At 48.3% G+C, this 125,168-nt stretch overlaps 3 protein-coding genes across 14 annotated transcripts; 2 read left to right on the top strand and 1 right to left on the bottom strand.

Annotated features, from left to right (window-relative positions):
• The first annotated feature begins 5,478 nt into the window (after positions 1-5,478).
• On the top strand, positions 5,479-23,238 carry TMEM183A (transmembrane protein 183A). 6 transcript variants are annotated; one of them, XR_004031668.1, is made up of 9 exons: positions 5,479-5,686; positions 5,885-5,974; positions 6,739-6,906; positions 12,916-13,075; positions 13,986-14,166; positions 15,794-15,953; positions 16,536-16,596; positions 18,859-19,014; positions 21,234-23,238. XR_004031668.1 is itself a non-coding variant. In XM_012501989.2 (8 exons), the coding sequence occupies exons 1-8, from the start codon at positions 5,578-5,580 to the stop codon at positions 21,417-21,419; spliced, it is 1,128 nt and encodes a 375-aa protein (XP_012357443.1). In that variant the 5' UTR covers positions 5,479-5,577; the 3' UTR covers positions 21,420-23,238. The 6 variants fall into 6 exon arrangements, 4 of the variants coding, with proteins under 4 accessions (XP_012357443.1, XP_003264620.1, XP_030674486.1 ...); XR_004031667.1 differs by having other exon boundaries at positions 16,516-16,596; XM_012501989.2 differs by lacking the exon at positions 15,794-15,953 and having other exon boundaries at positions 12,919-13,075; positions 16,516-16,596.
• Positions 23,239-24,891: 1,653 nt separating this feature from the next.
• On the top strand, positions 24,892-77,581 carry PPFIA4 (PTPRF interacting protein alpha 4). 7 transcript variants are annotated; one of them, XR_004031664.1, is made up of 31 exons: positions 24,895-25,042; positions 37,366-37,998; positions 42,445-42,546; positions 42,986-43,150; positions 43,435-43,509; positions 43,752-43,841; positions 44,418-44,609; positions 44,890-45,036; positions 45,297-45,431; positions 47,272-47,355; positions 47,628-47,759; positions 47,963-48,025; positions 48,724-48,815; positions 50,816-50,924; positions 52,794-53,002; positions 54,496-54,736; positions 55,185-55,220; positions 55,440-55,573; positions 55,849-56,015; positions 57,831-57,924; positions 58,420-58,501; positions 58,867-59,067; positions 59,785-59,847; positions 60,467-60,493; positions 62,640-62,815; positions 66,546-66,643; positions 67,304-67,479; positions 70,526-70,594; positions 74,422-74,602; positions 74,813-74,921; positions 75,202-77,581. XR_004031664.1 is itself a non-coding variant. In XM_030818623.1 (30 exons), the coding sequence occupies exons 2-30, from the start codon at positions 37,765-37,767 to the stop codon at positions 75,249-75,251; spliced, it is 3,624 nt and encodes a 1,207-aa protein (XP_030674483.1). In that variant the 5' UTR covers positions 24,895-25,042; positions 37,366-37,764; the 3' UTR covers positions 75,252-77,581. The 7 variants fall into 7 exon arrangements, 3 of the variants coding, with proteins under 3 accessions (XP_030674484.1, XP_030674483.1, XP_030674482.1); XR_004031662.1 differs by having other exon boundaries at positions 48,724-48,869; XR_004031663.1 differs by lacking the exon at positions 24,895-25,042 and adding an exon at positions 34,666-35,000 and having other exon boundaries at positions 48,724-48,869.
• A 1,060-nt stretch (positions 77,582-78,641) lies between these two features.
• Positions 78,642-85,051, bottom strand: MYOG (myogenin). Its single transcript, XM_003264574.3, has 3 exons — positions 84,379-85,051; positions 83,523-83,604; positions 78,642-82,884 (listed from the first exon to the last, which is right to left on the bottom strand). Exons 1-3 carry the CDS (start codon positions 84,922-84,924, stop codon positions 82,763-82,765), a joined length of 750 nt encoding a protein of 249 aa, XP_003264622.3. The 5' UTR covers positions 84,925-85,051; the 3' UTR covers positions 78,642-82,762.
• Positions 85,052-125,168: the final 40,117 nt, after the last annotated feature.

The following is a 125,168-nucleotide window of genomic DNA, read 5'->3' as shown; positions in this document are numbered from 1 at the left end:
GAAATTCATTGTTTAAGTACACTTTCAGTTTGTTTTCTGTTACAGGTTTTCTCTATCTTAGTTTGACTCCACATGTACTTACTGTTACACGCATCTGTATAAGAGACCACCTGAGCAGGCTTAGTGTGAGCAACAAGGCTGTTTATTCACTTGGGTGCAAGTGGGCTGGGTCCGGGAAAGGAGTCAGCAAAGTGTGGTGGGATTATCATTGGTTCTTATAGGTTTGGGATAGGCCGTGGAGTTAGGAGCAATTTTTGTGGGCAGAGGATGGATGTTACAAAGTACATTCTCAAGGGCCGGGGGAGGATGTTACCAAGTACATTCACAAAGGCAGAGAGGATGTTACAAAGTACATTCACAAGGGCAGAGAGGACGCATTGTCACAAGGGCCGGGAGGAATGTTACAAAGCACATTCACAAGGATAGGGAATATCACAAAGTACATTATCACAAGGGTGGGGGAAATGTCACAATGGCTTGACCATGGTGCGGCCAGCTCAGAGGAACTTACACTTAGACTACTAATATTAATCAAAGGCAAAAGTTCAGTATGACTCTTTTAATCTTAGAGGCAGTATAAGACAGTGGTTTTTATTTTTATTTCTTATTTTTATTTATTTAACAGAGATGGTGTCTCACTATGGTGACAAGGATGGTATCGAACTCCTGGCATCAAGTGATCCTCCCATCTCTACCACCCAAAGTGCTGGGAGCCACTGCACCTGGACAAGACAGTGTTTTTTCCTGCCTCAGCCTCCCAAGTGGCTGGGACTACAGACACGTGCCAGCATGCCTGACTAATTTTTTTTTTTTCGTATTTTTAGTAGAGATGGGGTTTTACTATGTTGGCCAGGGTGGTCTCGAACTACTGACCTCAAGTCATCCACCTGTCTCGGCCTCCCAAAGTGAACAGTGTTGTTTTTATATATGAACTTTGGAGATAGTCTGAATTCTAACCCTGCCACTTGTATGTTAGGTACTAGCTAGTCTTAGCATTTTAATAAACTGCAAGGGTTGCCTTCCTTCTGACTCTATGTATTCTGTCCTCATGCAGTAGAAGCAAAAAGGAATCAGTCACCTAAGGTGTTTTCAAATAACAACTACCACAACTTTTTCACCACTATAATAACAGCTGAGAGGCTTACTATGTGCTATTTTTAATGCTTTTTATGGGTTAATTCAATTAATTATTTCAACAACCCAGTGAAGCAGGTGTTTTTATTATCTGAAATTTACAGGCAGGAAACTGAGGTTCAGAGAGGTTAAGTAACTTTTCCAAGGTCACATAGATAATAAATGGCAGAGGGAAGTTTTGAATGCAAGCAAGTCTGACTTCACAAGCTGCACTCTGGACTACTTTCAAAATATTGCTTTTTTATACTAAACTGCCTTCAGCAGGAAATCCCACTGTCATGTATTTATTCAAACTGAAGGGATACTTTTCCAATACCTCCAAAGCAATGATTCCCAGGCTTTAGGGTTTCACAGGCTATTAAAATTTAAAAGAAAATTATGACAACCAACATAGATTTGCGATCTTTAAGTTTTCAAGATAAAGGAAGCTTAAAAAGCAAACACCTCCTGTGATCATTTACTATTAGTGCAAAATAAATAACAATTTTTTTTTTTTTTTTTTTTTTGAGATGGAGTCTCGCTCTGTCACCCAAGCTGGAGTGCAGTGGTGCGATCTCAGCTCACTGCAACCTTCGCCTCCTGGGTTCAAGCTATTCTCCTGCCTCAGCCTCCCAAGTAGTTGGGACTAGTCGCCTGCCACCATGCCTGGCTAATTTTTGTTTTTGTTTGTTTGTTTTTTAGTAGAGACGGGGTTTCACCATGTTGGCCAGGCTGATCTCGAACTCCTGCCCTTGTGATGCACCCGCCTCGGCCTCCCAAAGTGCTGGGAGAACAGGTGTGTGCCACCGTGCCGGGTCTAAAGGACAGTTTATTTATTTTTATTTTTATTTATTTATTTATTTTGAGACGGAGTCTTGCTCTTTCGCCCAGGCCAGAGTGCAGTGGTGCGATCTCGGCTCACTGCAAGCTCCGCCTCCCGGGTTCACGCCATTCTCCTGCCTCAGCCTCCCGAGTAACTGGGACTACAGGCGCCCGCCACCGCGCCCGGATAATTTTTTGTATTTTTAGTAGAGATGGGGTTTCACCGTGTTAGCCAGGATGGTCTCGATCTCCTGACCTCGTGATCCGCCCGCCTCGGCCTCCCAAAGTGCTGGGATTACAGGCGTGAGCCACTGCGCCCGGCCCTAAAGGACAGTTTAATACCAAAAAAGTTTGGTGGACATAATCTAGAAATATAGCATTCGAATGCTGTATATATTTATATGTTGTCCTTAAATTTCCCACTTTTCTGAGGAAAATATTTGAAAACAACATTTTCCTTCCACTTTCTTCCTAATAGCTAGGTTAAGCCACTTGCATTTAAACATAATAACAATTTTAGTAACTTTTACTTGTCTTCCTAGCAAGAACCTGTATCTTCTGGTCTGGAGATTAACAGTGCTATTAATTAAAAGTTGTTGCTTTTTTAATAAAAGGTGGAATGAAAGAGTAGGATCATTTGTTCCACTATATTGGCCCAAAGACTTAAGAGTCTCAGAGGATTTGCTTAAAATCTTCTCAGTCTAGAAATTTTGAAAGATGAAATAAACAGTTTTGGGAACTAGCATTTCTTTCATCCAATGCATTAAAATAGTAATTATACTGCTGAAAAATGAGAGAACATTCTTGTTAAAACCCAAGTTTTTTATAGTGACATTGTAATAGGGTTTATGTTTCTTGTAACTTTGATTCCCTCCAGAATCTGAATGCCTGAGTGTTTTCAACAGGGTGCCACATGAGTAGAAATCTATATCTATGTGAACCTTGTGAAATTTTTATTACAATTTTTTTGGTCTTTTTTTTTTTTTTTTTCCTTTTTGTGGAGAATGCGGTCTTGTTGCCCAGGCAGGTCTCAAACTCCTGAGCTCAAGTATCCTCCCATCTCCACCTCCCTAGGTGCTGGGATTACAAGCGTGAGCCACCATACCCGGCCATGAATTTTTTATTGATAACGTTGTGAAATGAGAAGCCTCAGCACTTACCACCTGCATTTTGAACTGGACTACAAACATGAATTACATATAAATAGAAACCTTATTTGAAAGAATTTTCTTTTGTTAAGTTTATTAGACATTTGTTTCATGTTGTAACTTTAGATAAATTAAATTTGTATATTTCATAATTGTAATCAATTCTTTTCAGCTTCAATTTTAATTCCTAATTGATTCAAGCCTATTAGCAAGATCCCTGGTGGTAGTCTGTTACATAATGTTAGTAAAAGGCCTGAGGTTTTTCTCCTAACGAACTTTGTGCTAGCTCGTTAGACTGAAAATAAGATACTCTCTGGTAGATCCAGCGGATTGGATGCCTGGGTCCTAAGTTTCCCAAGCCAGGGATTATCACGTTTTAGGAGCTGCAAGGAAGTTGGAAGGATAAAGGAGAATAACTTATGAAACCAAATAACTTCTTATTCGTCGTGGTGATACTTTTCATGCGCGTCTGTGTGAAGAGACCACCAAATAGGCTTTGTGTGAGCAATAAAGCTTTTAATCACCTGGGTGCAGGCAGGCTGAGTCCGAAAAGGGAGTCAGTGAAGGGAGATAAGGGTGGGGCCGTTTTATAGGATTTGGGTAGATAAAGGAAAATTACAATCAAAGGGGATTTGTTCTCTGGTGGGCAGGAGTGGGGGTCGCAAGGTGCTAAGTGGGGGAGATTTTTAAGCCAGGATGAGCCAGGAAAAGGACTTTCACAAGGTAATGTCATCACTTAAGGCAAGGACCGGCCATTTTCACTTCTTTTGTGGTGGAATGTCGTCAGTTAAGGCGGGGCAGGGCATTTTCACTTCTTTTGTGATTCTTCAGTTACTTCAGGCCATCTGGGCCTATACGTGCAAGTCACCGGGGATGCGATGGCTTGGCTTGGGCTCAGAGGCCTGACAATACTAGCCCAGCGTCCTGCTCCCTTACAGTTCTGTAACCTTCACTCAGTGACTCGCTTCTGTCTCAATACAAAGGAAAGACGTTATTTTTTCTTTTTCTCCTTTTTTTTTTGAGGCAGGGTCTCGCTCTGTCGCCCAGGCTGGAGTGCAGTGATGCAATCATGGCCCACTGCAGCCTTGACCTCCCAGACTCAACTGACCTTCCTGCCTCTGCGATAGTTTTTCATGGATGCTTCTAGTAGTTTTTTGGAGGGATGGTGTGTTAGGAACAAACTGCCCCAAAAAGCTTCTTGGTACTGCCGATACTTCCCCCCAAACCTCTCCGTGCTGCCCACCCCTCCCCCTAATGCTCTGCAACTCTTCTCCTTCCCCCAGGCCTCTTTACACTTCTAAGTCCTTATGAAGCCAGCAGACTTCACTTATCAGACCTTGCTGCAATAAACAAACCCCAATTACAAATCATCTGGACCGCACAGGGGGAGGTGATGGGAAGCATAAACAAACTTTACCTACACCCTCCTGTAGTAAACGTCACAAGGTAATATGTGGCAAAATTAACCAGCAAACAACCCCAGGGTCTCTCTCCTCCATATAAACCCCTCATTTTGTAAGCTCAGGGGTGCCTCATCTGTCTGTGGTGGAGCAGCTGTCAGGTTAATAAACTTTCTCGGCTGACCTTGGGTCTCTCTCTCGTCCTTTCTCTCGGCTAACCTTATATGGTGATAGATTGAAACTTTTTTTTTTTTTTTTTTGAGACGGAGTCTTGCTCTGTCGCCCAGGCTGGAGTGCAGTGACCCGATCTCAGCTCACTGCAAACTCTGCCTCCCGGATTCATGCCATTCTTCCGCCTCAGCCTCCCCAGTAGCTGGGACTACAGGCGCCCGCCACCACGCCCGGCTAATATTTTGTATTTTTAGTAGAGACAGGGTTTCACCGTGTTAGCCACGATGGTCTCGATCTCCTGACCTCGTGATCCGCCCGCCTCGACCTCCCAAAGTACTGGGATTACAGGTGTGAGCCACCGCGCCCGGCCGATTGGAAACTTTTAAGAACTCCTCCTATTTTGAGAATTCAGAAATTTATTTATAGCTTTCGTAAAATAGAGTGAAGACTCTTACAGACCTATGTTACATTAGCAGGCGCTCAATCTCTGTGGTCCCAGAGAGAGCACGGAGATGACAGCGTATATGCATTTTGGTGCTGACGTGGACCTAGAGTGTGGACAGAGGAGTTACTAAGAATCCCGGAGACCAGGATGTAAACTCTCAATTCTAATCAACACAGGTGTGGGCTCCGGGTCTGAGACACCATTCATCTCACACGAGGTATGGCGATATCCGACACCACCCAGTACAACAGCTCTCTCTCCACCTGAAACCCGGACCCAGCTTGATTCGCGGGTATCGGATGATGACGTATCCTTGCACCTCGCGATGATTGGTTGGCGTAGAGGGGCGTCGTCCGTCAACGCAACTCGGAACCCCGACCTATGTTATCGCGAGAGTTAGCGGCCTCCGGTGTGGGATGGCCGCGGAGCCGGGCGGAGCTGGCCTGCGGCTCCCGGGGCCGGCTCTCCGGCCGGAGACATGGCCCGGGGGCCCGGCCCGCTAGGCAGGCCTCGCCCCGATACGGTCGCCATGCCCAAGAGAGGAAAGCGACTCAAGTTCCGGGCCCACGACGCCTGCTCCGGCCGAGGTGGGCGAGGGGGACAGGGGCCTTGAAACATTTTGGGGCTGGCGGCTGGGAGGGGGCTGGACCGTGCCTAGGTGAGCGCTCGCCTGCCCGCGGCTGGAGGGCGGCTCGGTCCGGGGGCCTGCAGCGAGGAGGAGGTCTTGGCGGGGAAGACGCTGACGAGAGAAGGCCTCTTCCTTGAGGGTTGGTGGTGTGTTGCAGTGACCGTGGCGGATTACGCCAACTCGGATCCGGCGGTCGTGAGGTCTGGACGAGTCAAGAAAGCCGTAGCCAACGCTGTTCAGCAGGAAGGTAAGCTTTGCGCGAGCCTTTAAAGACTCATGCCGCGAAGACAGAACTAGGCATTTTATTTTCTGTTTTTCTTGCAGTCCTTTAGTCGTCTTCCTGTAACCGTGTTTGCTTTTGTCAGTGTTAACTTACATATTGGGGGTGGAGGAGGATTAATCAATAGTAGCAGTTTCTGTAGCAGAAATATTTTCTTTCTTTCGTTGCATTTAAAAACATGTTTGCATGCTCTTTAGTTTCCACTGCATTCTTCTTGGTTATTAATCTCTTTGCTGTAGTTCACGTTTTATTTTGCAGTTTGCTTCCTTGTTTAGTAACCTTGGAGTGTTCTTTTCCTTTTCCTGTGTTTCTCTTGCTTTCAGTCTGTTTACTCATGGGTCTGAGACTTGTGTTTTATGACACCTACTCCCTCCAGCTCAGGACCAGGGTTAAATTGGATTCAATTTGTCTCAAACATTTCTCTGTAGACCTTATGAGAATACAAATCAGCTTTTATCCTGCAGGGTTTATAGTGGAAAAATTGTGCACACCTTTTTTCTTCAGGGCTGAAAAAAGGAGTTTCTGCAACTTTGGAGTCAGTTTGCCCATTGCTTTCCTTTTTTTTTTTTTATTTAAAATACTAAATTTTTTTTTGGTGACAGATTCTTACCTTTCTCTCTCAACGATGTTTTTTCCCCCCTTTCCTGAATGGATGCTGATACCTTGGCTAAGTTGTTTGTATTTCTGGGTGGAGCTGTGTGCCATCTCATTCTCCTCTTATTTTCTTCTAGTAAAATCTCTTTGTGGCTTGGAAGCCTCTCAGGTTCCTGCAGAGGAAGCTCTTTCTGGGGCTGGTGAGCCCTGTGACATCATCGACAGCAGTGATGAGATGGATGCTCAGGAGGAAAGCATTCATGAGAGAACTGTCTCCAGAAAAAAGAAAAGCAAGAGACACAAAGGTATGGAGCTTGCTCTGTTTTGGTTTATTAGACCTGCCTGTGGTGACAAATTGAAGATGTTACTTTCCTAGTGCACAGGAGGAGATTTAAGAGGTGATACCAGGAGAGTTTAAAGAAAACTTGGCTCTCCATAAGAACCTTGGTAGTGGGACAGGATTTAATACACCTGGGATTTCTTTTTTCTTTTTGCTTTTGTCTGAATTCGAGAGGGAAAGAGATTAGTACGTGTTAGTAGAGTTCTGGAGCTGTGAACTGGACTATAGTAGCCCTTCATTGAGAACATGTTATTATCAGGTAAAAACCCATATGGCAAAGTGAAAATAAAAGGCCTTTGCACTTCTGGATTTCTGATTGTGTAAGGAAGCAGAGATGTAACAAAAAAATGTTTTCCAAAATATGTGGATTTTATGTTACTAGTTTTGTTACACACAAACATAGACATTATCATGGGCTTTTAAGTGCTCTACAGTTAGTAATGTCTGCTTTATGTCTAATAAGTACTGTGGGAAATATAAAAGTAGGTGATTTTTTTTATATCCTAATGGCAATGAAATGTACACAAATGAAACAAAGAATAATCAACTGATGATATATAAAGTGCCAAACCATCATTCAGATTCTGGGTTTTCCCCCAGACTTAATGAGTCAGAATCTCTTGGGGTGGAACTCAGAATTTTGTTTTTTTTTTTTTTTTTTTTGAGACATGGTTTTGGTCTCTTGCCTAGGCTGGAGTGTAGTGGCAAGATCATGGCACACTGCAGCCTTGACTTCCCAGGCTTAAGCGATCCCCCCCATCTTAGCCTTTTGAGTAGCTGGGACTACAGGTGCTATGTCATCATGCCTGCTAATTTTTTCTATTTTTTGTAGAGACAGGGGTCTCACTATGTTGCCTAGGCTGGTTTTGAGCTCCTGGGCTCAAGCAGTCCACCCACCTTGGCCTCCCAAAGTGCTGAGATTATAGGCGTAAGCTACCATGCTTAGCCCAGAATTTTTAGAGCTAAAGTGGTTCTGATGATCAGCAACGTTTAGGTGAAAGCTGATAAATAATGGTGAGGCCAGGCGTGGTGGCTCATGCTTGTAATCCCAACACTTTGGGAGGCTGAGGTGGGCAGATCACAAGGTCAGGAGTTCGAGACCAGCCTGGCCAATATGGTGAAACCCTGTCTCTACTAAAAATACAAAAATTAGCTGGGCATGGTGGTGTGCACCTGTAGTCCCAGCTACCTGGGAGGCTGAGGCAGGAGAATCGCTTGAACCTGGGAGGCGAAGGTTGCAGTGAGCCGAGATTGCATTGCACCACTACATCTCCAGCCTGGTGACAGAGCAAGACTCCGTCTCAAAAAAAAAAAAAAAAAAAAAAAGTAAATGATATATGTATTTTTGGTCTCAGATTTACCAGCACTTTCACCTGTACCTGAGAATCAGATAATAGATATTTTTATTTGTTAAAGTATATTGAAATAATAAGTTAATGAAATTAATGGTATGATTGCTTTGGAATTATTCTAGTTATTGGTAGTCATATCCCTCTTTTTCGGGATCCCAAAATTAATACAGGTTGAGCATTCCAAATCTGAAAAGCTCCAAAATTTGAAATTTTTGGAGCACTGATGTGATGCTGAAAGGAAATGCTTATTGGAGCACTTTGGATTTCTGATTTTCGATTAGGGTTGCTTGACCAATAAGTACAGTCAAGATATTCCAAAATGCGGGAAAAGCCAAAATCTGAAACACTACTGGTCCTGAGCATTTCTGATAAGGGATACTCAACCAGTATTGACATTCTTCATACTTCTTTGTCCTTAATTTTTCACTTGAAATCGCTACTTATCACCATTCTATTAGGGATTTATCTTGTTGTTGTTTTGGACTTGTTCCACAGAATGGCTTAGACTTAAAACAAAAAATTGAGATAAAATTTATTCCTTTAAAGTGTACAATTTGGTGGTTTTAGCATATTCAGAGTTGTGCAACCATCAACATGGTCTAAGTTTAGAACATTTCCATTACTCTAAAAAGAAACCCCATACTTATTAGCATCCCTTCTCATTCCAAACCCTCCTCCGGCCCTTGGAAACCGCTAATCTGCTTTCTGTCTCTACAACTTTACCTATTCTGACATTTCATGTAAATGGAATCATACAATATATAGTCTTTTGCATGTAGCTTCTTTCATTTAGCATAATGTTTTCAAGGTTCATCCATACTATGCATGTATAAGTATCTCATTCTTTTTTATTCCTTTTTATTTGGCTGCTATGAATAATGCTGCCCTGAACATTCATGGACAAGTTTTTCTGTGGACGTAGGTTTTTTCAGTTTTGGTTAGATAGGAGTGAAATTGCTGGATTATACAGAAACTCTATGTTTAACTTTTTGAGGAATTGCCAAACTGTTTTCCAAAGTGCTTGCATCGTTTTATGTTTCTACCAGCAGTGTATAAGAGTTCCAGCTTCTCTATATCCTTATCAACACTTGTTACTGTCTGACTTTTTAAATTATAGTGGATGTGGATTGGTATCTATCTCCTTGTGGTTTTGATTTGCATTTCTCTGATGGCTAATGATATTTGCCCATTTTTAAATTGGGTTATCTTATTTTTTTTTTTATTTTTTGAGATGGAGTTTCGCTCTTGTTGACCAGGCTGGAGTGCAATGGCGTGATTTCGGCTCACCGCAACCTCTGTCTCCCGGGTTCAAGCGATTCTCCTACCTCAGCCTCCCGAGTAGCTGGGATTACAGGCATGCGCCACCACGCACAGCTGATTTTTTGTAATTTTTAATAGAGATGGGATCTCTCCATATTGGTCAGGCTGGTCTCGAACTCCAGACCTCCGGTGATCCACCCACCTTGGCCTCCCAAAGTGTTGGGTTTACAGGTGTGAGCCACTTATCAGATACATGATTTGTGGCTTACAGGCTCTTAACCATAATTCATATTTTACTTCCTTATTCTACTTTACCTCCATTAGGTTTCTCCATTCCATCAGACTGGTCTTTTTTTTTTTTTTTTAATTTCTTTTTATTTTATTGTTTCAGCAGATATAATGTATTTTTCTTTTTTTTTTAATGAAACATGTAGAAGAAGAGAGAATAGTCTGATTATAACTCCATATAACTGTTACCCTGCTTCAACAATGATCAACTCATGGCTATTAAAAAGTTTTTTTTTCCTCTTTCTTTTTTTAATTACCATTTTGTTTTTATATGCTGTCAACTCACAGCCATTTTTACTTCAACCATTACTCCCCCACTCCATCACAGACACACACACACACACACACATGGTTATTTTGAAACAATTTCCAGATATACCATCATCATCTCTGTAAATATTTTAGTAGTTATCTTTTTTAAAAGACTTAACAGTAATTCTCAATGTTACTAAAATCTTGTTAGACTTTTCTGTTTACTGTTCTCACGTTTTGCTTTTCTGAGTCCCTTGGTTTCATGTTAGCACTTACTCACTTGACATGCTTTTCCTCTTAACCTATGCCTATCAAAATTCTTCATGTCCTTCATGACTTATCTCCATGAAGCTTTCATTTACTGATTTGATTTCCTTTGTTTTGAAAGCTCTTAATAATTATGTATAAAACACTGACAATTCTTCATTATTTACTAAATTTTGTCTCTAAAGACAGAAAATTTGTAATAGCACTCTGCTTTGTAAAAGTCCTTAGAGGTCTCAGTAGAGGAAATTTTTGTTTGTTTTTTCTGGTTTTTGTTTTGGTTTTTTGAGACAGGGACTCTGTTGCCCGGCTGGATTGCAGTGGTGCAGTCATGGCTCACTGCATCCTTGACATCCTGGGCTTGATTGATCCTCGCACCTCAGCCTCCTGAGTAGCTGAGACTACAGGCATGCACCACCATGGCTGGCTAATTTTTAAGTTTTTTGTAGAGACTGTGTTGCCCAAGCCGATCTCGAACTCCTGGGCTCAAGCCATCCTCCCACCTTGGCCTCCCAAAGTGTTGAGATTACTGGCATGAGCCACTGCACTCAGCCACAATAGAGGAAATTTTAATAGTCGTTTGCCTTCTCTTTCAAAGAGAGAAGAGTTAATGTGGGAGAAAGTGGGGCCTAGACATGGTAGACTGTGTCTTGCATGATTACTGGAGATTATAAGAAGGATAAGAATTAGAAAAGACGATGATGTTTTAGACATATTGGGTCTCTGTTGTGAAGAACCTAACCAGATAACCTGGTCTAATCATAGAGCTGTAGGAAGCAGTTAGCTAGAAAAGTGGGGGCAACTTTGGGGAGATGGCGTGGGGCTTTTTCCCCAGGAAGGAAGAAAGCTGGTCATTTTAGGATAGTTCTATGACTAGGTTTGAAATAAGGGTTAGGGTTAGGATTAGCTCAGATTCAGGTATCTTTACAAAGCATGTGTATTACCTGAACCTGAGAAGTATAGTGGACATCAAGGTCAAGAGAATTAATGCTAATGAGTTCTGAAGAAGGAAGAGATAGGGACGCCTTTTTTTTTTTTTTGAGATAGAGTTTCACTCTGTCCCCCAGGCTGGAGTGCAGTGGCATGATCTTGGCTTACTGCATCCTCCCTCTCCTGGGTTTAAGCAGTTCTCTGCCTCAGCCTCCCAAGTAGCTGGGATTACAGGCACCCACCACCATGCCCAACTAATTTTTTTTTTTGAGATGGAGTCTCGCTGTGTGGCCCAGGCTGGAGTGCAGTGGCGCGATCTCGGCTCACTGCAAGCTCCGCCTCCCAGGTTCACGCCATTCTCCTGCCTCAGCCTCCCAAGTAGCTGGGACTACAGGCAGCCACCACCACGCCTGGCTAATTTTTTTGTATTTTTTAGTAGAGATGGGGTTTCACCGTGTTAGCCAGGATGGTCTCGATCTCCTGACCTCGTGATTCACCCGCCTTGGCCTCCCAAAGTGCTGGGATTACAGGCGTGAGCTGCGCCTGGCCTATGTGTCATCTCAGCTCACTGCAACCTCCACCTCCTGGTTCAAGCGATTCTCCTGCCTCAGCCTCCCAAGTAGCTGGATTACAGGCACGTGCCACCACGCCCAGCTAATTTTTGTATTTTTAGTAGAGATGGAGTTTCACCATGTTGGCCAGGATGGTCTCGATCTCTTGACCTCGTGATCCTCCTGCCTTGGCCTCCCAAAGTTCTAGGATTAAAGGCGTGAGCCACTGTGCCTGGCCTCCCTATACCATCTTAAAGTCAATTTTTTTTTTTTCCTGACTGAAAATGTTTAGTGGGTGGAGACTTAAAGAGAAACCATGAGCAGGGCTTAATAGCATAAAGCTGGAATTTGGAGTCAGAAAATCTTGGTTCTATTTCCCTTGACTGAGTGGCGAGGTTTTGTTTTCCTATTAGTAAAATGGGCGCAGTAATATTTTTCTTATTCCATTGAAGAATTATTAGAGTTGAATGATACAATGTGTGCAAAGGCACTTTTGAAACTTCAAAATGATGGTCAGGTGCAGTGGCTCACACCAGTAATCCCAGCAGTTTGGGAGGCCGAGGCAGGTGGATCACTTGAGGCCGGGAGTTTGAGACCAGCCTGATCAACGTGGTGAAACCCCCATCCCTACCAAAAATACAAAAATTAGCTGGGTGCGGTGGAGCATGCCTGTAGTCCTAGCTACTCTGGTGGCTGAGGCATGAGAATTGCTTGAACCCAGGAGGCGGAGGTTGTACTGAGCTGAGATTGCACCACTGCATTCTAGCCTGGGCACCACTGCATTCCAGCCTGGGCAACAGAGTGAGACTCTGTCTCAAAAAAAAAAAGTTAAACTTCAAAACGGTATTGCCAATAGTTGTTAAATAAAGGCCTTAAGAACAAAACCTATTTACTTGGGCAACAGGAGGTAAAAGTTTCCAGCAGCTAGGATGAGCAGGAAATGATAAATTTGAGGGGTTTCCTTGGACGTATTTAAAACCGTTTTCTTAACTGTGCAATCCTTGGGAGAAATGAAATGATAGAGTGTCTTTAGATATGTGTGTAGAAGATCAAAGGTTATTCTTTTTTCTGTTACAGAAGAACTGGACGGGGCTGGAGGAGAAGAGTATCCCATGGATATTTGGCTATTGCTGGCCTCCTATATCCGTCCTGAGGACATTGTGAATTTTTCCCTGATTTGTAAGAATGCCTGGACTGTCACTTGCACTGCTGCCTTTTGGACCAGGTTGTACCGAAGGTGCGACCACAGAGAGCTCACTCTTCTATCTGTGTAGCTGATTTCATTACTGTTTGTGATTTGGAGGTACTCACTGGATGGTGACCTCTTTTCACTTTCTCTACTCCATGTCTGGGCATGACCCAGCTTTGGACTCCTTGAGCCCCTCTCTAATGTAAATTTGATATTATTAATTATCCAGGTAATTGTCTTCCGTGTGTTTGCCTCCTTCCCCACTCCAGTATCCACTTTCAGCAAAACGTCTTGCTTCAAGTCCCAGAGAGAAGAGTCTTTGACTTTTCTTCAGAGGCTTATTTTAGCTAGAATGTTCAAAGCTACAGATGCCTATCTGCTCATCTTTCCAGCTGGATTAGGTGTTGCTTAGATTTGCTAGTTGTCTTTAAGTATTACACAGTTTTTGTATTTATGCAGCCTTATGTATAGTTGTAGTGTGAGTAGTAGGTAAATTATGTGATTAGTAAAAGGGCTAGTTTTTGATGCTAGGTGTGGAAGTGTAGTGACAATTGTAAACTGTCAGGCTGTGGTGGGAAGGAATGTTGAAGTAGAAAGGAGTAGAGAACTTATTTTGAGATCTGACTGGAGAACCTGGTGGCTCTTCTCCAGTATAGGTTCCCCCAGGATAGGTTTTTTTTGAACAGCTAAAGCATAATATACTGATACCAATTCAGAGTTTGCTCTTTTGTTCAGTGAAAAAGTGAGGACTTCAACTTTAAAAATGGATGGAGAACTGCAGGATTACAAGGCAAAAACATAAAAGTCGCCAAGAGGTCAAGTAGCGCTGGGGACAAGCTACCTACTGGCCAGTGGAATAGTGCAGTAAAGTTCATACAGAGACCAGGAGTCTTAGAAAACTGACCTAGAGCAGGAGAGACAGGTCACATATTGGTAGGAGTAATGTGTCATGTTTCAGGCACTACACGCTGGATGCTTCCCTCCCTTTGCGTCTGCGACCAGAGTCAATGGAGAAGCTGCGCTGTCTCCGGGCTTGTGTGATCCGATCTCTGTACCATATGTATGAGCCATTTGCTGCTCGAATCTCCAAGAATCCAGCCATTCCAGAAAGCACCCCCAGCACATTAAAGAATTCCAAAGTAAGTGAGAATTTGTGTTGGGGTTTGACTAATGGATTCTTGTATGATAGGCCTGTTATCATGGCTTGTCTTCAACTTCCTTGATGGGGAGGGGTGTAGGTCCCAGGCTGCTAGGGGACTGATGTAAACTTTCAGGGCTCAGAGATTTCACTTCTCCAAGACCTTTCTGCTGTGCTGGCTGGCTTATCTTATACTTACCTTAAAGCTTTCCGGTGCTTTTAGTGTATTCCTTATTCTTTTTATTTTAATTTATTTTCATACATTGTACATTGGACCACTCTAGATATAATGGTTTTGATGGCTTGGGCTAGGAAGAGCATAACTCAAATGGTAGATGTATGCTGTAATTTTTAAGAGGGGCTTTAAATCACGGTACAGAGGTATAACATGAACATCTCACTATTTTTCTCTTTCTAATGCAACCTTGACATCAGGGATTCCCCTTTATTGTTGACCTCCTTAAGGATTCTGGTGTAGACTTGACTTCTGTAGCATTTGGAAGTGCCCTTTGCCAGGCTATTGCCAGGCCCTGGTAGGTCATCTCATAGACTCTAAGGTACCCTGATTCATAAACCTTAGTTCTCTCAAGTTCTTTCTGTGTTCTAGGCTCTTTTTATCTCAGGATTTCCCTGATATTTTATATTCATATATTTATATTCAAGTTTCTGTCATTCTTCTGATTTATAAATATGTCTACTAGCCTTTGGTCCATTCTCTCTTTTTCTCCTACCCGATGAAATTACTAAATCACCTTTGCCAAACAAGGTTACTCTGTTCCTACCCCAAATCTGATGTTCCATAGCATTTCCCATTCTCTTGTAGTTTGTTTTTATGGTATTGCACATTATATAATGATTCTTCTCCCCTAGTTTAGCTCTAGGGTGATCATATTCTACCTAATACATATTAATTAAAAGGGTACTATTGATTTCAAGATTATCGAGGTTCCCCCCCCAGCCTTGTAAACTGAGGTGGTCAGGGCCATTGGCTGAGCTCAATTTAATATCATGCTAACTGGTGGATTTAGAGAAGTAGTAGAATGCCGGGAGAGTAGGATTTCACCCAGCAGCTGCTTCTGCTTGTAACATGAGTGGACAGTGTATCTTCTCACATTTACAGTGTCCCTTACCCCCAAAACATTTGATAGTATCATATTAACTGTGGTGAGCATGGGGATCATCCCAAAGTTAGCCATGCCAGGAGTGAATCAATTGCTGGGAGCAGAGCAGCATTGGGCAAACTCCTCATGCTTGACACATCTTAGCGGCTCCAGTGCACAATGCAAGTGCTACTGCCTAAATTCTAAAATCCCCCTATCTTCATATTCTTATCATTGTCTATTAATTTTTTTAAAGTGGACTGTAAAAAGCCAAAGTAGATTGAAAACTAAGGTCTTAATCCAGATAGTAAGCCCAGGCCATCTGGCTGCTGCTTTTGTGCCTTGTTAGAGATCTTCTGAAGAGGGTGTGGGGCCTGCAGTGGCAGGTAGCCCATGCATGGCCTTGCCACTTGTATACCCATGATTGCGTGGCATTCAGGGAGTTGCCAGCATGCCTAAAGGAAGTTGTCCCATGTTCCTGGACTCCAGCTTTTCGTATTTGATTCCCCCTCTCTCTCTTTTCAGTAGCATAGCTTTGTGGGACACTGGAGCCGTTGTGATGGCAGCAGAAGTGTTTTCCCCTTAAAGCCAAGCCCATTAATTTTGATGGAACAGCAGGACGTACAGGGCATGTCTGAAGGGCAGGACAGCTGGCACGGCGGACGACCCACCCCTTATCCCCTGGGAGGTACTTCACTTCTTGTGCTTAACCCTAGCTGTAGCCTGACTTTCACTGAGGGGCTTATTCTAGACAGAATTCAGCCTAGCTCTGTAGTTTCCTTACTGGCTGTCTGCTCCCAGAAGGTCCTGAGCAGTTTGCTTCTATTATAGGGCCAGCCCTGTCTGCCTACCTTATGGCCTTGTATCATCTTGCCTGGTGGCTGCTGGCTTTCCTTACATTTTAATGTAGAGGATTAGCCTGCTGAATCAGAGAGGATGCCCCAGTCTCTAGATACCATGTTTCTGTCTTTGAAGATAAGAACAATAGGAGTTGATGTCAGTAGCCTCTGAGGTTGACTTATATTGGTCCCTCCTGTCCTTATTGAACAGCCCTGGGATTGTCCGTTTTTATGTTGCACCAGTGTCAACTGGGGGGTCTATCTGTGCCAAAGTAAAATCTCAGCATTGGGACCGTGGCTGGCTTTAGAGCTGTCAAACAGAAAGGTTTTTGATGATTATTTTGGTTGTAGTGTATTTTGATTTTTTTCTTTTTCTTTTTCTCGGTTTATTTTATTTTTACTTTCTTATAGTGCTTACTTTTCTGGTGCAGAAAGATTGTTGGGAACAGACAGGAACCAATGTGGGAATTCAACTTCAAGTTCAAAAAACAGGTATGTGGTCTTCTCTTTGTTTTTCAGATAATACCTTGTTCTAAGAGATTTCCCTAGGTATCTTTCTTAGTCTGTTTGTGCTGCTATAACAGTACCACAGATTCTGGGTAACTTAAAAAGAACAGAACTTTATTTCTTAACAGTTCTGGAGGCTGGGAAGTCCAAGATCAAGGTGCTTGCAGGTTTGGTGTTTGGTGAGGGCCTGATCCCTTCACTTCCAAGATGGTGTCTGATTGCATCCGTCAGAGGGGAGGAACACTTTGTCCTCACATGGTGGAAGGTGGAATGCCAAAAGGGGCTGAACCTGGTGTGAAGACTCTCTTATAAAGGCCTTAATCCCATTCATGAGGGAGGGCCTCCCCAGTAGGTCACCTCCTAAAGGCCCTACCTCTTAATACTATTGTGTTGGAGATTAAGTGTCCACATGAATTTTGGAGGAGACACAAACATTCAAATCATAACACCAGGCATGAAATTGCCTTACTAAAATCAAACAGTGTACAGCCTAAAAATCCAAAATCTGAAATGCCTCATAATCTGAAGCTTTCTGAGTGTCAACATGATGCTCAAAGGAAATGCCTATTGGAGCATTTTGGATTTTGGGTTTGTGGATTTCAGATGCTCAACTGGTATAATGCAAATATTCCAAAATCTGAAAATATCGGGAACACTTCTGGCCCCAAGCGTTTTGGATAAGGGATACTCAACCCGAAATGCCATGAAAACAAAAGGTAAGAGGAACTCTGCTGTATTGAAAGACAAGGATAACAATCCACTGCAAAGAGTAAATCTTGAGTGGATCCTGGATTCCTGGATAAGGGAACAAAGCTGTAAAAGATATTTTGGGGCAATTTAGGAAATCAGAATGTGCTATGGATAATATGAAATAATTGTTAATTTTCTTATGGGTGATAATGATAATGTGATTATATGTAAGTGTATGCTGAATTATTTAAGAGTGAAGTATAAATGTTAAGAGAACATATTAAGAGAATAGTTCCCAAAAGATTAATTGCAGTTACAGGATAGTGGAAGTCTTAAGTCACCTTTACTTTGTCAATATATTTATATATTATTTAAACTTATTTACCATTAAAAAAAGCTTTCATTGTGGAAGGAGGAGCCTCATGTATTTCTGAATGTAAGCCTAAGAGACAGAGAAGACAAATTACATGAACTCTGCAGTTGCCAAGCCAATGAAAATTTTTTAAAACCTGGAAAAATTATGCCAGAGGCACATATATTGTTTACTAATCTGATTACTGGCCAAGCCTTGAACAGTGACAGTATTACTCAAAGGACACCTGTATTATTAGGTGTAATTATGATCACCCTATATTCTTATGTGGAATTATGAGCAGATATGGCAATAGGTTTATGGGTTTCTGGCTCACTATGCATATAAAACCCATAAACCCATTACTAAGTAGAGGAGACAGGTGAAAACACATGGAATGGGGTGGGGTGGGGGGTGCGGGGGTGGGGTGGAGAGGGAAATGTTTTCACTTGTCTCCTCTACTTGATATCTCACTGATGAGACACAAATACTATTAGTTATTCCTCACGTGATGGCAGGTGGGTTACAGATAAGTTTGTAATTAAAGTAAACCTTATTTTCCTATTGATTTATTTCAAAAACATGGTTCTGGGGAAGAATTTTAGTTTTGATATCTTGCGTTTAATAAGATCTGCACAGTCTGTGATATCCATTAGATATTGGTAGAAAGTCCACCATAGACCTTTCTGAGAAGGGATTGAGAGGCAGTCTTAGCAGTGGTGAAATGTGACTAGAAGCAGACACTAGGATTACTGCAGGAAAGTGAATGCCGAGATTTTCCTTTAGTTCCGAGACTTGTGGTTCCTTTGTTTTATGGTGTCTAGAATTAGGTGGCCACTTTTGCTTCCATCCCTTTTGTGCAGCAGATGTTCTTTGGAGTCTGACAAGTTACAAGGAATTTGCAGTCTTTCAAACATTGTAGAACCTCTGGTAGAGGCTGTTAAGTTTCCATTTCTTGTCAGATGGCAAGGAATACCATCTAAAGGAAGCATAAACCCATTGCCACATTTGCTCATCCAAATGTATTTCCCCTTCTTTCAAAGGGTAGGTTTTCTTTGATCTCTGTATAGAAACATATGTATAAAGAGAGAAGATAAAAGTGTATCTCACTAGCTTTAGTTGAGCCATAGGATTTTCTTTGGTGGACTCTTAGAGCCATATAATGTTTCTTCTAAGCCATTGGATTAATTCTCAGTTCTTTTCAGTCCCCTAGGTTAAAGAGCAAATGTACAGGAGGATTGCAGCCTCCCGTTCAGTACGAAGATGTTCATACCAATCCAGACCAGGACTGCTGCCTACTGCAGGTCACCACCCTCAATTTCATCTTTATTCCGATTGTCATGGGAATGATATTTACTCTGGTAAGTGGGGACTCAGGATGTCATTCTCAGCTCCTTTTTTTTTTTTTTTTTTTTCATTCTGAAAGGAGGTGAACTGCAGTTTGTTTTTTGTTTTTTGTTTTTTTTTTTTAAGAGACATGGTCTCACTCTGTCAGGCTGAAGTGCAGTGATGGAATCATCGCTCACTGCAACCTCAAAACTCCTGGGCTTAAGCTATCCTCTTGCTTCAGCCTCCCAAGTAGTTAGGACTACAGGTGTGTGCCACCACCCCTGGTTAATTTTTATTTTTTGTTGCAGTGGGTGTCTCACAGCGTTGCTAAGGCTTGTCTCAGACTCCTAGCCTCAAGCAGTTCTTCCACGTCGGCCTCTCAAGTGCTGACATTATAGGTGTGAGCCACTGCATTCAGCTTTTTTATAGACTTTTGCTATATCTGAGGTTTGAAGGATATTTGTAAATTTAATCATGAAGGAAGGTATCTTTTTTCAAAAAAAAAAAAAAAGTTTGAACTCAGTCCTGTATATTAGCTACAGACAGATTTGTGGAGACATTAATTATATCTGAGAATATTTTACCTTCTTTCCTTCTTTGTAGGAAAGGGAATGTTTTTGCATTTTCATGCGTAGTGATCATTAATGATTGAGAAACATTATCCTATTAGGAAGAACGATGAGATATATACATGGGCACTGTGTGTCAGGACCTTGAGGCATGCATATGGGGTTACAAATGGGATATTAAAATACAGGGTGACCAGCTGAGCTCTGTCCTTTGTGTGATATTATCACTGTTCAAGGCTTGGCCAATAATTAGTAAACAACGTATGTGCCTCTGGCATATTTTTCCAGGTTTTAAAAATTTTTCATTGGCTTGGCAACTGGAGAGTTCATGTAATTTGTCTTCTCTGTATCTTAGGCTTACATTCAGAAATACATGAGGTTCCCCTTCCACAATGAAAGTAGCTTTTTTTTAAATGGTAAATGACTTTAAATAATACATAAATATACTGACAAAGTAAAGGTGACTTAGACTTCCACTGTCCTGTAACTGCAATTAATCTTTTGGGAACTGTTCTCTTAATCTATCTGTTAATATGTATGTACTCTCTCTCTCAAATAATTTTGTATAATTGAGATTGTGTCATATATGCAGATTTGTTTTGTTTTTTGTTTTTTTTGAGATGGAGTCTCGCTCTGTAGTCCAGGCTGGGGTGCCGTGGTGCGCAGTCTCGGCTCACTGCAACCTCTGTCTCCCAGTTTCAAGCGATTCTCCTGCCTCCACCTCCCAAGTAGCTGGGATTACAGGTGCCCGCCACCACACCCAGCTAATTTTTGTATTTTTGGTAGAAATGGGGTTTGGTCAGGCTGGTCTCAAACTCCTGACCTCAGACGATCTGCCTGCCTTGGCCTCCCAAAGTGCTCATTAGGGAGGCTTTCTTTAGCATAGTTTAAACATGTGAAGCTGAGAAGGCCTTATAAAATTCTCCTTAATTTTTTATATCTTTAAAGGTTGGCTGGGCATGGTGGCTCATGCCTGTAACCCCAGCACTTTGGGAGGCCGAGGTGGGCAGATCACTTGAGGTCAGGAGTTTGAGACCAGCCTGGCCAACATGGCAAAACCCTGCCTCTACTAAAAATACAAAAATTAGCTGGTTATGGTGGTGCACGCCTATATTCCAAGCTACTCGGGAGGCTGAGGCACAAGAATCGTTTGATCCCGGGAGGCGGAGGTTGCAGTGAGCCGAGATCACATCACTGCACTACAGCCTGGGCAACAGAACGAGGTCCTTTCTCAAAAAAAAAAAAGGTATTTGTGTTATAATTTAGAGATTAATCTTGTGGCCTAGCCAGTGTAAAGTAGTCTGGACTATTTCTTTTTTTTTTTTTTGAGATGGAGTCTCGCTCTGTCACCCAGGCTGGAGTGCAGTGGCGCGATCTTGGCTCACTGCAAGCTCCGCCTCCCGGGTTCACGCCATTCTCCTGCCTCTGCCTCTCCGAGTAGCTGGGACTACAGGCGCCCGCCACCACGCCCGGCTAATTTTTTGTATTTTTAGTAGAGACGGGGTTTCATTGTGGTCTCGATCTCCTGACCTTGTGATCCGCCCGCCTCGGCCTCCCAAAGTGCTGGGATTACAAGTGTGAGCCACCGCGCCCGGCCTAGTCTGGACTATTTCATTTCAGAGCGAGCTCTTGGAAACCAAGGTTGTGTAAGTTGGATTACTGAATTTACTTTTCCATTTCAGTTTACTATCAATGTGAGCACGGACATGCGGCATCATCGAGTGAGACTGGTGTTCCAAGATTCCCCTGTCCATGGTGGTCGGAAACTGCGCAGTGAACAGGGTGTGCAAGTCATCCTGGACCCAGTACACAGCGTTCGGCTCTTTGACTGGTGGCATCCTCAGTACCCATTCTCCCTGAGAGCATAGTTACTGCTTCCCATCCCTTGGGGGCAGCCTCGAGTCTAGTCCATTAGTAATCAGATTCCAGTTTGGACAGGGTGGCTGGATTGTATATCTGGTTAGTAATGTACATGCTCTTCAGGTTCTAGGGCTCATGTTAGGGGAGGGAGAAATGTTGAATCAAGAGGGAAAACAACTACTATGATTTATAAACATTTTAATGTAAAAATTTGCATTTAAAAGGAGTGGCCCTGTTTTCTGTGTTAAAACCCCATTTGGTGCTATTGAGTTTGTTCTTTATTCTTTTATCCCAGTGAAAATTGTTGATCTTGCTGTAGGGAAAAATTAAACTCTTTGAATCTCCAAACAAGGAAGTTTCAGCATTCCCTTATGGATCAGAGGAAACTTAGAGGCCTGAAATTGTTGCTTCCAGTTTAGCTGCCCCTCAAATTCAAGTGAATATTTTCCCTTCTCCCTTTACCCTTCTCCAGAAATAAAGCAGGTGACAGGGTTTTCAGAATCTTACCAGATTGACTTGTGTATCTTTTTTAAAAAATAATTTGTGATATTTATTGCATACATTTTCTTTTGCCAGTTTTGGATTTTAGGTATTTTTTTGCATGAGGCTGATAGTGGTGATGATGACTTTATACCCTTGGTACTATACTAGGAACTTTACATAGTATCTCTACTTCTCACAGTCTTGCAAAGTAGGTGATATTATTCCCATTTTATGGTTGCGAAAACGGAATTAGTGACTGTACCTATAACACCAGTAAATGCAGAGCCAAGATTCTGACCCAGGTCTTTTTGTTATACCATAATTTTAAAAGATGAGTCTCATTTTTCTTGTGGTAGATGGTGGTAAAAGGGAGTAGGCAGAGTGTACATAGATAGTAAAAGGGTAAGTAAAAAATTGATTGTGGTATGCCTTACTCTAATCAGCCGAAAAAGTATAGAAGATTGATGAAATGACCTTTTAAATATGTATTTCTGAGTAAAATGTAAAACCAAGAAAGTTATTTCAGGAAGGATAGTGATACTTTCATTGAACTGTTAGAAAGGCATTTATTAGGCTAAAACGTCATTAACAAAATGCATTGCATGTTGAAACCAGCCTCTTGAACCATAAGCACTTAGCGACTTTGCTCTGCCCTGTACTGTGCTGCTTCTGCTGTCATCCTGTGTGCCTACAGAAGCCTGGTCTTCCGTCCATGCAGAAATGCTTATGTCCTCCTGTTGTTTAGATGACTCCTGTTGTTCAGGTGTACTCTGAGAAGAGAATCACAAATGTTTTTCTGTTTTGCTAAGAAGAAAACCTTGCTGCTTGTCTCTCCTCCCACCCTCCACCATCCAAAATTAACCAGCGAGCTGGATATTACCTGGATATTGCCAGGAGGTGGGCATTAAGACAGTATTCTTTAAAAATGAAAATCTTGTGGAGGAAAATCTTGTGAGGCAAATTGCTAAATTCGCTTTTTTTTTTTTTTTAAACCATCTTCCCTAGGAATATTCTTAGAAAGCATCTGCTTAATTTTGCTGCTAACAGCTAACCTTATCCCACGTTGAGGGTGGTATTAAAACTGTTCACACAGAGTGAGCCTGGGTCAGTCAAAAACAGAATTCGGGCATTTAAGTGATAACAGACAAAAAACCTAAGGACAGTGGGCACTTTGCAGATCTCTACAATGAAAAGTTGCCTCTTTGAGGCAGGAGGAGAGAAGCACAGTCCCTGCCTGGTTGCCGGAACTAAAGATGCCATGGAGCAGGAGTGTCTTGGTGCATTGTTCCCCGCTTAGGAGTACCTTTAAAAAGGGGGTGAAATAAATTTGGCTTAATAATTGTATTCTGACTCAGCTCTGAGTTTTTTTGTGTCAAATTCCATGGTATGGTGACAGATACAGTACTAGATACTGCCTCAGCTCGCTCTCAGCATAATATTGACAAACATTTGGTAAAATGTGTTATCAGTGGTTATCTTGGCTTCAGCCTTCCTCTGCATTGGCTGAGTTGTCGTTTCTAGCATGATGCATGATTTATTAGTGAAAGGATGTGAAGTGTCTCAGGGATTTCCTTTTGGTGAGGACCCCAGACCACCCGAAGAAGAATTAGAACTTTCTGGACTACAGGTTATATAGCGTGATTTTGCTCTGTCAAGCAACATAAATTGACTCGAACACTGCGAGAGTTATGGACACAGACCCTCACACAGTTGAAAATTTACTATAACTTTTGACTGCCCCAAAACTTAATAGCCTACTGTTGACTGGAAGCCTTATTGATAACATAAACAGTTGATTAATGTGTATTTTGTATATGTAGTATATACCTTAAAATAAGCTCGAGAAAAGAAAATGTTAAGAAAATCATAAAGAAGAGAAAATACATTCACTGTTCATTAAGTGGGTCATCATGTTGAGCAGGCTGACGAGTAAGAAGAGGAGGGGTAGTCTTGCTGTCTCAGGGGTGGCGGGGAAGGACGAAAATCTGCATGTAAGTGGCCCTGTGCAGTTGAAGACCGTGTTGTTCAAGGGTCACAAATTTAGCTTCACTTACCCACCCCTCAGATCAGAATTACTCAGATTTCCCTGTTTTCAAAGAGACGCAAGGAAATTATGCCAAACGGTGAATATATTGGGTGGAAGATAAGTGAGAGAAGGTTGTATGTGTCACTGATCTCAACTGTAGCATTTGCTGCTGATATAGAACATGCTGTGTATATATCTATAAATACACACACATGAACACATTGCATGTATATAAAAATTGTTCACACTTTTAGTGGTACTTACTGGGTATTGGTAAAGGATTGAGTAGGCACTGTGATGAAACTTCACAAAGCAGATGGAAAAGATGCATTAATAGCCACAGGGGGCAGGGTAAGGGAGCAATTCAGGAAAATGGAGAGGCTTAGCTAAAATTTGTCAGTCAGGAATTTTGGCATTTGAGACTTGTTTTCATACTATGTATATGTAATAGACAAACCCTTCATTTTGTAGTAACAGTGTTAGAACAGCCAGGTGCCTGAAGGCAAGCGACACAATTCACTGAAGAGCATACTACAGATGTAGTATCTGGATATCAAGTTTCCCCACTTAAAAAATGGGTGCGATCAAAGGAAAAGCAAGTAACGGGCAGGAGAGAGCAAGCGTGGAAGGTGACAAACTATTGACAACAATTACAAGGCCGAGACTAAGGCCAATTTAGGGAACGGGCTGTTAGACTAGGAAAAGGGGCGAGTTCACAGGGAGGGGCAGAATGTGGACAGCACTCCTGGGCCCTGAGACCCTCCTTCTGGGCCCTGAGACCCTCCTGCGGAGTAAAACCCTGGCACTTCGCCACCTCCGAGGCTGAACCAAGATGGCGCGCGGCCTCAAAGCGGCGCTCTCGTCACGTGCCCGGACCGGAGGCACTTGGGGGCGGGAGGCGTGGCCTCGGTCGTGGCAGCCCAGCCCCGCCTAGGGGGCGGAGCCGGGGGGGGGTTGTCCGCGGGGGAAGGGGGCGGGGCCTCGCGGCCGGGCGCTTGGGCGGCAGAGGCTGCAGCTACCTCGGCGCCGGCTGGGCTCTAGGACGTGTCGGGCTGCTCCGGTCGGGGGCGGCTCCCTGCTGCCTCCGAGCCTAGCCGCCTGGCCTTCGGCATTTGCAGGCAGGTGAGCGCCCAGAGCCTGGACTGGGGTAGGATGCGTCTTTTCCCCATCTCCAGCTCTCCTCGACAGTTTGGGGAGGGGTCTCGTCTATCGCACCTCGGGAAACAGCCCTTTTTGACTCCGTATGTGCTGTCTCCGGCAGGCGTCGGTACTGCTCCCCCTGCCGCCCCTCGCCGGCCTCTGCGGTGCCCTGTGCCCTTGGGGGTGAGGATGGGGGCGATGCCCGATCTGCGGGGAGGGCGTGGAGTGTGCCCTCTGCTCTATCGGCTTCGGGGGAGGGGGCCGAGTTGGCGAGTCTCCCGGTGGGAACGAAGCAGACTGCACCCCCATTTCCCCTGCAGGAGAGTCAGAAAAAGCGCCTCTCGGCTTCGGGGCCAACCCCACTCCTTTGGGGACGCGATTCTGAGGGGCTGAGGTCTTCGCTCTTCGCAGGGGTCTTAATCCTTCCCGCGTTCCTCATAGCACCCCTGTTCCTGTCGCTAGCTCTCCATTCCTCGAACTGCCAGCCTCAGTCTGTGCCAGAGATGCCCCCATCTCCGCAGTGCCAGGGCGGTGGGGTGGAAGGAGCGGCCAACCCGAGGCCTGGTGGGGGTGGGGACAGGGGTGGGCGCAACAGGAAAAGAGGGCTGGAATAGAGATGCCTGAACTGGGAGGGTGGGAGTGGGGCGCTGACTTACGTCCACGCAGTAGGGATGTTTTCCAGCGCAGATTTTGAGGTTTTGATGGTGGGTGGGAAGAGAGAGGTCGGGCTGGAGGACTTGGAGACATGGTGTAGGTGGTTTTCTTTGAGAAGGAGGAGGGATCCAGGACAAGGTGCCACTAGGAGCTGATGTCGCCTTTGAGGAGAGGTGTGCTGGTAGTTTCCATCAGAGGAGCAGGAGAGTTGGGGCCGTTCTATGTGGAGAGCAAGTGGTTAAGGAGGCTCTGCTTAGCAGGGAGATCCCTTCCTGGTGTGAGCTTAAGGGTCCCCTCCAGGAGCCAGGTTTCAGGGATTTCCCATAGTCCTTTCCAGAGTTCTTGGATCTGGTATGTAGTACTTTGTTCAACATCCAGCAAACATTTATTGGACACCTACTATCTGCCAGATACTATGCTCGGTGCTAGGTCTTCTGAAGGCAATTTACAGCCGCGGAGCAGCTGAAAGGTACACATAGTAGGCACACATAGTAGGTATTCTGTTAACACCTCCCTCACCCCCCCCCCCATTCTGTTACATTGCTGTTGGATTAGAAAAAGAAAGAACTGTGTCCACGTGCTTTCAAACAGCTGTATAAACTAGACTTCAACCTACACACCCCCTACCACTATTAACTGGCCAGGTAGTCCCAGGGAAGCTGTCTTAAGCAAAAGGGCAGTTTGAATGATTTCCCTTGGTTATTTTCTCAGATTTTGTCCTGAGGCTTGAGGAGGCTTCCTGGGATAAATGGTATCTCAAAGTAAGGAGATAATGAATGACAAAATGGTTATTGGGGGCCAAGAATGTCCTAGACACTCTGTAGTGGGAGACGCCATCTCTGGAAGATGGAATAGTGTGGGGGAGGAGGGTGTGGAAGGGAATTCGCATCCAGTGGGGTTGGGGTTTGTGCTGCCGAGCATGTCGTGATGTCAGAACCGTGCAGTGCACGAGGTCTGGCTGCTGGGCTGTAAACCAGGGCTGGAGGGGCAGGGCATGGCAGGCAGCCAGGCTCCTGGGTCTCATCTCTGAGTTGATTGCTGAAATCTTAGAGTTGGAAACAGTTGTCAGGGATGGCTTGTAGGTCCTCACGGAGCCTCCGAGGATGGCAGAGCTAGAGCTAGGCAAGAGAATGAGTAGTCAAGCTGTGGTGGTGATGAGGTGGGGATGAAGGCTCAGCAGGGCCAGGGAGCTGGGTGCTAAGGGGGTTTTAAGATATGGGCAGCTAGCCGAGGCCTTCGAACGCCAAGGACATTCTCCCCTGGGCTTTAGGCCCTACTGTGTTGGCTCCATAGGTGAGTTGCTGTAGAAACAAGATGTGGCAATTGAGTGGTATGGAGGGGTGTGTGTGTGTGCAAGCATGTGTGTGAGTGTGTGTGAGTGTGCGTGCAAGCATGTGTGTGAGTGTGTGTGCGCTTGTGCATGTGTTGGAGAGGAGAAGTGGTGAGGAGCAGGGAGGACTGAGGGAGTGAAAGCTGCCTCAAAGTCTGGGTCCCACGTAGGGAATTGAGAAATGGAGGGGAGGGAGTGGGGTCAGAGGGAGGGACAAGTGTGTATTGCAGCCACATGAAGTCACCATCTGTCCCCCTCTGGCCTGCTAGCTCACGGACCTATAATTAGCTCTGGAGGGCATACGGTGCTGGCTCACAGGAGCGTGGCACTTCGGGTGGCCAGCAGAGTGGAGGATTCAGAGGGAACATGGTCCTTGATGTACTGTGGAAGGGGCTGCTTCTAGGGGACCCTCTGTATTTGCTGTACTGGGAGAGGCCTGAGGCAACTGACAGTGCCACGGGGACAGGGCTGCTGGGGAAAACAGCAGTAGGGGAAGGAGCTCTAAGCGAGGATGGCAGGAGACTCCAGGGCTAGGCTGAGCCTGAGGCCTCCCCGCTTGTTGCCTGGCTGCTGGCCCACTGCACAAGAAGCACGATTGCTGCCCAGCTCATTGCTCTGCCTTCAGAGAGGCTTGGGTGCTGCAACCTCGGGGCCTCCTTGAGGTGTCTCCATCCCCCCAGGTGAAGTCAGCTCTAGCGTGGAGTAGCCATCTGCCTTTCACTTGGTGGTTGAGAGGCCTTGGCTGGGGATGCTTCGTTCTGAGAGAGCTGGAGGAGAAGCTGCCACCAGTTAATTCCGCTGGTCAAACTCCAAGTGGTGCTCAGCACTGACCCCCTGGCTGTGCCAGAGACTGAGTGTTTGGTCACATGCTTCTCTGTACTGCTCTCCAATGATTACATGTGTATCTATGTTCTCTCAAGTAGCCTGTGAACTTTCTGTTTTACATGTCTTTTGCTTTCATAACAGTATCAGATGCATGGAAATCACTCAGTAAGTGATCATTGGATTGAATTGAAGAGGTCTGTCTTCTGATCCCCTGAGTTCCATGAAGCAGGGCCTCCTTGCCACTGGAGATATTTAACCTGGAGCAGCGAAGCCTCTGGGGACCCAGGACACTGGTGTTACATCCCTTTGGGGGCATTAGATTCTGTGGGCAGTAGATGAAGTGAAAACTCCCCAGTCTCTCATAAAGCATGGCATATGGACTTATAACCCTGAACAGTAATATGAATGTATAGATATGGTATATATGTATTCTATATTATGTAAATAGACACTGTATGTGCTACTGTAGAGTGATTTTACAAAGAGTGCATGTGCACAATATGATTTTATAGTGAAGTGTCAGATGAAATAGCTGATTTGATTTTAGAGGCCTTTATTGCTTATTTCGCCCAGCGGTTAGAGTTGAATTCTCATAAGTTAGATATATACTTGATGTGCCTTCATGGCCACTGTCTTCAGATAGATAACTGTCATTTCAAAGAGAGATGGGTTTTCCATTCAATTTAAGAAAAAGCTTCCTTAGAACGATGAAGCCTTCCTCATTTGATAGTGAGCTCCTTGTTCCTGAAGGATAATCAAGTCAAGACTGGGCTGCCAGGGATGTTGTGAAAGGAACTCCCACACAGGGTGGGAAGTGGCCTGTGTGACCTCCGAGAGCCCTTCTGAGTCCAGGTCTGAGGTGAGGCTGGATGGGAGAGGGCCTCGGCAGCTGCTTCAGAAGATGGCTCTCCTTTGGCCTAGAGGAGCGCTGCTGGGAGTGGAGGCCTGGGGAGTGGGGCCGGGCCTGGAGCTTTGCCTGAGCTATTCCGTGAGGAGTGGGCATTTTGGGACATGCAGAGGGGTGACCCCAGCAATCTCATGGACACGGAGGCCTGGGCTTGGGAGATGGTGCAGTGCATCCCCGATGGGTGGGGGTAGGTAGAAAGATGGGGTGGCCCCAGTTCCATGACTTCAGCTCAAACTAGGCTAGTTGTGGAGTGCCCCAAATTTTTGGTCCTACTTTGGGGCAGAACACCTGGAGCAAGTGGAGCTTTCATTCTTTCAGTATCACCCCATCCCTCCCTCCTCTCTCGCTTATACCTTCTCACACAGGTTCGAGGCCACACGTGGACTTACGCTTTCTCATGAACAGCAATACACTTTCATGATCACACACACATACTTGCACAAGCTCTCACAGCCCCCTTGTGCTCCTGGGAGCATGTATGATGTTATGAGTCCCAGATGCTTGTGCATGTATGACCACACATTTACTGTCATGGCTGTGTACCCACACATGTGTTCTCATGATCACAATTGTATGCAGTCATGAGCCCTGATGTACTTACGACCACACACATCTACACACTGTCATGAGTCTATATACCTACTTGCTGTCATGCCTATGCTCTCAGGACACCATTCTTATGACCATACCTTTATACACAGACATACATACAACATACACTCTCTCTCTCTCTCTCTGTCCCTTTCTCCCTCTCTCTCCCTATCGCCCAGGCTAGGGTGCAGTGGCATGATCATGGCTCACTGCAGCCTCAACCTCCTGGGTTCAAGTGATCCGCCCACCTCAGCCTCCCAAGTAGCTGGGAATACAGGTGCATGCCACTATGCCCAGCTAGTTTTCATATTTTTAGTAGAGATGGGGTTTTGCCATGTTGCCCAGGCTGGTTTCTAAGTCCTGAGCTTAAGCAATCTCCCTGCCTTGGCCTTCCAAAGTGCTACTGCACCCAGGGCTTATGCCTGAGGCATGAACTACTACTGCACTGGCTTCTCTTCCTTTTTCATGGCCACACATATATACCATGCATTCTCATGATCACACACACACTCTGTTGCATGAAGACACATGACACCCCCCCATTCCCTTTTCTTTTTTTTTTGAGACGGAGTCTCGCTCTGTCACCCAGGCTGGAGTGCAGTGGCGCAATCTCGGCTCACTGCAAGCTCCGCCTCCCGGGTTCACGCCATTCTCCTGCCTCAGCGCCCGCCACCACGCCCAGCTAATTTTTTTGTATTTTTTAGTAGAGACGGGATTTCACCGTGGTCTCGATCTCCTGACCTCGTGATCCGTCCGCCTCGGCCTCCCAAAGTGCTGGGATTACAAGCGTGAGCCACCGCGCCCGGCCCCCCATTCCCTTTTCATACGGCCCCCCCACTTCTGTGACCACATACAAATGCACATTTTTTATGATGCCTACATTCCTCCCCGCAGTTCTGTACTCCGAACTTTTTACATCTGGTGCCTATTAGCACTCTGGACCCGTCCTCTTCTCTGCTCTGCGATGGCTCCCTAATCTAATGGGTTGATCTACGAATGCGGTGACTTCGAGCATTTTTTTTTTTTTAACCACCAGAGGACCCTGTTTAATATTTGTCCCACATGGATCCCTAGTTTTGAAATATTTTTATTCTCCAAATTTGTTATGCTTATTACTTTGTTTCTTCTTCTGCAAACATTATTTGAAGACATTTATGTTGATTAATGGCTCTGATTAGCAGAAGATGTCTAGGGTTTTCTCTGGGAATGTACTTAATGATGTAAGTTCAGCAAAAGCTGTGTCTGTATTCGGTGGTGCAGACTCATATTTTGACTTGGTAACCATATGATCTCTATTAGACATTTGGAGTGTGGAAAATAGTTGGTTGGCTCCTGGTGTTACTTGTGTAGCGGTCCCAGGGTTGTCACTGTTGCACTGATGTACAGCCTTTCTGAGAGAACGTGTGTGTGTGTGTGTGTGTGTGTGTGTGTTTTAGCAGGGGGCTTCTGTAGACATTATTTAAACTAGGGATTTTCTAACTTCTTCATGGACTTGGAATCCTTTTATACAATTGAAACCTTAATCAGATGTCCCATAAAATGGACAGATTTGGAGTTGATAGGATTAAAGTAAGAAAAGAGAATTTAGAGCCTTTTGAGTTTGTCATACCTCTTCACCCTCCTTTTGGCCTTGGACTGCCCCTAAAGGTACTTTGTCCTAAAGCCTAGTTTGCAAACACCAGTCTTAAGTTAAAGAGGTAGGTGTGATGTCTATAATTTTGGGTATTTCAGAAGAGGAACTATGTGCGGATGGGGGCTCAGAGGCTTGTAGTTCTCCCTTCCCTGCTGTTTTTTTTTTGTTGTTGTTGTTGTTGTTTTTGAAATAGGGGCTTGCTCTGTTACCCAGGCTGGAGTAAGCAGTGTGATCTTGGCTTACTGCAGCCTCCATCTCCTAGGCTTAAGTGATCCTCCCACTTCAGCCTCCTGAGTAACTGGGACTACAGATGCATGCCGCTGTGCCCAGCTAATTTTTTTTTTTTTGTAGAGAGGATGTCTCACCATGTTGCCTAGGCTGGTCTTGAACTCCTGGGCTCAAGCAATTTCTCACCTCATCCTCCCAAAGTGCTGGGATTAGAGGCATGAGCTACCATGCCCGGCCTTCCCCATTAGTTTTGACATTAGTCCTCCTAGGGTGGCAATGGCAAGGGTGACCATATGGCCAGGTGAAACCTGTGTTCTGGTGTGATTGTTAACAGTGGTTTACTGTCTAAACCATGACCCTCTAAACCAAGAGGGTCATGGTTTGGACAGCAAGTTCTGTGCTCACTCAAGTGATAGGCCATGTCTTGGGAAGAGGTGGCCCATGTCTAACTCCTGGGGAGCAGCTGGAGAGCTGGGCTTCACAGACTCAGGCTCAGGGGAGCCTGTCTGAACAGATGCTTCCTTCCATGTCCCCGAATGAGCTGGCATTAGGAGGCCGAGTGTATTCAGCAGCTGGTACTAACCTGTGCTTGGGCGGCATTTTATACTTCTCAGAACTGTTTCATGTCTGTTAACTCTTTGAGCCTCATGACAACCTGTGAGAGCACTGGAGCGTATTGTGTGTTATAATGTTCATTTTCCAGAGTTGGGAACCTGAAGCACAGAGGGGTAAAGTCTCACTGCTAGTCGTGTCAGGGGCCCAGAGAACTGGATGCTTTTGAAGGGATCTGTGGCTAGCAGTGGAAACTCTTAAGTAGGGCTTTTCCAAGAGTTTTTTCCCTGGGAATGGCTTCCTGTAGCCAGAATAGATTTTTAATTTTCTTATTGTAGTTCGGTGGGCCCAGCCTTGAGGTGCTTTGGGAGCCTAGGGTGCTGAGAGTTCATTAACACTTACCGAGCGTTGCTGGGTGCTGATCTCAGCACTTTGTGTAGGCTGACTCTAGATATCCTCTGTCCCAGCTGTCTGAGGTGGGTACTGATATCATCCCCATTCACAAAGGATGAGGAATGGAAGCTCAGAGAGATTCAGGATCTTCCCAGGGTCACCTGCACGGTCAGTGGGCATGACAGCCTTCAGAATCATCAGCTGCTCTGGAGTCTGCCTTTCAAGACAAGAGCAGCCCCCATCTTGCTCTCAAGAAGGTTTAATTTTCAGACCAGGTGTGGTGGCTCACACCTGTAATACTAGCACTTTGGGAGGCCGAGGTGGGCAGACAGCTGAGGTCAGGAGTTCAAGACCACCCTGGCCAAAATGGTGAAATACCATCTCTACTAAAAAAAAAAAAAAAAAAAAAAAAAAATTGCCGATGTGGTGGCGGGCGCCTGTAATCCCAGCTACTCAGGAGGCTGAGGCAGAAGAATCACTGGAACGCAGGAGGTGGCCATGTCAGTCCTGTTTTGGAGTTCCCCTTCTTTGAAGTCAGTCAGGGATGGACTGCCCTGGAATGACCATCAGCACAGGTCTGTTCAGTTCCATGTGTGTTAGGGCCCTGTGTTAGAGTACTCAGAGATGGGTCTACAGATGAGATGATGTAAAGTAAGAGAAGTCCCATGAAGAGAGGTATAACTAGAGGGCAATGCTGGGTCAGCGGAAGGGCAGATCTCACACACTGGAGGGATCAGAAGAGACTCCATGGGGGAAGTGGTGTTTGAGATGAGCTTAGCAAGGTGATCTAAGCTCATGAGACCAACATGGAAAGGGAGATGAGAGGCAGGCCAGTGAGAAGCTGGACAAACAGGAGCTATAGGTGGGTCCTGGGGGCAGGCCTCAGTGAGCAGAGCTAGGGAAGGGCTAGGGAGCAGCAGGAGAGGAGGTAGGGCTGGATTTCTAGAGGAGAGGATGGGTGAGGGCCAGGCTTCTGGGGGTGCAAAGCTGGACAGGGAAGAAGGAGAAGCTTCTGGGCAGCCTGAGGCATGGGCAGCTGGGCTGCAGGCCCACGTTGGGGAGAATGTCTGAGAGCCCCAAGGATGAGAGCTCCGAAGAGTGTCTGTTTCTGCAGTGCCTGTGGGAGTGGGGGGCAGCGGGGAGAACTCAGGGAAGCTGCCTACAACTTGGTGTGGAGCCAGCTAGGGGCTGGGAGCAGAGATTTGGGTGTGTGGAGGATGGGGCCTTCCAGTGGGGCCTTTCAGTCACCCATGGCCTCATGACCATGTTGGCCGCTCTGCAGAGGCCTTCCCAGGCTGGAGGAGGAGAAGGACAAGGAAGGCTGAGGGGAGCTGTCCTCCGGCTGCCATCACCCTGATGAGGGTGGGGAAGGTTTCTTGGAGAAGACATGAAGTCTGAAGGAGTTGTCTTTACCCTCTCTCTTCTTCCTCCTTTTTCTACCCCTCTTTGGCATGAGACAGACAAATTGAATCCTGGTTGTTCATTTCACTAGCTGCGTAGACTTGGTTACATGACATTGCATCTCAGTTCTCACTTCTGTGAAATGGGAAGAAGAATTACATCTTCCTTGCAAATAATTATGAGGATTGAAATAAATCAATGCATACCACTTGGAAGTGCAGTGCTGGGCACATGGTAAATGTGAGTGACTTATAGCAGCTCTGGCAACCATTATTTTTCTGGAAGACCCCCGCCCTCCCCATTTCTTCAGATCCTCCTCTGACCTCCAGCTGGTCGGGTGTCCGACCCTCCTCTTTTCCCTCGTGGCTGCCACCTGGAGGCTCCCTTTTTGCCCAGCTGAATAGCCCCTCAGATGCTGCTAGCAGCCCTGCCCCGGGCTGTGGTCTCCGCAGGGGCTGGCAACCTTGCCTTTGTCCAGCTCTCTCCGTGGCCAGGCCTGCCATCTGGTAGGCAGGAGGGAGCCAGGCCTGTGTGTGGGGCCAGCCAGAGCAACAGACCCAAATGCCCATCCCTCCTGTGTGTTAGGAAAAGGTGGGGGTAACTTTTGGGATGCCAAAGAGGCCCCCAAGTTACCTCTTCTGTGTTTCTAAAGGCCCAAGGCCTACTTTTTGTCCAGTCCCCCACCCCCCACACACGCACACTCACACCCACTCACTCTTGAGCCCTCTTCTGCTGTTTCACAGCCTGCCCACACTCCTCCCCAGCAAAGCCCCTTGCAAATGCTTGCTTTGGGGACTGGCAGCTTTCGCCTCTGAATCAGGACCTGTGAGTGTTACTTAGAAATTGTGCGGGAGTTGAGGAGGCTTCTGTTAGGCTGAGATGATAATTGCGCTATTTAAAGACGGCCCTGGAGCCAGAAGGAGCCGGAAGGAGCCAGGTGCCCCACGTGGCTGTCCTGGGGCTCCCTTCTGCTCACTGTGCCTGTGCAGTGGACAGGACAGGGGCAGGAGGTCCTGGACAGTCATCTCAGGGGCATCTGCCTGGCAGTCCTCTCTGGGCTATCTTCAGACCAGCTCTACATGATGCCATTTGGCCGGGGGAAGTGGAGTTGCCCCCTGGCACCTGGTTTAGAGAGAGGCCAGGAAAGGGCTAGTGAGAAGAGAAGCAACCAAAGCCAGCTTCTCAGTTGCTAAAATGACCAGGAGGATTTGGGGAGGCCAAGTTGGACCAGATAGCCAGTACCTCACAGTGGGCAGCCTGAGGTCCTGTTCTTCCTTCCTGAGAACTTCTCCAGCCCCTTTCCTGTAAGAAGCTTTAAAAACTCCACCCACAGGCGGCCAACACTAAGGTAATTCACATTCCCGTGCAATCACAGGGTGCTTTCTACTCTTCATTTGCTGCCCAGCCATGATCTCATCCCTCTAAGGTAGGCAAAACCAGGGTTGTGGGTTTTGTCTTGTAGCCAAGGCCTCAGTAGGTGATAATAAGCCTGAGGTCAGCCAGCTGGGCTGTGGCAGGACTGTACCCCAGTCTCCTGAGTCCCTGCTCTGGGCTTCTTCCTTTATGCTACGCTACGGGCTGCCTGGGGATCTGCTGGGCTGGGGCCATTCCTGGGATACCTAAGCTCCTTCCTGGCACACTACAGTCTTCTCCAAAGTTAGCCTCTGCCACAAGGGGCCCCTTCCCTAGCCTAGTCTTCTCTTTTGGCCTCTTGTGGCATCTTGGTGTGTGTGGAGGGGTGGGGGAAGATGGGGAGGTGGGCCTGGATGTGGATGAGCTTGAGGGGGGTAGGCTGGGGCCATATGGCCTTTCAGCCTCAGGGCTGGGGCATTCAGGGTGGAGGGACCTGGGCATGGTGGGTGGGAGAATTGGAGGAATGGCTGTTACCAGCATCAGGGAGATGGCAGCTCTGGACAGACTGGGGCAGCAGCCCCTCCTCTCCACTCCCAGCTGCTCTGAGGAGCAGGGAGGTGCGAGTAGGCTGCCCCGGAAGCAGCAGTGTTGGGGAAAGGAGGGGGCAGACCAAGCTTCTACTTTTTACTTCTGTAGCCTTCTGGGACCCTGCCCTCCACAGTGGCTGTCTGGCTTGGGGAAGGATCCCCTTGACCAGAGTTTGTGTCCAGTTTCTACGCATGGGAATGTGTATGTGGCCACATGCGTATCTGTTCTAGGTCTCTGTTTCTGCCTCGGGGCATGTGTGTGTGCATGCCCACATGCCTGCTTGCACTACTGCACCCCTCTGGGAAGGGCTGCGAGTGTGAGCTCTGAATTTTCAAGCTGGTGCACTAACTTTCCTCAGATCTAGACCCCACGTTGCTCCCTAGTCTCTCTCTTCCTTTCCCCTGTTCCTGCCTAGAGCATCAGTACTCTGGGGAGGGGGTCCAGGTAGGAGAGGCCTGGCCCTTCTCTGTTTCCCTGCTGGGTTCAGTCCTGCTACAGGCCTGTGCAGTGTCTGACCTCTCACCTCACACTGGGTCCTGATGCTTCTTGTCCACCCTGACCCTCCTAGTCTGCCTGTTATTCTCACCCCGAGGGTGGACAGAAGGCTTTCCTTGTGTCTCCCACAAGATAAGAGAGAGGGGAAGGAGGGAAAACGTCATTTTTGGGCCACCTCCAGTGTGCCCGTCGCTGTGCTGGGGGCTTCACACCCCTTCTGTCCTGCACCTGGGGCCTCTGAAGGCAGTCCAGTCTGAAAAATGACTAAGGTGGTAGCTTTCTAATGTGGACAGGGAGGTTGGAATCTGATCGTAGGCAGAGAAATCCCCAGCTGCGTGCGGCCTTTTTCTCGTTACTTTCACATTACTTCATCACCGGCTTCCTTTGCTCTGACCATTGGGCTCCTGTGCCAGGCTAAACGTATCAGCAGAGCCAGGCTATGCACATGCTAACTGACCTCACTGGTGACTTCTGCAGTGTCAGCAATGGGTAATGACGCCGAGAGAGCAGATTCTCAGCCATGATAGGGGCCACACTGTAGCCCCACCCTAGGAGGGTGGCACCCTGCACCTCTGCGTCACCCCTGGGTTCCTTTCCATCATTCGGTCCCTGCTCTGATGCAAAGGTAGGAGGCTGTGAACTCAGAATCCAAGCCTGCTGTCTGCCAGGCCTGCGTGCTGTCCTCCTTGGCAGGTTTTGGAAGTGGGGAATGACTTGAGCCAGAGCCTCCTCCCTGAATTATGGGCAGTGTAGCAGGTCAGGGCTCCCTGCCTGCCCCAGTACCCAGTCTGTGCCTCTCCAAACCCTTAGCCATGTTGTGCCAGTATCCAGGGCAGGAACTACTCTGCGCCTGTTTCCTATGACCCCAAGAGTCCAGCCTTTAGGACTCACAGCCACTCCCACTAAGAGTCCTTTCTACCCATCTGCATTTGCCTTGGTTGGCTTAAGTGATGGGGAAAAGGTTGGGGGTGGCACAGAGACCCTATTTCCTCCCCTTCAACCCCCAGGTCTCAGGAGGACTCTGGGCATCCTGCCGGCTGCTCCCCTGCCGCTGACTGAATCATTTCTATATTTGGCCAGTGAGCCACGTGGGTAGGGGAACCACTGCCACTGCGGCTGCACTTCTGACAGCTGTGGGGAGCAGGGGGAGGCAGAGGCTGGGCAGTAGGCATGTGCATTCCTTGGGAGAACTAAGGAGGTGCCATCAGAGTGAGTAAGCCTGGAGAAGGGGCATGCGCCAGCATCTCCCTCTCCTCCCCAACGTTCTAGTTCAGATCCTGTCTCCTCTGCTCCACCCCCTCCCCTGATGCCCTTCTCCACCCAGTTGGTACTCACAGCAGTCTCTTTTCCCACAGACACACTGCCCTCCAGAAACGATGGGTGTCGCTAGATCCAGCTGGGACTCTGCCAGCCTCCGGCACTCAGTCTAAGAGAAGGGCCATCTTCCAGCCCTGCTGTCCCTGCCTGTCATGGCCACATTCGGCTGCTGTCTGCATGTCTGGGGACACAGGGCACCCAGCCCCAGCCCTGAGAAGTTAAGCCAGGCCTTCTGGCTCAGTTCCACAGGGGCACTCCAGACCCCAGGCCCCTTTCAGAGCAAAAGCAACTGATGCTATGGGAGAAGCCCCTGCCTACCTGTCCACTCGCCTGGCACTGCCCACTCTGAGACCCATGCACTGGGTTCCCCTGGAGGTGCCAACCCTGTGAGTCCCTCCCTGTCCCCCGACGCTGAGAAGGCCCTGCCCACCCCCACCATGTGTGAGGTGATGCCCACAATCAATGAGGGGGACCCCTTGGGTCCCCCCCATGGCGCCGATGCTGACGCCAACTTCGAGCAGCTGATGGTGAACATGCTGGATGAGCGGGAGAAGTTGCTGGAGTCTCTTCGGGAGAGTCAGGAGACCTTGGCGGCCACACAGAGCCGGCTCCAGGATGCCCTACATGAGCGGGACCAGCTCCAGCGCCACCTTAACTCCGCCCTCCCCCAGGTAAGGCCTGAAGGCCTGCGTCTCTTAACCCCTTTCCCTCCCCCTAGCCCTGCTAGATCCACTGGGCCCTCAGCTCATCTGCATCTATTTGTATATCAACAATTGGAATTCACCGAGCATTTACTCTCCTTCATCTCTCTACTTGAATTCTTTCCCTGTCACTCCCAAGCTCCTCAGTCTGGAAGGTGAAATGGATGGAATTTGATGTGGGTGGAAAAACGCAACCATAGGTGTCAGCTACAGTGAGCTCAGGCGGCCAGTAGGTGGCACCCTAGACTGGAAAGAAACCTCCTCCCTGCCTACTCCTCTCCAGTGCCCTATTCTTGGAGGTGGGTGGGGAATCACAGACAGTAGAGACGGGAGAAGTCTTAGAGATCATCTTGCCCAGCTCCGTTATTGCATAGATGAAAAAAGCAAGAGACGTCACATGGAAGATGATAGGCAGGGCCGAATCTAGCAGCCGGATGTCTTGACATCCTGTCTCGCACTCCTCAACAGCACCACCACCAGCTGTCCTGTAGTCCCATGTACTGTGTCCTTTCTGTGGACCAAGCACTTTGTAAGGATTCTCTCACTAAATTCTTACAACCCTGAAGTTGGTGCGGTTACCACCATCATCCCATTGTACGAATCACGGAACTAAAGCTGGGGAGATGAGTAAGTTGCTCGTGGCCATCCAGGTAGTGTGTGGTGGAGGCGGGAACTGAGCCTGGGGCTAAGTGCCTGGAGAGGCCAGGTTTCTCACCACTGCACTGGCCTGGGAGCTCTCCGCTGATGCCTGCTTATCACCCACTTGGTAGATATTCCAGGCATGGCGCATGCTCTGGGGATGCAGGAGGGAGCAGGAGCCTGGATGATGTGGTTCTTGGGCTGTTTAGCTGTTGCTTGTCAAAGAAGCTGTGAACTCTGCCTGATAACCAGGCCCAAAGAGGGCTGGGGGTTGTGTGTCTGTGAGACCGTGCTCACAGCGACTGTGGGAACATCCTGCCCTCTCTGCCCCTCATATGAGCAGAGAGATGGGTATTGAAAGCCAGCTCTGGACACACAGCATAGCCTACCCTGACCCAGTGGGGGCACTGCTGGGGTTGGGAAGGCAGCCCTGAGGAGCCGAAGAGCTCAAGCCTCAGCGCCAGGCCCTTCCCAGTGTGTGGGGAAGAGAACCAGGGCTGGGCCTGGGTGGGTGAGTTTCCTACACAAAAGTGATGCTTGGTGGACAAGAATACAGAGCCCTGGTGAAGCAGCTGGGTGGGCAGGTGGGGACCTCCTCTTTCACTGTGCACGAGGCTCTGAACTTGCCCTAGAGTGAATGAACTAGTTCCTGCCACCAAGAAGCTCATAGACTAGGAAGGAGATGCACAACCCATGTGACCGGAGAGAATGCAGAGGAAGATAAGAGAGGCCCAAAAGGGTTATTAAGCACAGTATCAGTGATAAAAATAGCTGCCTTTGATGGGCTTGGGCTAAGTGCTTTCTATACCTTGGCTCATTTGACTTTCATACCAGCACCTGGAGGGAGGACTGTTACCTCTGTCTTACAGATCAGAGAATGAGGCTCAGAGAGATTAGGTAACTTGTTCAAGATCATACAGCTAACAGGGGCAGAGCTGAGATTTGATCCCAGGCCTACTTGACTTCCCACACTGAAGCTTCATGAGGGCAGGGGTTGTGTCTTTCTTGTCACTATATCCCCAGTGACCTGCACAGGACCTGGTACATGATAGGTGCTCACAAATATTTGTGGTTGAATGATGGACTCCCAAGTTGGTGTTCTTGACCACTCCTCCAAATGGCTTTCAGGAGAGGGAGAGAGCCTCCCCGTGGGGAGTCTGGACAGCTCCCAGCAAGGCTGTATCCTTTGAGATGGGCTTTGAAGGATGATTATGATTTCATCGGGTGGTGACAGAGGTTTTCCAGGGGGAGGGAGTCCACCGAGCCAAGATGTGATACTAGGAAGGCATGCTGGTGTTTAGAAACAGCAGGTGATCCAGGTTGACTGGGTCTTAGGGGATATGGAAATGACATGAGAGAGAAGTTTGAAAACCAGGATAAGAAGTTTGTATTTGTAGGCTGGGTGCAGTGCCTCACTCCTGTAATCCCAGCACTTTGGGAGGCTGAGGTGGATGGATTGCTTGAGGTCAGGAGTTCAAGATCAGCCTGGGCAATGTGGCAAAACTTCGTCTGTACAAAAATCCCAAAAATTAGCTGGGCATGGTGGCAAATCCCAGCTACTCGTGAGGCTGAGGTGGGAGGATCGCCTGAGCCCAGGAGGTCCAGGCTGCAGTGAGTTGAAATTGAGTCACTGCACTCCAGCCTGGGTGACAGAGGAGACCCTGTCTCCTGTGTTTGGAGACAGCATTGTACTTTGGGAGATTTGTAGACAGCAGGGTGTCAGATAGGTTAGAGGTGGGAGGGAGGGGACAGGCATCCTGTGGTCGGGGGAGATAAGACAGCTGCTGAGCTTGAGGCCAGGAGATGGGGCAGCACCAGCCTTTTGGTGGTGGTGTCATGGCGTAGGGCTGGGTGGCAGGCTGTCAAGCCCTGTCTCTGGTTACAAGCATGTGTACATGAGTGCATGTGCCTGTGAAAGTGTGACTGTGTTTGTGCATAAGCTAAGGGGTGAGGCAGCATCAGGCCTGGGCTTCTGGAGTATGAGATGCTTGACCTTGACCACCTTTGGCCATGGCCCTGACAGAAAGGCAGTAATTGAGTAATAATGTCAGAGGTTCATGGTTTCTCATGCTCTGGCATCTCTTGTCCCTTGTCCCCTCCCACAACCCTTCTAGTCCCTTTTGCCCTGTCTGGAGTGATGAGAGGGGATTGGGAGTTCTTCCTTTGGTCATGAATCCTTGGTGTGTGAGGGTGGCTGCAGGTTAGGACAGGGGTGAGGCCTGTTGCATCACTCTTAGATCTTGGACATCCACAGAGTTTGGGCCACTCATTTGAAAACCTCCCTGGAAGGAGGTGATGTTTAGCTAAACAGGATATGATGAGCCTGGAATGTGGGAGCAGTCTCTCACCCCTGTATGCTTGTCCTGATGGAGGAGGGTGGGCTGGCAAGGTCTCTGAAGGTATCTGGGCCTGACAGTGTGGAAATGGGTCCCCTAGAAGTGACAATTGGTACATGGATATTTGGTAAAGCCAGGGCAAGTGCCTTGGCATCAGGAGCTTGGATGTAGCCCTTGCTTGGTTGAGCAGGGCTCCTAGAAAGCCTGACTGGGGAGGTCTGCATGCTCTCTTGCTCCTATGTAGGTAGGTCCTTTGATCTGCTTATTTCAACCACTACTTGCAGTTTGCAAAGCCCTGGGATGGGGCTGGAAGAGCTCCCTAGGGCGCTCATGCAGACATTATCTTCAAAAGCTCTTTCTCGGCCGGGCGCGGTGGCTCACGCTTGTAATCCCAGCACTTTGGGAGGCCGAGGCGGGCGGATCACGAGGTCAGGAGATCGAGACCACGGTGAAACTCCGTCTCTACTAAAAATACAAAAAATTAGCCGGGCGCGGTGGCGGGCGCCTGTAGTCCCAGCTACTCGGAGAGGCTGAGGCAGGAGAATGGCGTGAACCCGGGAGGCGGAGCTTGCAGTGAGCCGAGATCGCGCCACTGCACTCCAGCCTGGGTGACAGAGTGAGACTCGGTCTCAAAAAAAAAAAAAAAAAAAAAAAAGCTCTTTCTCTTCCCTCTTTCTTTTATTTATTTATTTTTATTTTTTGTGATGGAGGCTCACCCTGTCGCCCAGGCTGGAGTGCAGTGGTGCGACCTCAGCTCACTGCAACCTCCGCCTCCCGGGTTCAAGTGCTTCTCCTGCCTCAGTCTCTGGAGTAGCTGGAATTACAGGTGTGTGCCACCACGCCTGGCTAATTTTTGTATTTTTAGTCGAGACAGGGTTTCACCATGTTGGCCAGGCTGGTCTCAAACTCCTGACCTCAGGTGATCTGCCCGGCTCAGCTTCCCAAAGTGTTGGGATTACAGGCATGAGTCACTGTGCCGGGCCTTCTCTTCCCTCTTTCATATCCATCAGTTTCTGTTTGGACCTTACTCCACCAAACCAGAAGCAGAACTCCTCTCCATCAGTTTCTAAAGGAAAATGTCATTGAATTCCTGGAGAAATGGAAATGCCAAGTGGGAGGGAGGATGTAATCTGGTCATATTGGTGGCTGGATGGGGAAGGGTCTGCAGAGCAGACTCAGTGACTTTCTCACTCTTGTGTACAACTCTGTTTCCTTGGATTCTAACACATGGAATGCATGGAGGACCCAGAGGTGTGGACCCCTCTAGAGAAGCACATGCTAGCTACAGGTTTACTGACCTGTAGTGTGGATGGATTGGGATTTTGTGGGGGAGGTGGTGGAAGTAAGGGATGGGTGAGAGGATCCCACCACTGACTTGCAGGTGCGGGACATTGCTTTGGGGGTGAATCCCCAAGCACTGAGGGGCCTTGGGGGTTTTCAGGAATTTGCCACCTTAACCCGGGAGCTGAGCATGTGTCGGGAGCAGCTTCTAGAGCGGGAGGAAGAGATATCAGAACTGAAAGCAGAACGGAATAACACACGGGTAAGTGAGGATGACCTTGTGTCGTGTGTGTGTGTGTGTGTGTGTGTGTGTGTGTGTGTATGGGGGTGTGTTGTGAACACCTTGACCAAGAGAGCAGGCAAGAGTGGGACCAGGCACAGTCCTAGCTCAAGCCCCATCCTTCCCTCTTCCTGTCTCCCATCCTGGGGTGAGAGTTACATCGTTTAACCACCAGTGCTGGGCTCTTCACCTGTAGTTGCTGGTTCACAGAAAGCTCAGGCTCCTGGGGAGAGGCCAGCACAGCCAGCTTGGGTAGTATCAGTTGGGGCAGCAGCTCTGTGCCCATTCGGAAGTATTTCAGTGTTTTCACAGTGGGATGGCTGTACTCATGTCTGCTCGGGGATCACGTGGACCCTGCTTGTAGCCCCTGGGGCACGTGCTTACAGCCCTCCCTCTCACCCTCCCCTGCTCTCCCTGCCAGCTGCTTCTGGAACATCTGGAGTGCCTGGTGTCCCGCCATGAACGGTCACTGCGGATGACTGTGGTGAAGCGCCAGGCCCAGTCACCTTCGGGGGTCTCCAGTGAGGTGGAGGTGCTGAAGGCCCTCAAGTCACTGTTTGAGCACCACAAGGCCCTGGATGAGAAGGTGCCCACCTGCCCGCCAGCCCCCCACATCCAGCCAGGCTGCCCTGGAGCCTCCCATGTATCCCTTCTCTGAGATTTCCACATCCGGTATTTAGGGAACACGGGCTCCCTCCAAACATTGTCTTAACTTCGAGGTCCTCCTGTTAGGCTCCCTCCTGCAGATGTGCTTCTTAGTAGGCCCTTCACTGTCTTCATGCTCGGTGGTGGTAGACCAAGCCCAGGCTCTTCCAGCCTGACTCAAGTGGGGTCGCCCTTTCTTCCTCCATCTCCCCTTACCTCGAGCAGGTGCGAGAGCGGCTCCGGGCAGCGCTGGAGCGAGTCACCACCTTGGAGGAGCAGCTGGCAGGTGCCCACCAGCAGGTAATCTGCCTGCTCACCCTCAGTCTGCAGCTCCTGGAAGTCCAGGCTGGTTCACCCCTGTGCCCTACTCTGTTTCTTGTCAGATTTCTCCCTGCCATGGCTGGAAGCTGCTAGGCAAGGCTAGGCTGAGCACCTCTTTTTAGGAGACATGTTTTAACTAAGACAGGGGCTTTGGAAGGGTCTGGAATGTATGGGAGGTTCTCTTCTCTTTGACTCATTGCCCTGGGGCTTGTGCCCTACAGGTGTCTGCCCTGCAGCAGGGGGCAGGGGTGCGGGATGGAGCGGCAGAAGAGGAGGGGACTGTGGAGCTGGGGCCGAAACGCCTGTGGAAGGTAGGTCATGGGGAGCCGTGTAGCAGGGGTCATGTGTTCCCCAAGGTGGGAGGTTGGAGGCCCGGCCCTGCCTTAGTTCAGTAGACTAACTGCTTGAATTCAATTTGGGGCTTTCTCCAATATTCCCCCTTCTCTTTTCTTCTCCCTACCCCATCTGCAATGAAATCTGTAGATTTTTACTTTAGTGCCCAGCACATGCTGGGCACATCGTACGCTTATCTACTTGAATTGTTAGGCGCCATCTGCCTTGTGTGGCAGCATCAGGCAAAATTCCTTCTCTGAGCCTTTGTTCCCCCAGTCATGCCCCTTTCTGGGTTACAAGAGGCTGGCCTAGCAGATAAAACTAGAAACTTGTTTTTCAAGAGAGACACAGGATAGCAAGGTGTTTGGTCATTGTCAGGAGTGACCTCCTGGGGCCCAGAGGGAGGCAGTTGTAGCCAGAGGAGTGCTGTGATGTTGGGGGCAGAGCCATGACCTGCTCTGGGTGTGCTGTTCCTCCTTCCACCCCTGGGATAGGGGAGTGGGGTGGGTGGGATGCTCCTGTGACTCACAGAGCTACTGTCCTTATCCCTGGAGGAGGACGCGGGCCGGGTAGAGGAGCTGCAGGAGCTCCTGGAGAAGCAGAACTTTGAGCTGAGCCAGGCCCGGGAGCGACTGGTCACCCTGACAGCAACCGTGACTGAACTCGAGGAGGACCTGGGCACGGCCCGCCGGGACCTCATCAAGTCGGAGGAGCTGAGCAGCAAGCATCAGCGGGACCTCCGGGAGGTGCGTGAGGGCACAGGCCTGCTCCGTGACCTCATTGTGGAGGGTGTGGAGGGAGAGCCAGGCAAAGGCTCTGGGGCATGAGACTGAACACCTGCCCACTTGCCTGGCTCCATTGTTGGGGGCAGTCATGGAAGGGGTGGGCCAAGGCCAGAAACTGACAGGGGAGTGTAGCTCATGCCCCTTAATGGGTTCCAATCAGCCACGTGTGGGTGGGGAGGCGTAGACAGGATGGGGGCAAGGAAAGGCTGGTTACCATCCCTCTCGTCCCCTCTTCTCCCAGGCTCTGGCCCAGAAGGAGGACATGGAAGAGCGGATTACTACACTGGAGAAGCGCTACCTGGCTGCTCAGCGCGAGGCAACATCCATCCATGACCTCAATGACAAGCTGGAGAATGAGCTGGCCAACAAGGAGTCCCTGCACCGCCAGGTACCTCCTCAGGGTGGGGTGGGGATGGGCATTGTACTTAGCCCTGGAGGTGTCCTCGTGAACCTACTGGTGGTGGCTGAGGAGCCCCTGGGGTCCTGCAGGTCACCCTTTGAAAGGGGAAGTCAGGCGTCTCGGGCAGCCAACAACCAAGATTGTCCCTCGCTGCTTCTGACCTGTCATCTGCTCTCTGCTGAGGCTGGGATGGGGGTGGGGGCTTCAGTGCTCCCTTTTGAATCACTTCACCGCCCCCACATTGCTAGTGTGAGGAGAAGGCCCGACACCTGCAGGAGCTGCTGGAGGTGGCAGAGCAGAAGCTGCAGCAGACGATGCGCAAGGCAGAGACGCTGCCAGAGGTGGAGGCTGAGCTGGCCCAGAGAATTGCAGCCCTCACCAAGGCAAGTGGGCCAGGGGCCTGGGATCTGCCTCTGTCCCCCATGTTCTGAGCTCTCAGGGAGCCAGGCAGGGAAGGGAGCGCATGGGAGGCGCACTGGGCCAGGAGCCAGAAAACTGCTTCCCGCCATGTGATTCCAGGGAGCACACTGCCTTGTGCCTGTCAGTTGGAAGAGTAATCCCTGTCCTCATCACCCTGCAGGGATGTGACAATCTCATGAGAAGGGGTGTGAAAGTACTTGAAGGAGAAGAAACTATGTTGATGCAAAGTATTTTTCTTTTTCTTTTTTTTTTTTAATCCTCTACACCGTTGTGGTGAATACTTTCTTTCACTTGGGGCTGGAGCAGAAAGATTAGGACTTTGATCTCTGGAAAGATGAAACCTTAGAAGAGAAATGGTATATATATCCCTGAAGGGCAAAGGGGTGAGAGTTAGGTTGAGTACATCTTTGATTGCCAAATTGAAGCTTCTAGATCTAGGGACTGCTCCTGGTTGTTTGAAGGCTGCAGTTTTAGGATGAAGAAAAGAAAATATAGTCTTATTTAATGGATACTTTATGAAGTAGTAATTCCTGAGAGGTGTGCTGGCTGAAAACATAATAGGTTCTGGAAGAGCCAGGTAAATGCATGGATTTAGACATGCAGGGGTTAATCAAAATAATTTAGGAGTGTTTTCAGCTGGTCAGCCTCATATGAGATCTTCAAACCCGTGGCGAGAAGAAAACCGGTGTTTAGGAAGCACCAGGCACAGTGCTCGGAAGGGAGAGGCTGGCCGGCCAGTGTGCAGCTCAGCTGCTTCGAGGACGGAACCTGCAGCCTGGCTGTGTCCCAGCAGACCCAGGACCAAGACTGCTTCTGCCACTGACTGTCTCTGCGACCTGGGAAAAGTCATCCCCTCCCTTAACTGGCCCTCAGTGTCCTTATCACTATGGTGGAGTTAGACGGGATGGTCTCGGAGGTCTTTCCGGCCTCGAGGAATGAAGGATTGGGTTGAAATCACAGCAGAGGATGTTATGTGTGGGCTGCTGAGCAGTCAGCTTTAGTATCTCCCAAAGCTGAAATGAAGGCATGGGCTGAAATGATTAATACAGTCAAGTGAGTCATCGCAGGAGGAGTTTAAGGAAGGATTTCCTGACTGTAAGAGATGTGGCTCTCTAGAATATCTTGCCAGCAGAGACAGTAGGGTCTCCATCTCTGGACATCCATGACTGGAAAGGGAGACTACTCTACCTGGGCTGGTTTAACAGCAGAGCTGTAACCATGTGAGGCTAACATTTGTTGAGTGCTTACTATGTTCTCAGTGTTCGCCTTGGATTATTTCATTTAGTCTCTGTGATGGTCCAGTGGGCCTGGGTGCTATTATTACCCACATTTTACAGTTGTGGAAACGAAGGCACATAGGGGTTTGGTAACTTGCCCAAGGTCACACAGGTGGTAAGACGGAGCCAGGATTTGAACCCAGCCAGTATGGCACGAGTCCATGCTCTTCAGTGTGGTTCTATCCATCTGGAGGCATAGAGGTTTATGGTAGCTCATGCTTTCAAGTGGAGCTTTTTCTGGAAGCATGGGGATTATTTACAGTCTCTTGAACTGCTAGCTTCAGGATGTTTTAAGGCCAGGCCTGAGCGAGGAGGAGGTAGGGGAGACCTGGCAGGTATTGAAGTACCTGGGAAGAAAGGCAATGGGGATGGTGGTCCTGCTCCAAGATGATAAGTGGAGGCTGAGCTTCACTGGTACAGGGGCCATGATCCCCAGGGCCACCCTGGCACCAGGGTGCAGGGGATGCGGGGCCTGAGCAGGAAGAACAGAGATCTGCGGGCTGCACCGACCCATCCCTGCCCCTAGGCTGAAGAACGACATGGCAACATTGAGGAGCACCTGCGGCAGCTGGAGGGACAGCTGGAGGAGAAGAACCAGGAGCTGGCACGGGTGAGGGCATCAGGCTGGGCCCTAAGGCCCCCTCCTTCCCCCAGGACAGGCTCCCAGGGCGGTCTGTGGAAGGGGCACAGAGGAAGGGCCTGGCCAGGGACACAGCCACAAAGAGTGGGAGGAGGCTGGCAGGTGAGGGGGGAGGTGGTCAGGAGAGTGGAGAGAGGGGTTCCCAGAGGATGAGAAGAGGACAGGGGAGGGAGTCAAACCCCAGCGGGAGAGGGTGGTCCTCCCTGGGAGGGCGGCCTGGTGCAAGGCAGGCGGCTGTGCAGGTGCGCCAGCGGGAAAAGATGAATGAGGACCACAACAAGCGGCTGTCGGACACAGTGGACCGGCTGCTCAGCGAGTCCAACGAGCGTCTGCAGCTCCACCTGAAGGAGCGCATGGCAGCCCTGGAGGAGAAGGTGCCCGGAAGGGCGGGGTTGGGATGCGAGAGGTTACTGCTGGGTGTGGGGAGGGGGGAGGCAGGACTGCGATGGGCGCAGGCGGGGTCTTAATGGGGTGGGTGGCCAGCCTGGAGAGGTGGGGTTGAGACTGCACACCCAGAGGCTCAGGTCCGGATTGGGAGAGGAAGGCAGGGGCCTGGCTCACAGCTGCTCTCCCCCAGAACACGTTGATCCAGGAGTTGGAGAGCTCCCAGCGGCAGATTGAGGAGCAGCACCACCACAAGGTACCTGGCTGCGGCCAGCCCCGCCCAGCCTGGGAGGGCCGGGTTGCAGGGAGGAAAGGACACCCTGCTAATTTTAACGCTGCTGCTCTGATACCCGGCAGTGTTAGTGCATGTGTTAGTGCACTACATACGTTATTCCATGATTTCTCATTAGAGCCCACCATGGTAGGTGCATCACTGCCCACAGGGAAAGAAGAAACTGAGGCCAGAAGCGTAGGGCAGAGGTGGACAGCAGAGAGGCAGGGCCCAGTGAGGGGCTCCACCCCAGGATTTGGAGGGAGCTTCAAACCCTGGTGCAGCCAGAGCCTGGTGATTCTGGGAGGATTTGCCTCCGTCCTGGCCTCGGCAATGTCTGTGAGGTCTGAGAGGGTGCTGGGGCCCTCTGCTGCCCAGCCTCATCTGCTATGCATTTGCGCAGTAGTGAGGGGTCGGCAGGCCTAGGCTAGCAGAGCCCTCCCGAGACAGACCCCCTCCTGGCCCTGCCCCTGCCCATCCTTCCACTCACTCTCTGGTTGGACCTCTTCTCTTTTGGTGTCATCTGTGGGCCTGGCCTGGGGCCCCTGGCTTTGGACTTTGCAGTACATCCTTCAGCTTCTCCCCAACTCTGCTGTCCTCTTTGTCCCTCTCTGACTCCCACCCTCCCTCTCTGCCCCTCCCTGGCCCCCACTCCCGCCCCCACCCCGGGTCTGCTGGCACAGGGCCGCCTGTCTGAAGAGATTGAGAAGCTGCGCCAAGAGGTGGACCAGCTGAAGGGCCGAGGGGGGCCGTTTGTGGATGGCGTCCACTCCAGGTACTGCAGCACCAGAGGCTGGGCATGCCAGGACGGGGTCCTGATGGATGCTGAGTAAGGAGACTTCCTTTCAACAAAAGACTGCCCAGGACCTCAGGGTCCTCCTCCTGTTCAGGGTGGGACACTGAGGCTCAGATAACTTGGTCAGAGTCACCCAGCTTACTTGGGCAGTTTGGGAGGGAACACCTGTCCTTCGAGGGCTGCTGAGAGGCGAGTCATCAGACAGTCAGTGCTCTGTCCCCGCTGTGGTAGGACATAGGCCATGATTTCTGCTTCCTTGACAGAGGGCACACCCCTGAGAGAGGCCTGCACATCCCTTGCTTAGCCGTGTCCCACAAGGCCCACTGGTAGGGAGAGCCACTCACTCCAGTTCTCTTGAGAGTCAAGGACCACCCGAGTTCAGGCGGCAGGCAGAAAGGCAGCAGGAGAGATTGGAATGAAGCATCAGAAACTTCCTTACTGGAAGTTGAGACGCCATGGCGATCCTATGGTCTTGGCATCCCTTTTCTTGAAACCATTGTGAGAAATGGAGCTTATCTCCTAATGCTTGAATTAGGCCCATGTTTAGGGAACTTCTGGATTTCCCCCACATTTTGTGGAGCAATGGGTATTGAGTTCAGACCTTGAGCCTGTCCTCAGTACCCAGGCCAGAGAGGTGGGGTGAAGACAGAGGAGACTGAAGTGGATGGTGCCACTCAAGGTTCATGGCTCTTGGCTGTTTTCTCTCCAGACCAAAGTCTCTTAGATCAGAACCCTTGCCGTTCCCTTTGGTCATGGGCTTGCTCCATCAGGGAAATGGGGATGAACTACCATGAAGAAAGGTTAACGGAAATATGCATGTGGATGTGTATGGAGGGGCAGTGCTTGAAATAGGGAAGGGGATGTTGAGCTTGAGGAAGAGAAGCCCACGGTGTCTGGGATGGTAGAGACTTAAGTGCCATCTCCACGTTCGCCAGGAATTATTGTGTATGGTATGAAGGGAAGCAGAGGATGGAGACAGGCAACAGTAGTTGGCATTTCTCCTACTTCTCCCATCCTGACCAGAAGAGACAACCCCTCAATTAGTAAAATATGGCCCACAGTACACCAAGCCATTTGCCACTGCTTGGCTTTTTTTTTTTTTAATGGTTGGGAATGCCTGGGTTCGACTATAGAATCACTGGATACATCATGGGATTGGGGCTGAGTTGCAGGGAGAAAAGGGGAACATGCAGGAACTTCCCTCTCCCTCCAGCGACCTCGTGTGGTCTGTTGTAGGCTCACTGTGTCCCTTCACTCTGGACTCCCTCAAGGGTTCCAAGTAGGAAGGCACAGGGAAGAAGTATCACTAGGGGAGGCTTCCAGATATTCCAGGGGATTGTTGCTTGGGTCCTAAAACCTCAGGGTTGGAATAGACTCTTGGGGCAGTCAAAGTATTTTCTCTAGCTTGTGTTTCTGACAGTGTCAGGGCGTCCTAAAGCTTCCTAGGCATAGGGGTGTGCCTGGCTTGAATTTTAACCAGGGACTCAGTCCAGATTATGGGGAGACCCGAGGAAAAGTGCTGGGTAGAAGACCAAAAAACAAAGACCCTCAGAGTGAAAAGGGCCTCTAGACATCATCCCTTCCAACCTCTCCCAGTGTCTGGAGCCCTCCTGCACCATGTGTGTCAGATGGCCGGAGAGCCTCTGCTCGAATACCTCTTTGATGGGGAGCTCAACTTTTTAAAAACCACCAGTTGCATCATAAGCCAACCCTTGCCATTAGAAGATCCTTCTTATGCCAGATGGAAAGCTGCTCTCTGGAACTTTCTCCCCTGACTCATTCTGAGCCCTGGAGCACCAAGGCGTATGTCTGCTCTCTTGCTTACACGACAGCCCTTCAGACATTTATGACAGCTCTGTGTCCTGCTAAGACGTCTCTTCTCTGGGCTGAAGATCCCTTGACTCTTTGGGCCCACTGGGTGTGAGCTGGGGCTCTCAGTCCTCAGGGCCTGTCTTTTCTCTCCCCCATCACCGCTCAAGGTCGCACATGGGCAGTGCAGCAGACGTGCGGTTCTCCCTGGGCACAACCACACACGCACCCCCAGGCGTGCATCGCCGCTACTCAGCATTGAGGGAAGAGTCTGCCAAGGTGAGGGGGTGGAGGAATCTCCTCAGGGAGTTTGGGGTCAATTCGGCCGCGTGCCTGGCTCCAGTTACGCAGACGGCTGGTGTGTGGGGCAAATCCTTCCCCTTCTCTCCCCTGTGTCAACGACAGCTGCAGCCCTGGGGTTGAGGCCATCGTCAGCTGCAACAGCTGTGCCCCCCCCTTGCCTTGGCCTCCTGGTGGGCAAGAGGTGGGGGCTGGCAGGCAGCCAACAGTCCCTGAGGCCCCACTGAAGTGTGTGTGCGTGTGCCTGGGCGTGCAGGCGTGTGTATCTGGTGGTTGGGCGCGGGGGGCGGGGGGGCTTCACGGGTAAGATGGAATCCGCAAACTTTCTGGAACAAAAGCTGTGGTTCATGGGGGAGATGAGGGAGGGATGACAGGTTAACTGGCCCTTGGGATGGCACCTGGAGTTTTCCGAGAAGCAGCTGTGAGTTCATGCCGTCTGAGTCTGCCTAGGGAGATTAGGGGAGAATGAGGAAAGATATGGGGCAGAAAAATGCCGAGTTTGATCTTTTGGTAAAGTGCGATTATTCGTCATGCTCTGTCCTGAGTCCAGGTCCTCTAAATATCATTTAGAGCACTGGGGTATTAGAGGATATAGATGGAGAAAGAGGGAACTCCTAGTCTCGGGGGAAGATTCATTCTGCCCTTAAGAAACCCTCAGTCTGATTGGGGAGTCACAGTCTGAAGGCGCCTCTCTTTCTTTCTCCCCCGACTTCTTTACTGTTTCTGTTTATAAGAACATAGCAGCTATCCAGGAGCTGAGAGGCTGCAGGAGCCCTGAGGGGGAGCTAGGGGGCTTGGGTCATAGAGGATGGGTGTTAGAGTACCTTTCTGTCCCTGGGTCCCTTCCTTCCTTCTCTGCTCTTCTGTTCTCCACCCTCCCCTCTTCTGGGCCTTTGTCCGCTGGATAGGTTTGTAGGATGATTTCAGAGAAGCTGCCGCCTCTCAGGGTTAACCAGACTGTCCTGTGATGATCTGAAACTCTGCAGACTGTCTACTCAGGCCTGCTTGGCCTTTCTGTTCTCTGCGTGTAGTCAGCCTTTGAGTTTGTATGGATAGAAACTGATAGCATTTATGTAGTACTTGCTTTGTGCCAGGCACTGTGCTAAGGGCTTTACATGTATTTTCCTCATTTGATCCTCACAGCTATCTATGAGGTAAGTACTTTACCATCCCTATTTTACAGATGAAGAAACTGAGGCACAGAGAGGTTAAACAATTTTCCTGTGGTTGCACAACTAGTGTTTGGTGGAGATGAGATTGAAACCAAAGCAGTCTCTCTCTGGATTCTTTTCTTAACAGAGCAGTATTTCTCAGACTGTAATGTGCAAACAAATCACCCAGGGGTCAGCCGGGCATGGTGGCTCACGCTTGTAATCCCAGCAATTCGGGATGCCGAGGTGGGCAGATTGCTTGAGCTCAGAAGTTCGCTACCAGCCTGGGCAACATGGTGAAACCCTGTCTCTACTAAAATACAAAAAATTAGCCGGGCGTGGTGGCGTGCACCTGTAATCCCAGCTATTTGGGAGTCTGAGGCAGGAGAATTGCTTGAACCTGGGAGGCAGAGGTTGCAGTGAGCCGAGATCGTGCCACTACACTCCAGCCTGGGTGACAGAGCGAGACTCCATCTCAAAAAACAAACAAACCAAAAACCAAAAACCAAAAAACCACCCAGGGGTCTTGTTAAAATGCAGATGTTGAATCCGTAGGTCTGGTGGTGTGGCCTGAGATTCTGCATTTCCAACAAGCTCCCGGGAGATGCCAGTGCTGGTGGGTAGAGGTAGGGAGGGTCCTGCTCTGCAGTTATCTGGGTGTCTTATTACGACTCCTTTACCCTCCTCCTTTGCTAAGGACTGGGAGACTTCTCCACTGCCTGGGATGCTGGCCCCGGCAGCTGCCCCTGCCTTTGACAGTGACCTTGAGATCTCCGACGTGGATGAGGATGAGCCAGGGGGTCTGGTGGGCTCTGCAGACGTTGTCTCCCCCAGCGGCCACTCAGATGCCCAGACCCTGGCCATGATGCTGCAGGAGCAGCTGGATGCCATCAATGAGGAAATCAGGTTAGGGCAGGGCTGGAGGGCTTGGGAAGTGCCTTGAAGGGCAGGGGGGCCCTTTGTGTCGGAAAAACCCTGTATGGGTTTGCTCATCTCTTATAGCCGCAACTTAGAGTACCACAGTTCAGGGACCCTCTGTGGGTCATCGGGCCCGCTGGCCCAGTGCTGGGTGACAGGAGCAGGGCTTCAGTGGACTTCTCAGGCTTCACCTCCCCTCTCAGGGCTTGCGATGTGGCTGGGCTCAGGAGGATGCATGCTGAGTTTCTGCAGCCCTGCAGCTGATCATAACCACTAAGAGTGTAGCTCCTGCTTACTGAGGCCAGCTCAGGGTGAGAGCTTTGTAAATGTCACTGTCCATCCTACCACAGTCCCTGAGGTAGGCAGCATGATCCCTGTTTTACAGACAAGGGAACAGAAACTCAGAGAGGTTAAGTGACTTGCCCAAAGCCACACAGAAGTGACAGAGCCAGGATTCAAACTCAAGTCTGAACTTGGTCCACTGCACCATGCCTCCTGTCCCTAATGAGGCATCAAACAGAAACAGTGACGGGGAACGTTGTGAAAACCTTCACTTTATCCTGCCTTTTTAATGAGTTTATTAATGTTAATGACAAACAGCAGGGCAATATCTGAGCTGGAGTGTATCAGAGCTTTATAAGCTGTACAGGACATCCAGTTCAATGGTTCAATGTATTGCACAGACCAGTTACAAAGAAGACACACACACACACACACACACACACACAGAGAGAGAGAGAAAGGTACAAACATACGACCACCAGCTTTTTATTTTGCAAAGTAAAACGTTAATGATAACGACTATCTATTATCACAATCATTTTGCAAAAGAAAGGACATTTTAACATTCCTGAAGTAAGAAAGACATACTCAGAATAAAGGCGAGTCCTTCCTTGTGAAAGGGAGTGGGCATCTTTACTGGAGCATGTGTGTGTGAGAGAGCGTGTGTGTGTGTGTGTGTGTGTGTGTGCGCGCGCGCGCGCGTGCATGCACTCCTTGCTGAGTGCCTCCCAGGCACACAAGTGCTCCATTTTTATTATTTCTCTCATTTTTCTGTGGAACAGGGAAAACCCCCTCAGGGGTCAGCATCATTTACAAGTCCTACACTTGGAAACTGCTGACTTATACCACTTCAGACATTGCATATGTTGGGAAACTGAGGCACAGACAGCAAAATACCTGACTCCAGGCCACCCCTATAGTTAGGGGTAGGTCAAGAATTCTGATTTTCAGGATGGTTTATGTTCCACTGACAAAAGTGCCTCCTTCCCCAGCAGCTGCTTTTGTTAAACGGAGGGAGTAGGCAAGCTAACAAGAAAGAGACACGTTTCTAAGCTCCAGTGGGACAGACAAAGCCTGCCCGCCAGGCCTTGTGTACACCGCATGTGGTCCTTGGTGGTGAGCGCAGGCATCGACCCGCACTGCCTCCTGCTGGTCCTGGCTGGGGCTAGTGGTGAGGTCGGGTTTTGCCTCCCTTCCAGGATGATTCAGGAAGAGAAGGAGTCCACGGAGCTCCGCGCGGAGGAGATTGAGACGCGTGTAACCAGCGGCAGCATGGAGGCCCTAAACCTGAAGCAGCTGCGCAAGCGTGGTTCCATCCCCACCTCTCTGACGGCCCTGTCCCTGGCCAGCGCGTCCCCACCACTCAGCGGCCGCTCCACACCTAAGCTGACCTCCCGCAGTGCTGCCCAGGACCTGGACCGAATGGGGGTCATGACCCTGGTGAGAGGCAGCTGAGGAGCAGGCCTGGCATCACTGGACCCTGCACCCGGGGAGGTTTTAAGGGATGGTAGGACTCACGTGCTCTCAGCTGGGCCTGCCATCTTCTTCCCATGGTGTGTGCAGACCCCGACATGTCAGGCCACCAACCTCTCCTTCTGGGTTTGGGAAGGGCCTAGGTCATATCTTCTTTGCCCTCTCCCTTGGATGAGCCCAGACTGCTTAAGAAACTCACTCACTGCCCTCACCTCTTCCTTTCTTCCAGAGAAATAAGCCCTGGCTTGTTTTTCTAGGCCAGCTTTTTTTTTTTTTTTCTGGTGTGATATTCTCTCCGGGCCTGTGTGAGGCACTGAATCCTATCTTCTCATCCTAAGACCACTGGGCTCTCCTGGGGTTGGCTCTAGGGTACCCAGAGGGTGAGTCCGAGCTTACTCATCCCTCTCTCTTGCAGCCCAGTGACTTAAGAAAGCATAGGAGGAAGCTGCTGGTGAGTGCTGCCTGATGGCCCAGGTACTAACGGGTTCACTGCTCCCACACCCTTTCCTTTCGGCTTCCTCCCCCAGGGCCCTTGAGTCTGAGTCTGAACTCAGAGAGGCACCCAGGGCCTCCCCGCTGCATTTCTCCACGCTCCTCCACCTCTTCTGGGCTGGGTAGGCAGGCCCGAGATCTCTCCCTCTATCCCCTGACGGCTCCACTGTCTGTTCAGTCGCCAGTGTCTCGGGAAGAGAACCGAGAGGATAAAGCCACCATAAAATGTGAGACTTCTCCTCCTTCCTCACCCAGGACGCTGCGGCTAGAGAAGCTTGGCCACCCAGCCCTGAGCCAGGAAGAAGGCAAGAGGTAAGTGGAGCAGGTCCTACCTCCAGTCTCTCCATCCGCAGGGTCCTCTCCTCCCTTCCTCTGCCTCTGCAGGGACTGCATCTCCCCTGTCCCAGTTTCTGAATGTCTTACTTCTCTTTGAAACACCATCAGGGAAGGGAGTTCCTGTGTCTCCCTTTCCCCCATCCCAGTTCTGACTTAATAGAAGTTCTTCCTGAGGTCTAACTTCCATCTTTCCTGCTGTCACTTAAGTATGTTTCTTCTTATTCCGCCCCCTTCTGGCTGTCACCCTGTAGTGCCTTGGAGGATCAGGGCAGCAACCCCAGCAGCAGCAACAGCAGCCAGGACTCCCTGCACAAGGGCGCCAAGCGCAAGGGCATCAAGTCGTCCATTGGCCGCCTGTTTGGGAAGAAGGAGAAGGGCAGGCTGATCCAGCTGAGTCGGGATGGAGCCACAGGCCATGGTCTCTGTCCCCTTCCTAACGGAGGTCTGGGCGGGCATTGGGGCATCAGAAGCAGGAAGGTGTACTTGGACTGGCCTTCTCTGCCTGCGTCCCAGGGACCAGTTGGGGGAAGCCCCAGGCAGGTGACCTCAGATCTGCAGAAGCAGTTTTCGGTTAGAGCTATTCATGGCGGGGTGGACTGCCTTGTGAGGGGGTAAGCTTCTGCCTCTACAAGCGTCAGGAAGTGGCTGGATGGCTTTATTTGGCATGCTGTGGAAAGGTCTCCTGTATTGAGCGAAAGATTGGGTGTCTGGGGTTTCTTTCAATTTGGAGATTTTCTGATGTACTGTGCTCGGGACCTTCAGGAGAAATCTCTTGGTTGTTTCTTTAGAAGAGTCAGTTCTTGATTGGAACTTATTTCTGGGTACATCTGGCCTCTGGGACTCAAAATGTGATAACACCTAATTATAGCTTTGTAGACATCAAATTCAAGGAAGAGCTCAGGCAAGCGTGGCATCGTTATCACTTCTGTGATAGTATAAAGGTCTAGTACATGCTTGGCATGTGGTGAGTACACGATAAATGTTAGCTTTCATCTGCCCCCTCTCTTCTATTTCTTCTTTTCTCTTTTCCTTCCTGTTCCTCCACCTTTTCTTTCTGTCACCTATTCAGCCATTTGTCCCACAAACATTTATTGAGTAACTACTGTATGTCTTAGTAACAGATGCCGACCAACAGTTCATTCCTTCAAGGAGTTCAGTGTCTAATGAAAAGGAAGAAGAGACAATTCCAGAACAACCTATTGATAGAGATGTGCCCAGGGTGCTTGTGGGACTCAGAACTCGGCTATGGAATGGTGGGGACAACAGGGGTGGCCTCCTTTGGTAGTGACACCTGAGCTAAAGTGTGAAGGCCACATAGGAATTAGCCGAGCCAGGGAGAGGTCTGTGTGTGAAGGAAAGGGGCGGTCTGGGAACGGGGAGGAGGACCATGGCCACCTCTGCTCAGCATATGGAAGTGTCAGTCCAGAGAATGAGGTCCAGCTCCTTCTTCCCCAGTCCACAGGGGCGAGGGGAGTTGTAGAGCTGGCCACAGACAGGGGAAGCTGAATGGTTTGATCAGGGGAAGAAGCATTTTGGGTGAAGCCTTATGATTTCCGATGCTCTCCACACCACGTTGGCACCTAAACCTGAGACAGCACCTCAGATTGGTTTCTGGGTTACCCACACTTGTTGCCTACTGTGCACTGTGTGGGAGTGACCAGGACTTAAAAGAATTCTAAGATTCTGCCTCTGGCCACGAATTCTGAAGGGTTCTAGCATCAATTCAAGGAGATATTTAGTAGAAGACAGAACTCTGCATGTTCCCCTTTGCGGTTTTATGCAAGGGAATGCACCCAGAGAAGGAGGCTCAGAGACACAGCTCTCAGTGTGTGGATTTCCCCACCCCTGACCCAAGCCAGGGTCATCCTTCTCTCTGAGCCTTGTAGCCCACTTGTGTTTGGGGCTCTGGGTTTCCTTTGCACCTTGGCTTGGAGGAAGGACAGGTTCTGTCTAGGATTCTAGGGTCGATAACTTGGGTCCATCTGGCTGGAAAACACCCCCAAGGCTGAGGCTCCCAGGGACTCTCTGAACTGGGGATGACCCGCTTGATGCCATTCTCTGAGACTGCTTGGATGCAGGGACACTGAGCAGAAGCTCCAGGAATAATGGTCCCGTCAGGGCATGGGTTGTCCTCTGCCAAGGAGCCTCCTGCTGCTTCTGTTCCCCACCCCTGATCCAGGCAAGGGAGGAAAGGCAGAGGAGTTGGCTGACACACACATCTCTTTCCTTGTAGTTCTGCTAACAGACTCCGAATTCAGTATGCAGGAGCCTATGGTACCTGCCAAACTGGGGACCCAGGCAGAGAAGGACCGGCGGCTAAAGAAGAAGTAAGAGCCACAGGCCAGGGTCTGCCAGGGTGGGGCCCAGCCCCCTACCCACTTCCCTTCCGCTGGGCTGCTGTGAAACTGAGCTCAGGGACCCAGACCCCAGCAAGGCCCTTCCTGAACTGAGTTGGCCTCGTCCATGTGGGCACAGCAGGGATGGGAGGAGGTTCTTAGGATGAGCCTAGGGAGAAGGAGGCAAGGGGGTTATGGGAGAGTGACCTGGGTCCTGTGGGTCTCTGGCAGGGCAGACTGAAATCTCTAAGTCAATGTCAGGTCACATGCAAACAGAGAGCTCCTTGCTCTCTGGGGGTAGAGAGGTCCTGCCCCATTTCTTGTCGTATTTCTTCAGAGGAAGAAGGAAGAGCAGAGCAGAGGAAGTCCAGGGTGGGGAGCAAGGGTTGTGGGTGTCCAGCTCTTTCACGGCCCAGTGGTGCCTGGAGTAAGAACAGTTAAGGGAGAAGGAAGAACTAGCGAGTCTGTTGTTCCTCTTCCTATAAGACACCAGCTGCTTGAGGATGCCCGCAGGAAAGGAATGCCCTTTGCCCAGTGGGATGGTCCTACTGTGGTCTCCTGGTTGGAGGTAAGCCTGAGCAAAGGGAGTCCACTCAGGGTTCTGAAGGGAAGGATGTTTGGGGTGGGCAGAGGGGTGGTGTCCTAGAGCTTTTACAGTGTGTTTCTCCCCTGCCAAGTGCACATGTGCCATACCTAGCATTTAGCCCCCCTCCCCCTCCCCAACACACACACATACCAGTCGCAGGGCAGAGTTGATGCTACTTTTAATCGGTAAGATGGGAGAGTGAGGGATTTGATGACCTCCACATTCCTATGATCTGCATTTGCTATTCGAGTCCGTGGATGAGGCCTGGCCCTTGCCCCTTGCTGTTGCCAAACTCTTGGTGGTAGGGCCCAGGCCTTGAATTACCTCCCTGTGCCTGGTGTCTGCAGCTCTGGGTGGGGATGCCTGCCTGGTACGTGGCAGCCTGCCGGGCCAACGTCAAGAGTGGTGCCATCATGTCCGCTCTGTCGGACACAGAGATCCAGCGGGAGATCGGCATCAGCAATGCCCTGCACCGGCTCAAGCTCCGCCTGGCCATTCAGGAGATGGTGTCATTGACCAGCCCCTCTGCCCCGCCCACCTCCAGGACTGTGAGTGGCCCCTCCTTTGCCCAGGACATTTTCAGAGGTCCTGGAACAGAGTTTGCAAGGTCTCCTGTTGGGCTTTGGGAAGATGGCAGCGTCGATCCCTGCCCCTTCCTTCCCATCCTCACAAAGGGCTCTCCCTGGTTTTCTGGAGGATATGATGTTGATTCTAGGAGGATCCCAGCAGCCTTAGTTCTCTGCCTCTCACATACCACCCATGGGGCTCCATCTCCCCATCCCTACTCTGCCGAAATTTCCAGGTCTCTGGGCAGTTTCCAGGATGGGCTTTCTGGGGTTTTCTATGGTTGCCAGGTTGGGGGAAACAAAGGGAAGAGGGCATTTGTGAATATTGTCTTGGTCCTCTAACACAAGAATGCAGACTGCTTTGTGGGCCCCTGGGGTGGAGTCTTTCATTATTGGCCATCTCCATGATTGGGGTCAGCCCCCACTCCAGATCAGTACCATGTATTCTTATTCATCCGGGAAACATTTATCGAGCATTTTCTATGGGCCAGGTACTGTGCTAGGCATTGTGGATATGATGATAACAGAGATGTGGCTTCTGCTATCCACTTGCTCAGAGCTAGACAGTGTGCAAACTGTGGACTGGGCCCATTGGAGGACTCAGGGAGGGAGCTTTGTCCTTGTCCTTTGGGCTCCCAGCCTGATGGGGATCCTGGGGACCCACACCCAGGACCAGCTAGGTTTCCTCTCTGCCTGCAGTCTTCTGGGAATGTCTGGGTCACCCATGAAGAGATGGAAACTCTGGAAACATCTACTAAAACAGTGAGTCTGGCCCTTGGCCTTTGTCCCTGGGCCTGGGGTTGGGACTGATACTCCCACAAGGATGAGGGGAAGGCTGTGGGCAGTCAGAGTGGGCTGCCATCGATCTCATGTGAGGTTGGTATCCCTGAGGTGTGATCTGCTCTCAGGGTGGAGGGTTGTTGGGAGAGGGGTGAGGCTGGGAGCGGAGCAGTTTGTATGTGTGTGATCCTTCCCGGGAGGTCACAAGCTTGCCCTGGGCCACTGCTGTGCTGCAGAGGAGGAGAGTTGGGCTGGGGAGGGCTTTGCCCTGCGGTGGACCTGAGCCACAGAGCCTCTGCCTTTGTGCTTCCTCCCTGGTGGAGGAATGGGGAGTGTTGGGAGAGCTGGGCATCTTGCCTGGCTCCCAGTCAAGCCTGGGAGGTGTGTGTTTTTGCCACACACACATTTGCCCCGCCTCAACGCAAACATGGGTGCACACACCAACCTTGTGTTCTCTCTTAACCATCCTGACGAGCTTTCCCCAGTCACCCAGCCAGACACTGGGACATCTTTTTCCTCTCCTTGATGGGGCCTAGGGTAGAGCTGATGGGTTTCTTGACTTTGCCTGTTTCCCCTAACACGCTGCACTCGTTCCTGCTAGGACAGTGAGGAGGGCAGCTGGGCTCAGGTAAGACTCCCTCCCCTGTCTAGAACCAGCTCCCAAAACTTCAGGACAGTGTTCTTCTGGTGGGTTCTCTCCCCAGCAGGAATCTCTTGGGTCCTTCTTCATATGAAAAGCCCTGGACACAGGTTCTCTGCTCCCATCAGAGCGCCCCCCGCCCCCACCCAGTTCCCTCTAACTGCTTGTTCTGGTTTCTCAGGATGGCAGGTGGGGAGCCCTGGAGGGCTGTGGCCCTGGCATTCCTGGCCCTTCTCCTCAGTCTCACCCTTTTCCTGGGAATAGTGAGACCTAGATTAGTATGAGTCTTCTTCCTCTCCCTGTCCCTCTCAGGGGCACCCTGGTGAACTGAGTGAAGGTCTTTCATCCATTTCATGAGCAAACATGTATTGAGCAAATATAAGGATTAGGCCTGTCCCGGCTCTCTGGATATAGAAGTGAAGAAAGCAAGCCCTCATGGAGGCAGTAAACAAATAAAGGAATAATATCAGTAAACAAACCATGTCAGTAGGGATAAAAAAGATAGTCTCAGCCGGGCTCGGTGGCTCACGCCTGTAATCCCAGCACTTTGGGAGGCCAAGGCGGGCGGATCACGAGGTCAGGAGATCGAGACCATCCTGGCTAACATAGTGAAACCCCGTCTCTACTAAAAAGAAAATAAAAAAAAAAAATTAGCCAGGCGTGGTGGTGGGTGCCTGTAGTCCCAGCTACTCGTGAGGCCGAGGCAGGAGAATGGCATGAACCTGGGAGGTGGAGCTTGCAGTGAGCCGAGATCACGCCACTGGACTCCAGCCTGGGTGACAGGGCAAGACTTCATCTCAAAAAAAAAAAAAAAAAGTCTCAATAAGTAAACAGATAAAGGGACAATATTGGATCGTGATGCGAACTGTGAAGAAGAATGAAGCAGGGAGCAGCACTGTGTGTATCTGCTCAGGGAAAACCCCACCAGCAGGAGACTGGCTGAATCATTCATGCCATAAAACACCCTTGGCAGAGGTGATGGCGCGGGGGAATCTGAGCCATAGGGTGTGAAATGAAGAATGTAGATCCTAAAAGATGCGTGGAATTTGATACCAAAACTCAAAACCAAACAAAATTAATAATGTGTTGTTTAGGGAGATATACATGGATGATTGTAAAAAGCGTAAAACAGTTTTTTACAACCAAAGGAATAGTCAGAAAACTCAGCATAGTGGTTCCCTTTTAGAGGGGCAGTAGGAGATGTGTGGTGACAGCGAGCATCAGAGTACAAACAGTACAGTGTGGGTAATGCTCTGCTGCTTAGTTTGGTTGGTGTCCAGTGTTGCTAACTTCATTTATATGCTTCATAATGAGCATGTTACATATAGTCTTATATGTATCAGCTATTACATTGTAAAAGAGAACAAAATAGACTTTTTCCACCTAAAAACATCAAGTAAGAGTAAGGAAAGAGTGAGGTAGGGTCGCTGTGAAAACTAAAGCTTTCTCAAGATGGGTGGTCAGGGAGCACCCTGCCCAGGTTAGGAGGCCACATCCACATGGCACAGGCCCTGCAGGACCACACGGCAGGGTGTGCGTGGGAAAGCAACAAAGGACCTGGAGCGTTCTCGGGGGAGAGGCTCAGGCCTTAGAGAATGAGTGCTGCTGGCTATTCAGGCACAGGCCACCACCCTTTATTTTTTTCAATCTTCTGCCAACATTAACTTCCTTGCTTCCTCCATGAAGCCCGCCTTGTCCCGGAGTGAGACAGGCTTCCTTTGCCACGCTGCAGGTCCTCTGTAACACAGCCTCTCCCCTGGGCTCAGCAGGCTTGAGGCTCGCTGAGAGTCAGGAAGGCACATCTGCTGCGCAATACCGCAAATGCAATCCAGAGTCAACAGGAAGGATTTCATATTAGCTGCTGCCGGGATAGCTACTTCTGTTCATTAGTGTAGATAATTGATATGTGAGTGGAACCGTATCATTTCGAGATCTTAAAAAGTTCCATTTAAAATCCTCACCTCCCACCACTACTAGCCCCCTTATTGAAGATAAACTGAAATTGTATTGGACTGCCCTTCCTCCCTCATGGGTGGACGATGGATTCATGCATCTCCCAACCAGCTATACCAGCCTCAGCCTGCTGGCTCTACCTTCCTCCCCCATAATAGCCTCCTGCATCTCATTTCCCTAGACCCTGGCCTATGGGGACATGAACCATGAGTGGATTGGGAATGAATGGCTACCCAGCCTGGGGCTCCCGCAGTACCGCAGCTACTTCATGGAGTGCCTGGTGGACGCCCGCATGCTGGACCACCTCACCAAGAAGGACCTGCGGGTCCACCTGAAGATGGTGGACAGCTTCCATCGGTGAGCGCATCTGGGGCCCAGGGCCGCCTCCTTCGTGGGGGCCTCCCCTAGCTCTGAGGGTCTGCCTCTAGGAACAGAGATGCCTCCATCTCTTTCCATGGCCTGTTCTGAGTGGCAACAGGTCTCTCCCTTGGGAAAGTCTCCCTTGTCAAATCCTTGTCACATCCTGTGATTTGAGGATTCAATCCTCAAATTGACCAGGTTTCTGTCCTCATAATGACTAGGTCATTGTGTCTAGTCCTAAAGACACAAAAAGTCATTTTTCTTTAGCTTCACCTCCTTTGAGATTCTCCCCCAGGTCTGAATTTTATTGCTTGTCTTTGGGCTTGCTGAATTTGCTGTGTTTACTCTGACAAGACTCAAACTGAACCTGGTGTTCAATTTAGGTGTCTCATTCCAAGTTGAGGGGGAAGGTCTCCCTGGGCCATTGCCATGCCGACATCCCAGATCGGAACCTCTCCGCTTTGGGCTCACATCCCTTTTTATAGGATACCATCCAGTCCTCTCCTCCTCTTTGCTGAAAAGATCTTCTGTTCAAAAGTAGCTGCGGCACAGGTCCCAAACTGGCAGCCCGTGGGCAGAATTTGGCCCACAGACTTGTTTTTGTTTGGCCCACATAAATCTTAACCACTCAAATTGAGCTGCCAGTATTTAAACAGTAGATTTTATATACATTTCTGGATTTCTGGCTTCTCTTGAAAACTTGAAAGCTCTGTCAACACATTCTAGCCTGGAAGCAACCAGCTGGAGCTGAAGAGTGGAGTCCACTCAGGGTGGGTGGGCCTGCTCCAGGGCCTCCCAGCCCCGCAGCCTGCTTCTCTCACTTGTGTTACCTGCCTGTTCCCAGCAGGCATTTGTGTTGGAGAATGCAGTAGGTGACCATGGTTCTAGGAGTTGGCAGTTTTTAGGAAGTCCTTCTTAACATCCAGCTTCAAGTCGTGTGGGTGGCTCTTTAAGCCAAGTCTTTTGTCTTGACTGGATAATAAGACCAGAAGTAGGGCTCTTCAAGGTTCTCTCCGGGCTCTGTGGATGTCCCGTGGTCTCTCCAACTCAGAAATTTTATAGAAAGTTAAATCTGGAAGGGATCTTGTTAGCATCCCCATTTTATAGATGAGAACATTAAGGCATGGGGAGGAGCAGTAGCCCAAGGTCACTCAGGGATGATAGCAGAGTACAGGGGAACCCAGGTATGCTGACTGAAGTCCAGTGCTCTTGGCACTACTCCGCACAGAGCCTCCTGGCTTGGAACCCTTGGCCTATCTGACCCCAGCATGAGGGCTGACTTGTGAGGGAAGACCACATCCTCCCCTCTGCACCCGCCCCCATCCAAATCAGCTAGGGCTGAAAAGGAATCGTTTGTCTCTGCCCAGAGGCTGCCAGGCCCAGCTGCACCTGTCCCCTACTCAGTGATTGATAGGGCTGGGGAGAGATGAGCTGTTCCCCCGCCAAGCCGGGATGTGCCTGGGCTGCTAGAGGATCTGTCAGCCTGGCCTCAGCCAAAACTATGGAAATCCTCCCCCCAACCCCTCTGCCCCATCCCCAGGAGAGAATTGTGACCTGAGCATGGGGTTCTAGGTTCAGCTCTGAATCTTGAGTACTTCAGAGTTTCTAAAGCATTTGCACATCTCACTGCCAAACTATGTATCTACCTGCTTTTATTCCACATAACATTTCACAAGCATGTTCTTATGTCTTTAAAATTTCTTTTAAATCATGATTTTTATGACAAGAAAGGGATATTTTAAAACCTTATTTTACAGATAAGGAAAACAAGTTCAATAGAGGTTGATTTCCATCAGGTCACCCAGCCAGGTGATTACAGAATGGGGCTCAAATCCTTGTCTCTTGACACCCCACTCAGAGCTCTTTTCCTTGGGACATGGTGCTCTATCGAGCAGGTCTTCTAGAAGAGCTCCTGTTTTGGTAGGACAAGCATGCACGATAGTCATAAATGTCACCCTAATAGTGCTGCCACTACTGAGTGCCTGTAATGTTCCCAAGGGCTGGCTAAGCCCTTGTATTTATTGTCACCTGCAAGAGAGATGTGACCCCATTTCACATTTGCTGGGTGCCTCTCAGCTAGGAAGGGGCAGAGCTGGCATCCAAACCCAGGTTAACCTAACTTTAAGGGCTTTATATTTTTGCCATGGTATGCAGCGGCTTTGAAAGGAACTGGACTGAAAATTATAGTGAGTGAGATTGGAATTAGACAGAAGGCATTTCCAGTCATGAGCTGTGTGTGCGCATGCCCCTTCACAGTGGACCAAGGCTTAAACCAGTGGCTTGAGCAACATAAGGGTGGCTTGGGCCAGAAAAGGGTTCCTGGAAGTGGCATCTCTGAGCTCTGTTCTAGGCAGAAGAGCCTCCTGCTGAGAAGTGAGGGGAGAAAAGGAGGGAGCAGTCTGCACAATTTAATCTCACAAAGCAGTGCCCTCAATAAGAGTCAAAAGCAGATAGAGTTGGGAGGGACCTTCCATTCTAATTCTCTAAAGATGGAAAAACTCAGAGAAGCTGAATGACAAAGTAGCATTCAAGGAAGGAAGAACACTACAGCTTTTCCAAGATGGAATGAGCTGCCTTGAGAAGCAATGAGTTCGCTGCCCCTGGAGGCATTCAGGCACAGGCTCAGTGACTACTCTGAAGGAAGCTGGAGTCAGAGGTGACTTCTGCCTTAGGTGGGAGTGTGGACTGATGGCCTCCAGGGTTCCTTCTGACCCACAGAATCTGTGGTTCTATGCCTGGCTTAGTTACTGAATGCTTGCTCTGCACCTGATACTGTTTAAGTACTTTTAGTAATTTGTGTGAATTAATTATTTCATTTAATTCATCAAGCATTTGTAGAGTCCCTGCTCTGTGCTAGGGGTTTAGCATCAGTGAACAAAACAAAGATCCCCACCCTCACGGAGCTTATATTCTAACTGGAAGAGACAGTGAAGGAATAATAAATATATGGTATGTTAATAGACAAAACATGCTAGGAAAAAATTAGACGAGGGTGAGAGGGATTGGGAGTATGGGCCAGGGGTGGTGATGGCGATAATTGCAATTTTAAATCTGATGAACAACGTGACTAGTGAGTTGGACTGAGAAGGTGACATGTAAGCAAAGACTTAATGGAGACAAAAGGAGTAAGCTACACAGCCGACTGGGAGAGGAGTGTTCTAGGCAGAGGCAGCCACCAGTGCAAAGGCCCTGAGGCCTGCAGGCCTAGTGAGCCTGCCGTGTTTCAGGAGCAGCAGGGGTGTCAGTGTGGCTGCAGCAGAGAGAGCAAGAGGGAGAGTGGCTGAAGGGGGTGTTAGACAGGTAGTGGAGCAGATCATGGAGCATCTTATAGGCCATCGTAAGGACTCCGGGTGAAGTAGGGATACAAAGGGGTATCTTGTTTTTGTTTTTCCTTCCACTTGCAGGTGGTAGGGGTCTTTGTCATTCCAGTGCCTGGAGAGAGAGGGACATGTAGGTTTCATTCAAAGAACTTTTTTTTTCCCCATCAATCCATCCCCAGGCCTGCTCCCTGACTGAGAGGGAGGATATGGGTTAGACAGAGAAAGGGAGTAACCTCAGGATGGGTCACAGGCAAGCCCCTGGGGAAGGAGGAGCATGAGGACGCTGGGGTGCTCTTTGTGCTGGAGGCAGTAGGTCTGGATGTGCTGTGGCTGGTGCTGGATGTGAGACAGGTGGTGTGGGAATGTGGTCCCACTGAGGCTCTGGCTCGGGGGCTGTGTGCTTGCAGAACCAGTCTTCAGTATGGCATCATGTGTCTGAAGAGGCTGAATTATGACCGGAAGGAGCTGGAGAAGAGGCGAGAGGAGAGCCAGCACGAGATCAAGGGTAAGCTTGTCAGGCTTGGAGAGGGTGCAGGAGCAGCCTGCTTGGCTGGTCCCTGCCTTGGGCCAAGTGGAGGGGAGGCATTCTGTGTCTCAGGGAATCTTCCAGTCTGACAAGGAAGATGCAGCCTCACCTTAGGGAGCTCCCAGTCTGATGGAGGAGACATAGTCCACACCAAGTTGGCTATAATTCCCCTCCCTCGACCCCACATACCAGACAGCAGCCACCAACTGGACAAATGCAATGAATCCTCTGGGACGGTGTTAGAGACTGGTGTGCTTGTGGAACTTGGTGATCTGGATGGGGTTGGATGGGAGACGCAAGTCTTAGAGAAGACCTTGAAGGTGGAAAGAATAAGAAGGCCATTCCAGCTTGGGGCAGGGGGATGACCTGTGCAAGGGTTCTGGGGAGAAAGCTTGGAGCCTGTTGGCCTGACCCCGGGTCCTGTAAACTGGCAGGGATGGAGTGAATGGGGGGTTGGTTCCCCAGGAGCCCAGGTGCCAAGGAGGACAGAAAGAAGATATGGAAAGTTAGGGATGCAGTGGGGGTCAAAGAGCAGGGTGGACTGGGGCTCTGGGTTTAGGGAGCTCTGCTTCTGTCCTTGGAGGGCCTTTGATGAAACGTAGTATCTCCTTCCGTCCCTTTTCTTCCCCCACACTCCAGATGTGTTAGTCTGGACCAACGACCAGGTGGTTCATTGGGTCCAGTCTATTGGGCTCCGGGACTACGCAGGAAACCTGCGTGAGAGTGGTGTGCATGGAGCCTTGCTGGCCCTGGACGAGAACTTCGACCACAACACACTGGCCCTGATCCTCCAGATCCCCACACAGAACACCCAGGTGGGCCGCCTTTTAATCAGTCCACTTCAGTCTCTCCCTGTCTCCCTCACTTGCTCTCTTTCTTTCCCTCATACACAAAGGCTTAGGTATCTTGGGGGGTGGGGAGCTTTTCTAGGGCCTATGCCAGAGGGGATCTCAATGTCCTCAGTTCTCCAAGTGGTCGCTGTGCATAAGCAAGCCCTCATGGGAACACATGGCCTTCACATACAGAGCACACCTAGTGTGGGCCTGGTACACAGTGTGCTCTTACAATGCGCATCCCCGTCCTGCCCTGGGTACCTCTATCTCCTCCTAACCCCACTTCATAGCTGAGACTCAGCCTTCCTTTTCATCCTGCTTCTCTGATCTGACTTTTCTTAGAGGGGAATGAGCCCCAGGGCCCCTAGGGACCAGAGAGCCCATATCACCTTTGTCTACCACCCTAGGGATCTGCTCCTGGGCCTCCAGCCTTAAAAAAACTAAATATACCAAACTACACAGCCCAGAGCCTCTCCACACCAGGGCTTTGGCTCTCTGTCAACAGCTCAAATGATTAAACATCTCGTGAAATTACATTTCATCATTTTTATGGAGCTGTCATCTAAGAATATATCTAAATTCTCTTGAACCTATTTATATTTTTGGCCTTTCTAACTTCCTGTGGGTAATAGATTCTAGAAGTATTGCTTGTTGTGTAGAGTACTTCCTGATTTTATTTGCCCTAAAAATGCCCCTGTCGGGCCCCTGGGGAAGGAACTACCTCCTTCTGATAGTTTAGGTTTGGTAAGGATATTTGTATTTAACTAGTTCTCACCTTTTATGATTTCATAAACTCTGATTGTATTGCCTCTGGGCCCAAGCCTTTGTCTCTCCAGATGGAGTGTTCTTAATTCTTTTAGGCTTTCCTCATATAGACTCGCCTCTGTCCCCTGATTGTTTTAGCTGCCCTTGTCTGGACTGTTTGCAGCTGTCAGATCTCTTTTGAAATTCAGCCACCAGAGCTGCACAGGCTATTCTGGGAGCAGACACGTTTTGGCTTGAATGAGGGTAGGGCTGTGTTGTCTCGTAATTCTGGGCAGTGTGTTGGCCTTTTAGGGGTGGTGGCAGTGCACAGGGCCATTGTGTCTTGTAGGCATTCTGCAGTGACCCCCCACCCCAACCAGTCAAAACGGATAGGACAGATCCCTTCATTCTCCAAGAGAAGCCTGGATTTTTCCCCCAAGTGCAGTTCTCTCCGCTTGCCCACTTTGGGCAAGCCACGTCTGCCACTTTCCTGCCCACTCACATCGCTTTGTGAGATGCTTCTGAAATTTACACCTATCCTCCTCACCTTTCACTGCCCAGAGGAGCAGTGTCATTTGGGTACTTGAAATTTACTATGCTTCTCCTTTCAGATCATTTCTAAAAATGTTATGTTCCCAATACTGACACAGACTGTCCTTATGGAACTCTATGCTTAATATTTTCTACCCAGAAATGGACTTTTCTCTTTCTTTGATTTCCTATCTCTAATGCATTCAGTTTTGGAGGATAGCAGTAATTCTGTAAATAGTAGCAGGGACACCTCTCTATGGCTTTCTAACCTTTCGTAATTTCCTGACCCAGTCACTGAGCTTAGCTGTTGGGAGAAGTAGTGTGTGACCCAATATGGAATCCCTCATTTAAAATGGTTAAAAATGGCTCGGTGTGGTAGGCCTGTATGCTCAGCATTTTGGGAGGTCAAGGTAGGAGGATTGCTTGAGGCCAGGAGTTCAAGACCAGCCTGGGCAACATAGTGAGACCCAGTCTCTACAAAAAGTTTAAAAAATTAACTGGGTTTGGTAATGCGTGACTGTAGTCCTAATTACTGGGGAGGCTGAGGTGGGAGTTTTGCTTGAGCCCAGGAGTTTAAGGCTGCAGTGAGCCATGATTGTGCCACTGCACGCCAGCCTGGGCAACAGAATGAGACCCTCTCTCACTCAAAAAAAAAAAAAAAAAGGTTAAAAATATCTGGTAGCAGTTTTGAAAATTTTTCTGTTTCTGGCATTTCTGAAAACTCTGAATGAGTTAATCTCCTGGGAGGCCTAGAGAGAGTCTGTATACACACAGCCCAGGGACAACCAATATCCATAGCTGAGCAGGCTTCCTAATTTTAAGTTTTTGATGTGAAAACTTATCAGATGTATTTATTTAATCCAAATCAGTCACGTTCTGGTTATCCATGGTTTACATGCTTACTTACCCCTCTAGAAAGAGAAAGACAGGCACGATTTTCCCCTTTCAGACAATTTTTTTTTTCCAAGTAGGTGACGTCTCTTTATCTGTGTGTTCTATGATCCTACTTTTTTTTTTTTTTTTTTTCTTAGAGACAGAGTCTTGTTCTATCGTCCAATCTGGAGTGCGGGTGTGATCATAGCTCACTGTAGCCTCAGACTCCTGGGCTCAAGCTATCCTCTTGCCCAACCGGTAGCTGGGACTGTAGGTATTCACAACCATGCCCAGTTAATTAAAAAAATTTTTTTGAGACAGGGTCTCACTATGTTGCCAAGGCTGCTACTTTTTTTTTTTTTTTGAGACGGAGTCTTGCTCTGTCCCCCAGGCTGGAGCGCAGTGGCGCCATTTGGGCTCACTGCAAGCTCCATCTCCCAGGCTCAAGCAATTCTCCTGCCTCAGCCTCCCGAGTAGCTGGGACTACAGGCGCCCGCCACCATGCCTGGCTAATTTTTTGTATTTTTAGTTTCATCATGTTAGTCAGGATGGTCTCGACCTTCTGACCTTGTGATCTACCCGCCTCGGCCTCCCAAAGTGCTGAGATTACAGGCGTGAGCCACCACGCCCGGCTGCTACTTTAAAAAAAAATTATGTTGTTCTAATTTGCTGTATATGAAAGGATCCCAGGCTTACAGCTTTACTTATGAGTTTGCTTGAAGGAACAGCTTCAGAAAGGTGTGTAAAGGCCTCTAATGGGCTAAATGCACTGAAGCCTTGCATCTCTGCCCTTGGACCCTAGGAAAATGGTGAAAGATGGCATAAAGGTAGTTAACTATAGCCCTTCCCACCTTTCCCTCTCCTGCTCTATGGACTCCAGGCACGCCAAGTGATGGAAAGAGAGTTCAATAACCTGTTGGCCTTGGGCACAGACCGGAAGCTGGATGACGTGAGTACCTGGCCATGAATTAGGAGCCTTGGGGATTTGGTCATCTTAGTTGGATTGAAGTTCATGAGTTCTGCCTTCCCTGGGCTAATTGTTGGAAGGCTAGTCTAAGGGAGGAGAGCCAGAGGGGATGGGGATGATGTCAGGGGGTTGAGGAGGTGGACCAGCCCTAGAAGAACTTGTCTTGGGTAGTAATAGGCTGTCTAGAAGTCTCTGTGAAACTCCTGTGTAAAAGCTGAAGGCCCATGTGTTGTACTTCCAGCATCTTCCAATTCTGTGTCCCACCTTCCTATCCACATAGGATCAAAGATTTTCCCCAAAGGCCATATCTTTGGGATCACACCTTTTTCTTGATCTCTCAGACCATATATCTTCAGTGCTGAGCTCAGCACACCTCCAGTCTGCTCAGTAAGATTCCAGCCTGTCCTCCAGGAGTGTGGGTGTGTGGAGGTGATACCCTGCTGAGGTTGTTAAATGACAGGTTTGCTCTCTCGCTCACCAGTGCAGTCTGCACAGCTAAACACACGCTCGGGCTTTTACCATCCCAGCTTTCTCTAGTTTCACCCTTGGGTCTGCCTTCACACCAAGTTAAAGTTTTCCTCTCTCTGCCCTCCTGGTCACTGAAGGAACAGTCCCTTGCACTTGATTTCATCAGGCCTTCCCCTTGAGTTGAGGGAAGACCCTGGCATTCTGAGCCGTATGGCCCCCTTTGAGATGCCAACCTAAGCATCCTACTGTTTTGTTTTGTTTTGCACTGGTTTGCTGAGGTCACAGCCCCTCCTTAGTCCCCGCCTCCTCTTCCTCCCTCCTCACTTTCCTATCACTGCCCTTGCCTGTCAGGTCTGCCCTAGTGTTGATTTGACTCCAAACAAGTTAAAAGAAAGCCCAGAGTGTGTGTGTTTTTCGCTGCTCTGTCTTCAGTCAGATCACTGTTTCTTAGTAGGGTTCAACAGGGCGAAAATCCACCTTTGTAGAAGGATTGCTCTCCCTCAGGGGGACACAGGGCACTCTCAGGAATACACAGAATTTGTGGAATTGTTTTCTCCACAGAGGTACCTTGAAGTTTGGGAGAAAAGAATAGACTTATATATGTATTTTTTTTGGTCATTTAGATACTTTAAAGGGGCTAAACTGGTAGCTCTCCCCTCCCCTGACCCAGAGCTGTCCCAACTCTGAGAGATCTGTTTTCCCAATGCCCCTGTGATATTGACCCTCCCACTAATTCCGCATGCACTTAGGATCTCTGCTTTCTTTGTTGCTGTCTGGAGAAATGACTCCCATGTATCTATTAGTGTGGTGCTGTCTAATTTAGAAGCTATGTAGTCCTTCAATCCTTACAAAAATATTCTTTGAATGCCTGCCCTGTGCCAGGCATTGTGCCAGGCATGGTGGTTAGTGATGACGATGTCTCACTTTATGGTAATGATCACCACATGAGATAGGTTATGATGCCTGTCTTACAGATGAGGAAATTGAAGCTCAAAGAGGGAATGTACCTGCTGTGGCAGAGCAGGACCGGAGCAGATGCAAATCTGATTTCTGAGCTCTTTCTTCCCCCTTGTTCCACTTCCTCTGGGAAGCTTCTGGAGCTATCTGCCTTATCAGGCCCCAGACATTGGGGTAGAGTTATTGATTAGACATTGGGGTGCACATAGAGCTGTGCAGTGGAGTTTTTGGGATGCAACTAGGTGTGGGCTAGAGAGGAGGGTTTTTGTGGGAAGTGCAGAGTAGAAGCCAGGTCCTAGGAATAAGGTAAGATTTGGGGGTGAGGGGAGGGTCTGGAGTCCAAGGAGACTGCTTCTTGTCCAGCTGTCTAGCACATCATCAGCAACCTTGAGCTGTCTCTTGCAACCATACCCTCTGCCGATTTTGGTTCTTAGTGTCCCTTCTCAAGCTTCAAGGCTCTTAAGGGCGGTATCCAGTTCTCCCTGCACATGGAGATGAGGACTCAAGGGAAATGAGGAGGGGAGCGGGAAGGAATAACATCTGACTGTTAGAGGATGGGGGAGGAATGCAGAAACAGGTCCTTAGGTTTGGCTGAAGGTGGAAATGGAGACAAGGGGAAGGCGGGAGAGAGAAAAGAGGCTCTGGGCTAGGGAAAGAGCAGGATTATGGAGAGGACAGCAGTGACAAGGCAAGTTCCCAACAAACTCAGGAATGGGACTCCTGCATAAAGAGCCAGCTGCCACCTATTCATTTAATGAATATTTATTGAGTGCCTAATGTGATCCCAGGCACTGCTCAGAGGTTGGGGATACATTGGTTGGGACAAAAAAGATTATGGGTTCTGCCCCATGGAGCATAGAATTTGAGAGAGAGAAAGAGTGAGAGAAAGTAAAAGGCATGGAGGTAGGGAGAAAGGAAGGAGGTGGGAAAAGGAGGAAAGAGATACAGTCATACATGGCTTAATGATGCTTAGCCACGGGGATAAGTTCTGAGAAATGCACCATTAGGCAATTTGATCACTGTGTGAACATCACAGAATGTATTTACACAAACCTAGGTGGTATAGCCTATTGCACACCTAGGCCATATGGTATAGCCTGTTGCTTCTAGGCTACAAACCTATACAGCTTGTTACTGTATTGAATACTGTTGGCATTTGTAAGTATTTGTATATCTAAACGTAGAAAAAGGACAGTAAAAGTATTATAATCTTATGAGACCACCACTGTATATGCCATCCATCACTGACTGAAACATTATGTGGTGCGTGACTGTATTAATGAAATAATCTCATAAATACATATAAAAATGCTACTAGGATGCATGCTGTGACACAGAGGTACATGGTGCTGAGAATTTATCAGAGCATTTGACCCACTCAGGGCACACACAACAAACCCTAGTGGGGCAGGGCTGGGAGGGGTTGTTGAGGCAAGAACAGGTGGGTGAATGTCCATTGTTCCTGCTAGTCCCACTCTGCCTGCATCAGATCTGAGAACATGGGGTGGAGGGAGATTGGGCATGGCTTCCAAGCAGGGTGGATGGAGGCTCTGAAGTGTGGGATGGGGAGGCCTGTGCTGAGGGGGATCCTGTAGGGTTGTGGCCCTGGGTGCCCTGTGGCAGAGATGGTTATTTTGGAGACATGGTTGGCATGGGTGAGGGGGGTAGATGGCAGGGGGCTGCCTGCCATGTCCTTTGGAGGAGCCTGCGTCTGCTTGGTGGTCTGCTTGACCCATCCCTGTTACAGGGTGATCTCATCTGATCCCATTAGTGATAGGCAGCCTGAGAAACAGGTAGGGCAGATGTTATTATTCTCATTTTACCGATGAGGAAACTGAGGCTCAGAGGGGTCACTCACCTGGTACAGGGTCACATAGCCAGTAAAATGGCAGAGCCAGGATTAGAAGCCAGGTGTCTGACTCCCGCCCGACATAGTACTCTTCCGGCATACCAGGCTACAGCCATTCGGAGGCCCCAGAAGGACAGGACAGTGTGTATAGGGACTGGCTGTCACCTCCCATGGGCTGAGGCTGAGGAGTGCCTTGAAAGGTGAATGGTCATGCCAAGCCTACTTTGAGAAGATTGCGGTGGGCTGGGAAACAGTTCAACTTCAGGATGGCAGACCCAACGAGATTCTCCTCCCCACACACACACTCCCTCCATCCGCCACCCAGAGACAGGGAATTTCAGAGTCTCAGGGTTTCCCGATTCACTGTACAGATGGAAAAACTCAAGGCTAGAAAGGGGAAGTGACCTCGCTCCCTCTTTCCAAAGGGGTGGGAGTGGTGCCCCTAGAATCAGCGGCGACTGGCCCCCTCCAGGCAGGGCGTGAGGATGGCAATTCCAACAGGGCCTTCGGGCCTCTGGTGTCCCCCACGGTGCAGGGGGATAACAAGGTGTTCCGCCGCGCGCCCTCCTGGAGGAAGCGCTTCCGGCCGCGGGAGCACCACGGTGGCGGCGGCATGCTCAGCGCTTCAGCGGAGACCCTCCCGGCGGGCTTCCGTGTGTCCACCCTGGGGCCCCTGCAGCCCCCGCCGGCCCCGCCAAAGAAGATCATGCCTGAAGGTGAGTAACAGGCGGGCTGGGCATGGCCGAGGCCCAGCCGAGCGCGGGCTCCTTCCTGGCACCCCAGGGCCGGGCCGGGTGGAGAGGGGCGAGGCCGAGGCTGGTGCCCCGCGCTCCTGGGCTGCAGCTGCACTAACGCTCTGCGGGGAGCGTGTGCGCGCACTAACCCGCCGCTCTGTGTGTTCTCCCGCGGCTGCCGACTTCTCCCAGCCGGGACGGCGGGGTCGCAGAGACTGGAGACCTCCACGGTTCGGACCTACTCCTGCTGACCCCCCATCCTCCCGCCCCGGGTCTGACGGGGGTGTGCCCGTGGCTCGGGGTAAGTGGGCCAGGCCCGGGGTCGCGGGCACCTTGCTGCTGGCCCTCGGCCCCATGCACCTGCCCTTGGCTGCCGGCCTGGCCCTGCCGCTCCAGCACTGCCTGGCTCCAGCCCCGCTTACCAGCACTGCCCGGCTTGCCCCTTCCTGCTTCGTCTGGCCCGGGGCGCTTTGCGCTTGGAGCACGCTGCGTTGCCGCTGTCGCACACGTCCTACAACCTGTCTCGCAGATGCCTTGCAACCTGCCTCACAGTGCGATGCCTGTCTCTCTCTCTCCCTCAGCTCACTCCCACTATCTCTACGGACACATGCTCTCCGCCTTCCGGGACTAGCCACGGCCCCCAGGGCTGGCTTCTTCCTTCTGGGTTTCACAGGCTCCTCTGGCCCTGACCCCTCCTGCTCGTTCCCCTTCCTTCCGCGGCTTCTAGTCTCGTCCGTGACTTTCCGGTTGCCCTGGATCTCAGAATATATTTGTCCACCCCCTCGGCACCCCACTACCCTGAGTCCCACCGTGTGTCCGTTGTAAGTCTGGTGGGTGTGGCTGGGGTCTCCTGGTATCGTGGAGGCACCCAGGTTGTCCACGCTTGGGATTCTGGGGGAAGGAGAGAAGGGCAGCCCAGGGTGAATGTGAAGCCACCCTTCCTCTTCTGGACCCAGCCTGGTCTGCACTGCAACCTCCACCAGGACCAGGATCCTGGGCCACAGGCTGGGATGATCCTTCCAAGAAAGGGTCGTTTCAGATGCAGCCCTGCTTGGGCTATTGAACCTTAGGGTGTCCGTCCACATCTGGCTGTGCCAAATGGTCTGACAGCCAGCATCACCACTCTCCCGACCCATCACCATGACTGCGGTTCCTGCCCCCATTCTGTTGGGGACAGGGAGGGGCTGGGAAGGGCTACTGAAGGCCCCATTCTCCTGCAGGATGTCGAGGCTGGGAGGAGGAAGACTGAGGTAGAGATTCCAGGCCCTAGCATAAGCTGAATCCCAAATGTGGGTTTGGGAAGAACCAGAGAGAAATGGATCCCTGAGCTCTGAGCCAAGGGTGAGGATGGGGAAACTCTAAGCTCCTGCCCAATAAGAGGTATAGGCAGACCAGCCAGAGGGAGAGCCAATGGCCTCTGGTAGCCTTAAGCCCAAAGGGCAGTGGGAATGTCCCCTGCCCCAACCATTGGGTGGAGCTCCTGCTGGGCTGTGGGGAAGGGAGGTTGTGTGGATCTTGACTCTGGGGCAGAACAGATCTAACCATGCGTTGCTAGCTCTGCTCCAGCATCCCTTCCCCTTCTCTCCTCCTCTGCATCACTTCTTTAGTAATCCCAGCCCTATAAAAATGAACCTGATGGGTGGATTGAATATACATTGGCCCTAAAGTCATGTTTGGGGAAAAGGCAGACGAAGGCCTCCTTTCTCTGACCTCCCAGGAAGAAAATAGCTTCTCCTACAGTGATTCATGTCCCAGGTCCAGGAAATCCAATGTTGGTGAAGGCAGCCACTCTCCTGCTTGTCCCCAAATCACCTAACCCTCATCCAGGGCTGTTTTGGTGAGCAGGGACTGCCTCCTCCCGGAATTCCTAAGATCCACCCAGCTTGCACCATTTTCATTGCTTTCCCCAGCAGCATGATGGGAACCCGAGCTGAGGGATACAGGTCCTGATTTGGTAGGAATATTATTCCCAAGAAATACCCCTCCTCACCTACTCCCTCCTCCTACCAAGGTGCCTGAAAATGTTCAAGACTTATGTTCAGGGTGGGATGATGGAACCTAGGGCTTCATCAAAGTGAGAGGAAAGGAAAAGCATCTGGCATGTGTTTCTTGGATAGGGGCCAGTGCAGTGCCATCCTACAGGTGGCTGGAGCAGCTGCTTTGCAACCTGATCACCTGGAGTTCTGAGCAGGGGCTAGGCTTGCAGGTGAGATAATGGGCCAGGGCACCCAGTCCAGAAGGAGCAATGGCACCTGGGCAGTGCCAGGGCTTAGAGCCTGCTCCTCCTTTTCAGTAGAGGAGAGGCCCATCACTGGTGTGGTGGGGTGGGCTCTCCCCTAGGCTTGGGCAAGGCAGCCACCTGCCCTTGCTCTCCCTTAGTGTTCCCTGGCCTCCCTGCCATCAGGTTGCTGGGAGTGGAGATGGAGGGATTATTGAGCAGAAAATGAGTTGGATGGAGATAAAGAGCTCCCATCCCTGGGTAATGGATATTAAGATGATGGAGATTCCTAAGATTGGTGGAGTTGGGCAATGCACAGCCATCTGACTCCTTCAGGGTGCTCTTGATGGGCTGGCTGTAAGGGAGACTCAGTCCCAGCCTCTCCCCTCTACAACTCCTGCCACTGTTGGCCATGTCGTAAGGCAGCAGCTGTGCCAGGATAGCTGGGTCCATTCAGAGCACCTTGAGAAGTATTGCAGGGAGGTGTTAAGAAGAGAAATCTGTGCAAACAGTGATGGAAGGCTGTTGTCTTGGTGTATCCCTTGCCTCATAGTCAATATATTTTTTTCTTTGGCGAGTCACCAGTGACCCAAGCCCTCCACACCAGCCTCCTGTATCTCATCAGGTCCCTTCTCAGTACTGTATTTGCTCAGTGCATCAGGAATGGGTGTATGGGTGTGTGTGGGTGGCTGTGAGTGTGAGTGTGTACGTACCAATAAACAACCTGGTTTTAAGACAATGTACAAATGGCCTCCAGTCTTTTTTTTTTTTTTTTTTTTTTTAACTCTGAGCTCACCTGAGATTTCCAGTTTCTTTCACAGTTGTAAAGGCTGCTGTACTCTAGGAAGGAAATGTCACAATTTTCAGAACTTACAGTCAATAACAGTCTGTTTATTTATGTAAGCACAGGATTGATAGATTAATGTTTGGGTTGCATGTGCCCAGTGGGTAGAGGACCAGATAAGGAGAGAGGAGCCTGATGTCTTCTTTCATCTCGCTCACCTGGTCAGGCTGTCACCCTTTCCTGCTGCTCCTGGAGTTCCTTCTCCTGAATGCCCCTTGGTCACATCACTCCACTGTTCCCACTTTCAGCAGCTCCCAGCACCTCTAGATCAGAGTGGCAGTTCCTCCTCAATGTGGCCTAAGAAGCCATTCATGACTTGGCTCCTTCACCTCTCCTCCCACCAGTTTCAAGTCCACCTAACTCAGAAACATGGTGTCCATCCAACCCCGTCACCAGAAGGCAGCGTGACTGCTTCTGTCCTTACCTTTGTAGTTTTGAGCTGTCAAGACCACTTCAAGCATCACTGGGGAGGCATCACCTGCCTCTCCCCAGCAGGACTAGTTAACCAGCAACCTCTGCTCTCCGGACACTCTGTACACTGCACAGGCTGGGCAGTGATTGCCTCCGACGCTGGGCTGAGTTACTTCCTTTAGGGCAGTCTGGTTGATCTCTCCATCCCTAAGTGTATATCTTCGAATGAATAAATGCACCAGCCTTCTCTCAGAGGGTTGTATAAAGATTGATATTAGTAAAAGCTAAAAATTACTGAGTACTATTGTTTGCCAGGCACTGTTCTAAGCATAGTAAATATATTAACTCATGAATCCTCACAACTCTGATATATTCTCAGCATTTTATAGAACAGGACATTTTAAGACTAAGATAATACAGCTGGTAAGAGACAGATGTGGGTCTCAAACCTAGGCCTTCCTGACTCCGGTGCCTTGTCCGTAACTATGATATGTATGTTCAAACTCCTGACCCAGTGCCAGGAGTATTTATCTTTTTTTTTTTTTTTCATTAGGAGTAGCATGATGAAAAGGAATGCTTATCAAATGTTGCTAGCTTCTCTTTTAAGTAAACTCAAGCCCCTGCCCCTCAACAAGCCTTCCCCAGCTACCCAGCTCCCTTTCCCTGATTCCTTTGTGTGTACAACTCATGTGGTCTTTGGCTGCTGTGAATCTCTGGGGAGCCGTGTTTCCCCTGCACCCCTGAGTGGTGAACTCCCTTTCGTGTAGCACAGTGCACCATGCATCCTGTGTCCTCTTTAAGTCTGATGGTGCCCCAAACACGGATGGAGCAAGGACAGCAGAGTCCATGGGCACAAGTGACAGGGAGTGGGACAAGGCACCCTGGACACAGCCCAGGGAGGGAAAACAGAGGTGAGGGAAGGTCCTGGCCCTGTGCCTACAGGCCTCTGGGGGTCCCTTGCTACCCTCTCCAGGAACAAAGGTAAAACTGATGAACCTTGGTGACTGGCTGGCTATGGGAATGAGATCTTCACTGAAGGGATCCAGGAAAACTATGACTTCCTTGTGCTGCTTTCCACTGGGACGGGGGATATAGATGGAGCCGACTTATGTGGAAATGGGAGTTTGACTTTGGACATGCTGGGCTTGAGGTGAGAGCTGGACATCATGGTTCGATCTGCACTTGTAGGAAAGAAGAATCTAGGTGTCTTTCCTAGAACCCTTTCCTTTGCTCCCTCTAGGAATGCTCCAAGCAGTGAGGGGCAGGGAGTCCGGATCAGAGTGGGGACCTGTGGCAGAGGGGGACAGGGATGAGGCACAGCCAGAATCGTGGAGGGGCTGTGATTGGAGTTTCCATTCAGGACTGGGTTGAGCTTCCTTAGCCAAAATCCCGGCTCAACGTGAACTCTTCCAGGCCCGCCCTCAGGCTTTTCTGCCCCAGCATGGGGCCCAGAAGCCTGGGGAAGCCCAAGGAACCTAACATGTTGGGGTGGCTTTTTACCCAGGAAACAGATACCTGAGCTGAGGGGTATCTTTTCCTCTCACCCTCCATCATCCCTCTGCCGCCTCCCTCTCCAGTTGATCCACCCTGTCTACACCTGCAGCACTTAAGAAGGTTTTCCAGTCTACCAAATAAATTACTCTGAGAGGTTAGATCCCTAGGAATGCTTATTGGAGTGCCACAAGTAGTACTGTTAAGCGTTCAATTCACACCAATTATCTAAGCACTCGAAGAAGTTTCTATTTATGCACCAACAATTGGTATGCCAATTTTAAGTAATATTTATCTTTTCATTGTAGCAGATTCCCTAAAGTCCATTATTAAGCAACATTTGATTAACCCAGTTTGATTTATTGTAGGTGCTTCCAACTAAAGAACAAATTTGAGCTAATCCCCCTAAAGAACTCCAACTCATTGTTCATTAATTGGAGTCTTCTCTGTAATTCTGTTGTGAAGATTAAGCATTTGCCATGGTTCGATAACAATTGTTTATTCTGTGAAAATAACGAGTGAGGCTGGCCTCCTGCTTAGCAGAGTTTGCCATTCACACCTGTGGAATTCTAGCAAACTGTTTTTCCCTTAAGGACTTAAAGACATGAAAAAGTAAGGAGACAGTGACTACACTCCACCACGGTAGGGATCTATTGCACCCAGTATCATTGCTGAGGACTGTTCATTCTTTCCAGAGTCTGAACGTGACCCTCACTGTCAATTGTCAGGATAACTGAAGAGGAGTAGACTTCAAAAATATATCCAGCAGCCCGAGAACCTGTCCTTCAGTAGAGCTGAGTGCCTTCCTTGGCCAGCCCTTCTTATCCCAGTAAGAAGGAGGGCAAGGGATGGGCAGGTCACAGCTGCAGGTGACAGGGTGGCTTCCACCCTAGGAATGTGGGAGGTGCCAGAGGCAGAGGAAATGAACTTGAAGGGAGAAGATCCTCCATGAATATGTTCTGAGTATTTTCAGAGGGTAATAAGGGAGTGAATGTAGATTCCAGAGCCAAGGCACTGCAGCCAGCCCGGTTGCCCTCCTCATTCCCCAGGGCAGTGAATCAGGGCTAAGAGTCATGGAAATGACCTTGGTCTTCCTCTCCAGCCCCTCCAAGGGGGAAAGACTAAACTCAGTGATACCAACTTGAAAAGAAGAAAATCCCACCAATGGGAGCAGAGTAGGCCAATTTGCAATTCCCAATAAGCCCTGCCTGACTGGTTTGGGACAAGCAGGCAGTGGGGGAGACCCTCCCTTCTGCACCCTCACCTGAGTTCTGTGAGCCTCCGGAGGCTTCTTCTGATCCTTTTCCTTAGGCAGAGTTTCTGAAGAAACTTGGGGGGCACAGTGGTAACTCTCCTCTCCAGCAGTAAGGTCAGGAGGGTGGGTGTGGGAGAGATGGCCCAGCTGAGCCCAGAGCCGGTGCAGGGTGGTCGCTAGAGCTTCAGGCAACACTGGGTTAAGTCCATTGTCAAGGGCCCCAAAGAATTAAGCAGGGCTGGAATGTACCATGCTCTGAATCCCTGCTTCGGTAATGATTCTGAAACTTATAATTTGCAATAAATCTGATGAACTTAGCCCCAAGCAGTTGGAATTAATAAAGTTTTCAGTAGATGTCCATGTTCAGTTTGAATTCTAGCTCCTGTTAACTCCCCAGTTAATCCTTATGTAATGTCTATCCAAAAATCTCTGTTCTCAACTTCCCACCCACCTTCTACCCTCAGGAAGCTAATATTTGAAAAATAGCACCCCAAAGGAAGAGAACCCCAGCTTCTCTTCGATTGTTCTTTGTGGACCCCTTTACCCTCCCCGAGCTAAATCTGAATCTCCTTCATGCTGGGAGCTGCAAGCAGGAACCACAATCCCCTTCCGCCTGGAGGGAATGGAGGAGAATGGGGAGGGGCCATGCTATTTGGCCCACAAGGAAATGACAGTGTCTGATCCCCCTTCCTCACCTCCCACTTCTCTACAGGGCTCCTGGTATTGTGACACCAGGGCAGAGGTGGGGACTAGGGAAGGGAAACCACAACTTCTAGCTCTGCATTCTGGCTGTGGGCTGAGCACTGGGCTTACGAGGTGCTCAGTTAACTGAAACCAGAGGACCCGTGGGACACGACGCAGAGCACAGCAGCCTGTGAGCAGTGGCTGTGAAGTATTGTCATAGCCAGTTGTCCTCCGTGTCCCACAAGGATGTCTGTGGAATCTGGTCTCCACCTAGACTGAGGTCCAGACATGCTCGACTTCCTTCGTCATGGTAGAAAGAGCAGGGGTACCCAGTGCCTAGTGACCACCGGCAAGATGAGGCCCTTAGCGCTGTGGAGCCCTGCCCACTAGGGTGTGTCTGGACTGCTCAGTGGGAAGGGGCAGGGCTGTCAGTCATTTCCCTCCCTCTGCATCATCACTGACACTCTTCTGGCAACCAGTCTTTATTCATTTTTTAAAAAAGGAAATCCAAATAAGTTAGCAAAAAAAAAAAAAAAATACAAAACAATGGCAAAACCACACGATGCTTAGTTAACAAAAGAAATCACCCCCAAGAGGCCCCAACCCCTTTTCCCTGCCTGTCCCCGGCAACTTCAGCACAGGAGACCTTGGTCGGATGGCAGCTTTACAAACAACACACGAAACAAAACAAAACATAAAACCACTGGAAGGTTCCCAATATTCACTGCAAAAGTTTGGCCCCCCAGGGACTTCGGAACAGAGGACTATTCCTCTCCCCTTCTTCTCTCTCAATTCAGGGCAGGCCCAGCCCAGCCACTGGCATCGGGAAGAGACCAGAACAGGAGATGTGCACAGCTTGTCCAGGTCAGGACACTGTGTCTCTCAAACCGTTTCACTCGGGGGGTGGAATTAGAGGCCGCGTTATGATAAAAAGGAAGCTCCTGAGTTTGCCCCCTGAGCTGGGGCATACACGAGGGGGCGCTCTGGTCCCCTGCTTTACCTCCCTGGAAAGGGGATGCCCTCTCCTCTTAGGAGGCAGCTGAATGAGGGCATCCAGTCCCTTGTTGGGGGGTGGGTTAACCTTACATGGATGAGGAAGGGGATAGTCTGGCCTATGGCACCCCAGAGCTGGCTTCCTAGCATCAGGGCAGCCTGGCTTAGGAGGCCCCTGCTACAGAAGTAGTGGCATCTGTGGCCAGCTTGGGGGGCTCACAAGGATGCCCGGCTTGGAAGACAATCTCAGTTGGGCATGGTTTCATCTGGGAAGGCCACAGACACATCTTCCACTGTGATGCTGTCCACGATGGAGGTGAGGGAGTGCAGGTTGTGGGCATCTGTAGGGTCAGCCGTGAGCAGATGATCTGTAAGGGGAGGTGGGAAGGTGGTACCTGGGTGAGGAGTGGGGGTTCTTGAGGCCCAGAATAGAGGATGGGACCCTTGGGGTGACAGAGGTTTTCCAGGACAGATGAATGACAAAGCTCTGGAGTTCTACTCCCTAGTCCCTGCCTTTCCCCATGCTCTGTGAGTGAGTGTGTGTGTATGTGTGTGTGTGTGTGTGTGTGTGTGTGTGTGTGTGTGTGTGTATGCGCCTCTTCTCTGAAATCCCCTAGTGAGGTAGGGTTTGGAAGCAGCCACTCAAGTTGGAGCAGGATGGAGCGCCCCAGAGACTGGACCTGCCCTTTGCTCGGCCCAGTTTTGCAGCACTGACTCAGCATTTCGCAGGGACCCCTGGGGCAGGGACATTGTCCTCTCTGTGGAGAAGGTCAACCACCAGGCATCAGCTGGGGAACTGCAGGAGCCACTATCACTCCTTTGCTGGTCAAGACTGCAGGGGCACACAGAACCTCCCAGCCCACCCTTTGGGCCCTGGAGTCAGCAGGTCCCTGGAGAGACCCAAGGGAAGAGGACCAGAGCAAGGAATAAGGTAAGAGGGGAGAACCTGGCCCAGGGAGGGACTGAGGGATTGGAGCCAAGGTTACCAGGGTCAGGCCTCACTTACCCCCTGGGTTGGCGCTGAATTCCAGTGCACTGCCCCACTCTGGACTGCAGGAGGCGCTGTGAGAGCTGCATTCGCTGGGCACCTGCAAGACAGGGTGAAGGCCCAAGGTCGGGGCACAGCCATTCTTTGATGTGTCTCTCTGCCTAGTCCCAGGGGGCAGAGGCACCTGTGGTGGGGTTGGAGGGTGGGCCACAGGCTGTGGCTTTCCAGCCCAGGCCATCCCCAACCCCAGAATCTTTGTAACTAGCTCCTCTCACACCCCAAAGGCCCTGCTTCCAGGCCTTTCTGGCTTCCATCCTGGGTGGTGGTTCTGCTCTCACGGGACACCAGCTTAAAGGGGTCCCTGGTTCTCCTGACTGTGGCGATAAGGGTGATGGAGACAGATTTTGTGGCCCAGTGAAGGTCGCTCTGTGCAGGCCTGCTGGAGTTCCAATGAGACTGAGTGGGTTTTCTCTCTGCTCAGCCACACCCAGGATGGGGGTGAGGCAGGGGGCAAAGCAGTCTTCTCTGGTGAACTTGGCCTGGCCTTTTAGGCTCTGACTCAGGCGCTGGGATTAATCCTCACCCTCACCCGGGCTGACTGTGGCCTTGCTGCTGATCCTTTCTTCAGTCCTCTGTTCCCCACCCCCACCCCTTCTGCACTTCCTCCCCACTGCCTTTATCTTGTCTGGAAAGAACATAGGACACAGTAGGTCAGCTGGATAGCCCAGCTCTGACCAGGGAAGGGCTCCTGCAGCCCCTCGACCTGTCTGGCACCTGCTCCAACTCTCTGAGCCCCTGTTGGGGTCTTGAGGCTGTCCAGGTGCCTCCCTCTGGCCCCCTCCCCCTGGGGCAGGGGGACGGGATGGCCACTTACCCCTGGCTGGGGCCCGCCCCCGCCCCGGTAGCGGAGGTCACGCTCCTCCTGGTTGAGGGAGCTGAGCAGGGCCTGGAGGCGCTCGATGTACTGGATGGCGCTGCGCAGGATCTCCACCTTGGGCAGCCGCTGGTTGGGGTTGAGCAGGGTGCTTCTCTTCAGGGCCTCGAAGGCCTCATTCACCTTCTTGAGCCTGCGCTTCTCCCTCAGTGTGGCCGCCCGCCGCCGGTCCACGGACACCGACTTCCTCTTACACACCTTACACGCCCACGGCAGGCACTGGCCTGGACAGTGCTCGGGGGTCCCCAGCCCCTTGTCCTCGAGGGGCCCTGGGGCCTCGGGGCTCAGGGTGAGCTCCGTCCGCTCATAGCCTGGTGGTTCGAAGCCCTGGAGGTGGACAGGCAGGTAGTTTTCCCCATCATAGAAGCGGGGTTCCTGGTAGAAGTAGGGGGATGTCTCATACAGCTCCATGGGGTCGGAAAAGGCTTGTTCCTGCCACCAGCCCCCAAGCTCCTGCAGCCCCTCACGCCAACTGCTGGGTGCCATTTAAACCCTCCCCGCTGGCATGGAACCAGAGATAAATATAGCCAACGCCACAGAAACCTGAGCCCCCTCTAAGCTGTTGCTGCACATCAAGACGTTTACAGTGGATTACATGTGATTCCCCTTCTCTCTCCCCCATGGCCCCCACCCCACCCAGCCAGCCTGCCCCTGGCCCAGGCGGGCTCCTGTGCACGGGTCGGGAGGCCGTCGGGTGTAATTTGATTAGTTTTCATTTCTCAGCAGCCTCTGTGGGGCAGGGGCATTGGGGGAGGACACATTCCCCTCTCATCTGCTCCTTTCAATTACTCCTAGCTGGGCGGCCTGCCTGCTCTCTCCTTGCAGTCCCGAAGAAGCTGGTGGGTATAGGGGGAGGAGGGAACAAGGAAGGGTAGGCTTAGGCTGGAAGGGGCCCTAAGAGCCAACTTATCCATCTCCTTGCTTCCTGACAGCACCTTAACCACACTACATCAGTCGATGAGACTCTTTTAAAGACTTCCCTCCGGAAAGAATGGGACTGCTTCAGATTCTGGGCATTCATGGGCACTCAGTATCTGGGGATAAGAAGGATCAAGACTCAGAGCAGCTGATAGATTCCACTTTTGGGGTTCCCAAGCAGCTTTGACCTGTATGTTCTCTTAGGTCTCATCTGGGGGGTAAACTGAGGCAAGAGAAATTATTTGGGTTTTGGTTTTCTTGGCAGGGGTAAAGAGAAATTTCCTCTTTAATACAGCAGCCATGGTCAGAGCAGAGGTTAGAATTTACAGCCTACACATTGCCACCTTCCCCAGAGCGGCAAGGTCAAGATGTACTAAGCTCCCTGTCTCCTCCCTGTCTCACTCCGGACCATTGATCTGTCTTTCTGTGTTACCTCCTCAACTCTTTTTCCAACACCAGAATTTTCCTGGCTCATTACTGTGGATGGGGGTGAAAAAGTAGAAAAAACAGAGCCCTTCAAACTCAGTTTAAATCTCCTCTCTCCTTGGCCACCGGGGTTGGTTGTTCTGCCTCTTCCTGTCTGAGCCATCAATTTTACATGTATCATGCAGGTCTCAAACGTCAGGTAGAGCAGGGACTATTTAATCTTCAGGCCTCTCAGGCCATGGTCACCTCTCAGTAGGTGCCTCAGGGTCTGAGAGGACAAATTCCTCCCAATGCAGTGGGCAGACCTCAGACACCAGCAGTGAACAAGGCTCAGTCTTAGGGCTGGGGATTATAGGGACACCCCAGACAGGGTCCCTGCCCTCTACCTTACCATCTGGTAGACAATGGTGATCACCTCTTTCTACCTAGCCCCTAATGCCCAAATCTTCTCCCAGGCGGCCACCGTTCAGCTTCTGCTCACGTCAGGCGACAGCCCGTTCCATTGACGTGCAGCTTTGAGCTGCAATCTGCTCCATCTTTTACCTTTTGTTCCCAGTTTTTCCCCTAGGACCCCATAGACTAATGTCCTGCTCCTTATCCTATTACAGATCAAACTGACAAGTTCAAGCCAGTGGCAAGGACAATAAGAGGAAGGGGAACCCTGCTGGGGACTCAGGGGAGACTTCACAGGGGAGGTGAGATCTGTGCAGCATGTGAAGAACCAGTGTTCCTTCCTCTCATTATTCACAGCAGGGAGCCAGGAGAATTCTGATGTCCTTTTGGGACAGGAAATGGAGGGAAGGAGGGTACATAGCTGGACAATAAAAGAACCCTAAGCATGTTGAGGGAGAGCAGTGAGGTCTTAATTCTGTTCTTGGCCTTACCAGCATGATAGAAAGTGGCAGCATACGCTGGGCGTGGTGGCTCACGCCTGTAATCCCAGCACTTTGGGAGGCCGAGGTGGGTGGATCATGAGGTCAGGAGTTCAAGACCAGCCTGGCCAAGATGGTGAAACCCTGTCTCTACTAAAAATACAAAAATTAGCTGGACATGGTGGTGAGCACCTGTAATCCCAGCTACTCGGGAGGCTGAGGCAGGGAATTGCTTGAACTCAGGATGCGGAGGTTGCAGTGATCTGAGATCGCACCACTGCACTCCAGTCTGGACGACAGAGCGAGGCTCTGCCTCAAAAAAAAAAAAAGAAAGCAAGTAGCAACATAGGTACTGTGTGTTCTAAACTTTGCTTTCCCCTGACCAGCTGGGCTGAAGAAGAGTCTCTATTTCCAACACATCCCCTGCCAAACAAACAAAAAAGAAAAAAAAATGCCTCACTTTACACTCCAGTCCTATGAGCCCTGAGAAAAGAAGTCATGTTGAAGCCATTATAGGAACCCCCATATTTGCGTCTTTTTTATTCCAGGATCCAGTGCGACTTACCTCTAAATAATGTGTCTTCTTCCTCTAAAATGGAGGCAGAGCTGGCTTGCTCTATGGTGGTGTCCAGATCTTACTATCTAGTTGATGAGCATGGGTTGACATGTGAAAGCTGGATTACAAGACAAGGGAGAGCTATGTTGATTCCACAGCAAACATGGGGGCTTTGATCAATTGGAAACCAATGGATTCTTCAAAAGCGTTTCGGGAATTTTTGGGACGGCAAAACTGCTGAAGGCTGGTGCTCTGCAGAAGGCTTGGGGAGCATGCTGCCAGCTGTTGGAGAACTGGTAGGATTCAGATGAGGAGAGGGGAGCAGGGGAAGGGGACATTGGGTAGCCTGTTTGTATGGAGCTTGGGGTCAGGTAAGGGGATGATTTGAGACACACTTGCACAGAGGGTAGGAGGCCCAGCTGGGCAGGGAAGGACCTGAGAGCTGAGGCAAGGAGACCACACAGAACAGCGTGATGGTCATCCAGGAATGAGATGATGAAGGTCTGAACAACCCCCTCAGAGGCAGGAGGATGGATTCGACTGGGTGACGGGGCATGTTTCAGGCTAGCAAAGGATGGCGAGTATGTAAGCAATAGGGGAATGGCTGTATTAAATGATAGGGTACTTGACACATGGATACACCTGGTAAATGTTATTCCCTTTTCTTGCTTTGTCTTCTCTTCTACTTCTGAGTGCCCTGCAGGGGACCACAGCAGCAGGAATGGAGGACGGAAAACCTGGCTCCACCCCGAGTGTGTTTATTCATTCATCCATTTTTTTTTTTCTATCAAGTACCGTGCATTCAGCACCTTGTGCCAGGTGCTGGGGTTACTAAGACATGCCCTGTCTGTCTTCAGTGTGTTCACTGATGAGTAAGGAGAATGAGTACACAAAGTCATCTAACCAAGGTAGAAACAGCAGGCTAGAGAAAGTGCTGACGTAATCCAGAGAAGGAATTTATTAATTCACTCCTTCATCTGCTCAACACGTATTTACTGAGAACCCACTCTGTGTCAGTTCCCCGGCTGGGACCCGACCTGGGGCAAGAGCAGTGCCTAGACTCGGCGCTTGCCTGCAGAAGCTCTGTTGGGCATGCATTTGGCCTTGCGTCTGGATGATGTTTGCCTCTGACCAAACATGAGGGCAGAGCTGGGAGGTTAGGGTGACCTTGTGTGCCTGGTTTCTGTGAATCCCTGTCTGTGTGTGTGTTTGTGTATGTCTGAGTACAGCAGTTTGGGGACCATGTCAAAGCCCGCTGTGGAGCACACACCCTCTTAGGTCTGAGCTGATAGAGTGACCCAGGTGTCTTTGACCTGTCCATACCCTGATGGGGGGGATTGGCCCTGTACCCATCTTGTTCTTCTCTCAGAGCCGAGCTGTGGAGACACCTCATCTAGAGGCTTGGTCCTCCTCCCCCAGTACACCCCTCCACCCCCACAAGCTGCCCTCTGATGGATGGGAACACATTGGTGCCAAGCACAGAACAGCCTTTGTGCTCCGCCACCAGCGGCGATCCATCAGCTCCAACCTGACAGCAGGGCGTCCGGCCCTAATCCCCATCCCTGCTGGCTTGGGCACACAGGGCCCCCTGCCCTGACTGTAGCCTCCTCCTCCAGCAGTCCTGCGCCCTCCAGAGGAAGCCCTTATCCCCTACTGGGGCTCCAGGGCCACACTGTTGGCTCCCCCACCCTGACTGTCTCAACTTGATTCTGTCTATTTGCATGCTGGGCTGATGTCATTTGCATGGTAGCGGCTGGATTTCAAAACGCTCAGAAATCCCCTTCACCTGCTCCCTGCTCCTTACTACCCCTTCTGCTGCACACCCAGTCACAGCTCTCTGGCCTTCAGCATCTTCTAGTCCCTGCTGATGTTGCGGGTGGGCTGACCTGGGCTGCCATGGGGCTTGGCTAAAATCAAAGCAAATTTTCCATTCTGGAGTCTCATGTGCTTGGGAATAGAGGAGCAAGAAGAAGGGTCTGGGCTGGGCGCGGTGGCTCACGCTTGTAATCCCAGCACTTTGGGAGGCCGAGGCGGGTGGATCACGAGGTCAGGAGATCGAGACCACGGTGAAACCCCGTCTCTACTAAAAATACAAAAAATTAGCCGGGCGTGGTGGTGGGCGCCTGTAGTCCCAGCTACTCGGAGAGGCTGAGGCAGGAGAATGGCATGAACCCGGGAGGCGGAGCTTGCAGTGAGCCGAGATTGCGCCACTGCACTCCAGCCTGGGCGACAGAGCGAGACTCCGTCTCAAAAAAAAAAAAAAAAAAAAAAAAAAGAAGAAGGGTCTGGAAGGGTGGGGGCCTCTGGCTACTCCAAACAGGTCCCACCATATATTTTCCTAGGCTGGGTCTCTGGGTATTATTGATGATGATGAGGTCGGGGGGTGGGGATGTGGCAAGTGCATATGCATTTCAATAGGACATAGATGCATAAAAATTACATGCAAATCACCATTGATTATTTGTGGGGCAGTAGCTTTGCAGCAGGATGAGAACAGATCACAGAATCACAGAATGTCAGAGCTGCAAGGCAGTCTAGAATCCACTAGTCCACCTTCTTCCTCCACACATGGGGAAATGGAGGCCCAGAGAAGGGAAGTGACTTGCCCAAGCGTAGAGGATGAGTGTCAGAAGTGTGAAGGGTGCCTGTTCTGAATCCCAGAGCCTCCTCTCCCTCTGCGAGGCTGGCAGGTGAGGAAGAGTAAGTAGTAAGCAGCAAGTGAGTAGATATTTCCCGGTGGGCCTGGGGCCACAAGGAGGCAGACAGTGAGGGGTTGGAGAGTTTGAATGGAGGGTTTAGAGAGACATCAGGAGAGGTACTGCTGGAGAGATGAAAAGAAGATACAGGAGAAGTGTGAGAGAGAGAGTGGGCTGGAGGTGCCAGGCAGAGGCCTGAGGGGTTGAGACAGGGGAGATTTGGAGGCAGATGCCAGGATTGAGATGTGAGGAGGAGGGGAGGGTCCCCCCTCCACCAGGCCTCTGAAGCCACACATTGTTTCCATGGAGGACTGAGCATCGGATGACCACTGGGAAATCCCGTCCCTGCCTGGAATCTGGTGCTCAGAGCCAGGATCATTCTTCAAGAATTTCTGGCTTTAGGGTTTGGGAAGGTGCAGACCCGGAGTTGGAAGAGGTTGGGTTGGAGGAGAGTGGGTGAGGGTCAAGGGGAGGTGATTGGTGGAGACAAAGCAGAGAGCTGGTTTTAAAAATAACCAGAACTGGGCTCAGCAGTGTGAACTGGAGACTTGGCTCTGGTGGGACCTTAGGAAATACGGGCAGGGATTTCTTACAAGTATCCTACGTTCCTGTGGGAACAGGGCCTTTGGGCCTTCGGCTCCTGGTTAGGACAAAAACTATCAGGACACGGAGGGAAAGTAGAAGAGGGAGCCCTGGATAAGGCAGGGCATGTGGCTGTTCTGTCTCCTCTCTGGTTCTCAATTTCCCCATCTGTAAACCAAGATGCCGGACTGACTGGTCAGGATGCCTTTTTTTTTTCTGACTTAGCATGTGCATCTGGAGGAAGTGCTCATGGAGTCAGGGTAGGAGGACTGTTTTGTCTGAACCAGGTTTAGCCCTGAAAACTCACAGGATCAGAGAGGGTAGATTTCTAGAAATATTTTGTCCTTTTCCCATCTCCACTTTGGCTCCCAGGTTTAACCTCACTGAAAGGTAACCAGATGGTTCTCTGGACCCATTTCCACCTACTTAGAACTGCTCGGCATATATTTGTCATACTTACTTGCGGATTTGCCCCCCTGGCTGTCCCCTTCCCTGCTACTCCCTCCCACCCCCCAAATCTGCCCTCTCTGTGGGTTCAGAAGCCCTAGCATGCCACCACCCCCTCCATTCCCTGGACTGCATCTATTTCTGCCTGTTTGACAAGTTGTAACATATTTGCAAGCAGCTGCTGCCTGGGTGGAGATGCCTTTGCTTTCCTCCCTGCTCTGTCCTCTCCTCCCCAGTCCCTCTCCGGAGAGCCACCCCTTCCCAGAATGTGCCCTGTGACCCTCCCTACATTCTCCTCTCTGGGACTCAGACATTCAACATTTCCTATGTTTCTGCAGGGGTGGCCAAGGCTCTACATTGATACAGAGGGAGTCTTCTGGGATAGAAAGTCATGTGGCCAGGGGTGGGCGGGGGGTGGATCTCTTCTATTAAGTCCCAGGCTGTATGGTTTGAGGCAATTCTCTTTTCACTGTGGGCTTCATTTTTCTATCTTTAAAGTGCGGTGATGAATCATATTTTCCCTACCAATCATAAGTAACTTTGCCACCTATTAACTGTAGAGACTTAGGGAACTCTGCCAGTGTATTGATCCCATTACTCTTATCTCCTCTGAGGACTTCATTCTGTTGTTCCTGTCTGCTGGGCTTTCCTAAGAGCCTATAAACATGCTGAAGTCTCTCCTGTCAAAAAAAAAATCCTTCTCTTTTCCATGGAGCCTCCTTAGCTAGGGCTCGAAAACTAACCTTCCCTTCTTCACCAAATTTCTAGAAAGAGGAGTCTACATTTACTCTTTCCACTTCCTCACTTCTCATTCGCTTGTCTACTTGTTGGCTTCTACCTTCCCAAGTTACTAAAATGGGTCTTCCCAAAATCAAAGAGACCCTCACTGGGTGCCATCGCGTGGAAATTTCTCAGTTTTAACTTTACATGATTGGTCTGTGTCATTTGACAGTGTTGACCATGCTTCTTTTGAAACTCTCCGCTCTCTTAGCTTCCATGACCCCTTCATCTCCTGGCTCTTCTCTAACTTTTCTCACCATTTCTCCTCCTCTCTTTGCTTCCTCTCTCCTCTCCTCTTTGTTCTTTTCATGCACTTCACCCCTGCCCACCCTTTAAGAAGGATTTTTAATTTTTAGTCTGCTTTTTTACAGTCTCCCTTTGTAATCTCGTTCTTTCACCTAGTTTTAACTACCATGTGTATAAATGCTTCGTAAATGTTAACGTCTGTTAACTTTATGTACTAAATTATGTATTTATGTTATGTATTAATTACTCCCAAGTCTACATTCTAGCCTCTGCCTCTTCCCTGAGCTGGATCACATATCCAAGGTGCTAGTAGACTTCTCCACTTCCATGTCATGCAGACTTCTAAAATTAAATTTATCTGATACAGAATTCACTCACTCTGTCCTCCATTCCAATATCCCTCTTATTGGTGACTGATGCCACCACCCACCCAGTAATTGCTCTTCATTTCTTATCCTTCCACATCTAATTGTTCAACAAGTCCAACAATCCCTGCTCTCTTCTTCATCTCAACAATTCCTAGGCCAGGTGTGGTGGCTCATGTTTGTAATCTCAACACTTTGGGAGGCCAAAGTGGGAGGATCACTTGAGTCCAGGAGTTAGAGACCAGCCTGGGCAACATGATGAGATTCTGTCTCTACAAAAAATAATTTTTAAAAATTAGGTGAGCATGATGGAGTGTGCCTGTAGTCCTAGCTACTCTGGAGGCTGAGGTAGGAGGACTGCTCAAGCCCAAGAGGTCTGAGGCAGCAGTGAGCCGTGATCACACCACTGCACCCCCAGCCTGGGTGGCAGAATGAGACCCTGTCTCAAACAAAACAAAACAACACACACAAAAAAGCCCCAAACAATTCCTAGATTCACATAGGGCCAGGGAGTTTTTCAATTTCACCAGCCAAAGTGAGAGGCCTCGCTGAAGACATGGGGCATTTAACTGAGCTCACAAAAAGGTCACACCTTAGTAATAAAAGCTACTTTAGATCTGCCTTCAAAAAGTTTCAAACGAGCCTCAAAAGCATCAAAATAATTTAACTGTCTTCCAAAACAAAGTCCAACACTTTTTAAAGGATTATAACAAAATCTAACCACTCAGTTATGTAAAATTCACAGTGAGTCATCCAATAAAAAATCAGCAGGCAGCAAAGAAGCAGGGGAAAATGTGACTCATAATCAGGAGAAAAATCAATTAATTGATATAGACCCAGAAATGGTAGGAATGTGATATAATTAGCAGATGGGGTCTGGGCACAGTGGCTCACACCTGTAATCCCAGCATTTGGGGAGGGCAGGGTGGGCAGATCACTTCAGTACAGAAGTTTGAGACCAGCCTGGGCAACATGGTGAAACCTGGTCTCTATAAAGAATACCAAAAAATTAGCCAGGCATGGTGGTGTATGCCTGTAGTCCCAGCTACTTGGGATGCTGAGGCTGAGCCTGGGAGGTTGAGGCTATGGTGAGCTGTGATCATGCCACTGTACTCCAGCCCAGATAGTGTGAGATCTTATCTAAAAAAAAGACTTAGCAAATAGACCATTAAAATAGCTATTATAAATTTGTTCAGTATGCTCAAGGATTTAAAGAAAAACATGAACATAAGAGAGAATTAGAAGATATAAAAAGGAATCAGACTTTCACTGGATAGTATTATGTATTAGTCTGCTCAGGCTGCCATAACAAAATACCTAAGACTGGGTAGTAAAAAAAACAGACTTTTATTTTCTCACAGCTCTGGAGGCTGGAAGTCTGAGATTAGGGTGACAGCATGGTCAGATTTTGGTGAGGGCTGTCTTCCTGGCTTGCAGATGACTACCTTCATGCCCTCATGCTTACCTGGCCTTTCTTTGGTGTGTGGATGGAGAGAGAGAGAGAGAGAGAGGGAAAGAGAGAGGGGGGAAGACAGAGAGAGAGAGAGAGAGAGAGATCTCAGGGTCTATGGTGTCTCTTATAAGGACACTAATCCCATGAGACCAGGACCCCTCCCAAATCATCCAGTTATCCCCCAAAGGCCCCATCTCTAAATACTATTACATTGGGGGTTAGGGCTTCAACATATGAATTTTGGAGGACACAAACACTCAGTCAATATTAGATCACTAGCAGATTAGACATTGCAGAAAAAGTTTGTTGAATCTGAGTACAAAGCAATGGAAATTACCCGAAATGAAATACAGAGAAAAATACCAAAACAAAAAGAGCTTCATACCTGTGGGATAGTATCATACCAAGTGGGCTAACATATGTGTTATTGAAGTTCCAGAAAAGGGCAGAAAAGCCTAGAAGAAATAATGTTCTAGGTTCCACATCTAATAAAAACTGTAAACTCACAGATCTAAATAATTCAGTAAGTCCCCAAAAGACTAAACACAAAGAAAACCACACCAAGGCACATCATCAAATTGCTGAAAGCCAGTGATAAAGAGAAAAAATTTTAAAGCAGCCAAAGAAAAAGAGACACATTATGTATATAGGAACAGATAGGAAAACTGATGATTTCTCATCAGATACAATGAAGGCCAGAAGCCAATGGAGCAACATCTCTAAAGTGCCAAAAGAAAAGGCTGTCAACCAGGAATTCTATATCCCATGAAAATATATTTCAAGAATGAAGGCAAAATAACTTTTTCAGACAACAATATGCTGGGAGAATTCATCACCGGCCATTCTTCACTATAAGAAATGTCAGAGGAAGTTTTTTACACAGAAGGAAAATGATACAAGATGGGAATGTAAAGTACATAAAGGAATGAAGAGCATCAGAAGTGGTAAACATATGGCAAATATAAAAAGACTGTTCCCCCTCATTTTAAAATGTCTTTCAAAGATAGTTGTCTACTTAAAGCAAAAATAATAATGTGTTGTGGGGTTTACAGCATAAATAGAGATAAAATGTATGACAACAATAGGATGAAGAAGGGGAGGTGGGGACTAGATGTATACTGTTGTAAGTTTCTCACATTATATGAGAAGTGGTATAATATTATTTGAAGGTAGACTGTGATAAATTAAAGGTGCATATTATTAACACTAGAGCAATTACTAAAAAACAAAACAGTTATAGCTAATCAGAGATAAATTGGAATGTTTTAAAAATACTCAGTTAATCTAGAAGAATACAGGAAAAGAAGCAAGAAAAGGAACAAAGAGAAGATGAGACAATTTGAAAACTATTAGCAAGATGGTAGATTTAAACTCAACCATACCTATAGCTGCATTAAACATAAATAGACTGGATTTAAAAGCAAGATCCAACTATTGGCTGTCTGCAAGAAACTAATTTGACATATAAAGATACAGCTTAGAGTACAAGGATGGAAAATTGTATGCCATGCAAAAACTAATCATAAGAAACCTGGAGTGCCTATATTAATATCAGAAAAAGTATATTTCAGAAGAAGGAATATTGCCAGGAATAAAGAGACACATTACATAATGATAAAAGGGGTCAGTTTATCGATAAGACATATTAATCCTTCATTTATACGTACCTCACAACAGACTTTCAAAGTCCACAAAGCAAAACTGAAAGGAGAAATAGACAAATCCAAAATTTTAGTTAGAGATGTCAATGCTCCTCTCTTAGTAATTCATAGAAAAAGTAGATGAAGTCGTTATGGAGATAGAAAACTTAACTTTATCTATCAATTTTACCAGTTGACGTTTGTAGGCTATTCCACTCAACAATAACTGAATACTCATTTTTTTCAAGGACACATGAATCATTTGCCAAGATCATACACTGGGCTATAAAATAATTCTCAATAAAATTTAAAATACTGATAATAAAGAGTATGTGCTCCAATCACAATGGAATTAAATTAGAAATCAATAATGGAAATTTCTGGAAAATCCCCAAATATTTGGAAATTAAAATTCTATATAACCCAATGGGTTATTACTTACTAAGCTAGGTGAAAATAAAACCCTGAGTTAAGTGCTACATAACCCTCACAATAATGCCATAAGGTAATTACAATGATCACTGTTTTGCAAATGAGCCCCCAGAGCTCCGAGAGGCAGCTGGTAGGTTGTAAACCTAGGAGCAGAAACCCAGATCTGTCTCATGCCAAAGCCTAGCTCATGATCAGTGTGTTATTCCACAGGCAACTAGTTACAGCATTCAAGATGGGCACCCCACAGAGAGCTGTGCTGAGTACCCTGTTGGGTATGAGGGATGAAGGGAATGTGCTGTTGATGCTGCTTGCCTTCTCGCCAACTCCCTGTCCACAATCTCACCCCTAGGCTTGGTGCTCAAGAGCCTTCCCCATGGAAACTCTACCATTGGGTGTTCTCTTATGTTCTTCCCCACTCTTGTTCTTCTGTTGTGAGCTTCCTATGTCCCCAGTGAGCTCTTTCCTTGGCAGGGTCACTGGCTTTTCCTGGGTGCTTGATCCAAATACCTCATAAGGCCTTCTTCCTCTAAGGGTCTCATCCACACTGCTTTTACTGGCTTTTTCTGGCTCCCCCATGCTGATCTCAGCAGGCCTGCTTTGTGATCCAGGGCTTTCTGGCCCCTCATCCAGAAAGATGTGGATCCAGGTCCAGATGTTGCAAGACCTGCAACACTATTCTTCTATTATCCTTAGGCAGCCTTCTCAGACCAAAAAAACTGTCATTGGCCCACCTGGAGTCCACCAGTAGCCAGAGGATCCCCAGAGTCTCCAGAACTGCCCAGCGGCTCACTTTATCTTTCTCTTTTATTTAAGAGATCTTTGAACCAGACTGCCTGGATTTTAAATCCTGGAATTATCACTTGATAGCTTTGTAATTTTATGTAAGTCATTTTACCTCTTGGTGCCTCTGTCTTCATCTTTATGCTGCTATAACAGAATACCACAGACTGGGTAATTTACAACAGATAGAAATTTCTTTGGCTCATGGTTCTGGAGGCTGGGAAGTCCAAGAGCATAGCACCAGCATCTTGCAAGGGCCTTTGTGCTGGTGAAAGGTGGAAGGGCAAGAGAGGGCAAGAGCAAGAGGAAGAGGAGGGCCAAATTTGGTTTTGTAACAACCCACTCTCACGATAACTAACCCACTCCCAAGATAATGACATTAATCTATTCATGAAGGCAGAGCTCTCAAAACCCAATCACCTCTTATTAGGCCCCACCTCTCAATATTGTTGCATTGGGGATTAAGTTTCTAACACATGAACTTTGGGGGATACATTCAGACCATAGCAACCTCCATTTCTTCATCTGTTTAATAAGGATAAAAATGAGATGTGTCTCACAGGGTTGTTATACAGATTGAATGATTTCATATTTATAAAGTGCCTGGCACTCAATAAGCATTAGCTCTATTATTATTATTATGAAACAGGGCCTCACTCTGTTGCTTAGGCTGGAGTGCACTGGTGCAGTCATGGCTCGCTACAGCCTAAGCCTCCTGGGTTCATGTGATCCTCCTTCCTCAGCCTCTGGAGTAGCCGGGACTACAGGTGCATGCCATCATGCCCAGCTAATTTTTTTGTTTTTTTTTTGTAAAGATGGAGCCACACTGTGTTGCCCAGGCTGGTCTCAAACTCCTGGGCTCAAGCAGTCCTCCCACCTCAGCCTCCCAAAGTGATGGGATTATAGCATGAGCCACCATGCCTGGCTCTGTTATTAATTTACATCCTTTTGTTCTTGTCTCCTCCATCACACTGGGAGCTTCCTGAGAGCAGAAGTAGTGTTTCTTCAATCACTCTATTATCCTGGGAGCTCTCTGGCGGAGTAGGGCTGCATCTCCCCTAAAGAATGGGGGCTCCCTGAGGTCAGGGATTGTGTCTCCACCATTAGACAGGGACTGCATCTGCCTCTCAGGCTCTGGATTTTTTTGTTTGCCTGCTTCTCAGTTCTCATAAGAGGACTGTGAATATGGGAAACTCAGTGGAGCTCTGGGCAGTGAACATGTTCTGGGAGGGGCCCGGGAAGCTCTGTCCGGTGAATAGATCTGGCCTTGGTGAGGGAGCCAGGAGATCCTAGGCAGATTCCTCCCCAGAGCAGCTCCAGAAACAAGATCCCAAGGCAGCTTCCAGGAGCTATTTCTACCCCCAGGAAGGGGCAAGCTGGGGAGCTCTTCTAAGAACCCTTCTGTCTATGCACACCATGCACACTGTTCTGAGGAAGTTCAGCCTTAGCACAGTTTTACCCCTTTCAGTCTATCAGAAGACAGGAGATGCAACATGGCATTGGGCAAAAAGCAGACTAAGATAGCGTTGAATTCTGGCTCTGCCACTTGCTAGCTGCATGGAACTTTCCTTTAATATCTTGGGACCTTTGTTTCCTCATAGGCAAAAATGATAATAAGAAAACCTTGTTCTCAGGTCATATTATGTGCTCAATGAATGTTAGTTGAGTGAAAGAATGCATATTCATTTCCTTTTTTTGGAGGAGTTTAGGGAGTGGCATAGCCAGCCCTGCCTCTGGTAAATTGAATTCTACCATCTGTGGGCTGAACAGGTCATCAAGATGACATTTAGTTCATTCCCAGCCTTTAATCCATCTCAGGCACACACTTAAATAAGCTCCTAAAATGGAACCCTTGGTAATGCATTCCTGTGCTTTGGTCATGAGAAAATCCCTTCTAACATCGCATTGCCCTCTCCCTACCCCACCCCCAGTGGCACATCACAGGCATGTCTTTTCTTTGACTCTTTTCTGTAACTGGAGTAAGGAGTGTGGAAAGTTCGGACGTTGGATTCTAGTTCTAGCTCTGCCGTTAACCCCTATGTGACTTTGAGAATTGGAAGCCAGTATTTATTGAGACTCTGCTCTGTGCTGAGTACCTCACTCCTTTCTCACGGCATGACTGTGGAGATGACAGGGTCCCCATTTTACAAAAGACAGACCTGAGGATCAGAGAGGTTAATAAACTTGCACCAAATCACACAGCTATGGAGTTCACATCTCCCTGACTCTACAGTCTTTTTCCACTGCACAGTGCTGACTTCCCTAGGGACCTGTTTCCTGATCCGTAAAATAAGGGAATTGGATTTAGTGTTCTAGAAAGTTCCTTCCGGTGTTGGCATTTTGTCACCACCTGCTCAGGGCCTCTGGAAGGATCTGAGGAAATTTCTGCTCAGCTTCCTGGCTTGGCTTCCTTGCCTTTCCCTGACCTTCTCTTTTGTTTGTCTATTCTCAGGCCTTCCTTACCATCCTCTCCAGTGAGTTGGTGTGAGACAAGGAACCAAATGTTTCCCTGGAGTAAGTGCAGTTCCATCTGCTGCGTTCCCTGCATAGCGGGCCGTGGGAACACTGTGTTCCACCCTCCAGACCCTGGTGCCTGGAGTGTTTTCCCTGAGCCACACTGCCTGTCTGCATTCCCCTTTCTGTGGGGGCTTGGGCCAGCCCAAGTCAGGACCCATTTGCTTTTCTGTTTCTGAAAGCAGATGGCTTCCTAGTGGTAGGGGCAGGGTTGGGTGGACTTGCTTCACAGGCACAAGGATTTTTATCAGCAGGCTGTTTCCATTTCTAGAGTGCCAACCCTTGTGTCCTCACACCACTGAAGGAGTTCATGCAGCCAGACATTTAGTGATTCACTTGTTCCACATCCTCAGCCCATCTTGGCTCCTCCACAGTGGAGACAAAGCCCTGACTTCAGATTTCTAGCTGTGGCTTACCTCACCTGTGGTTTGCTTTCCTGAGCTTACAGGTGGGGAAGGAGAGGCATTGGGAGGTGGGTCAGGGGCCAGCCTGGGATAGGAGCTTAGGAACCTGTTCTTCCCCGATTCGGGGTCCTCCTACCCTGCTCTTTCAGCAGGGCTGCGGCCACAACGTGGGCCCCATCTTTCTTGGCTGTTACTAGATTTCTGAAAGCAGCTGTTTATTTGTTGGCTTGTGAGCTCTCCTACTTCCTGGTCCAAGGGCAAGGAGCAATGGTTTTGTGGTTTGTTTGTTTTAAATTCTTGAACCTAGAGCCAGCTGCATTCTTCATGTAATGTCACCTGGTAGGGGTTGGATGGTCAAGGAAGTACCTGGGCCCAGAGTAGGATTGCCTCAGGGAGACAATGTGACCATCATCACCATGCCATCATCAACAGTTGCATCATCATTTAGGACCTTCCTGTTTACTGGGCACTGTGATAAATGCACTAGGCACATTAACTATTTTGTCCCTACAATGAGTCTATGAGCTAGGTGTTATTACCAGTTTTCAGACTGGGAGTCATGGTGTATTAGTCCGTTTTCGCACTGCTGTAAGGAACTACCTGAGACTGGGTAATTTAGGAAGAAAAGAGGTTTAATTGACTCACAGTTCTGCAGGCTGTACAGGAAGCATGACTGGGAGGCCTGAGGAAACTTACAATTATGGCGGAAAGTGAAGGAGAAGGAAGCACCTTCTTCACATAGTGGCAAGCAGGTGGTGGGAAGTGCCACACATTTTTAAACAACCAGATCTCAGCCAGGCGCAGTGGCTCATGCCTGTAATCCCAGCACTTTGGAAGGCCGAGGCGATGGATCACAAGGTCAGGAGTTCGAGATCAGCCTGGCCAACATGGCGTAACCCCGTCTCTACTAAAAATACAAAAATTAGCCAGCTGTGGTGGTGGGCGCCTGTAATCCCAGCTACTCGGGACGCTAAGGCAGGAGAATTGCTTGAACCTGGGAGGCAGAGGTTGTAGTGAGCCAAGGTCATGCCACTGCACTCCAGCCTGGGTAACAGAGCAAGACTCCATCTCAAATAACAAACAAGCAAACAAAAAACAAAAAACCCAACCAGTTCTCACGAGAACTCTATCACGAGAGAGCACTAGGGAGATGGTGCCAACCCCTTGGAAACTGCCCCCATGATCCAGTCACCTCCCATCAGGCTCTACTTTCAACACGTGGGTATTACAATTCGCATGAGATTTGGGTGGGGACACAAAGCCAAATCATATCGTATGGTTAAGAAATTTGCTGTGGTGCTGTTGGAAGATAAAGGCAGGATTAGAACCCAGCCTGGCTTACTCCAAAGTCAGTGGACAGTCTTCTCCATTAAGATCTATAGCCATTAAGGTTGACCTTGGACAACCTTGGTGACAACTCCTCTTTAGAGTGTGTATACAGTAGACACTCAGCAAGTGCACATTGTGGATATTCGCTACATACTCACTGATTAGCGAAACTAAGCGATAAAGTCCATGTCATTGAAGCAAGTCTCTTCTGTGGCACAGAGTGAGGATTCAGAGATCTGAATCCTGTGAATAGACGCATGCTCTATGACCAGGGGTGAATTACTGGCCCTTTTGACCTTGGGAAAAAACAAGGATGTAATTCAGAGGGACGTAGAACTGTAGACTGCATCTGGGGGCTGGATGACTTGACCTTCAAAAAGGTTGTTGCAGCCGGAGGAGTAGGTGAGCTGCATCAAGTTGCCTGGGGCTTTGTTTATCCTGAGACAGACAGCCTTGCCCCTGGAGTTGTGAATTTCTGAGCATTCCATCCACCCATTGGTGGGGGTACTTGGCACCAGTGCCTGGAGCCCTGGGAGTGGGTGTTGGCAGGATCAGTTGTGCTTGTGGTGCCTCACTCCCTGCACATGCTCCTCCTGGGCTCGAGCTTGGGGAGCAGACAGTGCCTCCTGACTGGTTTTCTTTTTGCTTTGATCTTGCTAGCTGTCCTTGCCAGGGCTCGGCTGTCAGCCTTGAAGGTTGATAGCCAACCTTTGACCTTTGACATCCAGCCTTGCCCCTCCCCCACATGTGCTAACCACAGTGAAATCACGGATGCACAAATTATCAGAACTGGGAAGCATCTTAGGCCAACTGCATCATTTTGAAGAGGAGAAACTGAGAAGTAGGGAGGAGGAAGTCCTTGCCTAAGGTGACAGATGGCAGAATGGAGTAAGCCACATTGGACTTTAGCAGCCTGCCTGCCTTGTCTTCAAGAGCCAGGAAATATTCATTTAATATCTTCTACATATAATCACACCACCTTTACCTAGGTGATCACTTAGGTACACACACGAACACACACACACACACACACACACACACACACGTTGTCCAGAGCCTCCCTTCTGGACCTCTCCTGGGCCTGCCAAGCCCCAGATCCTTCTAGATTCCTGTCACTGTCCCCCAATCAAAGCTCCTTGCCCAATTTTCTACCCCTAGTGATCTTGCCTCTGTTGGGTGGCAAAGGGCTGATGTGACATAGCTGTGACATAAATGTGATATTAGGCCCTTGGCCTCTCCTCCTTCCCATACAGAGCAGATAGAGAGCTTCACTACTTATGGATATGAGGCCTTAGGTTGGTTCCTTACCCTCACCAAGCCTCAGTTTTCTCATTTTGGATATGGGGATAATAACGCACTTAGCTTATTGCCTGGCACCCGGTCAGCTAATAAAATGTTAGCTATTATTTATTATTATTAATGGGACTATGATTATTCCTAAAAGCAGTGGCTCTCTGGAAAACTTCTCATCTAGCCTGTAGGAGGGGGCTTGGGCTCCATAACCTTTCCATGGTGGTACCCCCATCCCTAAAACAAAGTCCTGCATTCTAGGAGGGCTTGTGGAGGTCTCAATCCCTACCCTGGCCCCAACCATTGTCAGCCAAGCCTCTTGCATTTCACGGATCTCAACTCTGCCTGTTGCAAGTTATAAATAACCCTGGCCATCTGTGCTATGAAACCCCAATACTGAGACCAAAGCAGAAGCTTCCTAGATCCCTGCCTCCTTCCCCATCTTCCCCTGCTTCTGGCAGGAGTTTTGTTTTCTCTGCTTTAGAATTTAAAGCTTCTTCCCTTTTGTGCTGCCTCCCCCATCCCAAAGCCTGTGCGTGGACTCTCCATCACTGCAGATGTCGAGGAACTCTCTGGGGAACAGTTCTCTTAGAAGGAAATGCCCATTTCAAGAAATTGCACAGAAGCGGTGTGCTCCTTCCTGAGCCATTGGCTGGATAGGGCCAGCAGCTGCCAGGCAGATGAAATGTGCACGGAAAACATGAGGGGACTAGAAGCAGGCACCACTCACAGCAGAGGGGCTTCGAAGTTTCAAAGCCAAGCAAATCCTCAACCTTGCTGGGGGTTGAGGGGAGAATCCTTGGGCTCTTTCTTCACTCTCATTCTCACCCTCTAAGAAAACATACTTTTGATAAGTCCTATGCACCTTGGCCCCTCTCAACCTGCCAAAGTGATAATTAGCTAATCTGCGTGGCTATATGTTAGGGACTAAATGCTTGTGTTGCCAAAATCCATGAAGCCCTAACCCCCAGTGTGATGGTCTTTGGAAATAAGGCCTTTGAGAGGTAATTAGGATTACATGAAGTCATGAGTGTGGGGCCCTCATGATGGGATCAGTGACCTAATGAGCTTGCATGCACACACACTCTCTTTCCCTCACTGCCCGTCTGCACCCATGGGCCACGCATACATCAAGAAAATGCCAGATGAGTGCACAGGGAGAAGGCAGCTATCTGCAATTCAGGAAGAAAGCCCTCACCACAGTCGGACCATGCTGGCACACTGATCTCAGTTCTGGCCTCCAGAACTGTGAGAAAATAAATTTCTGTTGCTAAAGCCACCTAGCCTATGATATTTTGTTATGGCAGCCCAAATTGACTAATAACACTATATAAACAGAATGGCCAGGACATTCCCTCTTCTTAGGAAGAACATGTCATCAGGGGCTTCCTGCAGACAATGCTGATGACTGATGGTCTGCTGGGTTAATGAATTCTAGTACAGAGGCAGCCATGTTTTTTTCCATCTTGAGCCAGATGATCCGACATCCATAAAGTTACAATTGTTGTACCAAATTTTACTAAATAGAAGGAGATATTTACAAATTATAATGTATAAAATAATCCAACAACATTCATATCCCTGCCAATCCAGTTTAAGAAAGATAACCTGGCAGCATTTTCTTTGAATAATCTTACCCATTCCTTCCTTGAGCTGAGCTAAGTCATTGTTAATTTCATGCTTCTAATTTCCTTGCTTTTCTTTGTAGATTTATTATTGTTTATTTGTATCCTTAAATGATATGTGGTTTGATTTTATATGTTTTTAAATATTTTGTTAATGGAGTCAAAGTATACATCTTCTTTTGTGACTAACTTCTTTCATCTGTGTTGTGTGTGTTGCAATTCATTTTCTTTTCATTGTAATGCAGAATTCCATTGTATAAATAAACCACAACTATTCCTCAATTTTATTACCAATGGAAAGTATTTTCCCTCAGTTTGGGAGTACTAATTACTGTGCTGCAATGAGTATTCTACTTCATGTCTCTTGATTTCCTATACAGAAAAGTTGTTCTAGGGTATATATAATATATAGAAGTGAAATTGCTGAGTCACAGAGTATACGCATTTTCAATGTTGCTAAATAGTGTAAAAATTCTTTTCTAAAGTGGTTGCACCAACTTATACTTCCAGGAATGGTGGTGTTGTCAGACTTAATTTTTTAAATTGTTTGTCTGGAGGTAATAAAATGGTATCTCTTGTGTTAAAAGTTAAATATTCCTGATGACTAATGAAGTTGAACATTTTTTCAGATGTTTACTGGTCATTCAGATTTCTTCATTTGTGAAATTCCTGTTCAAGTAGTTTGCCCATTTTTCTATTGGATCATTCGTCATTTTCTCATTAATTACAGAAATTCTTCAGATATTCTCAATGGTAGTCTTTTGTAATGTGGTGTGTGTGTGTGTGTGTGTGTAACTATAAATGTCTTCTTCCCCGCTGGTTTGCTTTTTCACTCTCTTAAGCATGTCTTTTGGTGAACAGAAAATTTTTATTGAAATGAATTCTAGTTTGTCAATCTCTTACTTTAGGGTTAATGCTTTTCATTCCTATTAAATCTTTGCTCATTGTAAGGTCACGCAGATACTGTTTTTCTGTTTTCTCCTAGAAGTTTTATTGTTTTATGTTTCACATGTAGGTCTTCAAATGCCTGGAACTGAATTTTGTATGTGGTTTGAGGTGGAGGAATAAACATTTATTTTTTTCCCATCATATGGATGTTCAACTGACATAATATGATTTATTGAAAAGATGATTGCTTCCCCACTGCAATGCGATGATATCTTCGTTGAAAATCAAGTAACTATATATATGCATTCCTGGACTATATTGTCTCCCATCTACCCTTGCACCAGTTGTTTTGTTCTTCAAGACTGTCTTCTTCATTTAGAACCAGCTTGCCAATTTCTACCAGAAAACCAACCAAGCAAACAACAAACAAAAAAACTCCTAGAGTTTGGGGAAGGACTAACATCTTCACCATACTGAGTCTTTTAACCCATGAATTTGGTGTATCTCTCCAAGTGTTTAGATTTCCTATAATATCTCTCAGTAATGCCCTGTAGTCTTCATTGTAAAGAATTTTAATATTTTTCACCAGATTTATTCCTAGGTATATGATTTTTGATGCTGATATATATAGGCTCTGTAAGTTTTTTATTTTAAAATTGTGTATTGCTAGCATATAGGGATACAATTACTTTTTAATATTAACCACATATCCAGTGACCTTGGTAAAGGCACTTCTTAGTTTTAATAGTTTACATATATAAGTTCTTTTGGACTTTTTATATTCACAGTCATGTTATTCTCTAATAACGATAGATTTTTGGTTTTACATTTCTTATTCATTTTAATTTTGTATTGCCTTATTGTACTGGCTATATCTCCAATGTAATGTTGAATTGAAATCATAATAGCAGACATCCTTATCTTGTTCCTGATTTCAAAGGGGAAATCTTTATATATTTTACTGCTTAGCATAATATTTGGTGTTATTTTAAAAATACTTTAACAAAATCAAATTAATGGAGTTCCTTTCTACTTCTAGTTTTGAAAGTCTTTTACTGTAAATAAGCATTGAATGCGTTTTCTGCATCTATTGAGATCATTCATTCTTTTCCTTTCTTTGTTCTGTAGATGTGGTGAATTACATTAATTGGCTTTTAAATGTCAAGTCACTTTTATATATAATTTTTATATCATTGCATTTGATTAGCTAATATTATGTTTAGACTTTCAATGATGTTCATGAGGGAGACTGATGTATAATTTTCCGTTCTTACAAAGTTTTGTCAGGTTTTAGTACCACATTTATAAATACTATCCTCATAAAACAAATTGGGGAGTGTTTTTCTTTTTCTATTATCTTGAAGAGTTTGTGTAAAATTTATGCCCAGTTCTTTATTAAATACTTAGAAGAGTTCACTTGGGAATCCATGTAGTCCTAGAGTTAGGAAATTTTAAAATTACAGATTTAATTTCTTCATTAGAAATAGGACACATAATAAGTTCTATTTATCTTAGTGTTAATTTTCATAACTTGTATATTTCAAGAATTTTTCCGTTTTGTGAAAAGTTTCAAATGTATTGGCAGTTGTTTATAACGTTCCCTTACGTTTTTAACATTTGTAGGATCTGATTTGTAGTGATGGTCCTTTTTTTAACTCCTGATGTTGGAATATATGTTTTCTCTGTTTTGTCTTTGAAGAGTTTTTGATTAGCCTTTACAAAGAATCAACTTTTGGCTTTGTTGATTTTTTTATTCTGTGGTTTTTTTTTCAGCTGTTTCATTGATTCATGCTCTTATCTTTATTATACTGTCTCTTGCATTTCTTTGGGTTTAACTTGCTCTTCTTTAATAGGTTCTTGAAATGGATGCTTTGATTATTCATTTTCATGCTTCATTTCTTTTATATGTATTAAGGCTTTATTTCTAATAATATGTATATAAATTTCCTTCTAAGAACTGCCTTAGTTGTGTCTCACATGTTTTGATATCTTGGGTCTTTATAACCATTTAGTTCACAGTATTGTCTAATTTCCATTGTGAATTCTTCTGCCCTCTGTGGGTGATTTAGAAGTATGTTGTTTAATTTCCAAATATTTGGTGCTATTCGAGTTATCTTTTGTTACTGGTATTTTGCTTAGTTTCTCTATGGTCAAAGGACATACTCTGTATGATTTCAGTTATTTGAGGGACATTGTCTGTCTTGTTCCTCACTGTATACCAGTTTCTAGTGCAGTAATCAGAATATATTAGGGGCTTAATAAAGGAGTGGTCCAGTTCTTGACTTCAACATGGGGCACAGTAGTGATCTGATTTGCCCCCTGTGCTACAAGTGAACCTCAAAATCTGAAAAGATGTTGCACCTGAACACGTCCTGGGATTTTGATTGAAATTGCATTGAGCCGGGCGCGGTGGCTCATGCCTGTAATCCCAGCACTTTGGGAGGCCGAGGCGGGCGGATCATGAGGTCAGGAGATCGAGACCGTGGTGAAACCCTGTCTCTACTAAAAATACAAAAAATTAGCCGGGCGCGGTGGCGGGCGCCTGTAGTCCCAGCTACTCCAGAGGCTGAGGCAGGAGAATGGCGTGAACCCGGGAGGCGGAGCTTGCAGTGAGCCGAGATCGAGCCACTGCACTCCAGCCTGGGCGACAGAGCGAGACTCTGTCTCAAAAAAAAAAAAAAAAAAAGAAATTGCATTGAAACTACAGATTAATATAGGGGAGAATTGACATCTTTATAATTTGAAGATAATTGACATATTTATAATTTTATGTATTTCAGACTATAAATAGGATGTCTCTTTCCATTTATGTAACTCATTATGAGAGGCAACATAATACAAGACTAAGAGCATGGATTCTGTTCCAAAGTTGAATCAGTAATAAAAACCCACTAGCCAAAAAAAAAGCCCTGGATCAGATGGATTCACAGCCACATTCTACCAGACATATAAAGAAGAGCTGGTACCGATCCTACTTAAACGATTCCAAAAACTCGAGAAAGAGGGATTCCTCCTTAATTCATTCCATGAAACTGGTATCATCCTGATACCAAAGTCTGGCAAGACACAACGAAAAAGAGAACTACGGACCAATATTCCTGATGAATATAGATGAAAAAATCAGCAAAATACTAGCAAACTGAATTCAGTAGTATATCAAAAAGTTAATTTGCTACAACCAAGTAGACTATTCCTGGGATACAAAGTTGACTCAACATATACAAATCAATAAATGTGATTCACCACATAAACAAAATTAAAAACAAAAACCATATGATTACCTCAATAGATGCAGAAAAACCTTTTGATAAAATCCAGCATCCCTTCATGATAAACACCCTCAACAAAGTAGTCATCGAAGTAACATACCTCAAAATAATAAGAGCCATCTATACCAAACCCACAGCTAACATTGTACTGAATGGGCAAAAGCTGGAAGCATTCCCTTTTAGAACTGGAACATGACAAGGATGCCCCCTTTCACCACTCCTGTTCCACATAGTACTGGAAATCCTAGCCTGAGAGATCAGGCAAGAGAAAGAAATAAAAGGCATACAAATAGGAAGAGAGGAAGTCAAACTCTCTCTCTTTACTGCTGATATGATTCTATACCTAGAAAACCCTCAAGACTCTGCCAGAAGGTTCTGAGACCTGATAACCAACTTCAGGAATCTTTTAGGACACAAAATCAACATACAAAATGAGTAGCATTTCTATACACCAATAATGTTCAAGCTGAGAGCCAAATCAAAATGCAACAATAGCCATGCACGTGCACCTAGGGATATATCTAAACAAGGAAGTGAAAGATTTCTACAAGGAGAACTACAAAACACTGCTGAAAGAAATCATAGATGACACAAACAAATGGGAAAACATCCCATGTCCGTACACTGAAAGAGTCAACATCATTTAAATGTCCATTACCACCCAAAGCAATCCACAGATTCAGTGCTATTTCTGTCAAATAACAAATTCTTTTTTTTTCACAGAATTAGGACAAACTATTCTAAAATTCATACGGAACCAAAAAGGAGGCTGAATAGCCAAAAAAAAAAAAAAAAAAAAAAAATTCTGAGCAAAAGGAAAAAAAAAGCCAAAGGCATCAATTACCTAACTTCAAACTATACTACAAGGCTACAAGTAATCAAAACAGCATGGCACTGATACAAAAATAGCCACATACACCAACGGAACAGAATACAGAACTCAGAAATAAATCTGCACAACCTACAACCAATTGATCTTTGACTAAGTCAACAAAAAGAAGCAATGGAGAAAGGACTGCCTATTCAATAAATGGTGCTGGGAAAACTGGCTAACGATATGCAGAAGAATGAAACTGGACCCCTGTGTATCAGCATATGCAAAACTCAAGATGGGTTAGATACTTAAATGTAAGACCTCAAACTATAAATATCCTAGAAGAAAGCCTAGAAACTGCCCTTCTGCACATCACCCTTGGCAAAGAATATGACTAAGTCCTCAAAAGCAATTGCAACTAAACAAAAAACTGACAGGTGGGACATAATTAAACTTTAAAAAGCTTGTGCACAGCAAAAGAAACTATCAATAGAGAAAAGAGACAATCTACAGAATGGGAGAAAACATTCACAAACTATGCATCTGACAAAGCACTGATATCCAGAATCTATAAGGAACTTAAACAAATTAACAAGAAAAAAACCAAATAACCCCATTAAAAAGTGGGCAAAACATGAACACTTTTCAAAAGAAGACATACATGCAGCCAACAAGCATGTATGTCAACAAGCTCAACATCACTGATCGTTAGATAAATGCAAGTCAAAACCACAATGAGATACTACCTCACACCAGTCAGAGTAATTATTATTAAAATGTCAAAACAGATGTTGGTGAGGTTGTGGAGAAAAGGGAAAGCTTATACACTGTTGGTGGGAAGGTAAATTAGTTCAGCCACTGTGGAAAGCAGTTTGGGGTTTCTCAAAGAAGTAAAATTAAAACTACCATTCAACTCAGGAACCCCATTACTGAGAATATTCCTAAAGGAAAATAAATAGTTGTACCAAAAAGACACACGCGACTGAATGTTCATCACAGCACTATTCACAATAGCAAAAACCTGGAATCAACCTAGGTAGACTGGATAAAGGAAATATGGTACATACACACTATTGAATACTACACAGTCATGAAAAAGAATGAAATCATGTCCTTTGCAGCAACATGGATACAGCTGGAGGCTATTATCCTAAGCAAATTAACTCAGGAACAGAAAACCAAATACTGCATGTTCTCATTTATAAGTGGGAGCTAAATCTTGGGCACACATTTATATAAAGACGGGAACAATGGATGCTAGGGACTTCAAAAGGAGAGCAGGAGGAAGAGGGGAAAGGGCTAAAAACTTTTCTATTGAGTACTGTATTCACTGTCTGGGTGATGGGATCAATAGAAGCCCAAACTTCACCATCACACAATATACCCTTGTAACGAGCCTGCACATGTACCTTGAAAATTGAAATTAAAAAAAAAAAACTATATCTCTGGGAATTCTCTGATGCCTGGCTTAAAGATATTTTCCTTTCCTCCAGGAGAGTCTTTCATTTGCATCAGCCAGTCACCTGAGGGAACTGCCAGCCCTGGATCACAAGAAAGTAAATTATTGGCTTTAGGTTTCTAGAACCAGCAAGATAGTGTGAATTTGTACAGCAAAGCTACATAAGGGTTAGCTGGTAGTTATTAGTTTTCAAGGGAGATGTTTTTCTCCCTTCTATTCAGTGTCAGGTTTAAGGCAGGCAGGTGGGGCACTGATTTATTTTGAATTCACCATTAGACTGAATTGTAGCCTTTGGGTTTCAGGTTTATGGGTTGATGCTGGGGGTGTGGTGCCCTATTGGACTTCTCACTGTTGACAAGCCCTCGGTTTGTGGAAATTGAAGCTCAATGTAAATGCCGACATCAGTACAAGGCTTACCTCTCTGGGCGCCTGCTTCTCGTGATTTTAGGCTTCTGAATTTACCTTTCATTCTTTTCCAGTTTATTAATGCATTTACAAAGAGATTTTAAATCTTTTGTCTGAATATTTGTTGTTGTCTTTACTGAGAGAACTAATCAGTAAACTACTCCACTATACTTCATAACTGAAGTCTGTAATGTTTGAAAACAATATAGTTTTCTATATTAGTGAAGCTAGCTGAACAAATTTATGGTTTGTTAACAACAGTACAAAAGCAGTTGAATTAACACAATTTATGTAAACATGCACTCTTACTAGCCCATGCTAGATGTGGGTCAATTTTGAGAACATCAGTGAAATCCACAAGGACAGGTGCTTAACAAATGGCACCATGGAGTGTGCTTAGGCAGGGTACATCTCAATACACGTCCCAGATTTTCATCACTGTGATGGTTCTCAGTGCTGATCCCAATCACTTCGTGAAAAAATAGAAAATGGATCCAAACATTCCCAATGTTAGACCACTGACCAATACGACATTTCGGGCTCTGGGATTTATCCAGTGCTTTGTAAAATTCTAGGAAAACTGAGTCTTCTTGGCGAGCATAATTCACTTTCAGCTTAGTAAGTTCCCTGGAAATGAGGCCCCACTGATAGGGAGGAAGCCTGGTTATTTATTATAAATACATTCTGAAGTTTATACACGAAGTGTTTAAGAGCACTCAAGCCAGACTACCAGACTTGGAGTCTAGGCTCCCCCACTTAAAAGTGGTTGCCTCTTCTCTGTGCCTCAGTTTTCTCATTTGTGAAATGGGGATAATACCAGAAACTATCCCGCAGGTTTGTTGTAAGGCTTGAATGCATGAGTACGTGTGAAACACCTGGAATGTACGTGGAACACAGAGGTGAACTTCAAAACGGTAAGCATACAGAAACTTAGAGCAAGATTCAGACTTAACAAAACCTGAGAATTTATCCTAAAATATGACTTTGTGTCCATCAAATAGCATTGCATTCATTGCATTGCTTTCTTTTCTTTTCTTTCTTTCTTTTCTTTTTTTTTAAAGACAGGGTCTCACTTTGCCACCTAGGCTGGGGTGCAGTGGCACACTCGTAGCTCATTGCAGCCTTGAATTCCTGGGTTCGAGCAATCCTTTTGCCTCAGGCTCCTGAGTAGCTAGAACTACAAGCACACCCCCATGCCCAGCTAATTTTTAATTTTTTTTGTAGAAACAAGGCCTATGTTTCTCAGGCTGGTCTTGAACTCCTGGCCTCAAGTGATCCTCCTGCCTTGGCTTCGCAAAGCATTGCAATTACAGGCGTGAGCCACCGTGCCTGGCCTGCATTTCTTTATGATTAGTGATTTTATTGTGCTCAGAATAGTCAAACAATAAGAAATGAAAGCAGGTTCCAGTGGTCAGTCACCTTGTCCGTGTGGGCAGCTTAAGTTCAACCCGGACATCAACATTGTTTCAAACAAGATTAGAGTGTTTACAAGTCTTGTCACATCAGTAAGACCTGAGGTCTGATGAGTTGGGGCCTTCAAAGCCTTTTAATTCTCCATGGTCCTTCATCTGGGGAATCAGTTCAGTAAATATTTCTAACAAGTTTCCATGACTACACCACCCAACAGCATCAACATAAACAATGTCTCCACACTCTGCTTCATCTTCCAAAATTTCAGTAAACACAATAGTTGAAGCATGAGAACAACAACAAAAAAAACTTCACAATTTTGGTGGCTTCCTTTATGATATAATGCAATGAACGTGATTTGCAATGTGCACAGTTTATACTCCTCAAACGAATAATATGGTGCAGACTCTTTGCATGGGAAGAAACTGCTGAGACCGCTCTTCCCCCATCTCTCCCCTCATTGCAGGTGTCCTATGTGCTAGCAGTGAGCTCAGTTTTTGCACGTTTATAGCCACACTCTCTTTTTAACAAGCTCTTCTTAGTTTTGGTTGAGTTCTCGTTTTGTCAAGTCTCCTGTGACCTGCCTTTCAGGGCCAGGAGTCGCATGTTCCTCCCTGGTCTCATGGAGGAAGGGAGAGAGGCACCTTCCTAAGTATGAACCTTGCTTTACGTTTCTGAATTTTTCTTGTTTTCTTTGTTAATATTTGTTGAGCATTTACTATGTGTCAGGCACTATTCTAGGTGCTTTTCATGTAATTCATTCTGTCGGGAAGGCAACAAGCTCTTGAAGCTACATTTGCCTTTTTTGAATGGGTCAGGAGCAAAGGAAGAGTGAGAGGCCCAAATAAAAATTATCATCTGCCTCTAGACATGTGCTAGACATGGCCTTACTCTGTGCCTCCTGTCTCAGTGGACGGCTCCACTCTTCACTCACCATGGGAGGCAGAAACTTAGAAGTCATATGAGACCTTCCTCCCTTCCCACAGCCCATCAATTCCTGGTCTCACGGCCGCAGCCCCACTGGCCTATCTCAATCCTAGCTCTTTTCACATTGATCTGTAACCATCTGTCTTCCCTGTTAGGACACAGACTCTCTTTGATCTCTGAATACCCAATTCCATAGCAGGCCCTCAAAAGACATTGGCTGAATGAATGAATGAAGTTCTGTCGTTTCTACCTAAGAATTTCTTGAATTATCCTTTTCCCCTCACCCCATTGACTGCCCAACATAGAGTCTTACTCTTCTCAACAGAACTCTTGGAGTAACTTCCTAACTGATGTTCCCTCTCTCCACGTTGCCCTATTCCCACTCACTTTCCTCATTGTCTCGAGGGTTATCTCTCTAAAGGACAAATCAGAGTGTGCCTTTGCTCTGATTAAACCCTTCAGTGCTTCTCATTGCCCTGGGGATAAAGTCAAGGCATCATCTCTTGTCTCTGTCTCTCCTGAGCCCCGTGTCTAGCCATATGAATGGTAGTGTACGTGGTATGGGTGTGTATTTAGGCCCCAGTTCCTCTGCATGTGTGCCTTTTACATAGGATGCCACTGCCTTTTCTCTGCCTGGAAATCTCCTGTCCATCCTTTGAGCCCCAGCTCAAATGTTCTTTGATCTGTGAAGACTTCTGGGACCCTACAGCCTCCACCTTTAGAGGATTAGATCTCTATTTGAGCATTTGTGGGCTGGCTGTCATAGTTTGCTCACATATCTGTCTCCATCTCTCCCCACCTGACTAGACTCTCAGTCCCTGAAGAGCACAGTCCTGAGCTTGGTATCCCTAGCTCCTTGGCAGGCTTCAAAGAATACAAGAGGGAGGAAGGAGGGAGATCCCATCTTCTATGAACAGTGAAAACTGTTGTCGATCCAAAGGTTCTGAAAGAAAATCCTGCATCGACACTGTGACTGACTGATCTGCTGAAGACAGCCCAGCCCTCAAACGTGGGCTTGACGCCAACCTCCTTCTTCTCATCTCCCTTCTTCAACCCTCTCCTCTCATTCCTTCCCTCGTGCTCTTCTTCCCTTCCTCCCTTTTCCCGCTTTTATTCACTTTCCTTTCCTGCCTTCTTTCCATTGCTGTTTCACTTTGGCATTAATCATATATTACACAAACCATATTATAGCAATATTAATGGAAGTAAGTAAATAATAGTGTCCCCACAATTCTGCTACTCCAACAAATCAGATTGGTTTCATTTGTCTATATTGCCTTCCCATTTCTGTATGCCAGCATCATTTTGCATAGTTGTCATCATAATGTAGTTTTAATTTTGTAGTCTACTTTGTAACTTAATATCAGAAGCATTTTCCATGCTCCTGCATAATCTTCAGAATTATTATTTTAATGGCTGAGTAATATTCCATTGAATGGATATGCCAAGTTTTACTTAACTGTTTCCTTTCTGTTGGACAGTTCCAGTTTTTCCCTGTTGCAGAGTGCAGTAATAAATAAGCATGTTCTTTTACTTCTTTCTCTTTTTTGCTCCTTCTGTTCCCTTTTTTTTCACCTTTTTCTCTCTTCACTTTTTTTTTCTTGTATCTCCTTCTACCTCCTTGACTGCAGCTCTCTCTCCTACAGCAATAATTTGCTTCTGAGTGGATACAGAAATCATCATAGTGGGACCTAGGGTTTTGAAAAAAATTACTAAAAATTTGTAATAAAATGTTCCCAAGGACACTTTTGTTACATTTGTGCCCTTAAAAAGAGTTAAATGATAAATCTTTTTGTTCACAAGAGGTAGGAACACAGGACCAGGTGGGACCAGGTAAGATCAAATTGGAGAAGGCTAAAATCTGTGACAAGGACATGTTTATTTGTAGTGGGAGAAAATGAGACACAAATGCCTATCAATAGGGAAATGGCTAAACAAACTATGATGTGTTTATGCTAGAATTATGTATCATTTAGAGATTGCAGAGCTAGATGTATTGACTTGATAAGACTTTTTTAGTGAATTTAGTTGCAGAATATTTGTAGTTTACAATTCATGTAAAAAAAACAAAACCCAAACCCATGTTAGTACTACGTATTTTTTTGAATATATATATATTTGCATATATAAATGTGTGTATAGGGGTATATACATACTCTTATTTATATGTAATGTAAACACACTTGTGTGTAAATGTACATATACACACACACTTATATTATGCAAATACATAGAAAAATTTCTGGAAATATGCACATCAAACTGGTAACAATGGTCACCTCTGCGTTTAGATGAAAGGGTCTTGATTTAGAGAACTGGTCAAATGGAATTTGAGGCTGAACTACAGTGGTTTCACTTTTTTATCAAGGAAAGCACATTTACATATTGTTTGTATAATGAAACATTAATTGAAATTGTTGCCACTGTTGTGTCTTTCTGCTTACCATCTTGCACTGACCGGCTTCTGATTTAGGGGCTGGCCATCAACAAGTGAAATGTAATAGGAGAATGCTATTAAATATGCAAATGTCCTTTGGGAAGAGTGGGCTTTTTGCTTTTTCAGTTGTAATGTTGGTCTTTTAAGACAGTGCTGATGGGCCTTGGGCAGGGGAGAACAAGTCCTGTTCTTCCAGGAGATAAGGAGCCCCCCAAATCAGACATCATCCCAGCCAGTCCTTCCTGCCCCCTCCTGGCAGGTGGAAGTTGGGGCGGGGGTTGAAGTGTAGTCCCTTGTACTGAATCCTGGATGGAGGACAACAGATGGGGCCACACAGCCCTGCTGCTCAGACCAAGGGGAACAGGTGGAGGTTCCAGGGTCAGAGTGTGAATGCTGGCGATTCATGAGTGGTGCAGGTGGGCAGAGTGCCAGCTCAGGGGCAGCGACAGCTGGGCAGCATGTGGGCAGGAGAGGGAGTTGGCAAGGGGGCTGGGAGACTGGGTGGGTCCAGCCATGGAGGAGGAGGTACTAGAGGGCAAGAGAACAAGAGAGGGAAAGAGGGGGAAGCCCCCTCAGGTTGGACAGGAGTGAGGTCAGAGGTCCCTGGCTGACCTGAAAGGCTTAGGAAGCTGCAGGGTGAGTGGACATGCTGGTAGAGAAGGGTGCCCCTGCTCTGCCTCCTCACACGTCTCCTTTATCCCCAGCTGTCCCCTACCTAGTCCTAACCTGAGGCATTTGGGCCATTGCAGCAGCTGTGCCAGCCCTTTGGCACTGTGAGGGCATGGGCAGGGGAGGGATGCAGCTGCCACCCACCCCCTTGCAGATAGGGGGTGGGAACACAAGGAGGTGGCCAGGTTGGAGAAGACTCAAGCATGTGATGGGGGACTCTGCCCTTTTCTCTCCAGAACTACCTGCCCATGTACCCTTCACCCCATTCTCTCTTTAGTTAGGTGTTAGGGTAGGAAAGGTAATGATCATTATTAACATTTACCAAACACTCACTGTAATGCAAGGCACAGTGCTGTTGATTGTATAATGTGTCACTGAATCCTCCCAACAGCCCATTAGGAAAGTATTATAATTTCTAATTTACAGATGAGAAAACGGAGGCTTCTTGGTTCAGCAATGTGCACAAAGTCACACACTAAGAAGAGACATAAGTGAGATTTCATGCCCCAATTTTTTGGCACTAGAGACCAAACTTAAAACTTTGAGGAGTATTGAAATAACAGAGGGTTCTATGCCCAGTTGAGGGCCAGCCGTCCCCTAACAAAGGGTGACTTCTGGACGTGGTGGATGGGTCTAAGTTAGCCCTCCTCACTGTGGGAATTGAGAGCAGCTAGATGAAGTGGGGTGAAAGTAAAGGAGCTGGAAGGCCGGGCGCAGTGACTCACGCCTGTAAACCCAGCACTTTGGGAGGCCGAGGCGGGCGGATCACCTTAGGTCAGGAGTTCAAGACCAGCCTGGCCAGCGTGGTGAAACCCCCGTCTCTACCAAAAATAGAAAATTAGCCGGGCGTGGTGGCAGGCACCTGTAATACCAGCTACTTGGGAGGCTGAGGCAGGAGAATCGCTTGAACCCGGGAGGCGGAGGTTGCAGTGAGCCGAGACCACGCCATTGCACTCCAGCCTGGGCGACAAGATCCAAAGAGGAATCTGCTCTCTTGGGGCTGTGTTAGGAGATTTGCCTGGAAACGGGAGGAGACAGTGCTGTGGAAACAAAGCACTTTGGACTGGATGTCAGGAGAGCGAATCTGTCTCTTCCCTCCAAGGGGGCGGGTCTGCTGGGCCTTCATAGGCGCCGTCCTGTTTGGCCTTTCTGCAGGTGATCTCAGGAGAGGAGGGGCAGGTGGGGAGCTGATGCGCTGCCTCTTTCGTCTGTTCTGGCCCATGATGTCGGGTGAAGTATCTCACCTGAAGCCTTGCGCAGTGCTCCGCCAGGCGCTCTAATCCTGAGCCCAGCTATGGCTCCTCCTTCTTCTCCCTTCCGCGGGAACCCAGCACCCAGCGCGGCGGGGCAGGGAACTCAGGCTGCGGGACTGGGGTCTGGCCCTGCCCAGCTCCTCGCCCACGCCCAGGCTTCCGTTTGGCCAGCAGGGGGACCCCGAGCCCCGGACAACAGTCCTGAGCTGGGCGGCTGCTTCTGGCTCTAGATCCCGCTGCTCAGCAGACCACCCTCCCTGCCTCCCGCCCCCAGCCTTAGTTTCCTTCTCTGCGAAATGGGAAAATGATTATACTTATTTCACCGGCCATGCTATGAGAGTTAAATGAATTCTAAACCATAAAGCGTTGTGAGACTTCCTTCTTGTACTCTTGAAGTGTATTATCCTGAACACTGAACATTCAATCAATGTTTCTTGAGCTCTATGCACCAGGAGCTATTTTAAGCCCTGGATGAAGTCTTTCCAACTCGGGCCACGGATAGTGATTGAAATAGAAAAGCTCAGTAAGTGGAGGGCTCCTCTGTGTCTCCCACCCCACTTGAGGAGCCAGATGGAGTGATGGAGTGAGTGGCTTTTAACTGTAGAGTGGACTCCTCTAGCAAGCTGCTGTTTGTTTTTCTGGTGTGGAAGGTAGGACTTTGGGATGAGCCCACAGAGGACCAGGGAGCCCAGGCCATCCACTACCTCTTTATCCTGGAGGAACATGCACTTAGCACAAATTCCCTTCCATGCCCAGTGCTCGCTGGTGACAGGGCTCAGGGCGGAGGGAGTGAGGCAGATCTGAAGGGAATGATTCTAGACGAGCACTTTGAGTTCTGCTTAACATCAAGGAATTGGGGCCAGGATGAGACTGGAGCTGAGGGAATGGGCTGAAGCCGGAATCAGCGGCCAAGCCTCTGTGACCAGTTCTGGTTCCTAAGTATAATGAGTGAATGCCTAGTGTTTCCGCACCTGGTTTCCATCGCTGCTGGGAGGGGCTTCACTCAGAGAAATAACTATGAGAATGTGTGCATGGTGGGCTCTCTTGCAGGCTCTCAGGGGACCCAGGGATGCTGGGTGAGGACAGGGGCCATTTCATCCCAGTTAGCTTTTTACCGAGCAGAGCAAAAATTCGTTCCTTCCATGAAGGCTCTGGCTTCAATCTCAGCCCTCACACCTCAGGACATGGTCCATGAAGCACCTAGTTAGGACTTCAGAAGGATGAGGTGATGGTTCACGTGGAAGATGTTGCTTTTTCAGTTCCTTGTGTTTCATTCCCTCAGTGGACTGCAGACTCTCTGAGTGGGCTATTGCGATGAACTGGAAAGAACCTTGGAGTGGAAATCAGGAGGCCTGAGTTCACATTTCAGCTCCAGCACTCAGTGGTTTCAGGCCTCTCCTTGAGCCTCAGTGTTTTAATCTGGCAAAGGGGATCATAATAGCTTCCCACCCAGGTGGGGTGATGATACAGGGGATAAATGTGAGAAAGGGCCAGGCATGTGTTCTAATTTTTCTTCTGTCCATACCTACCCTAGAAAAATGAAAACACATTCTCACACAAAAACCTGTACTTGGGCCAGGCGTGGTAGCTCACGCCTGTAATCCCAGCACTTTGGAAGGCTGAGGTGGGTGGATCACCTGAGGTCAGGAGTTTGAGGCCAGACTGGCCAACTTCGTGAAACCCCCTCTCTACTAAAAATACAAAAAATTAGCCAGGTGTGGTAGCTCACACCTGTAATCCCAGCTACTCAGGAGTCTGAGGCAGGAGAATTGCTTGAACCTGGGAGGCAGAAGTTGCAGTGAGCCGAGATCGCACCATTGCACACTAGCCTAGGCAACAAGAGTGAAACTTCGTCTCAAAAAAAAAAAAATAAAATAAAATAAAATAAAAAAACTTGTACACGAATGTTCACAGCAGCATTATTCACAATAGCCTAAAAGTGGAAACAAGCTAAATGTCCATCAACTGAAGAACGGATAAACAAAATTTGGCTTCTCCACAGGATGGAATACTATTCAGCCTTAAAAAGGAATGAAGTATGGATACGTGCTACAGTTCAGATGAACCTTGAAAACATTATGGTAAGTGAAAGAAGCCAGTCACAAAGGACCATGTATCCTATGTATCGTATGATTCCATTTATATGAAATGTCCTGAATAGGCAAATCCATGGAGGCAGAAAGTAAATTAGTGGTTGCTAGGGATGGGTGGTGGAGGGAATGGTTGGGAAGTGACTACTGATGGGTGCAAAGCTTTTTTGGAGGAAAGATGATGAAAATGTTCTAAAATTAAATGATGGTGATGGTTGTACAATTCCATAAGCAACTCAAACCACTGAATTGTGAACCTTAAATGGGTGAACTTTATAATATGTAAATTGTATCTCAATAAAGCTGTTAACAATTTTTAATTGGGTGTCCTGAATTTAGTCTGGCAACTTTACTTCTGCCCATCCTTCCTTCTTTTCTCTAGTCTTGACAGCCTTCTTCTCCCTTTTGGAACTTACAGAAGGTAGTGGGTGTATTTGTCTTTCTTGAGGGACAAGGGCACCTCTTGATGGGTGGGGAGGAATAAGGGAGCGATTAGGGAGTCAGATACCAGGCTGCCTCACCTCCAACAGATATCACATCATCTCCCCTGCCTCAATTTCCCCTTCTGCCTAGTGAGGGGAGGGGAAACAGAGGATTGCTTGCCTTTGAACCCTTGGAGGTGCTGTTGGAGGAGTCCAGGAAGGTGGGGTACATGTGCTGGTTGGGATGGGGTGGGCTGCACGGGACAGCATGAGCGCTTATGAGTCACATGGTGGATATCCCAGACAGTGGCGGTGTGGCAGGTGGATTGCCCAGAGGCACCTCTTTGGCCGCAGACGGGGCAGAGAAGCCAAGAAATCCGTGACTGGTGCCCGGTGGGCTAGGGTTAGGGGTAGGGGCTGGGCCACAGGCTGTCAGATGAAGAGGAGCTGGTGCTGGGAGACGGCTGAGTCTTTAATGGGGCTGCAGCACGGCTGGCCAACTGCTGGCCTTGTGTCAGGTGGGGGAGTGGAGGGGCTTCAGGGAAGGGCTGGGTTGGGGTTGAAGACCTGGGAGCGTCTCCTTAGGACCCATGGCAGTGGGGGAGGGCTTGGAGCTGGTGAAGGGCTAGATACTTCCAGGTCTGGGGACATCCAGAGCTCTGTGCCCAGCCAGCTGTCATTAACTGCTTAGCTCCTTGGGGTCTGTGCTCAGCTTCGTTTCCCTCTGATTCATCTCTTCCTTGCCACTGCTTCCCTCCCTCAGACTGTGAGCATGCTCAGAGCTCCCCATCTAAAACCAACCTATTTTTGACCCCTCTCTCCTGCAGCTCACCATCCATCTTTTGTTCTCCTCCCTGCCAAGCTCTTTCAAACTAGACTCGTCTGCACCCACGGCCTCCACCTTGCCTACCTGCTGCAGCGTCAACCCTTGAGAGGCACTCCTACTCCCCCATCCCCTGAAGCTTCTTTGAGGTCTCCACACCCTTCTTTTCACGAAATCCACCACATCCCCCTCAGACCTATCATAGCTGCCCTTCAGCCCTCAGCTCTGAACCACTCAGCACCCCTGCTTCCTGAAACGTCTGGTAGCCTGCTCCTGCCCTGTGGCTGCCCTCCTTCTTGATCACTGTGGGCACAGCCCAGCTTCTCCCCAGCCTCTTCTCTGCATCCTCTCCTGGGTGGCCCCATCTCTCCCAGGGCCTTGACTGTCACCTCCATTGCGATGACCCAGCTCCAGCTCTGATCACTCTTTGGCCATTTCCAGAAGGCTGCTGGACCCCTCCCATGGGCACAGCCAGCCCAACCTGTCCAGGAGTAGTCTTCGTATCCTATCCCCCACCCCCCCCAAACAGCCTGTCCGTCAGATCTCCCTCATCCTCATCAGCATTTCCCTGGGAACTCAGCTTGAAATAGAGTCATCTTTGCCTCCTTGGTCCCCCAGCCACTATGCCCGGAAGTTCTGCCACGAGACATCTTTCCTGTCCATCTTCATCTCTGTTCCCACTGCTTCCTCTTAGGTTTAACTTTTCGTCATCTTTGACCACGATTGCTGCCTGGTAGGTCTGCCTGCTCTCACCCTCTCCTCCTCCCCTCTGCACAGCGTCTTGGATGATCTTCCTATAGCATCTTTCAGGTCCTTCAGAAAATCCTCAAAAATCCTCAAAAGCTTCCCATTATCAACAGAGTAGACTGTATATATGTGTAGTGATCTACAACCTAAAAAGCACTTTCACATAAAGTCAAAGAGGTAATATTATTCTTCTTTTATGGATAAGAGAACTGAGGCTCAGGGAGGTGTGGGGAGTGGTTGGGCTTCACCCAGTGCTACAGGGCAGATCTGGGACTGGGGCTGAGGCCTTCTGTGGGTGAGGCCTTTCAGTGGGTGCATCGCCCACTACAGTCCTCTCAGTCTGCCCTGGGGACCGCAGCAATGTGGCCCCTAGTTGTCACCCTGCTGCCCAGCCTGGATCCAGTGCCCCTGCCAAGCCCCTGGTCTTGCCCAGAACACACCGGGCAGTTTCCCATGCCCCTTGCTCAGGCTGCTCATTCACTTTCTGCCCACAAAGTCCTCCTCCAGGCCACCAGCCCGTCTGTGCAAGCACAGAGCATCTGGTGCCTCCTTCAAGGCCCAGGCTACATGTTGCTTTCTCCAGAATCCTTCCCAGCCCCTGCCAGCCAGTATGCTCCTCCCTTGTCTGGGACCCCTGGAACACACCACCGGGAGCTCCAGCTGATTCTTAGCAGGGATTGACCCAGCCGGGCCTCCAGTCCCCATGCTTGCAGCTCTTGGGGGGGCATCTTCATAGTAGGTCCTCCACAAATGCCAAAGAAACAAATGGTGGATGGGGCTGCCCGAGATTCTCCTCCTTGAGGAAGCCCTTTCAGACCAATTGGCCCAGCAGTTCCAATCACCTCCCAAGCGTCACATACACCTTCATGGGTAAAATGCATCACACGGCCGGGCGCGGTGGCTCACACCTGTAATCCCAGCACTTTGGGAGGCCAAGGCAGGCAAATCATGAGGTTAGGAGTTTGAGACCAGCCTGACCAACATGATGAGAACCCTTCTCTCCTAAAAATGCAAAAATTAGCCGGGCATGGTGGCGGGCACCTGTAATCCCAGCTACTTGGGAGGCTGAGGCAGGAGAATCACTTGAACCCAGGAGGCAGAGGTTGCAGTGACCTGAGATCGCACCACTGCACTCCACCTTGGGTGACAGAGTGAGACTCTGTCTCAAAAAAACAAAACAAAACAAAACAAAACAAAACAAAACAAAACAAACAAAAAAACCACACATCAAACCTGGCTCAGTCCTCGCACGGTCCAGATTCTAGTGTCAGCTCTGCCACATGGCTTCCCTTGAACCTCTCTCATCTGTGACCAGGGACTAATAACACCTGCTTTGCTATCTCCCTGGTGTATAGTGAGCATTCAATGGGATACTGTCTGTGAGAATTTCTGTATTTTTATTATACCAACAAGAATGAGCTTGAAGGGAATTCTTTTATAAACACTAAACTTCTGTGCACCTGTGAGGGGCTTTATAATTATATACAGGTGTGTGCACCTAACACTGCCTCCCTCTGCTGTAAGGTGGGGAGGGTGTGAAAGCCCAGAACCCTCACTTCATCAAGTTCTAAGATTAAAGGGCTGATGCTTGAGGGATTCTCAAGGGGTTCCCTGAAGGATAGGTGGGACCAGGGCTCAAAACGAGGCTCACCTCCAGGACCCTCCTGGGCACCAAGCCCTGCCCCTCACTGCTGGATGGGTATGGCTAAGTTCATTCCTTCTCTGGGTCTCAGTTTCCTTATCTGGAGAGGTTGGATTGAAGCTCAGATTTTCACTTGTTTTTTTTTTAAGAGCCACAGAGCTAATAAAATCTTACGTTCAAAGAAAGTCTTATACCAGGAACCCATATATGAAATAACCAGAGCTGCTTCATCTAAAACAGAGTGGCTCCCTGAGCCCCCAAGACCTGACCCTCCTTCCCAGCCTTGGAGGTCCTGAGGCTCCTCTGTGGAGCCCTAAGCGGTCCTCAGTGTGTCAAGACCCAGGAAACATGTCCTGATTCTCACTGGAGGGACTGTGTTTTGGGGCCCTTCATGCCTTCCCTACCTGAGCGTGAACTCTTTCTGGAGCCTGCAGGAGAGACTATGGCTTTTTTATGCCTCTACCCCCAGTGCTCAGCTCACTGTCTGATACACAAAAGGGGCTCAAGAAATGTTTACCCAACAGAATAAATGAATGAATGATGATGAGATGAGGAAAGAAATGTGAAGGACAACCTTGCTTTCGGAGGTAGGAACAGTTCCATGCTGTCTGGAGGAACGGGAACTAGATGGCCTTGACCTACCCCATGCCTTCCCACTGCCTCACAAACACACAGGGAAACACGCAGCCTGTGTTCCTCCTGTAGGCCCAGTATCTGGCCCAGAGAAGCCCTGACTGGGGAGAAGTGAGCTGGAAGGAGGAAGGGAGAAGGAGGCAGAGATCCAGGAGGCAAATCTGAGCAGAAGGAGGGTGGTAGAAAAGGAGAGCAAGGGAACTTCCAGGAAGTCACTGCAGGGGCAGACAGGCATGGTTATGGGCCCCTTGGGGGAAGGGCTAAGGGCTTTCCTGACACCCAGAAATCTTTTTGTCCCAACTGCCTGCTCTTATTCAACAGTTCTCCTCCTTGTGCACATGCTGGCCAGAGCAATGCTGAAAAAACAAGACAGGGACCAAAATATCCTTCTGCCTGCTGGAAAGGACAGAGAAAAATTTTAAAACCTCCTCCAGTCCCCAAGCTCTCCCCACAGGGCTAAGCCAAGCCTTAACAGCCACTACTCCTTGCCTTCCTTCCTGGGCTCCGGAGGGGTGTGCTGGCATACTTCAGCCTCCTTGGGCAGCCCTTTCTGACCTGAGGAGTACAGTCCAATTTGGAGAGTTCCAGGGAGAAAAGAGCAGGGCTACTCAGCAAGGTTCCCCTCACCCAGGAGTGCTTCCCCCTCAGCCCTCCCTCTTCCCCACCCACCTCTGTCCCCAGTGGGGAGGCTGCAGGTGCAAGGGGCCAGTGGAGAAACCCAGGACAGGGGCTTAGGAAGAAAAGAAGTAGGATCAAGAGGTAAAAGGACCACAGGGGATCTTTACATTTACTGTGGCATTATCTCACCCCCTGAGTCACATGGAAAATAGAAGCTTTGCATTGGGCATCTTGGAGGGCACCTAAACTTGGTACCTGTGGGATTTGGTACCAACATTAGCATCCCTGGCTGTGCAGGGCAGATTTCATAATTTTGTATCTCTTTCCTTTTCCACCCCTACGCTTCACTGGCCTGGTGCTGCTTGCTTGCCTTTTTGATAAAATACCAGTGCTAGACGCTTTCCAAAAGCCAGCTCATTATGTTCTCATAACCATCCTACACCGAGGGGTATTCCTACACTGCTGTTACAGGTGGGGAAACCAAGGATCAGCTGTTGAAGGCAGGTGAAGCTTGGAGGGTCGCATGGCTGCAATGTGTGGGGGACCCTGGTGTGGGGAGGGTCATCTTGTCTAAGGGTCCTGGACACACTGTGAAAGCCAGAGAGTTTTGACTCAGGATACATTCCAGACACCTTGGCTCCACCTGTTCTGCCTACAGCCTCCCTCATTGTCCTTTCCTCATTATAGACCTGTGACCTTGCCTCTTCCTCCACTCGCCTCCATCACAAACTTCCCCTTCTCTCAGCCCTGCTATCTGCTCCTCACGGGGGAGCTGGGAATTAGAAGGCTTCCAGGGGGAAGGACCCAGTTCTGTGGTCTCCATCTCAGCCCATCTCTCCCACCTTGGAGTGGACTTACCAGCTGTTGGT

This window comes from Nomascus leucogenys, chromosome 9 (assembly GCF_006542625.1).
Source record: "Nomascus leucogenys isolate Asia chromosome 9, Asia_NLE_v1, whole genome shotgun sequence".
NCBI lineage: Eukaryota > Metazoa > Chordata > Mammalia > Primates > Hylobatidae > Nomascus > Nomascus leucogenys.
This window is presented reverse-complemented; position numbering and strand designations above follow the sequence as displayed.

What these genes read in the sequence shown, in the direction of transcription:
- TMEM183A (XM_003264572.4), top strand. Translation starts at nt 5,578, where the DNA reads ATGGCCCGGGGGCCCGGCCCGCTAGGCAGGCCTCGCCCCGATACGGTC. An exon ending in CAACGCTGTTCAGCAGGAAG is followed by an intron (nt 5,975 to 6,738) that starts GTAAGCTTTGCG and finishes ATTTTCTTCTAG; the next exon opens with TAAAATCTCTTTGTGGCTTG. An exon ending in ACTTCAAGTTCAAAAAACAG is followed by an intron (nt 16,597 to 18,858) that starts GTATGTGGTCTT and finishes AGTTCTTTTCAG; the next exon opens with TCCCCTAGGTTAAAGAGCAA.
- PPFIA4 (XM_030818622.1), top strand. Translation starts at nt 37,765, where the DNA reads ATGTGTGAGGTGATGCCCACAATCAATGAGGGGGACCCCTTGGGTCCC. An exon ending in GGGGTCCTGATGGATGCTGA is followed by an intron (nt 48,870 to 50,815) that starts GTAAGGAGACTT and finishes TCACCGCTCAAG; the next exon opens with GTCGCACATGGGCAGTGCAG. An exon ending in TGAGGGAAGAGTCTGCCAAG is followed by an intron (nt 50,925 to 52,793) that starts GTGAGGGGGTGG and finishes TCCTTTGCTAAG; the next exon opens with GACTGGGAGACTTCTCCACT.
- MYOG (XM_003264574.3), bottom strand. Translation starts at nt 84,924, where the DNA reads ATGGCACCCAGCAGTTGGCGTGAGGGGCTGCAGGAGCTTGGGGGCTGG. An exon ending in GGGGCGGGCCCCAGCCAGGG is followed by an intron (nt 83,605 to 84,378) that starts GTAAGTGGCCAT and finishes CCTGTCTTGCAG; the next exon opens with GTGCCCAGCGAATGCAGCTC. An exon ending in ATTCAGCGCCAACCCAGGGG is followed by an intron (nt 82,885 to 83,522) that starts GTAAGTGAGGCC and finishes CTCCCCTTACAG; the next exon opens with ATCATCTGCTCACGGCTGAC.